The sequence below is a fragment of the Dermochelys coriacea genome, chromosome 11, assembly GCF_009764565.3.
Source record: "Dermochelys coriacea isolate rDerCor1 chromosome 11, rDerCor1.pri.v4, whole genome shotgun sequence".
NCBI lineage: Eukaryota > Metazoa > Chordata > Testudines > Dermochelyidae > Dermochelys > Dermochelys coriacea.
Genome location: NC_050078.2, coordinates 42437413 through 42549384, shown reverse-complemented (window position 1 = coordinate 42549384; position 111972 = coordinate 42437413). Strand labels below are relative to the sequence as shown.

Sequence of the window (111972 nt, the reverse complement as noted above, 5' to 3'; positions counted from 1 at the left end):
CATGTTTGAGATTTTTAAAAATGTATTTATGGTTCCTAATATACTTATAGAGTAGATGAAGTAGTCTAATTGAAAGACGGTGAACATTTATTTAGACTCAACTGAAGTCTTTCATAATTCAGCTTTAAAAGTTACTTAAAAATCTTTATTTTCCTCACTTTCTCTGGAAAGAGCTGGAGATCAGAGTGAATCTCACAACAAAACACAGCCACAGCTTATAAAATCAATACTGCTGTTGATATCCACTAGGAAAAAACAAAGCTGCCCTTCTTTAATATCAGTTGGTTTATCTGTGCTAAGGGCATCTATCTATATGTCCTAATATTGAGAATTCGCAAGTGGTATGGCTAACGTTTTAACTGATATGAAACAAAGTTTCAGTACAGCCTGAAAGCATATGAGAAAGGAGAAACCTCTCTCCTGCAATCAATCTTCTTAAATGCAATTAATTTTTTTCTGGTCTTTCCTTTGACAGAAAGGGACGAAGGCTCCTCAGGCAGCAGGAAAGATTCACACAGATTTTGAAAAGGGATTCATTATGGCTGAAGTAATGAAATATGAAGACTTTAAAGAAGAAGGTTCGGAAACAGCTGTCAAGGTGAGCTCCCCATCTTTTCCTGTGCCCCTCCCCCATACACACCATTTTCCCATTTCAAGACTTTTCTTTCATTGGGAAGAAATCTCTGGTGATAAGTGAATCTGACAGTTACCTCTAATAATAGACCACAGATGAACTGTCATTTTATATTTGGAAAAGAATTAAAATACAGTAGTTTAACTAACAGAGATGTGACAATTTTAGTAACTGAAATATGACAGCTAACAGACAAAATGTCAACATTACGAGCAAGAGTTCTGACAAAGTTTCACATAGGTTTATAATATTAACCATCTAATCTTAATATTTTAGACCATGGTGATATTTTGGTAACATTTAAAAATATTTTGACTCTTTAGAAAATTGACTATTTCGCCCCCCCCCCCCCCACCCCGCTCCTACACACACACACACACTCTATCTATTTCTATTAATAAGAAGTAAGTTTGTTTTGAAGTCAGCAGTGAAGGCTTTACATTACAACTGTATGTCAAATTTCTAATGCAAACATTTAAGGAAATATTTTATTACTGAAATATAATAACGTTTTTGTTAGTAGTATCCTATATAGACTATAGTAGGCACTATAGTAAAATTTTAACATTTGCCATGTTCAGTAGTTAGTTTTATGAAAAAATGTGCAGGCTTCCTCATCTTAAGTATAGGACAAACTGCAGATACCACCCATAAAGTAAATATTGTGATGCAGTAGACATCAAGATTTTATAGTGCCCAGAGTAATTGTATGTAGCCTATACTGTAGAATAGATAGTTTCCTGGCTATTATTTACGGAATAGGTTATAAGCTAATAAATGAAAAACTTTTTTCTTGTAGTGACACTCCATAATTTTTTTCTTGTTTTCTTGCTGTACACGTTCATAAAGAATGAGGCATTTTATCTGCATTCTCAACACTAGAGGGCAGAGACTGATTGGGTGCCCATAGTTGTGCCCTTATTACTTTTGATAAATTAAATCTGATTTGCAGTTATTAAACACAGAGTAAAATTATACATGGCAAATAAATGTAGTAAGAAGAGCTGTATATCTTTGTAATGCTGTTTCAGTCTTTGCAGTTTTTGTTTTTATTATAAGGAAGTAGAATTTCCCTTTATTTCACATAGACTTGGTGAGTGTTGCATTTCTAAATTGAAGATGTGTGTTTTATAAAATTGAGATTTTAAAAAGGTTAGTTAGATTTAACCCACCTCAGTATTTGAAGGCTCCTACTATGATGAGTTAAAGAATTTAAAAGGCTCTAACTCATTTTTGCTATTTGATGGTTTGAAAACTATGCAAAATTGGTTTCAGATTCCTCTTATTCTCAGTAGTATCACTAAGGAAGATGATACTGAGCAGCAAGGCTTTTATAGGTCTGTTTGAACCCCAGGAAGTGGGGGGGGGGCGCGAGTGGGAAATGCCAGTATAATTGGTTCATTGTGGCATGTGAGCTATCTTGTGAAAAGGGAAGTACAGTTTATAGTTGTACAGCTAAACCACAGTATAAATAAATCAAATATTCCTTAGTCAGAAAACTTGTTTATTTAGCTGGGACTCAAATTATACCAACAGTAGTTGCTGCATTACAAATATGAGTATCCTGCATAAGAGCTATGTCACCTTAGTAGATATTGTGATCTTCAGTAACTATTTTTCTGGTAAGTTTTGATTTAGATGTTTTCTCCCAATGTATGAATCCAGAAATTAGGACTTTTTCTGTGCTCCAACTGAAAATCATAATTAAATAGATTTTGTTATGAACAAATTTGAAGATGTCTATAGAGCACAGATAATTACATTTGCTTATACAAAAATTTTTTAAAAGCTAAGTAAAAGGAAATCCTTGCTTTTAGAAAAAATGTATGATATTACATAGGCTTTTTAAATATAATTTGAAAAATGCTGTCTCAGGCTATAGACCATATTAATTGACTTATATTGCTGTTAAATTTCAAAATTAAACTTGGGAGCTTTTGGATTCAATTAAAATAACAGTGGTATTTGGAGTTGCTTGCTTTGTATGTTATCAAGTTGATTGATTTTTAAGTTTGATTTTGTTGTGTATAGCATAACTAATTTAATGCCAGTGCTGTGAACTATATACTGAATAGCTCTGTGTGGGCTTTGTAGTCTACAGGGATATCACATTATTAGCAATCATATCTGCTTAGGCAAAGCTGGCTTCTACAGATGGCTGCTTTCAAGTGCAAATGAACTGGTTAGACGTGTCTTGTTTAATACATACTCAAGATTCACAAATGGGTATTGATTTTTTCAACCAGTGTTTCTGATAGCAATGGAAATGGATTAAATGGTCTCTAGAGAATTTAAAGGAACACTGTCACTGTTAATTGTAAACTAGTAACAGAAATACATAAATGTATATTAGTATGTCAAAATGTATTTAATGAAAGAAGACTGTACCACTTTATGACAGAATGTAGTGGGTGTCCTAGAAAACCTGAACTGATGCTGCTTTTTGTAAACTAGGTTATTCTGTAAATATTTGTGACTAATGAATCTCTCCTTTCTCCAGTGGAAAAGTGTATGTATTTATCTGTAAGAAGTCTACATACCTGTGCATGCAGATTATGCTTGCTGATAATTTTTTGCAGCAGACTGTTTTATTAGTGTTTATGCTGCCAATTAGTCTAATTACTCTTGACTTAGAGCATTATTAACATCTTCAAAGGGAAGATCTACTAATATTACTTGAGACCGAATCTTGTATATTCTAAGTACATTTCCAGAAAAAGAAGTCAATGTTTTTAAGCTCTTATTTCGGTATTAATAGACATGTCGTATGGGATAGGGTCAATTACTATAGCATTAAGTGTTTGTTGTATAGGCTCTTGCATCTGAGAGATTTACTGAAAGGTAAAGTCACTTGTCCTCTCATTTAAATTGGGAATGACAGCTACAAGATCATTGAGCTTCTAGATTCCTACACATCAACATGGGAAATGTGGTGTTTTGCAAAGGAGGGTTTTGTGGCAGAAAAGTACCTAAAATAATTATGTACCATTAATCTAACTAAGGTAATTAGTTAACAGCTTTTTTACAGTGGTATCTTAGTATGCCACCACTTGGTAGGTCATTGAGAATATTGGCACAGCAAAATCTTGCATGGAAGCAGTTTCCCTTGCAGGAGAACTCTTCAAAACAGAAAGAGTATTGAGCTACAGGAGTGGCTCTCATCTTTTCCATGTTATATACATCTTAAACGTAAATGCATCCGATGAAGTGAGCTGTAGCTCACGAAAGCTTATGCTCTAATAAATTTGTTAGTCTCTAAGGTGCCACAAGTACTCCTTTTCTTTAAACGTAAATGTTCATGTGAACCTCCTTAACATCCTGCCTCACAGTGTTGATCCCACACCTTCCCTGTAGCCCTTATAATACTTGCTTTAATAAAAACCAACCGACCTAGGACTACATTGAAGAGAGAAGAAAATTATTACACACTTTAGTGCAGTGAGGCAACAACATATAGTAGCGTCAACACCTATTTTGTATCTGCTCTATTTTTTCTCCCAAAGTGTAAGATTTTACATTTGAGTTCCAAATATCCTATCATTGCCTCCAGCCTGCTTTCAGCCCTGTACAAAACTCAACAGCCCACCTTGAAGGTCACTTCTGTCCTTTGTGGGCTTGCTGTCCTTCTAACTTTTGTAAAAAGAAAAGGAGTACTTGTGGCACCTTAGAGACTAACAAATTTATTTGAGCGTAAGCTTTCGTGAGCTATAGCTCACTTCATCGGATGCTCACGAAAGCTTATGCTCAAATAAATTTGTTAGTCTCTAAGGTGCCACGAGTACTCCTTTTCTTTTTGTGAATACAGACTAACAAGGCTGCTACTCTGAAATCTAACTTTTATGGCACCGGTAAATCTGATTAGTTAAATTTACTCCAAACAAATACGTAGCAAAAAGAATGAGACTTCATTTTGTGCTTCTCAGCCCTTCCTGTCCTGTGCAGAAGCATAGAAGGAAGCTCTGCTTGAAGAGTACTGCATGCCCAATTTTAACTTTCTGACATGGTGTGGTGATCATTGTTTTGACCATACATGCTTCTTCATTGATAGCAGCAGCTCAGTAGACCACCTGGAAGTGGTCAACAGACTAGTATAAGAGCCGTGTAGTTAGGATACAAACCATTTTTTATTGTCTTTCCAGCAGTAAAGTCTTAGATTGTTATCATTAGTATTTACCCTTGAGGACATTTTGGGGGTGGGAATAAAAAGCCTAAGAACTAAAAGAAAATGGTGTTTTATCCATTTTGTTCTAATGGATTGCTGGTGTTTACGGACACATCAGAAATGTACCATTAACATCATGTAATAAAGCTTCATGATACTGGTGTAATCATATTTATGTACCATAGTTTAGTGAAGAGGAAATTATTGTTATTTATGTGTGTAAAATGCAGTTCTGCCCAAATCAAGAAGTCATTACAAGAATTAAACTCTGAATTTGAGATAATGGTACTGTTTTATTTTAAACAAAATATATAATATTTTTAAAAATGGGTTTTTTAAAAAAACTTAATTTTAAAGTAATAACCTGTTTTTCTCCTGTCTCTTCCATTTACAGAGTGCTGGGAAATACAGACGACAAGGCAGAAATTACATAGTTGAGGATGGAGATATTATCTTCTTTAAGTTTAATACACCTCAGCAATCCAAAAAGAAATGAATATTAGATGTTGCTCATTGTTCACAATAAACTGTGCTACTTCAAAAAGCATATGAATTTTTATTTAGACAGAATATCTAAAACCAGAAAGCATACAGTGTATACCTAGGGGGAAAATCCTCCCCCCCCCACCCCATGAAATTACTCGTTTGTTCTTAATTAAAATATGGCACCCCCAGTGAACATACAAGTTCACTAAATGTGAACAGCTTTGCATTTCAAATGATTAAGACCCTACTCCAAATTGTAGAAGCTTTTCAGTAACCATATTACTCTCATGATACTTCATTAATCTCCATCATGTATGCCAAGCCTGACATGTTTGACAGTGAGGACAATGTGGCTTGCTCCTTTTTGAATCTACAGATAATGCATGTTTTACAGTACTCCAGATGTCTACACTCAATAAAACATTTGACAAAACCAGACTTGGTGTGTTTGGGGATGTCTGTATTGACTGACTGTGGTGTGCTGAATGCGATATGGCACCTGGTGGATGCTGATTACAGAATTTAAAGACATGTGTATGATACAGTAACCGGCAGCGTGGGGCAGCTGCAATTGTGTTTTAAAAGTGAGTCTTTCATGGGACTCAGAAGATTAGGATGCCAATGATTTGTCTCAAAGTTAATGAATTTGTAGATGGACATTCATTGAAAGATGATAGTAAGGATAATAAGGATATAGCATAAGTGATTTTGACCAGAGAGAGTAAAATATATGTAGAAAAATCATATTGTCTTTGAGGCTGAAGCATTTTTGTTAAAATCATTCTGAAAAGAATATTTAATTCCTGCTTTGAAATTGTAAAATTGCAGAGGCTGGCCCAGTGGTGCCCTATGTAAGATGTCCTCTGTTCAAGGTTTTAGGGCAATGGAGGAGTATGTAATAGTCTTGAAGAAAGAGGTCATGCTGTTCTGTCAGTCAGACAGTTCCACTGACATGGACTGTAGCTACTGGCTTACCCCTTTAACCATGAACAAGAGCAGATTTCTCTGGATATTGTGGAAGGATAAGTTAAAATGGGGATACAGCTAAAAATATTAACTCACTTCAACACTTTGAATAGCTCTTAAAATGCATTCAATTAATTTAAGATATCTTGTTTGTTTTCTAAAATGAACCCTAACTCAGTTCGATTTTAGACACAGCAGGGGCTCCAATGGGCAGTGTTAGGGAAGAGAATGATCATTCCCAAGGTTCATAGATATGCAAAGCTCCAGCCTTCCTCTGTCCAATTTATTTTATTGAAAACTTTGAAAAGCAACTCATCCAGGCATGTTTAAGATATTGGAAGAACTGGTAATGCTACAGTGCGGGGCTCCTCCTGTAATGCTGCCTTTGAGCCACATTAGTCTCTCAGGAGGAGTAGGAGAAAGATCAAAGTCAAAGACACACGGTGGCTTCTTGTAATACAGTTGGCATCACTTCCTAAACTGCAATTGGCACTAGGGAGATGGGAACACAGCTGACCTTTGTTTTTAAAAACTTTATTTTTGTCATTGAGGGAGAAAGGTGAGAATGGGTATTTTGAAGCAGGCAGCGGAAGCCTAGGACTTTTATTAATCCCAGGAATTATATTGGCATCCTAAGTGCACTGTTCTCACTACCATAATTTTGATGATATTCATATAATTGAAAGAAATTAGAACCATAATTCTGCACTGGAAGTACAATCTGTGAAACAGAAAGAAACTAAAACAATCTGATTCTCTTGGAAGTCAGGCAAGGTAGTGACATTGGAGAGTAAGTGGTCATGCTGGGATTTAGCCACAATAAAAAGTTGAGAGGATGTGAGGAGATGAGAGGTCTAGCCAGTGTCCCAGGAGAGCCCCTGTCTTGCTTTGATATAGACATCCGTCCCCAATTTGTAGCCCACTCATGAATTCTTTTCCTGCTGTCATACAAACTGTGAAATCCAGCCTGAGGCCTGCAGAATAAATCGGGGTCCTGTCTTGTCTGCAAAGTTTCTATGGGTATCACTTTATTGGAACAGTGGAGTCCATAGGTGAATGTTCTTATGTCCTTTAATCACTCCATATAAATGAAGAAATTATGCTAGAAACCAGAACTGCAGAATTTGGAGACTTCTTCATCTGACTGGATTTCTTAATTGCATTTTAATTTCTTCATAACTTGACAGTAATTTTGTTACAGCTGTACTTACTATAGCATTTCCAGTACCTCCCCAAATTTTAAATTTCATCACAGAAACTGACCTGAACTGGACTTATTAACTGGACTGAAAAGTAAGTCATCTCTCGCTGAATAATTTGTCTGGTTCACTTAATAATTTTAATTGATCTTTTAAAAGTGTTGTTTAAAAAAAGCATAATCTGACAACTTTGCCTGTGATAAGTACTCTCCAATCTCCAGTGCTGCCTGGCAGCTACCACAATAAATATTTGGGCACAGACAGTCCTCATTTTCTCCAGCAGGACTGTGAGTCTGCAGGGCTCTAAAATGTAAACTCTAAATGTAAAATCTAACTGTTCTTGTAATGCCTGTGAACACTTACAATTTTATGCACAAATTTGACTCAGTCCCACACAATCTGCGTGGGAGGAAACTTCACTTAAGACCAACCAACCACCTCTGCATACCAACCTGGTCAATTGCTTCAAGACCCATATATGGCCAGGCCCCACCCACCTCTGTACAAATGCTTTAAAGTCCATACAGATCTGCCCCATCGCTAGTGCAGGAGACCCACACAAACTAGTCACTACAGTGGTTAAACGAGAATGAAGTGGAGGGAAAGCTCTTGCTACACCAGCCAGATGAGGAGCTGTTGTGGGGGCCCTGTTCCCCAACTCAGAGAAAGGAAGGAAGCGCTCCCTTTACAGTTGGCAGAAGAGGTGAAGTTGTGCTCCCTTTACTTCAACACCTGAGTTACTGTAAATGTGACACCCTTTGATGGCGAAAGTACAACACAAGCACTGACAGAACAAGAAAATTGTTACCTGCCCCAGTAACCGAAACATAGGGGAGGGAGCCTGGAGTTTTGCAACAGTGTAGGCAGAGCAGAAAGGGGCCTGGTATTGCCTTTTCTGGACAGCACCATCTCTGAGCAATCAGTAGGCTCCAGCGCGACACTTTCCGTTTCTGAGGCTCGCCAAAAATGTGATGATTCAAAGCTCGATAAAGAATAAAATACATCACTAAACTTAAGGCTTCAGACTACTGACTCAATGGATTCATTAAAAATATAGAAGGCCAATTCCCAGTATCTGAATGACCTTGATGCAGGACCTAGATTGTCAGGGGAGCATGATTTAAGCCACCTTTCTGCTCCCTTGATCTTGGGTTTGACTGGCTCAAATCAGTCCCACAGGGAAGGTTTCACCAGCCAGGGATCACCAAATTGCAGTGCTCTGGCCACAGCCCCTTCCTCCCAGGCTGTCTATGCCTAAGAGTGAGGGGGAGCATGTAGTAGAGTCAGCTAGGCTGGCTTTATGCCACCTGCAGGTTCCCCTAATGTTGGGGGATCCCCACTGGCCCTTTCAGATTAGCTTTCTGGTCCCCAAGAGCAGCACAAAGGGGACAGAGATGAGGCCCAGGATCTGGTCCAGAGTGTATAGCAAAATGTAAAGTGGTTGTTTCCAGAGTACGTTAGTTCAAATGAAACACACCATTGTGGAAAATATGAAACTAATAAATGTAGTGATCGTAAAAAAGTCAAATTCAGGTGCATCTGAGCTCCTCTTGAAAAGTCTAAATGTTCACTTTGGAAAAGTAGTTGTACCAGCAGATAGAGTGCAATTAGTCTCACCGATGTATGTTTAGCTGATCAGCATCCATATGGGCCCAGAATATTTTATTTGGAATGCAGGGTTTCAGCATTTTTATAGTTGTAGAATATAAATTTAGTATATTCAGTCTCCCTGAATTCTGCTGCTTCAGGCAACCACCCAATTCACCTTTCCTCAAAGGTCACCCTGAAAACACCCATACATTGCATAATATTTTTCTTTGCTGTGTTTATTTGCAAATTTTATTAAACATTTCACTTTCTTATTTGCTCAGTTTCATCTTTTATTTGCTTTTTCACTGTGTTTCTGTTTTATGGTCCCTCGTTATTCCAGCATTACATTTCCTCAATTCTGTACAGCTTGACTGGGGCCCTGTTGCTACAACTTCCCATCCGCCTCCTTCCTCTCACCACACGTACACAGTCTGAGCTCTTCCCAGACAGAAGAATTTAGTTAATCAATGAGCTTATATATCAGGGAGTGTGGGTTAAAAGTAGCTGGGTGAAAGCCTTATTTTCGTTTCTTACATACCTCTCCTCTCATGCTACACAAAAATCTTGTCCCAATGACTATAGTGGGCTGGGCTGGCTTAATTGTGGTCTTTTCAGAACTATATTAATTCTGGTCATGATTGCCCAACTGTTTCTGCTATGGGCAAAAGCCTCACCTGCTGAGAGCCTCCTGTAAAGTACTCTCCAGCCCTGCTGGCTCAGGCAGCAAGAGATTCCAGTTTGGAATTCAGATGGGCGGGCTGTGTGGTAGCATGTGCCACGTGCCTCTATGCCACCAAGCTGACAACTCTTTTTAGCTTCAGATTGTAGCAGTGCTTTTCCAATCTAACATTTTATGTTCTTAGGCCTGCTTTTTAAAAATGTTGTCTGCAGAATTTTATGTAAAAAGAGATCAGCCATGGTGATATATTGCCCTATTTATCAGATGTGGTTAAATAGTGAGCATTACTCAACCCACATGTAAGCTCAGGCTATAAAATCCTGTTGTAAAACAGAAGCATAAGAATATAGCTAAGTGCAATTTGTAAAATTTAAAAACAATCATATTCTCTCTCCTCCCCTTCTCTGATGACCTCCCGGGCTCCCCTTCCCTCCCCCAACACACACTAGATTAAGTGAGTTCATCTTTTAGAACATTAGTAATTGTTTAAAACTAAATTGTCCATTTTCATTCTGACTCTTTGGAAAATACTAATTACATGTGTTTGATTACGCTAATTCTATCATTTCACTTCACTTAAGCTAGGAAAACCACTGGATGCTTTGAAAAAAAAAAAGTGGTGGCATTCATCACTGTGTTGCAAGGGATTGAAATAGCAATGTTATTTTAGCTTTTAAAGTTTTAATGTAAATTCTTTGGTTTTAGGCTCTCTTAGAAGCAGTTGTTACTTGGCTTCTATTTACAGGTAGGATCCATTTCTGATCTTTGAGAGCGGGTACATATTGCAGCACATTGTAGCTTGTAAAATTGCTCTCATAAAAGAGCTGAGTCAATATGTCTGTACATCAGAGATGAGAATAGTTCTCTACATTGACAGAATCCCATAGGCTTTTATTTTCAATACACACATTTGATTCTGTGCTCAGTGCACAAGCACTTTATAAACCACATAGCAAAATCAGCTACTGCTGTTGCAAGTGCATGTGAAGTAGCAAATTAGCCACAAAATAGATTTTTCCCGGCATGAGAATGGAATTGAGTTTAAAGATTTAGGATGGATGAATAGAAGTACATGTAGTCCTTCCTGGCCCTTTAACATTCCACCCATCCTGTAGAAAGGGAGTGCCTTTATTACAGGAACTCTGTTATTCAGTGGAATTCCACCTGCAAGGCAGGACATCTGCACAACAAAAGGAATTTTAAAGAGCCAAGGCTGTATATAACCGAATATGTGCAATCGGGTATGCAGTATGGTGTGGGTTGTTTCTGTGAGTAGAACTGATGCAAGAATCACAATGCTATATTGACTAAATTTTGATGAATGAAGTGTTCCTAAAAGAGTGGGAATGTTCGCACTAACTTGGACCAGGTGTAGCATGGGTAGCTGCTAGCTGCTGCTCATTCCTGACTTGCAACAGCTGCACTGTTCCAGCCCTGAGCAGAGATTGAAAATTATTGCAGATTCTGATGTGACTTTGGAACATTTCTCCATCCAACTGAGACCACCAAAAAATTGTCAGTTGTGATCCAAGTCTAATTTGACCCAGGCTTCAATCTGGTGAGTTAAATCACTTAACCTCTAAACCCTTAGGTAACTGGCCAGTTCCTAGGTGGCTGAAACCTGGGGACTAGCTAACTTTCACGGATTTGGTGAGACCATTTAGTGGGAAACTTGGGGGGAGTTAGGGGAGAGGGTCTGTGACAGCTGAGAAGGTCAAACTCCTTCAGCCCAGGAAGCCAAGAGAAATGATTGGCCTATAGCAGGGACTTTGGTGTTGCCTTCCAAATGGAGATCAGAGTGACACTGGTTCCTGAGAAGAGTGAATGGGGAGCCTCTTCAAACAGCCAGGGTTTAATTTATCACAAATTTTTAACAATTAATGTTATTAATTTATTATAAATCAGTTTGGTTTTCATTCATACTGAGAGACTTCATCCGTTTAAAGAGGCCTTCTAGAAGTGTTGGGTTGATGAAACAGCCGATCAGCACCTAAAAGGGTACTTGGAACATTGTTCTGCCTGCGTTACACACAAAAAGTGTTAGAGCATGGCTGCTCCTCACCAGGCTAGACAATCATGTGGTAGCATGATTACAGCTGTAGTGTAATAAGAGTACATCTGAGCACTGGGAGAATCCACTACACTAATGGGCTAGTGAAGAGGCAATCACAGGTACAGTTTCAGCCCAAAGCTACCTTCTATACTGGACCCAATTCCTTACCTTCCTGTTATTCCTTCCTGGACTTGCCAGATTCTTGCGTTCCACTAAAAGGAAAAGCTCCCTCTTGCAACATGTGAAACCAAAATAAGAGCGCTGTAAATGTGCTTAACACCTGCTTTGGTGTTTTCTGTGTTCTGTTGCTGAAAAGACCCATCAGCCAAAACAGGCAGTAAAGGAAACTGCATTTGCTCTTCTTTAAAAACTGCAGGAGAAAACTACTAGTTATAAGAGTTAAATTTCCCTAACATAATAATTATGTGCAAACTATTAGGCTTTGGTTATAAATTCTATTTGTTTCAAAGCACAGTATTATTGGAGGTAGCAATAGTAACATCAAACAGCCTTGATAAGATCAACAAATTACTAAGTATAATTGTTTCTGCTGGGGTGTGTACAAGGAGATAAATAGCTCATATATTAAACCTGAGTGCCTGAGGGTGAGTCATTCATGGACTCACAGGTGTCCTTATACTCTCAAGCAAAAATAATTTTCTCTTCAATAATTATACAATTTCAGCTCTAAGAACTGCAATCATAAGCACATATGCCTGGAAAATTAAGGGGAAAGTGCAATAACTGGCTACAGGAGTCTAACTTTAATAACAATAAAGTCTCATTTGTCTTTTCAGGAATAGTTTAATTGAGGTACAGTTTTTGAAATTGGATTTTAACTCGTGTAGAAGAGCAGCAAAGTGGAGCCCTAACTCTTCCAAATGCTGTTGGAGGCAGAGGGGGCTCAACACCTAGCACAATCTCTCCCCAGGACAATAAAATCTTCATGTATGACTTTTCTCATAAACCCTGGGAGCCTTTCTAAACAGGGATGTCCTAGGGACAAAGGGCACTAATACAATCCTCTGTTTATGCAAGATGTTCTTTTCTCCCCCATTACAAGAAGAGGAAGCATCTTAAGCCACCATTTTGGTCTCCATGTATTTCCTAATGCTCTGCCAGCCATTTATTATGACCAACATGCTTGTTTAAGGGTTACTCTGCAATACTGAGTCAGAGATGATCACATTAAGAGATGAAATACCATTGTTGGACAAGTGATGGAAATCACATTTATTATCAGACAGTGGTTGCCCAGTGTAAAGCTGCAGACCTAGAGAGAGAACCTAGTACATTCTAGAAACATTCCAATGATTGCTGTTTCTGCCTATTAGGCTTGGAATAATATTCTTTCCCACCCTCCCCCCATGTTTCTAGACGTCTATGTGGCTGGAAAGGAGGTGGAAATTCTTTCAGTGTAGGAAGGAAAACTTGACTGTGCTAATTAAAAGCAAAGGTGAACTGCCCACTGTGTCATACGCTGGCTAAAAGGATGCTTTCGAGTTTTGAGGGACACTTGGTAGTGAAGCATGCTGTGACATTCAGATGGCTGAAACCAGTGCTGTCACTCTGAGCAAGGGAGCTGCAGCCAAAGGAGTTAGAAAAATATTCTTAACGAATTAGATAGAGCCTGAATACCTTTCCCAAAGGCCCAAGAGGAGCTGGCAGTTTTGGTCAGGTTTAATCACAAGTTGGATGACGTACCAATAAGATGTTTAAATTACAGATTGATTTACCCCAAGGAAGTGCTGAGACACAAGATCAGGTACAGCTCCAAATTTCTCTTTGTATCTAGGGTTTGGCCCATTCCTACTTAAGACGATCAGTACTTCAGGGAACAAGGAGAAAAAAATTCCCCACTCTTCATACCTCCAAAAACAATTCACCTCCACTCCTGCCTGCACGTGGGAAGGAAAGAAAAGATGTATGCCTTCCCCACTGCCAAGGCCTCACCTGCTTCCTGGTGTCCAAAAATCAACTTTCTTCCCACCTCTTTCCAACTGTGGTGGAGGAGGAAGAAATACCACTGCAGTGCTAACCAAGATCACTGCAGTGCCATTTCAGTGACTACAGGAAAAATAGGTCTCCTATATCTTCTGAATGCCAAAGTCCATTCTGTTCATTCTGTAGATGCTTCCTGGATAGTAAGAGAGAGGGGAAGCCTTGGTGGAATGTGCACAAGGCCTCAGTCTTTACTGGATTGATACCTATGCCACAGCAAACCTGGCTTTCCCCCATGGGATATGACTACACTTGGAGCTGGGAGCAATACTTTCGCTGTCTTGTGTTGAGCTAGTGCACTAAAAATAGAATGTAGCCTTACCAGCGCAACCAACTGAAGGAGTTAGTTGCCCCTAAGTGTGCCTAGGGTCTTGGACAGACATACAGAGTGGGTGAGCTAGTCCTTCCCACTGCAGCTACATTCTTATCTGTAGTGTACTAGCCTGACAATAGCCCATGCCTGTCTCCTCTAGCTGGGAATCACCCTTCCAGCTCCATGTGTAGGTAGAATCCTAGAATAGTAGGAATAGGCATTTCTGTGTCTAGAGAGGTGGTTTTAAAAAATAGAAAGCTCCTTCTCATTCCCATTTTAGGGTTGCCACCTGCCCAGGTTTTCCCAGGATCATCCCTTTTTTGAGGTTGCTGTCCTGGGAAATCTGTCACAGTGCTCAGTACATGCTGCCAGCTGCCTAGTTTTATCAGCTCAGGATCATCCCACATGTCCCAGTTTTTTGTACCTCAGAGATGGTAACCCTATTCCCACTGCCTCATTTCCCTGTATGAGACTGCCAGAGAGATCCCAGCAGATCTCCCAACTACTGTCTTCATTGCTTCTGCCTGCAACTCACACGTCAGTCTGCTTGTTTAGCTACTGTAATATCCTGCTGCAGACACCCAAAGCAGTGAGCAGCTGTAACTCTGCCTCAGCAAGAGTGAGCTTTGCTGGTGATTAGACTGTGTCAGTTCCCTGCCACATCAGTCTGTCTTCCTCACCTGCAAACTCCTCAAGGCTCTCCCTGTCCAAACTTTGCCTAGCAGCTTACAATAAGTGATCTCTAGCCTCTGAGCTCCTCAGATATGTTTCTCTGCAATGCACAGCCCCTACGACTATACATTCACAGAAGATACTAAGTTCACTGCTCTTTTAAAGAGTTAGTCCATTACCCCAGTTAATAAGTCATAAACAGCCTCATCCCTTCAAACACAGCACTGTGTTGGCTTGTACTAAAAATAAAACAAATTTATTGACAAAAGGACATGGCTTCAGTGATACCAAGTAGAAGGAATAATGATAGAAATGGTTACAAACAAAAGTAAAAATACGCTTTTGGCTAAAACCTAATTCAACAAGCTAGAGTCTTTGTTCAAGGTACTTTCCTCACCAACCTGCCTGTTCCATTAATAGCTGGCTAGCTCTTAGCCAGGACCCACCCCCAAGTCCAAGGTGCGGGTAGTCCTTTTTCTCCTGCGGCGAAGGGTAAGCCAAAGTCTTTCTGTGTGTCCTTATATCTCAAAGTCTGCCTTTGTTTCAAGGGTCAAATTAATCCCCTGGGGTTCAGTCTTCTGTATCCTCCCAGGGGGCCTACTCCATCTTGATTAAGGTGTGACTGGTGTGTTCTAATGTGATGCAATTGTACAATGTAAATGTTCTTCTCCTGCAATCTCCGATACAAATGCATAGCCCACTGAATTTGGTCACACCTAGTTGGTGTCTTTCCTTTGTCTTGAGAAAACCTGTTTGTCAGCTGCCCCTGACATGCCTGGTTTCAACACCTTTTAGTCACAGACTTGAAAGCATAATATCCGTGAGAATCCTCACACAGCATTGTCACATACATTTCACAATGGTATTAGTGACTGTGCGGTGGTAGTTTTCAGATGATACCTCCCGAGACACATTCTGTCCAAATATCACTGCAGCAGTATGTAGGGTGTGGACACGGGAGTGCCCAGGGTCCCAGCTACTTGTATGGCTTCTATCACTATAGTACTGAGCATCTCACAAACATCAATTAAGTGATTTGCCTAAGCTCAACCAGAGAGCTGGTGATACAGCTGGGATATGGGCTCTGATCTCCTAAATTCCAGGCCAGAACTTTAAGCTATCCCTCCTCACTGAACCGCGTGAGCTGACATATTTAACACATTAATTCCAGCCTGACGTATCTGAGAGGCAGAAACATCATTGGGGATAAAATTCTGTTTTTAAATTACCTTTATCTAATTACAACTGTTGTACCTGATGCCTATTTCCTCTCCCCTACCTCCTTGCTATTGAAGGCCCTTGTCCAGGGTTTTCTTGCCAATACTAGCAGTACTGTAGAGGTACAGTCACTTTAGCTGGTGTACAAAGACGTTACAAGGGAAAGAGAATTCTGTTGTTAAACGTAGACTCATACAGGCTGTGTTTCAGGCAAAGTCTCTGTACCGGACAGGTTCAAGTCTAAAAATGGCTTACTGATTTTTAGGTAGGTGTTTGACAAGCTGTGGTCAGCCATAGCTTCTCCAGCAGATGCCACTTTGAGAATAGAGGAAAAATATTTAATTTATATTTATTGTCTCAAACGAAAAAGCTACAAGTATGCTCCTTTATTCCCGAATCAAAATGCTTTAATGACCGGAGCATTTAGCACATTGGGGTTGTCATTATTTTCAGTGATGTGCCTGTCTGAAAGGAGAGCACTGATGCTTAGGCTGAGAAGCTGGATATGAGTCAGCAGTGTGCCCTTGTTGCCAAGAAGGCCAATGGCATTTTGGGATGTATAAGTAGGGGCATAGCGAGCAGATCGAGGGACGTGATCGTTCCCCTCTATTCGACACTGGTGAGGCCTCATCTGGAGTACTGTGTCCAGTTTTGGGCCCCACACTACAGGAAGGATGTGGATAAATTGGAAAGAGTACAGCGAAGGGCAACAAAAATGATTAGGGGTCTAGAGCACATGACTTATGAGGAGAGGCTGAGGGAGCTGGGATTGTTTAGTCTGCAGAAGAGAAGAATGAGGGGGGATTTGATAGCTGCTTTCAACTACCTGAAAGGGGGTTTCAAAGAGGATGGCTCTAGACTGTTCTCAATGGTAGCAGATGACAGAACGAGGAGTAATGGTCTCAAGTTGCAATGGGGGAGGTTTAGATTGGATATTAGGAAAAACTTTTTCACTAAGAGGGTGGTGAAACACTGGAATGCGTTACCTAGGGAGGTGGTAGAATCTCCTTCCTTAGAGGTTTTTAAGGTCAGGCTTGACAAAGCCCTGGCTGGGATGATTTAACTGGGACTTGGTCCTGCTTTGAGCAGGGGGTTGGACTAGATGACCTTCTGGGGTCCCTTCCAACCCTGATATTCTATGATTCTATGATTCTATGAATGGAGATTGGTGCCAGTGGTATTTGTGCTTTTTAAAACATTTTCTATACTATTTTAAGAGAAAACTGTAAAATGGCAATAATGACATATTATTGCAAGTAAATTACACTGTGGAATAGCTTTAATACTGTAGTCGAAACCTAGAATTTGAAATAAGATGGAAATATTCATTTGCACATGGCTTTTGTTCTTATCAAAAACAATTTAGATTAAGAATGAGATTTACTTATGCCTGCACATATAGTCAAGCTAAGGTTCAGTCACCTGGTTCTAATGCAGTCTGTCAAGTTCATCTGTCATGTGTTGCCACAATACCCCTCAGGCGAACCACAGCGCACCACAAGAATGGCATAAAACATTACACGTTCTGCAGAGAATGGAGATATTAAAACAAAACAAAAAAGCCCATTGCTAATAAAGAGCTTGTGTTTAAAGAGAACACAGGCTGGTTGTGACTGTGGGGAAGGGTAATAGCTCTTTCTTTTCAATTTGACCTTGATGATAAAAATAGATCCATAACACAGCATGTTAAGTATACTCTGTTCTCCCATCTAATGAAGAAAAATTAATATATAGGAATTAGATATTAATAAGCCCAAACCAGATGCAGGCTAACTGGTCAGGGTTCTTATAGGTAGCTAGAGTGGAACTAGGACTTCCACTCTCCCGTACAAAAATTGCCCTGAATGTTTGGCAGGCCTGTTCTTGATCTGCTCTTCTATGTTTGCTAAAAATCTCCCTTTCATCTTTATGGCAAAAATCAAAGAAACCCTAGAAAGGCCACTGCTTAAGGGTGAATTTTTGCATTTATAAAGTCCACACGGGAAATCTCTCAGGGCTGGCTGCATAACTTCATTTGGGTCCCCCTTCTTGATGGCCTAATTGTCATGATCAAAGTGTAGCAGGAAATACAGATTTTCAGCCTGGGGAATGTTCTTGGTCTAACATTTTCCCCTGGAATAACATACTACTGATGCCACTTGTGACGTGTAATTCCATATTCTTTTTGATAATACGCTTATGATATGAATATGACATAACTGAGATATACTTTATGCAAGATGGCTCATGTGAGATATCATTGGGAAGGTTATGATTTACTGAATGTGATTATTCAATTTGTATGCCTGTATCATTTCTGTCTCTGAAATTAGGAATATTGACTATGTATCTATATTCCAACTGTTACTTTGTGTGACGCCCCCTGCTAACACTTCAGGTACGACAGTGAAAAAGCCTGACAGTGCTGATGGCTCATCGGCAAGAGCCAAATGGACTGTAAAAGAGCTTCGTGTTCCTGTGAACGTGTGGGTCAGCCTGTGAAGAATGGCTAGAAGGGCCCTACAGAGTCAGGTGATCTTGTCACCTGATGATAAAACATAACCTGGGACTTCTTGTAACTTTCCACAGGAAGGGAAGGGGGGTCAAACTAGGAAACAAAGAACTCCTGCTTTATGCAAATCCTATTTAAGGGTGGGGAGTGAGGCAATCATGGTCGTCAGTTCTCCCCTGGTACCCCACCTAAGATGACTGCTGGAAACAACTAAGACTGAACTGTGGGAAAGAACTGAACCCCAGCTGGAAGATGTATCTGGCCTGTGAAGAAGATTATTAGAACCATATTTAGGGTGAGAACTTGCATGTAACCTGTTTCTTTAGTGTATTAAGCTTAGTTTGCATGCTCCATTTTATTTTCTTAGTAATCTGCCTTGTTCTATCCGCTACCTCCTTAACTACTTAAAATACACCTGTTAGTTAATACATTTATTTCTGGTTTTCAATATAACCCAGTTGATGTGATTTTTAACTGGGGGGCAAGAAGTTGTGTACACTCTCCTCCATATTGAGGGAAGAGGCAAATTTCATACAATGTTGGGTTTGTACTCTAAGGTGGGCAGGGGTGGACGTCTGGGTTCTGTGGCAAGCCCCTTAAGCTGAGCCTTCCCAGGGCAGATCGCTCTCTCGCTCTCTCTCTGCAGCTGGGTGTGGCCCTGCCTGTGTTCTTGGCTGGAAAAGACTGGGGAGCCTAACCCAGCAAGACAAGGTAAAGGGTACCCAGGCTGTCAGAATAGTCTGACTCGGTGTCCCAGCACACCAGGTGACATCCCAGGGTGTCCAACCCATCACACCACTTGCTGCAAAATTTTGAACTGTGCAATGTACCTACCATTAGAATTTTAAGTGTTGTTCTAAACTCAAGCATAAACTTTCTTTGAACAGCCTTAGTATATATATGCAGGGCCCCTGGGTACTTGTGTATCAAGAAGCCCTAAATTGCAAAGCAGCAACTCTTAAATTTTGTTCCATCTCCATGAAATACCCTTGGTTCTCAGTGAGAATAAAAAACTGCCACGCGGATGGCCATATGATCAGTTAAAATGTCCATCCAAGGCATGAGGGGAAAAGTAATTGGATGCCTATGTTGCTAAAGCAGAGGTCCCAAGAATCTCAGTATCCCATTGACCATTTTGTCATAACTCACGTGAAGAAGAACTGCTACCACCAGCTCAAACTCAACTCCAAAGATGACATCCATCTGAAAAACTGAGTATCCGGCCAGTCCCCTCTTCTAACATGTCACCTGTGCCTTCCAGAGCTTTTTAACTTTCAAAAGTCAGAAGACTGATTATTTTGAAAGTCTTAGATGATCCAGTATCTTGACTTTGGTGGATGAAACAAACCCACTAGCATCTTAATATTCATGAGAATCAGACCTTGTATCATCCTAAAGAGCTAATAGCTCAGTGGAGTATAACGAGAGAGCTATGGGATACTGCAACCTCATATATGAGAGACCCAGAAATGGGTCAAAGGATTGCTGATTATTGTCGGTTTCATTGTGATGGACTATAACTCCTACTTCACTGGAATGGTGACATGCGTCTCTGTTTTGTTCCTTAGAAGTATAACTATCTTTAAATCTATTTCTGCATGTCATGGTCCATCAGAGCTATTTGTGACTGATGATGTGCTATCATGTGCTTCTCCTATCTTCACTACTGACTAGGTTTGAGCTTCACACCAGCCATCAAAAATGCCCACAAAAAATGGGAAGATGAAAGAGAAGACCAGATTGTTAAAGAATATTTGCAATACTTTGCTGATCCATACTTAGTTGTCCCAGAAGTAGGTCCCTAAGAAATATATAAATTCACTCCTCAAGCCTGTGTTCACCACTACCAGATTGTGAGAAAATATGTCTTGCAAAAGGCTGTTTAACCAGAAACGTAGGGTTTTATCCAGCTAATCTGGGCATCTAACAAAGCAGCCAGCAATCCTGTTGATTCTCTGTTAATTTCCTCCACTGAGGGTAGGATATGAAATGAGGACTTCACATGAAAAATCAGGCCTCTAGCTTTTAACAGCTAAAATGGGTATTAGCTACAAAAGCAGAGTGAATATAAGTTGGGTGGGTATGTTTGTTTAGATAACAAAATTTGGCTAGAGTATTGTGTACCCAAAAACAGTTTGTTCCTAGAAGGGGGATGTGGTAAATGATTAGGAGTAAATTCTATAATCTCATCTGCAGCTCTTAGGAGGCAGCGTATGGGTATCTTGACAAGGGGTGTCTAACTTCTGGGGCAATGAGTAACCAAGGTAACTGTATGTGGTACTGCTACCTACTGTATCAGTCTGTATTTAGCAGAGCTGAAGGTATCCTGTAGGACCTGACTGGCATGTCTGTAATAAGACAGTAAATCCTGAACAAGCTAACTGATACTGCCTTGCAGTTACTCCAGGTCCCAAACTATGCTACTACAGGATCATGTATATTTCCTACAGGAAAATGACACTCCTTGGTGATGCTTATTGTAGTTCTGCAAAGTGCTTTAAGCATCTCCTGAACGAATGATGCTTTAGTGTACTGTATAAGGCATTCTTATTAAGCAAATGATTGTTTATCGCTATAGAAAACCACTTTAAAAAGTTGGATGTGTATTATGCAATTTAAGCTTGAAACACTTGCCCCCAAATTGTTGGGTCTATTTTTAAAAAGTAGAATGATCACATTGTAAAATTGTCACATGTTAATTGTGTGGCTAGCTGCATTTTAAAAGCATTTATACTTACTTTTTAGCTATCATCCAGATCAGATGTTTTATTTAAAATAGGTACCTAATTCTTCTATAGCTCCTCTTAATCTGAAAACTCACTTTATAAATATGAATTCATCCTCACAGCATCCCTGTAGGACAGGGGAGCCATTACAGCCAGTATCCTCAAAACTGGATACCTAGATTTACACCCCTACATCTAAATTCAGGCACCTCAAGAAGTGGTCTGGTTTTTCAGACGCACTAAGTAACCATGGCTTTCATGGAAGTCAATGAGAGCTGCAACTGTTGAGCACTGCTGAAAATCAAATTTTTAGGTGCGGTCATAAATATAAAGGGAAGGGTAAACACCTTTAAATCCCTCCTGGCCAGAGGAAAAACCCTTTCACCTGTAAAGGGTTAAGAAGGTAAGGTAACCTCGCTCACCTGACCAAAATGATTAATGAGGAGACAAGATACTTTCAAAGCTGGAGGGGGGAAACAAAGGGTTCTCTCTATCTGTGTGTTGCTTTTGCTGGGACCAGAGCAGGAATGCAGGTCAGAACTCCTGTAAAGAGTTAATAAGCAATCTAGTTAGATATGCATTAGATTTTGTTTTGTTTAAAAGGCTGATAAAATAAGTTGTGCTGAATGGAATGTATATTCCTGTTTTTGTGTCTTTTTGTAACTTAAGGTTTTGCCTAGAGGAATTCTCTATGTTTTGAATCTGATTCCCCTGTAAGGTATTTACCATCCTGATTTTACAGAGGTGATTCTTTTACTTTTTCTTAATTAAAATTCTTCTTTTAAGAACCTGATTGCTTTTTCATTGTTCTTAAGATCCAAGGGTTTGGGTCTGTGTTCACCTATGCAAATTGGTGAGGATTTTTATCAAGCCTTCCCCAGGAAAAGGGGTGTAGGGCTTGGGGGGATTTTCGAGAGAAAGACATTTCCAAGTGGGCTCTTTCCCTGTTATTTTTGTTAGACGCTTGGTGGTGGCAGCAATAAGGTCCAGGGACAAAAGGTAAAATAGTTTGTACCTTGGAGAAGTTTTAACCTAAGCTGGTAAAAATAAGCTTAGGGTTTTTTTCATGCAGGTCCTCACATCTGTACCCTAGAGTTCAGAGTGGGGAAGGAACCATGACAGGTGCCTAACTTTAAGCACCCAGATTTGGAAAATGTCCTTCATTTCCATTTGTTGCAATATATTAATATAATAGAGATGACATACTAATAACAAAGCATTCTCTCGCACCATTAACTGCCCTGCGAACATAAACAGTGGCATCTGAAAAGCTATTCCGAGTCATGAGGTGTAAGTGTCCATATCCATTCATTGTTAGTAAGAAAAAAATATTATCAAATATGTTTTTTTTGAAATGTCTCCCATGAAACAAAGAAATATAACTACAGTTTGACAAAGTTGCCTCTTTATAATAATGAGCAAGTCTGCAAAGATGAGCACCAAGGAGACTGAAATATAATGATAGGGTGGCATAAGTCTGTCATGCCAACAGAAAGGCATTAACTCTTCAGTTCTAATAAAATTAACTCAGTTGATCCTGCAAAAACTTGCTATGTACTTACCTTCTAATCATTGGATTAATCCCAGTGAATTTAATGAAACTACTCATGTGCTTAAAGTTAAGCATGTGCCTATGTTTTTGCCTAAATGAAAATACATCATTATAAATGAAGTCTGGGTCAAGTTAGAATACGATTATCACAGTCAGATAGGGAACTGCAGAGTTTTTCATGGTAAGAAATCAGAAGAGATTTATGTATCTTGGTTACCTAGTAGTTTCTCAACAAACCTCCACATTATATATATCAGCATTCACTGTCTACAAGTCAGATCTGTGAGGATGCCACAAGGTAGTGAAAAACTAAAACTGTGTCATTAAATTCATAATAGATTTTGGATATTGCCAGAAAGACATGTTTAGGTTTCTGGATATTGTTCATAGGCCAAGCTTAGAACTCTTGAGCTCATCATGTGTCTTTTTGCTTCCACATCTTGATAAATTCAGGGACACACTTCTGAAAAGGTCTGTCAGCAATGGTCTCTTCCGTACACACCCTCTTTTCCAGGGGTCTATGGTTCAAATCTCTGAACTGGAGGCTCTTGCCCACACATACTGGTTTGTGCTTTTGGTCATGCTATGCACAAAGCTGGGAGGAATTCTGTTTCATAAAGAGGAAAATAGATACATTTGATGGCTTTGTAAATGCATGTTTGCTCTTATTTCTGAGGCAGGGAAAGTTACGGTTTAGCATCCCTACACCACTCTGTAGGTCTCTGTGCAATCTCAGTTTCTATTGAGGATTTAATGGGGAATAAAAATCATTTGGTTGTGGTGGTGGGGGATTTGAGACTTTTTTTAAAAAAAGGCTGTATGTTGATAAAAATAGTAAGTAACCTAGACTACTTCATAACAGTTTCATCTTTAAGTTCATGCAAGTATAGGGAACTGTAAGTGACTAAAAAGATGAGTGGCTTAAGATTCACTGAGTGATACTGCAAATGCAACTACTGAAATACCAAAGGAGTAAAAGATATATAGACCTTTGCCCATTACATCAAGAAAATGAAAAAGTTAGAAAGGGGGAGGATTCCTGTGTTATATTTTTCAAGTCGTACTCCAAAAGGGGTAACCAGCTTATTAGTATAGGTGCCAGGAAACTTGCTTTTGTGACATCTTACCAAGCATACCTACATTCACTGGACCATAGAAAGATCAATCTGTCTGAAAACCACCCATTACCTAAGACACCTAATTTATATTAAGCTCAGTAAAAGGCACTGTCTGGCCCCCAACCTTCACTTACAATGATAAAGAGGATGTTTTACACCATATGTGACACTTAATCAAAACCGATATTCTTTAACAAACCCTTAACCTTTAGCACACAAAAGTCACATGAGGCCAAGGGACAAGACACAGATCCAGCTCAGGGTGGTATATCCTTTGATTAAGATGATACAGATTTCCCATTTTTACAAGGGTAACGAATTCTGGATATATCCCCTTTTGATTTGTCAGCATTAAATTTCTGTAGAAGTTCAAGCCGAAGAGAGACCACAACTAGTTCTATCTTCAACTGTGTATTAGGAAATAATTTCTCAGAATCCTCTACAGTAATGATCCTCAGATCTTCTGATCTTTCTGTAAGCAAGTTTTTCTGGGAACCTGGATTTAAACTATGGCACAAACCTTGATTGTATCTGGGTCCTTTCTTAAGGAGGAGTATCTAAATACACTTATTCTACAAGCCCTGGAACAGACCTTTTTTCTTTCCTCAGGTCTTTTTCAAAGAGACAAATCTTCAAGTGAGTTCTTTCACCATCCCTTGGATTTCTGGGGCAGGAGGTTTTACTTATCAAGTATACAGTACTCTAGACAAGCGTAGCAAACTTCAGGGGGTTAGACAATTTTTACTATCTAGAGTATATTTGGAATTCTCCTCAGTACAGTCCACTTTACTCCAGTGTGGTATTTTGTACATTTTTAGATTTTTGTAGATATCCAATTTGGGGAGGTGAAAGACTTGGATCTTCACTGGTGTAGGGAAAAGTTTTCTGTTTTATCCATCAAAGATATTAACTCAGATTACCTTTAGCCATCTTTGTAAAGCGCTTTGAGATCTACGGATTAGAAGTGCGACGTACGTACTAATTATCCTCACAAGTGTTGAAAGAAAAACTAAATGTATGCCCTATTTTTTTTCTTCGCTATGATATAAAAAGAAAGGAGTGTGTGGGTGTTTGTGGGGGGGGAGACGATTGTTTTGTTTTTTGTTTACATTCTGCATATTTTAAACAATAAAAATGTAAGCCTTGTCTACTCTGTCAGACTCTGTGGATGACTGGAGAATTGGTAGAATTCATAGTTGCCAAGAAAGTGAACCTCATTATTTGTGATTTTTATTCAGACTGTTCAAAAAAATGTTGTCTTGTGTTTACGAACACCTGTGTCACCAATACACTTAGGTCAAAAGCTCTTTTTGTTAAAGATTCATTCCATTTCCCTTGTCCTTTCCATTAGGAGCTCATCCAAGAAGTCCTGTAGCAAAACAGGAGAGAGAAGACTTAACATGCCAAGGTACACCAAGAAAAAAAAGACAAGCAGAAAACAATGGATTTAAAATCTTCTGGGCTTTTTTTATACATAATAAAGAACAAAAAGGAAGAAAAGCCATTTTTTTCTTCATGCAAGTTACTCTTTGAGTGAGGGATGAGAAAACTTCAATTGTAAATGGAAGCCTGTAATCATGTTAAATTATCTTTAAGGAAAACTTCTGTTTAGTGAATGCAAAGCTGACAAGCAAAAATCTGGAGGGCTGATTCTAGTTTATGACATAACATACATTAAAAAATCAGTCTTTTCTTCCCCATCTCCTTCTAATTTTTAAAACTTCAGTACTAAGCAAAAGCATTCAAAGGAGGACAAAGATTCCTGCTGTTTACCCTCAACTAACCAATCTAGAATTCTTAATCAGAGAATTAACTGAACACTGAAATCTTTAAATTTAGCAAAATCTCAAGATTTTATCAGGGCACTCTGCTGGAAACAGTCTTTCACTTAACATTTCACAGAATTGAAGCTTAAGGAACGATGTTATTTTCTGAATCAAAAACATCAAAGTTTGTTTTAACTAAATATGTCCTTTGTATGTTTTTTTTCCTCTTGATTCCAGATTAAATCTATATCGTATTTTCTCTGGAAGTTAAATTTACTGCACTGCAAAATACTTCAACACTCATACATTAATAGTCAATAAATCAAAGTAATCAGCCCTTTTGCAATACATGGAGGGGGAGCAGTACTGGGCAGGTTTTCACTGGTCCTAAAGCCACCTTTGATAACAAGTATGTTTTGGTGTTTTACTCGACAGGAAGAAGAGACAGCATCCTATATCGTTGTCTAATTGATACATTGACTATTTTTTATTTTCTCGCGATGCAGTAAGAATTGAAAAGGGCTGTAATCTCAAAGTCTTCCATTTTGAAGTGTTTAACAGCATATTTTAAATGCAAATGCTTTTATGCATGCTTTTTTCCTTTAGGATTTTGTGGGAAAGAAAAATGCACATAATGAAGAGGTTAGTAGAGGAAGTAGAACTTGGTGCAATCTAGTCCAGATTTCATCTGAAACACAGTTCAGTGTAAGTGGGAAACTGGTCTCAAAGCACCAGGCAAACCCAAGTGCATCCAAGAATGGCTGCATTCCACAGCATTAGAAAGCAGCCTAGTACCGTTTTATGGTTACGGAATGTTAACAAGGAGATCTTTGTGGCACAGAAGGGATTTATTCCCAATATGTTGTAGAGAGTTAATTAAGATCAATGCTTTTTCCTACTGGACTCATCTGAACTATCTTTACTGATAACAAATGTCTGATATTTATTTTAAAAATGACACTTCCCCCTCAGTATCTACGTCAATATTTTTTAAATTTAAAGAACTTTATGTAAAGTATCAATACAGTTCCTATTAAACCTCATCAACCCAAGAGCAAATATTTGTTTAAAATAGCTTTTTGAATGTGAAATGTGCTGAATGTGCCTCTCCCCAGCATTGGAAATACTAAACAGCACTTTTCCCAGAGTTCAGGGAGAGAAGCCCAAGATTCTGATTCAAACACCCCACAAACTGTGAGGAAGCGAAGATCCAAGCAGAACTTTGCAGCTCATGCCTATCAATTCTTTTAAACTAAAAACTTCTTCAGAAGTTTGTATTCTCAGGCATGGAACACAAAGCCCATTTTGCCCATAGTTTATTCATTTGGTTTACTGTTCATTATGTCCCAGTGAATAAACACATTTATTCTCAAACTACATGGGAGGGTATTTAATGTTCCAGATTTAAAGCTTTCTTTAGCAGAACTTTGGCTCCACAGTTCACAGGAAAAACATGCCTCTAGGGGGCTGAAGCGCTGGATTAAAGCATTTACAGCTCTCTCCAGGTTGACTTTACATGTGGGGTCAGTTAAAAGCTGCAGAGTCCCATGGCAAGGTGCCAGTTCTGTGTTTTGTTTTAAATTGAAAGCTTTTAAGGGGACTGGTCAATGGTTTTTAAGACCAAGATTTGACCCCCATCTTCAAATTGTTATTATGTGATGAGGGGAAGTTTTTTTGGATTCATTATATAAAAATAAACAAACATACCCCAAACCAACCACTCTGTAGCTTTGTGCTCCCTCTACTGATTCAGCTGCTACAGCTCAGTAAAACAATATCCCCAGAGCTTTGCTAATATGTAGATCAGCCCAGATCTTTAAGCACAGCAGATACTGGAGGAGTTGAAGTTGTTTTGTTAAATATAAAACCACAACCCAATTTCAGCTCCATTCAAACACAAGAATAAAGAAAGATGTATTCACTTTCACCATTTTAAGACAGTGCCCCAAGCAATGGCAAATAAATAATAAAGTGTATAACAATGCGTCTCATCCTCTTTGGCAACAAAGTCACTAGAGATTGTACCTTCTTTAGTTGCGCTGATTTAACCTTCTTTGAAAGAGGTAGGAACTCAGATTCCCCAGCCATAAGTGAGAACAGAATTAGCTCCCTCCAGTAACTTCATGCTCCTGCAAGTCTGTGATGAACTGTTGCCTATTGACAAATATAAAGTGCCTACTACAGTTCTGAATGCTGTGACCATAATAATAAGCAATAGAAGACCCATACTTCTGGGCTGGCGAAACATTTCCAGATCTGCCAGCCTTACTTAATATAGCCTAATACCTACTCTGTGCCTAAAGCCCGGACAGCACTGGCAAAAACGGGAGCTCTAATTCACATCTGTGCAGCTCCACCAGGAACTTTCAACATGGCGGATTATTTTCAGTGGTTATCATTCTGTTGGTCTAAGCACTGTTTCACATCCACCGGTGCTAGCACTGGCATTTCTACCATCATGTTGTTTAGACCAGCCCCAAGCAGACTAACCTTAGTTACAGCTTTTAAAATGTTTGTTTATTTTTAGCCTAAATCAAAAGCTGGATAACAAAGCAGCTGGAATGGTAGCATCACTGATTGACTATGGGGCATGTGTAGGAAAAGGAAATTGGAACTAGTGTCCCCTTTCTCTGCACTGACTCTTGACATGAGGTGGAGCCTATGGCCTTTCCACTCTACTGAAGTACATTTCAGAGTTTTCTTCGCTAACTTATAGCCTGCAGGGATACTCAAAATCTTAACTATGTTTGCTGCTTTGCAAACACAAAAACAGAAAAATCATGTTATCAGACACTAGGGAATTAAGAAGTATGCGTTTTAATCAGTTCTAGCCATTGGAATAGAAAACAGAAAAAAGGCATCTATTACTTTAGGCAACATTATGGTATAGTATTGCCATCTCCTGTGCTGAACAGATGACAAATATTAATAGCTAAAACGCAATTAAATAGTCGCCTGGAAAGCGAACATGAGCTTATAATAGCTGCATGCTTTTTGGAAACTTTTTAAATGGCTAGTGTGACATTCTTATGAAAAACTATAACAATGTACAGTTAGATCTCAGCTGCCTATTTTCTGAAAAATAAATTGAATAAACGAGCAGTTACTGCCACTGTAATTAGGCTCCAGTGTACGCTGCTGACAACTTTGAGAAATTTCAGCTATGAAAATATCAAATGTCATGAGGTGTCAGAGACTAACAGAAAAATAAAACAGAAAATTATGTATGCACTTTGAAGGTTTGTTACAGTCCAATTTGAATTTTACAAATAAAAGCCAAAATCAATTTATGGACTGTTATTAATTCTTTACACCAGTACAACAAAACTTTATTCCCCTTCCCTGTCAGGTGGAGTGAAAAAATGGTTACAACAAAGCGTAATAATAAATCACAATGGATGGCATTGAAGGAGGTATATAGTGGATTACCCAAGGGTCAGATTTCAGATGAGTTTTATTTAACACTGTCATTAATGATCTGCGAGATGGAGCACATTAACAAATTCACAGATGATACTAAACTGAGATAAGTTATGAACACTAGTGAAAGGAGAGAAATAATGCAAATGGACTGAGAGATGTTAGAAAGATGGGCAGACAATATCAATGAGATTTCATTTGGAAAAATACAAGCAATGCCCGGCAAAAATAATCCAGAATGCAGATACTTAATAAGAGATTGAGACCTGGGAAGCATCAGTGCTGAAAAAGACCTAGAGGTGATAGTGGACAACAAATTAGACATAAATTTGTAAGTGTGCTAGGGCTTTAATACATCACATCGTGAAACAGGTGCAACTCTGAGGCTCTGGTGCAACTGTACCCAGAACATTCCCTTCTGTTCAATGTACTACATTACCAGTGAGATACAGTACTGACAAACTGAAGGAGTACAGTGGAGATCAAGCAAAATGATTAGGAGCAGGAAAGAGTTATTTACAAGGAAAGATTAAAACAGGTAAATATGCATAGTTTGGCTAAGCAAGCATGACCCAGATTTGTAAAGGTACTTATGTGTTGCTCTGTTCAACGTTGCAAGGCCTAAGTGATTTACCCAGCTAAATCACATTTTTCAAAAGTGACTGAGGTACTTAAGCACCTAAGTCCCCTGGGACTTTGCTGTTTAAGGGTACCTCTACACTTTGAGCTAGAGAGGTAATTGTTAGTTTTAGGAGATTTACCCATGCTAGCTCTGACTGTGCCATGCCAAAAATAGAAATGTAGCTTAGCATCTTGGATGGGTACTCATGGCTGCTAACCCCTCGTATTACCACAGCTACACTCTATTTTTATGTCTTCTAGAGCCAGAATTTACACCTCCCCCTCAAAGTGTCAAAATTCCCTAAGTAACTTAGGCCTTGAAATGCTGAGCAGCACAACACCTAAATACCTTTAAAAATGGGCAATGAGCCTACAGCTATTTGAAGGATAGGAAGGAGAGAGATGATTCCTTTAGAATGCAATATGGATGCATCAACAGGGTAGCAAGATGAGATTAGAAAGCAAAAAAATTGGCTGAATATCACAAAATCTTCCTGACCCATGAAATGTGCTAGGAAATCTGCAGAATCCTCTCCCTAGGCAAGAGGAGAAAGCCTCACGGCTTGGAACTTTTAGAATCATACTGCACAAAATATACAGAAGCAATAATTCTACATCTGCAGGAAGATGCTCTAGTATGTCTTTTCCACTTCTAACTTCTGTGTGCTCGCTAGTAAGCTGTAAAGTTCCCTAGTCTGTCTGATTTTTAATTGTTAAAGTATAATTAATGTGCTAATAAATTAATGCAAATTATAGCTAAGAGTAAATATATTTAAATATTGTGAGTTCCTTCCTTTCTATCTCTGCCATAGACCTTTTCTCTCTAAATTTTGTCAGCATCGATACCACTGAAGGGAGAAATGGTGAGAGCACTAGTATACACGAGGCTCTAGTGGGTGCTGGCATTTTACCCATTTGTGTCATCTAACTTTGCAATAGATTTAATAATTTTATTAAGATAATGTTGAAGTAAAAAGAAAATGGTACAGAGTTTAGGCATAGAAGTTTCTGGTTATCAGGGAATAGGGTACAGATTATCCAGGGGTGCGAAAACCCTAATATCACCAATGCCTTGGCTATGCTAGTGCTCCCTTTAGCCTCTGGAGCTGGCTAGGCTGGAGCCACTGTTGCTGTTGGTTATGGTGTGACATATAAGTTTAGGTCTCTCGTAGACACTCCCCAAGAGTAATTCTAGTTATTAGTTTAATTGGCCCAGATCATCCCCACCCCATCCATAGGAGGTGGTTCTGAGGGACAAAAAGTTCTGTAAGCCTCCCCTGGTGTACATCCCTCATTGTCCCCTTTGTGGGGTGGGAGTTGGTTACCCCTTACCATGGAAAGTAAAATCTGAAGGCTCCACAGGAGGCCAGGGCCTCTGCACTAGCTCTGGCCTCCAGTGTTTCCTGTTTGCAAGGCTGGTTCAGGTGATGGGGGAAAGCTACATGGTTAAAAGAAGACAGCTTGGGGCTGTATTATCTTCTCCAAGAGTATCTGTGCGGGGATGGTATGTATGTCCTCTGACCCTGCACTCTCCCCTCTAGCAGTGATGCTGATCAGCAGAGAAGTCCCTGAGGGCTCTGGAAGAGATAGGAGACAGTGCTCATGAGGAAAGCCTCTCCCTATACAGATCTTGAGGGGATGATCCAGGGCATTGTATTCAAAGGATGGAGTAAAGTGGTATCTGTTATATATGGGTGGAGAGACTTACTTAAGCACTCATGTTACTGAAAGTAATGAATTTTGTACAGTACATATGCAAATCGCTGGGTTATGGTTGGCTGATGGCTCTTAGCCAGCATACAGAGATTTACACACAATGTAGCTATTAATACAAAATAACTATACAAAAACAAAAGCCTAAGACAATCAGCATGCAGAGATTTGCAAAATTGAGAAATAAGTGTTTTGTTATGGGTCAGTAATTGTATAACATCCCTGTGTGCTGATTGGCTGAGACAATACAAGTTCAGTATAATTTAGAGTTATTAAATGGATTTAGAAAATCCTTAATAGTGGTTATTAAGCCATTGACTTATTTTGATGTGTTTTGTATATTAATCTATGTTTTCATTTGTAGCTGTGATGAAGCTACTCTGTATAAAAAGGTGTTCCAAACTCTGTGGTAAGGAATGTTAATTACCAAGCCAGGTGAGCTTTATGACGAGTCATACCAAGAATGCTTGACCATTTTGAAATGCTTATTTTAAACCAAGACTAGAACATTAACAAAATGAGTTAGAATCAATTGGGGTCAGGAACTGTATTTTTCTTTTTCATAGTCACAGAACCATTCTGTGCAATGCCATCGGTGTCTACTGAGTTTGGCTGAGCTACAGACAATCCTCACTCACCTTCCTGCACCTATCCAGAAAGAAATGAAGGACGGCAATAATTAAAATAACAGTTGTAAAATAACATGTGCAATATCTGCCATGTCCCTATAAATTACTGGTTCAAAAAGGATACAAACATATTTATGTCACACCGTAGAATTAATTTGCTAAATATTCATGTTGCATGTCTGGAAATGTGTAGACAATTACTTGAACAGGCACGAAGAGGACTGGAACAGACCTCTTCTATCTGATCACCTGGCTGTTTTAAGGGGAGTTGCAAAGGATTTTTTAAAAATTGGTCTTAGGCCTTTTTTATTTCTATGATGGATAAAGAGAACAAGGAAGACTATTTAAAACAGGGGTTTTTTTCCTGCTTTTTTTTTTTTTTAAATCTTAGAAATATCAGGAGTGTCAGCTTTGGTGTTCCCTGCTTTTCCAAAATAATGTTGTAGGGTCTGAGGATGAATGTTGTTAGCACTGAAGCTGTAGCCCATAAGGCCACTTTGTTAGCTTGCTTTATTACATAATGTGTTTTCTTCATTGGTTTGATTATATTATTTCCTTGGGTTTTGTTTATGCTGAATTCAAGTATATGTTATTCACAATAGTTATTTATAATAGTTGGCTGTAATGCAAGGAATCCATAGATCTTTATCCTGTATGATTAGCTAGAGTAAGTTAGTATGAGTGTTTGTAACCTTTGATGTATATAAATGGCCTACTGGTTACCCCTTTTTCATAGATTCATAGATACTAAAGTCAGAAGGGACCGTTCTGATCATCTAGTCCGACCTCCTGCACAACGCAGGCCACAGAATCTCACCCACCCACTCCTACGAAAAACCTCACCTATGTCTGAGCTATTGAAGTCCTCAAATCGTGGTTTAAAGACTTCAAGGAGCAGAGAATCCTCCCTCAAGTAACCCGTGCCCCATGCTACAGAGGAAGACAAAAAACCTCCAGGGCAGATTGGAGAGGCCAATTCCTTCCCGACCCCAAATATGGCGATCAGCTAAACCCTGAGCATATGGGCAAGATTCACCAGCCAGATACTACAGAAAATTCTTTCCTGGGTAACTCAGATCTCATCCATCTAATATCCCATCTCAGGGGATTAGGCCTATTTACCCTGAATATTTAAAGATCAATTAATTACCAAAATCACATTATCCCATCATACCATCTCTTCCATAAACTTATCGAATAGAATCTTAAAGCCAGATAAATCTTTTGCCACCACTGCTTCCCTTGGAAGGCTATTCCAAAACTTCACTCCTCTGATGGTTAGAAACCTTCGTCTAATTTCAATTCTAAACTTCCTGGTGGCCAGTTTATACCCATTTGTTCTTGTGTCCACATTGGTGCTGAGCTTAAATAATTCCTCTCCCTCTCTGGTATTTATCCCTCTGATATATTTATAGAGAGCAATCATATCTCCTCTCAACCTTCTTTTAGTTAGGCTAAACAAGCCAAGCTCCTTAAGTCTCCTTTCATAAGACAAGTTTTCCATTCCTCGGATCATCCTAGTAGCCCTTCTCTTTACCTACTCCAGTTTGAATTCATCCTTTTTAAACATGGGAGACCAGAACTGCACACAGTATTCTAGGTGAGGTCTCACCAGTGCCTTGTATAATGGTACTAAAACCTCCTTATCCCTACTGGAAATGCCTCTCCTGATGCATCCCAAAACCGCATTAGCTTTTTTTCACAGCCATATCACATTGGCAGCTCATAGTCATCCTATGATCAACCAATACTCCAAGGTCCTTCTCCTCTTCCGTTATTTCTAATTGATGGATCCCCAACTTATAACTAAAATTCTTGTTATTAATCCCTAAATGCATAACCTTACACTTCTCACTATTAAATTTCATCCTATTACTATTACTCCATTACTTTTGACTGGGAAGCTGAATGGGAAACCGATCAAAGAACTGAATATGGTTACCATAGGTCTGGAACAGACTGGTAACTGCAGGGTACTCCACAGAACATGGAAGTCATAAGTTAGGTCAAGGGTAATGGTTTTGGGGATGAGATAATTGATATTAATCCATATAATATATGTCATAATATGTTAACCTACAGAGTAAGTCTACCCGGAGATTTATCTGGGTGAGGAAATAAGATTTGGGCATGGTAGGTTGGGCTTTGATTAAGGCAGTACTAGGACCCTATAAGAGGGCAAACAACTATGCAGGGTGGTCGCTCTTTCCTATCTTCTATCAGGCTATCGGCTCAGCTTTGCAATATAGCTTAGCTACTCAACACTTGAACCTGATCCCTACCAACCTGGAAAGCTTGGACCATCAAATTCATTGGGCATGCCAGAGACGAGGCTAGTCCTCTGTCTCCCACTACCAGGTCTTCAAGGAAGGGTGTGAGTATGCTAGTTTAAGTAATCTTTTAGAATAGCAATTTACAATAAGGGCCATAAAATTGTATTCCTTCTTTGTGACTCTGTGTTTTATATCTTTGATTATTCTTTCATTCATTTTAATAAAGATCTTAACGATTTGGTATTGTTCTCAGTACAACTGTCCTAAGTCCATAAATTCAGGTCACCAGGCTTAGTTGAGGGAGCAGTGTTGTTGAACTTTAACAAAGATGTCTTTTTCTCTAAAATGGCAGTTGAATTTAAATAGATGTTAACAAGAAACAGAGGATTTTACACAGTCAGACTAAACATACCTTCCCTGCTAAACTTTCATTCCCTGGGCTCGTACCATACCATTATTTCACTAGTTGTCCAGCATCAAGAGTCTGTGGTTATACAGCACCTAAACAAATGGGGTCATGGTCCATGATTGGGGCTCCTAGATGCTACACAAATAGATGCTAGGTTCTAATACAAATAATAAATAGTAATAATAATAATCCTTCTAGGCTAGACAGGACACAAATTTCAAACGTAAAATACAAGCAGAGCCCTCCCACTTCCCACCACTATTTTTAAAAGACAAATGCCAGGCCTCTCTTAAAGATCATAAAGAGGCAAAAATGGCGACAAGCTCAACTTTACTTCCTTTGTAGGTCCCCTTTAAGTGTTGCTCTGCTGCAGCAGACTCTTGGACTCTCTGCTGCTGTGAACTTTGCCTGCCTGGACTGCAGGACAACTTCCAAGGAGCTTGAATGTCACTCTGTTATTAATGGCATGGTTTTATTCCCCATCCTCTGTTAAGATCACTGTTTTTGAAAGAGATCTTTCACTGAGAATGACTTGCTCCACTGATACTGCTTAGTTGCACTGCAAGCTAAAAACAATCTAATAATATAGAAACAACTATAGAACTGCCATGAAGCTCAGTGTCTTGAGTAACAGCATTACATGTTTGTTGGGGTTAACAACATACCCTTGGATGCATCCTGGCCTGCGTAAAACCTGCACAAGTATAAAAGCCATCTGTTCATGGTTCTCCTGGAGACATGGTTCTCCTGAAATAAGGTGGTTTTCATGGTGTGCTCATTTGCATGTCAGTAATAACCAGGATGCTTTTCCAGGTATTTCACAACTCCAAGACCAATTCAAAGGCTTTTTCCTGTTTGGGTGTTCTCTTTCTGAGCTTTAGCAAATAACATAAAATTAAATAGCAGCAGAGACAGCACTAGCCACTTAGAAATGTAACTTAGATGTAATCAATCACATCACAATACATTCTAATTACTCATGTGAATGCCATGCCCCATTGATTGCACTGTCCCAAAAATAACAATATTGTTTCAGCATTCCAGCACTGACTAGACATTTGCAGGGATCAAACATTTCTGGATTCTGTTATTTATCTCATTTTCTACCAGTGGCAGGTTCCTGTGATGCTTCAAGTAATCTCACATGATCTTAAAGTGTCTTCCTGCTTGCTATAGGAGCTTGGTTCTAGGTGGGATTAGCCTGTGTCACAGCATGAGTTGCTTGCACTATCCTGATCCCTTGTCAGGAGGGCTCATACTCAGTAGGCTCACTCACTTCTCTCTTCACAAATGAATTCTTTAAGCTTTTATAAGCACAGTTTGTGAAATTCTCTTTCCATGTAGCAATTACTCACTCAGTTGAGATGATCCCACTAATACACTGAGTGGAACAGTGTTTCCCTCCTTTTTTGACTTGGCTTTGATTCTGGCAGTTTGTGCAGTTTCAAGGTCTTATGCAAACTCTTCATGAGGCTTTCGACACAGGCATTTTTATCATAAAAACCATTACGTCTATATACATTTTCTGTGGAAATCTGCAAGATGCATGTATTCCAATAGCCTGTCTCACCAGAGTACAATGGTTTATTTGAAAATCAGGAAGAAGGGTCTGTTGATTTTATGTTGTGCAATAACAGCATGCACTTCCTCAAGCTGGATCCTATGACTTTCTATACTGATTTAGTACATGGGTAAGATGTTGGGGGAAGGAGGTGATATATTGAGAAGAAGTTTTATTTCTTCTTAGTATTTTCTTACTTATCCAGAAAGTTTTTCCCTCTCTCACATTTTTATTAATGGTCATCAGTGTTTCAACAGGAAGAGAGTAGTGTTTCTTTTCATGACAAATTGCTCTCTAACTGGCTTATCAGCTTCATAGCAAAAAGACATGGTTTCCCATTAGGATCCCCTGTAAAATGGTCCCAACCTGTGACAGTGAGTTGTTCTCTTTTACACATATGTAGCCAGTAAACAGTAGAAAGGGCAATGGGATAATTTTCTATATTGAAACCAAAAGCACAAGGACATCTTTCAATGCTTAGGAATGAAATATATTTCAGAACAATTCTGTTTTATTTATATTCACATCCAGACATCCTGTGCTGTCATTGCTACAGCACAGAGAGAGAGCTAGAGAAATCTGCAGCTGTGGCTAGACAGGGTGGATGGGTCCTGAGCAGAGAGATGGGGACCATGCAGGGGATGAAGGGAGAAGAAGTTTAAAGCTCTACAGGAACGGGTGAGTGAGGAAGGAAGCAATGTTGGGAAATGGAGGTTCACAGACAGGCAGGTAGCCTGTCATAAATAGAATCATAGTGTATGTAATGCCACCACCCATAGTGGCCAATGTTAAACAAAATCAGCACTTGGCAGCAATTATTACAGGGTGATCTCTATTTATACATCTACATAGCAAAAAGTCCTCCCCACCCCAACCTTGTGGCAACAAATCTCTGAGCCTGGGTCAACTGATTTGGGGTTGTGGGGCTGAAAATAAATGTGTGGATGTTTGGGCTCAGGCTCAGCAAGGATCTTGGAGCCTGGGTTCTAGCCTGAGCATCTACATTGCTAATTTTAGCCCTGCAAGCCCAAGTGAGTTGACCCAGGCTCTGAGACTCATTGTTGCAGGGCATTTTTATTGCTGTGTAGCTGTACACTGAGATACTAGAACATTCTCCTATATATGTAAGATTCTTTTATGGCCCCCATTACCAAAGTATCTGTGCACCTCACAGTCTTTCCTATAGTCATCCTCACAGGTAGGACAGGAAAATGCTATTGTGCTGATCTGACAGATAGAGAAGTGAGATGTTGAAAGAGTAAATGTCTTGCCCAAGGTCCCACAGGACAGTGATAGCTAAGTATGGAATTGAACTCAGGTCTCTGTGATCTCAGGCTACCATGTTTAACCATTGGGCCTCACTTCCTCTTTACTTAGAACAGGAAATAACATCACTAATGCACAGGCCACTGTGTGAAAATCACTGGGATTTTTTTTAATGATGACCATGATGTTGGCTATATAATTTCCACATTTATTGTGGTTCTGAAGACTCCAGGGCTCTAATTCCACGGGTAGATCTGTGAAAGCCTTGTAGATCCAATTGCAGAATCAAAGACCAAACATCAAATATCCTGAAACAGCTATTGAGGCTCTGTCCCATTAGTATTGACCAATACAGCAATATGCTGCTCAGTGTGGATACTATGAATCGGAAACAAACGCAAATATATTGGGGATTTCATTAGTGACAGAAAAGGAGACAAATCTATATAGTAATCATTATGTCAATATAAATGTACAATCATATATATGTATGTGCATATTTCTCATTTTAAATTATGAAAACTATAAATACAATATCACACGAGAAGCAAAACACATGTGAACAGTATGAGATCCTATTATTTCTCCAGTAAAGAGAATTTTCATAACTCATTCATAGTCCATTGAATAAATGCTAAGACTCACTGCTGGCTGTTAATTATCCTCTACAAAGATCTGGTTATTGTGTTCAGTCTGAGTAAAGGAACAGTTGTTGTTGTAGTATACATAGAAAGAATGGTACCTGAGAGAGAAGAGAGGAAACATGCCTGTGCAGAATTTTAACAAGGAGAGCTTTGTTGCACAGAAGGGACTCGTAGGTTAGGATTTTGACATTCCATACTTTAGAAAATTAAGGTTTTTTAAAATTTGTCTGTCTAGCCATATATTTATGGGTGGCAAATCTCTGATTATGGGTGGAATCTCTCTATACTGTAGGGACATGGTTGACAAAAATCACTCATTATTGTTAAAAGGCACACCTAAGATTACTATGACTAAAAGAGATTAGAGAAAAGAAACCCATTCCTCTGTCTCTTCAGTTTGTCTGTGAACATTTGACAGCTCTTTTGTTTTCCCTGTACAGTTAGGTATGCCCTTGTCCTACATTTGCATTAAGGCAGGTGTACACTCAAATCCATATGACCCAATCATCTCCTTGGGGCTCAGCATAAGGTGTGTAGATTTGACTGCTAGAGTGGGAACCTAGTCCTCAGTTTAGCGCTGATCCTGCCTGCAAAGCAATCTGCCTGAGCAAATAAAGTTGCAAGATTAGGGTTTAGTTAAGACCTTCTCCTGTACGATTCCAACCCACGGACTTCAGTGGGTCAACTCCCAGTATGCAAAGTTAAACATATACATACATCTTTGCAGGACTGGAGTTTTAATCAATGGGAATTTTAATAATGATTTCATTTGGTGTAAGAGCCAAACCTTATACCTTCATTTATGAAAATATTCCTACTCTGCACAACACCCTGGTTAACTTCAAGAAAGTGCTTAATTTTGTAAGTAGGGGCTTAAGTTCTACTGAAGTCAAAGTGACTTAGTTTATGCACACGCTGAAAGTTAAGCATGTATTAAGCATTTTCTTGAATCAGGGTCTTGTTTTCCAAACAGCAACAAAGTAAAGAAAATATTCTGAAAAAAGGAGCATGCAGTTTTAGGTGACAATAAACTAGCAGGGAATTTATTATCGTGACGATATGCAAAGAGATCACATTTCACTCTTACATTTGATTAGTATTAAAATCATGTATATATTAAAATTTTTTAAAAGAACTTGAGTCAACTAATGCAAACGTTATGTGCTCCACTCTAGTGATATATTTGTTCACAGAAATTAAGGAATTTTCTCATACTTCTGAAGTAGCTTTTCCCATCTGTACGCTAAAGCTGAGCAAAATATTCAAAGCAAAATATTTTTAAATTGAAATTGGCTTTATTTATTTTTGGGGTCACAAAATTGGAGCAATTTTATTACATCTTTCAACAACATTTTTTGCATTAACATTTTTTGCTGCAAAAATGGACACCATTCACTTTGGTTTTTCTAATTTTAAGATGGGTTGCTTGGTTATCTCTGGTCTCAGGTCAGATTGTATTGGTTTTGGTTTCCTTACTGGCTGAGTTTACCCTACTTGGTCAGGATTAGTAGAAGCCATTTTGAGTCATATTATCTGAGGGAGTGGATGCATTTTGTGAGTTCTTGCTTAACCAGTAATTTAAAAAAGCTAGTGGGGACAATAGAACGATTCTGTGTATTGCTCCTAGATACAGAATGTGTGTGTAGGGAGGATTTGGTCCTCCCCACCTCTACAGGGGACCAATGGCCTGGCTGATGTCCCACTACAGGGCAGAGCAGACCACCACCACTAGTCTTTTTCCACGAGAAGGCAACTGTAGTTATGGGTGATGGAAGGAGGTTAGAGAATGTCATGTTGCAGGACCTCCTGGGTCAAAGGAAATATATGGGGAAGCTGGGATCTGAATTTTCTAGTTTGGGCCTATCTCCACTTTGTCTCTGTGTGTATGTATTTGTAAAGACATAACTAAAAGCAGTGCTTTCCAGTGATTTTTAAAGCAGAACTCCATTTTAGTAGGGAGAAAAGAGGATGCCCTCCCACTGTGAGCCAATCCGAAAACTTACTAGGAAAGCCTATATAACTATTCTGTCTATTGACCCTAACTAGGCAGGCTGTACATAAAACGTACATTTTCTTTGCATTGTTGTAAATAGCAGCACACTACAACAGTGGAAAGTGTGCCAGGTGTTTACCTTTCTCAGACTCCTGGGACTTGTGCACCAGGGATAGCCACTTGACAAATTAATAACTGGGGTCATTTTTAAGGATCATTTATTCTTGTCTAGGGGAAGAATTACATTTTTTCTGATAGCAGCACCCATAGGGTTCAGTTAGATTAGGACCCCGTTGTACTGGATGCTCTACTGACCTGGTTTAAGTGACAGTCCATGCCAGTTGAGTAAGAGAGGAGGGGTGTGACTTAGTTCAGGGAAAAGTGTCATTTCAGGGTCAGATTTCTTACACAGTGCAACTACTTTCCATTTCAACAGGCCCATAGAGGATCAGGCCAGTGTAAGATGATTTTCTGGTGGTTTAGAGGCCTTTATGCCACTCCCCCTCACTGCTGTCTGTATATTGGGGGGTGAGGAGAAGTGTGACTAGAGGAAAGAGGGCATGAATCCACACACTCCTTGGCTGTGGTTTTGACCTGTTGACTTTGTCCGTAGCTAAGTTAGAACAGTGCTCAGGGTGTCTAGCTCCACGTGGGGGGCCAAAGCCAGCAGAGAGGCAGCACCAGGAGTGTGAGGGAGTGCAAAGGTGAGGTTTAAGTGTGCACATGCACTTCCACCCCCAACCCCCCATGTGTGTTCTATATGGATAACCTCACCCCAGAATCTGCTCTGGTATACCTGATCTTGCCTGGCTTTGTGCCGTACAATATTCTACTCATTCTCCCATACCTTCATATAAAAAAGCAATAATCAGAAATATTGTTAACAAAATCAGCCCCCCTAAATCAATTAAAAATCAAGTCCCTCCCCCATTTCCCTCTGTCTTCTGACCTGCAGCTTCCTTCTCCTTTGTCCTGTGTTAGTCTGTGAGAATATCTTCCCTACAGGCCCACACAAACATTCTATCCTTTCCTGCCTATCTCACTAATATAATATATCAAAATGAAAGAAAAGGCTTTTCAGTGGAAAGGTTGTTAGGAGTGACAGCAACAAAATACAGAATAAAGAAAGTTAGACAAAGGAGCAGTAAAACTTCTGTAAATACCAGCCAGAGCTGGAGAGGAGGAAAAAACACAGAATGGGAAAACAATGAAAGAACTTTGGAAAAAAATTTGATAAATAGGAAGACACAAAAAAGAATCAACTATTGTTCTGGCAGCTTTGTGACCTACTGATATGGTTGTTCGATAAATCTCTGTGATCAGTCATCCCACACAGGTCCAATTAAATATAACTCTTTTATTTATGGGACTGTGTTATCTCATTTTATTTAAACACAAGATACTTTATCTTATAGACTCAAGTTAGTGATCTAGTATAGCAATAATACACCATTGAGTGAAGAGGGGGGCATTTGACACCCTAAGGATATGTCTACATTTGAGCTGGGAGGTATGGCTCCCAACTTGCATAGACAGACCAAATTAGGTCTGCTGGATCTACTGTGTTAAAAATAGCAGGGTAGATGGGTAGCATGGGTGGTGGCTTGGGCTAGCTGCCTGAATATGTAGCAGGGGGTCTGAGCAGATCCCTACCCTAAGAGAGAGTTTTGTTTGCATCAGTGTAGACTCTGGAAGACAGTAGTGCGTTAGTTCAAATTCAGAATCTTTTCATCATAACTGTAGGGGCTAGAAACTTGTTCATTGATGAAAGCCTAAGTGTTTGGATGGAGCAAAGATGTGCCAGCAGGGCACATCACCAAGGACAGGCTAAGTGCACCCTGTTTTTACTCTCACAACATTATGGTTGTAACTATGCTAGCAACCACACAGTTTAAGATGGGTATTGCTGTGTGTCCCTGGCAGGTGTGCGAGGGTTCTTTATTAATCCTGTTCTAACAGCATTGTTGAAACATGCTCTAGACTAGTAGAGATAGGGGAACGCATAGCAGTTTAGTTAGCCTGTTTCCCAGGGAGGAAAAAAATCCCTACGTACTCTGGCCAGGGAAACCCAGTTTGTATTCAGAGACCAGCTGTGATTATTAATTACTTCTATTCTGGCTGTGCCCCAAACTGTACTAAGTACAGTACTTTCCAAGTGGAGAGGAAGGTACAGTCTTTGCCCATTGAACATACAATTTGTGGAACTGGACTCTAAGAATGTTCCAGCCAGGCATAGTGTAGCTCCTGCCCAGACAGCCCCCACCCAGCGTAGGCTAAGCCAGGCATGTGGTCTGGGCTTAGCCAACACCAGGGTAGGGGTAGGTGGGCAGGAGCTACATTATTGAGTGTGGGGGAGTAGGCTTGATCTTTCCCCATACAGAAAGCTGGTTGGCAGATCTGATCTGGGCCAGATACTGCAGTTCTTTAGTAGTTTCTTCCAGGGTCCCTGATAATTAGCTGGAACTATAATTTGACAGCTCCACCCATCCCAATGAACACCTATTTAGAGGAAGTAGGAATGAAGCTGCTGAGTGGCTGCAGTAGCTGTGAGGCACAGATCAAGACTGGGATTCTGGTGAACCCTTCTCAGCAATGGGATTGGAGAAAGAACTAATAGGTCACAATAATCGTGAAGGAGGGGAAGCACTAGACATTTGCAGACCATGGGTATGTTACAGCAGAAGCAGCACAATTCTTTATGCAGATCGCATAGTCTCCATTGAGCAGAAACAGGCTCCCACCCCAGTCAGCCTCCCCCGGAGGAAGAGACCTGAGAGATTAAGAGGATTCACCCATTTCTAATCATGTAAGGGGGGAAATAGGTCCCTTTCATCTCCCCTGGGGAGGCAAAGAGAAGCTAGTAAGAGAGTGGTGAGACTGGGGAAATAATTGTGTGTGGGGAGGGATGTGAGAAGGAAGAGAGAGGAGGGAACTTGAGCTGAGTGGAAGGAGGAAATGAAGGTGCTTGTGAGAGGAAGGATTTGAATAACTTATTTTTTTACATAAGAGACTGAAGAAAAGAGCCAGCCAAGCATATAACCATGGAACAACGTGGAGTGAAGGAAGGGAACAAAAAACAAAGGAGACTAGACCTTAGTCCTCAGCTGTGCCTGGTATGTGCTGGGCTCATCTGAAGGGGAGGGGCCTCAGGCTCATCTGGCTAGCTCTGAGCCCAAGGGACCAGTGTGCTTGTAAGGGCAGAGTGAGAGCTGGCCACTCTTCCTCCTGTCCCTGACACTATCTCTGTGCTGGGGGTGGTGTGGGTTCTCAACCTACGGGGTTGCAAATGGGTCTGGGGGAGGGGAGTATCTTTGACCACCACCCTCCTTTTCTTTAGGGCTAGATAGAGGTCTTGAAACTATTTTCCGTTATACAGGGTCATGGTATGGAAAAATTAACCACTGTTGTATGCAAAGAGAATTCCTAGCTGGGAAGATCCCTCTTCTGCCATGTGAGTGGGGCCTAGGATTGACCTATAGTGTTTAAAATAGGTACGTTTGCTACCAAAGTACTATATGTTACTGAAGCAGATATACCTGCACAGTATTCAAATACATTTTTGTGATTGTTTTTAAACCTGTTTGAAGGGGGTGGGGATAAAGATCATTCTTCAATGGGTAGAAGAGACTTTGGCTTGCTAGCTGGGTAAAAGGGAAGATTCTAAAGATCTTGTGGTTTTATTGTTGTCAGTGCAAACTCTGTACTCTTTCTAATAGCTTCTTATAAAGATGTGCTGTTTTATTTTTGGAGTGATTTACAATTGAGTAAAATATAATATCTTTATAACTGTTAATGCCTAAAATCAAGCCATTTTAAATATTTTTTTATTTTGACTTTCATGAGTCAAAATATTTTTGATTCTCCTTTTTTATCTCTGTGATATTTTGACCTACTATTGTTCTCTGGTTGTAACAAACATACGTTGTTCCTCTAGGCATCTGAATCAGATAACCAGGCAAAGAAATGGTTCGTAGCGAAGCTTTGTGAGAGGCATGCTGTAATATTAGTGGGTCAAAGATGTAAAATGAAGATATGTTGGATTTTTGGTTCATGCAAGGGTATGATACTCACTTAACTAGATCTAGCATCTCTACTTCTAGGATTATAGTGTCAGTGTTTTTCTTTTTAATTCATCAGCCTTCAAGTTATGTAACCAGAGTGTCAGCAGAGGAATAATAGAATGAATGTGTGCAAAATGCTGTTATAGCGAAGATAGCTTGGTGTGTGAATGCATCTTGGATCTGTGTCTGAAAAAGCTAGCATAGTAATGCTTCAAATGCTGTTTCTCATACAAGTTTGGCCAGATCTTCAGTGCTCAAGCTGTAAAGAGAGTGATGGTTTGCTTGTCTTCCTTTCCTTCGCTTTTTCATCTATTCAGCTGAGCAGCATAGCCGCCTCTCCCTGCAGATTTTAAGTGCTGGCTTAAAAAAATACACATGGCCCAAAACACCAGCAGGTATTGGTCTATGCATGTATTGCTATGTGATTGTTATGACTCCTTTTCTTTATCTTCTATTTCTAAGGAGCCTGCCTCCCTCTAGGTACAGTGGCCATTTTGTTAGGTACAGTTCATACAGCATTCATATGTTACATAGGAGACGCACGCTGTGATGGTTCTTGGGGTATCTGTGGACTGGGAGTCCCTTTGTTACCTCTGCCTCTGGTGAGAGGGAGTCTTGCTTGTGATAGCTGGGTGTGATAGCTCCCTGTTGCTGCCAGCCCTTCAGCCACTCAAGCACTCTCCTCTGGGCTATGCCAGCCCTAACTTTCCCTTGTATATTAATAATAGTTCCCTTGGCTTGTTCCTCCGTGATATCCAGTCCATGATACTAGCTTCTCACAGAAATTGCAGATCCTCTGCACCCAAAGGTGCAGTGTACCCCAGGTTGCCAGTTTTCTTGTAAGCCACTGCTCCTGTAAAGCCCACAGCACTTGTGAGCACTTTGATAAAACAAAAGTAAGTTTATTTAAGAGAGAATAAAGATTTAACTAAAAGTGAGAGAAAGCGATGGAACCAGATGGTTACAACTCAAAACAAAATCATAAAATGCAAACCTGGGTCTACATTTACCAATAGTTATCTTTCCACTCTAATATAGCAGGTTTTTCCTCCCAAAGTTCAATCTGTTGCAGAGCGGGTTGGTTTCATAAGAACTAGGATCCAAAAGTACTTGAAAGCTCCCTGCGCCTCAAGGGGTTTCCTCAGTGAATGGATCCAAAGTGCCTTTCCCTACGCTCTTTTATACTGAAACTGTCTTTATTTCTAACCAAGGCAATCTCCTGCCTGCTGTAACATTCCTTTTCACCTCCATGTAGTTTCAGTAGTTTGCAATTGTGTCTCATGGTTTTCCATTGACTGTTCTGGGATGTGGCAAGGATAGACAATAGAACCTTGCATTACCTCGCTGGCTACTAGGGAGGTTGACAACTTCCTCTTGCTTGAATGGGTCATCACAGAGACATATTACCTCCTGGGGACCAAGTCCTTAAATCAGTGATACTCAGACTGAGGTTTGTGAGCCAGAAGTGGCTCTTTAATGTGTCCCCTGTGGCTCTTTGCAGCACATGATATTAAAATAGTGTGATTTAATTATTAATCAATCAGGATGCTTTTACTACGTTGTTAACCAATTGTAATTGATAAAATAATACTTGGTCAGTCATTTTGCTGTGAGAATAATATATATATATATATATATATATATATATATATAAAAAAGTAAAGGAAACAATGAATTCACACTACTATGTCTCCTTTAGATAATGTTGATCCCTAATTTGGCTCCTGAACCATTGAGGTCTGAGTATCGCTTCGTTAAAGCATATTTTCAATATAAACATGTAATTCCTTAAAAATTACCCATACATATATCTCACAATGACTCTGAATCTTGATAAGTTATGAGCTTTCTGTAGATATGTTACTCTTTATGTATAAATAGCCTGTAAGACACATGTTTGGTGTAGTGAGTGTCAGGGCTGAGGTGAAAGTTGTTTGCAAAGAACAGGGGACCCTTTGGCAATGGATCTCTGTGACCCACTGCTCACTTATGTAGACTTTGCTCTTATACATTCTTGTTTCATTGTTTACTTTTAGCCTGAATGACTCATCATAAATGGCTACTCTTTCAGTATGGTGAAAACCATAATGGTGAATATTGTTCTATGTATAGCTGAGAAATTTTGAGATGGGCTGATTGGATCTCTTAGTAATTCTTTTTTTAATATTCAAGTGAACAAGGATAAAATATGGAGTTTACTATGCATGGGTTTATGCAAGCATACATTTTGTACATTATGGCCACTAGTATATTTTTTTTCAAAGATCTTTGTTTCTTATGGAATAGAGAGCCTTAACATGAATGCATCATGTACTGGAAACAGCAAGGTGAAACTGATTGAAATTGTGGATTTTGAAGCACTATCTGGCCTGAGCACCAACAGCAAAATTCTAAGAAGTTTCACTTTGCTGCTCTCTTGTCTGCATAAAGAAATACATGAAAAGAAAAATAACAGGTGGAGACTGCACAAGAATAGGAGGAAGAGCTGGGAGAAAGGGAAACTGTACAGAATGGAAGGGGAGAGTAGACAATATAAGGGGAGAAAAGCCCTATGTCAAGAGGGCAGAGAACACAGTTGAATGTGGTTGTGGGTGCCAGTTGCCTAAAGCCACTACTTTATTGAGCCTTTTTGATGGTGTCATTGCTGTGCTCCCACTTCCTAATTGTGCACAGCTTGGACATTATCGCTGAAATGGACATGAAACCGTATGGCCATTATGTCAAGTGGCTGGGGAGGGGAGTGAGGAGAGGATTTGCTGTTTGTTGCTATTTTAAAGGAAGTCTGGGGGAAAGATGTGAAGAGAAGCGGGGAGACTGACAGGGAAGGGCCAAAAGAGAAAATGACAATTTTAAGCTCTCTGCTCTCTTTCAGTGGCAGTCCGTGGGCCTTCGGCACTCTAAACTGAGTACCTAGGGTAAGAATTAAACTGGGAACTGTTGATTTCTTTTTATAATAAAAAATGATATTGACATGGCTTTGGGGGCACAAAATGCTGCTAAAATGGCAGCCTGGTTTCCGGGGCACAGAAAGAGGGAAAAGGGATCTTAACAATTCAGGAAATCTTATAAGAGTGAGAATTTTACTTTTCCCCTACTCTTCTGAACCTTTTCCTAGGAAATATTTTTCATGGTGGAAGGATACATTGCATGAACACTCCCAAAATTGTTTGTATACAATAGTTTCATCTTAAATTTAAAAGCTAATATGCCATCCTCTGAAAGCACTAAGCTATGCCACAATGTACAGCACCAGGCTATTTGTGCACTTCTTGGGGGAGTGAACTTGCCTAAGGCATGTACAGATAACCTACTAACACTCCTAAAGTGGCTTGGTGCTAGAGCAGGGGTGGCAAACTTTTTGGCCCGAGGGCCACATCAGGGTGCAAAACTGTATGGAGGCCCGGGTAGGGAAGGCTGTGCCTCCACAAACAGCCTGGCCCCTGCCCCCAAACTGCCTCCCTCAGAACCCCCAACCCATCCAATCCCCCCTGCTCCTTGTCCCCTGACTGCTGCCGCCCGGGACCCCATGCCCCAAACTGCCCCCCCAGGACTCCACCCACATTTTTCCCCCCCCTGCTCTCTGACTGTCCCAACCCCCTATCCACACCTCCGCACCCTGACAGGCCCCCCAGGACTCCCACACCTATTCAACCACTCCCTGTCCCCGACCACCTCCCCCAGAATCTCCGCCCCATCCAACCGCCCCCTACCTCTTATCCAACTCCCCACCCCCTTACCATGCAGCTCAAAGCAGCAGGAGCTTGCAGCCCCACCGCCTGGCCGGAGCCGCCCACGTGGCAGCGTAGCTGCGCGGACAGCAGGAGAGGGGCTGGGGGCTAGCCCCTCTGGCTGGGAGCTCAAGGGCCCGGCAGGACGGTCCCGCGGGCCATATCAGTTTGCTCACCTCTAAGCTAGAGACAAACAACACAGAAAGGAAATAGAAGGAGAGGCTGCTGTGTGACAGTGCAGAGTGTTTGGTGCTCAAGTGGGAGAAGAGACTGTGATTCTGTTTCCCTACAGCTGTGGTTCTCAACCAAGGGTATGTGTATTCCTGGGGGTGTGCAGAAGTATTCCAGGGGGTACATCCACTCATCTAGATATTTGCCTAGCTTTACAACAAGCTACATAAAAAGCACTAGCGAAGTCAGTACAAACTAAAATGTCATACAATGACTTATTTATACTGTTCTATATACTATGCACTGAAATGTAAGTACAATATTTATATTCCAATTGATTTTATTTTATAATTATGCGGTATAAACTAGAGAGTAATTTTTCAGTAATAGTGTGCAGTGATACTTTTGTATTTTTATATCTGATTTTGTAAGCAAGTGGTTTTTAAGTGAAGTGAAACTTGGGGGTATGCAAGACAAATCAGACTCCTGAAAGGGGTACAATAGTCTGGAAAGGTTGAGAGCCACGCCCTATAGTATAGAAACAAGGAGTTCCATGACAGCTACTGGCAGTTGCGTGTGTAGTTTATGGGAGGACCAAATGCACCGTAGGTGATGGGGATTTTTAAATCTTTGTTTGTTACTAATTATACTTTGTTGTTACAAATAATTCCATCTAATGTACTTTCACAAATTTTATATATAAATGCTTGTACATCTTTAAATGTCTGCTGTGCTTGGTGCTGCTACACTGAATGTGTAAAAAGAGTCCTTGCCATGAAAAGCCTTTATTCTAAGGGCCCAATCCTGTAACCATGTACATATGTGAGTAACTTGATTCATTTGAGGAATGCCATTGAAGTTGGTGGGAATACTTGGATGAGTAAGTTACTGGGCATGTGGTTGCAGGATCAGGCTCTAGCGGAGCTTATGATCTACTCATGTACCATACTTGACAGTGTATCTTAAGTATTTTTTCAGCATTACCTTTTCCCACCATTTGATACTGCATGTGGGGAAAGTAGTATCTGTTGAAAGAATAGGTTCTATATTTGGTAATGAAGGCAAGAACATGTCTGAAAGAAAAAGACTTTTCAAGCAGCATGCTGCTGGCTCAAAGATTCCTCAACAAATTCTGTCATGTTCTGTCTCTGAGGTGTGTTGCCCTCTTGCGAGCCTAAGCCATGATGGATCAATTCGGGAACTGCTTGAGACTCTGCACGATATGCTTCAATGTCCTCTTTCTTCTCTTGAAGAAAGATGCAGGAAAATGTCAGAGAGAATTAATAACTTAGATGGATGGGTGGCTAGAATTGAAAACCGTAAGGAGATGATTGAGAGCAAAGCACTATCCCACAAGGAAATAGTTACTAATATTGCAAAGGTGGGGTTTAAACAAGTTTTTTAAAGTACTGTGCAAAACCCCCCCCCCCAAAAAAAGAGAGGAAAAAGAACGTCGAAATAATCTGCAGCTACTTCCAAAGCACCACCATTTAATTATCAAAATAGCCCCAAAAGGCTACTATTTAATACTCCATGTTAAAGTATCACAGCATCTAGCCACTAAAGTGATAAGCACTCTATAAATATAGTAGATAATGACATTAGGCTAAAAATGGAAAAAATTGGGATGGTGGAGGGGTTTATGGTTTTTGCAAACTTCATCAGCCCTCAACCACTGATGTTCAGTCCCCAGTAGAATCTCAGAACCACTCTATTGGTAGGAATGGGCTTCTCAATCAACTTTTCCTTTAAGCTCTTTTTCTGAGTAACCCAGAATGCAAATACATGAAATTGCTCTTAAATCTGATTAGGTTCTGTCAATGCTAACATAGGGAATCCCATCACTGACCTGGCCCTCTTCATTTTTTCTTTGCAGAGAATGCAAAATGCATTTTATACTGCCCTCACAGTTGCATTACATTTCAAATGGTGAAAGTGTGTTAATGTAAAAGATCTCCAACAAGAAGGGAAAATATTTCCCTAAAACTGTAAAGGGACAGAGGCAGGTTGAAATAGGCATGTGTGCTCTGAATGAATTTGCAGGGAGTTAATTCTGAGTGAATTCCATGCCTTACCATTTTTCTTTATTTGGTGTAGGCCCTCTAACCAGGGATGTAGGAGAAACATTCATTGACAGGTGAAAAGAGTATTAAATTTATTTTGAAATGTATTTTATTAAACATAAATAACCAAATAACAATGGAAGTACAACTCCTCTATTAAAGTGTGTTAACTAAGGTGTTTCTCTGTGGATCAGGAAGGATGATCTAGTGAGTTCTGGACTGGGACTTGAGAGACTTGGGTTGTCACAAAACTTCCTGTGTGACCTGGGACACATCATCCTCCCCCGTGCTTCATCCTTCCCCTTCATCGTCCCCTGTGCTTCAGTTTCCCATCTGTGAAATGGGGATAATACCCTCCTTACCTCACATGAGTGTTTGGAGGATAAAATCCATTATGGGTGTCAGGTGCTCAGATCTCCAGCAGTGTTTATTATCAAAGCAATGACCTAAGATTTCAAACTACCATAGTATCTGAAGTGTTGGTCTTGTCCAATATTAATCTGTCATGAGAGATGAGAATACTTCATCTTGCAAGCTGTAAACATGAAAATAATTGTCTTCAAGCAGGGTTAGTTGCAACAGTGAAGATGTCTGTGTTTCCAGCAGTTGGAAGTGCTCAGATTTGTACCTCCATACAATACATCTGAAATAATTTTATATAAAATTACAACAGGAGATGTGAGATGCTCTACAAGTTTAATCATCTTTCCCTAGGAAACACTGGCCTAGACTCAGTTTTGGGTGTCTATTGAAATGTCTTCTGTTTTTCTTGCTTGAGTATTTATACTGATGACCAAACTGAATTTGGACAAATGATGGTTGATTCAATGAGAAAATGGAAGAAATTTAATAGGGCTCAGCTCATTATCATCCTGGCTTCCAATTTTTTGATGCGTGATTGGCTGATGCTAACCAGTGCTAGTCAGCTCCATTGGCCTGCCTGTGAGAAATACTCGATTAACATTTTTAATTCTTATTGATTTCTATTTGTCCAGAGCAATATCTGGCCGAGTTGATTTTTCAGAAGTCACCTAGTACCATTAATTCTTCTTAATGGTAAGTTACTTTTTCTCAAAAGCAACAAAAAAGGCAGCTCACAAGGTTTTGTGGCACACTTAGAAACCCAAGAAATGGTTTTATATCTGACTTTTTGAAAGCCACTTCTGAGCGGTGCTTTTTCATTTCTTGCAAATAAGTGATTAACCTCTTTACTTGTATGAAGCGATCTAGCATTGCCTCGTTCGCTATTGACAACATTATTGCAGACTAGAGAATCATAAGGATTTAGACTCCAATTCAGGAGAGCACTTAAGCATGTGTTTAACTTTTAAGTGCATGCTGAGTTACCACTGACCTGGGGCCTTAGTTCCTCAGAAGAAAGAAGCATTTCAGAAAATGCATTGTTCCCTCCTGCATAAAATTAACTTGCAAATTTAATTGACTAATTTTATTATGTGTTTGACTTTCTAGTAATAATATTAGAGGGATTATCATTTATCTGAGAATATAATGGCTCCAGTGACTAACCTTAGTGTCACTAAAAAAAATGTAATACTGCTAAATATCTATGGTTTTATGGTAGTATTTAACATAAAATGGGTTAAAATGAAAGTTCATTTTTTAAATTACATATCTACTATTCAACAAGAGCATTGACTATAATTTCTTATACCCTTAACTGTTGAATGACAGAGTGGAAAAAGAGGCCTATTCTTCTAATCTATTTTAGACTGGTTTTAAAAATCAGGGAAAGACAGCTGCAATATGTGGAAAAGGATGGATATTTATTTTTCCATAAAATTACAAAATGTAGCTGGTTTAGAAGATTGTAACTTAATGTCATTGCTTAGAGGCATGGAGATTCCTGTTCGTGCCAGATCATTATTCTTCTTCTCTCCGCAACAAAAGATTAAAGAAAAACAATCAAAATTCATACAAGCATCTCAGACTAACATCATACACGTATAACAGCAAGAGGGGCAATAATGCCACACAGTACCTAACTTCTGTTGCATTGTCAAAAATGGACACTTCTCTTTTTCTTATAATTTAATCTTTTCAGAAGTAGGGAGAAATAGTGGGATTTGGCTGACAATTTCTTTCATTATTTCTTTCTTTTGTGTAGGGTAGGAAGGACTGTGAATCAGAGGAGTGGTAGATATGGGGCTGGCATCCGAGGGAATATATGTGCATTTATTTCCTGAGCAGTTAGAAGCAAGATTGCTGATCTTGAGAGCCAACTTTCCTTGCTACACAATGTTAAGAAGAATAAAACATTGATGGATGATATTTTTAGAGAGGTGAGCATGCCAAGCACAGGAAGGTCTGAAGTGTACAGTGTAGAAGATAGTTGTAGATGAAAGATAAGTTACTGTGGATAGCAAAGGGGGAAAAAAAGGCAGAGCCATCCAGAAGAGACTGTGAATATTGAAGTGCAATAGTTAAGACAGTTCCTCCATGTAAGCACTTGAAGGCAAAGCAAGCCTGCAGAAATTAACTAAACAAAATCAGTCACCCCATCAAACATGCCCCGACTCAAGAAGAGGAAAGAAATGGATATAACAAAAAGCAAGCATTTAAGTACATGTTGCGTGACTGTGTACTTGGAAATCTAAGTTTTACAGCGTGTAGTCTTGATCGTGCTTTTCTCAGTTTCCCTTCTGGAATCCCAAGTAGAATGGAGAACATCATAGAGGGACACACTCCTAACTGGAGTTGAAAAGCACCTGTTAGTTCTGACCTGTGTTGGAACCTGATGACAAAGAAGCAGGCTAGTGTCTTTTATTTAGGTTAACACAAACTGTAATAAAAGAGCAGCCATCCTGGAAACCCATGACAACTTTCAGAAAATGCACTAAAATAAACAGACCTGTCAGTTCCCAGACAGCAACTCAAATACACAGTGACAACATGCTATAACTGAAATTACTCAAACACTCTCATCCTTAAAGTCTCACACTCCCACTCCCAAATGCCCATCTCCTCAAAGGATTTCCATCCCTTGATAGCATTGGTACCTTTGGAGCTGCCATCCAAGACAGGAGACTGCCTCACTCCCAGGTTTCAAAAGTGCATGACTACCACATCTATCTGGGAGGAGTCACTTCTGATAGCTCAGCAGAGCACTGGTTCCAAGGGACACATGCTGCCCCATGAAGAATGGGACATCCTCTAAATCCTAGAGTTTAGAAGCATGGGAGGGGCCAGAGAAGCCTTCAAATAGCACCTTACAGGAGTAGAGGTCCAGCATGGTGATGTTCTGGGTGTTTTATCCCTGCCCATACCTTGCTGTAGCAGTTCTGGGAGTCTGAGCTGCTCCTCTGTCTCTTCCCAGGGCTGGGGGGTTAAAGGGGAGGTCCCAGTGTGTATGATGACCTTATGGAGGACTTCCTGCTGAAACCCAGGAGTGGGGAGGCTGAGTTACCCACTCCACCATGCTGTAACAACCGCTGCATTCTAAGGGCTGAGTCCATCCCAGAGAGTCTGAGCTGTTCCGCTTCTGCTACATCTTCTATATGGGCAAACCCAACTCTGCATGGAAAAAATCATAGGAAACTAAGAGTGGGCACAGTTATACATTGCTGTGTAGGAATCTCTCTTGCAGAGGATGATAGGGCCCTTGGACATGAATAGTATGCCAGATTACAAATGGGATTAGATGTTTAACTACTAACATAAACAATATTAAACTAATTGTGAGACTTGAGAGCAAGAAAGAATTGTCCGCATTCCCTGGGAAACAGGGATCTTGGAATTTCCCCCTCCTCTTCCTCTATTCCACTGGCTAGGAATCATCAGTTAGGTGAGAACATCCCAGACCTCTAAATTTCCTGCAACTGTGGCTGATTTTGATAGAACTTTTGTCATTCCTGACATCTTGGTTTCATCTTATCGGGTATATGAAATCACGAATTATTTAAGAACAGGATCTCAAAAGTCTGGCCAGGGTTCACCCATTCTTAACATATTGTAGGATTGCTGATTTCAAAGATTTTTCTTCTCCCTCTAAAAAACACAAACAAATCTCCTGTCATATTCTGAATCTGACAGAAAAAAAACTTGTGGCATGTGCACAAAAAATAAAAGAGCACTAATTTCTTTGGGGTTGGGGTGAGCGTAACGGGGCGGAGGAAAGGATAGATTCATAAGTGTAGTTTGATCTCAATATTTGGAGGGGCAGTTCCATTCAGGCTAATAGGGCTCATTGGGGAAGGGCAAATTCTTGCAGTTTGGGGTGCAACACCAGCCCTGCCCCTCCCCAACTATACCCATAGATAGATTAATTGGGAAACATACCCAATGTTAAGGGTCAAGTTTTGTACAAGGCAGTTTATGTGCAGGATTCCCAGTCTTCTTAAGTGCAATTTATGTTATTGAAAATCAGCCTTTAGAATTATGGAATAAAGGATATATTGAAAATGTGTCCTGATCCTGCAAACATTCATGCCAATGCTTAACTTTAAACACTCAAGTAGTCCCATTGACTTTGATGGGATACTTGCATGAGCAGAGTTCAGCATGTGCAAAATGTTTGTGGGATCTGGGTTCTGAGATGAAATCCTGTCCCCATTGAAGTCTCTGGGAGTTCTGCCATAGAAGTCAATTGGACCACGATTTCACCCTTAATTTGCAATTAACAGACATCATAGTCCTAGGAAGAGTGTTGTTGTTTTGGTAGCACTTCAATAATCTAGATATTACCTGGCCCTCAAGACACTGAAAGATATTTTTAGAAAATAATACAGAATTATTCTAACTCCTATTAATTTTCAGGAATAGAAGGACATGTGCAAAGTACAGACATTTGAGAGTAATATACTGGGAAGGCTGGCGAATAATGCTAAAATAGGATCAGTTTAAAATGACTGGAAGTAAACTGGCACATGATCTGAGAAGTAGCATGAGCAATAGTCAATGGTGATCTTCAGAAGTGATAGGGGAGAGGTTGTGTTTTTATTTTATTATTTTAATAAACAATGCACACAGAAGGCCTGAGGTTGGCTAGGTTTTTTAAATTCCGTTAGAGTTTTACTTTACCAAGGTCCGTGTGAAGTTTTGTTGTTGGTTTAAGTCTCTCAGATGTGATATATTTTCAGTCCTTAAATGAGGGAGTATAAGGATGTTGTATTTTCCTCCTAGTTGTTTCTAAGTAAGAGAGCTGTTTTTATTACCACATTTAACTTTGACAGATCCCAGTGTTTTACACAGTCAACTGAATTTGCCAACCTCTGTCAGGTATTTCTTGGTATTTGTGGTGAATGTAAACCTGGTTGTCGCTATTTTGCAGGAAAAACAGGGTAGACATATGAATTACCAAGTGTTTTCCATTGTTTTTTTTTTTTAAAAAATCCTTATCTTCTTCCTCAAGCCAACCTCCCCAACCCTTTCAGCCTACTTTATAGATCAAAAGGAAGCAAAAAAGGGCACAAAACCATCCCCTTTCCTGATCACTTTAAAAAGAAAAGTAATGAAGAAAGTAGTAGTGAAAATAGCAAAAGATTTGTACATTAAGGCCCTAAACCTGCAAGCTGCTCCACATGGGTGGATCTCTGCACCTATACAGATCAATTTCCAAGATCAGGGCCTAAAGGGTCACAAACTTCAAGGAACTGTTCAAGAAAAGGAACTGTAGTTGATATTGGATAGAAACTGAGACCCTCAGTTCGCTGTTCCATACAGACAGGAAAATTCATAGAACAATGGAATTTATAAATGGCAGGGAAAAAACACATATTAGAAGCAGCTGTAAAAATGTCTACTAAGCTCACACCTAGGGCATCATGCATACCTTTCAGTATTATTAGTGTTTGGGAGGAGAAATTAGGTAATCCAATGATTCTACAGGAGACATCAATTTGAGTTAACTAGTTTATTCAAATAACCAAAGGAAAGTCTCCAGTTGATTGGTAACCTCAGGTTTTTACCTTTGCCCCCACAACCCAGTCTTTTCCAGCACCATGTTGTGGATTGGAAAAGCTGGACTTTTAAAATGGAGGCCATGTCATGTGGGTGGCTGGCCCTCATTTGAGTGTTTCACTCCAATGTAGCAATATACATGTGTATAACAAAAAAAGACCTAACTTTTTTTCTTACAGTACCTATTGCATACTAAATTCCATTGCAAAGTATTTAAAACTCCTAGAAACTTACTGTTCAATCTTTTCCTGCTAGAAATGTTAGGCTTGTTTTACTTTCAGATTTCACCCCTTCCTGGCACCTACTTGTTGAATTCTCGTTTTAATGTGTTTTCTTTTATCATGTGGGACCATTTCACTGGTATTTTCTAGCAGAGGAAGGGCTCATCTGCTTTCATGGTTGAGAGGGTTTAAATTCTTTTCATGGAATCAGTATCACTTAACATAAAAAACTTTTCTAATTAGAAGGTGAAGAAATGGGAGACAAAACAAGAGGTTTGCCAGACTCTATGTAAAATAACAAGAGATGCATTTTTCCAGCAGGTAAGTCTCCACTATTTCTTTATTCCTATGCTGTTCTTATGTGGAGGGTAGAAGGATCGTCTGATGAACACTGTTGACAATGGGAGCCACAATTACAGACCTTTTCCAGCTAACACTTTATCTGGTGTATATTCATTTGCTGCAGTACATGTTGTGCCTGGTAGTTTGTAGGATCAGGTCCTATTAAGAATACAGTCCATTGTGATAATGTTGGAGGGTACAAATTGAAAAAGTACAGAGAAAGCAAGGTGGATAATAAGGGGCCCAGAGGTTAACTTCTAGGAAGTTAGAAAAATTAAATTTGTTAATTTAGTAAAGCGGAGATTACAAGGTGAAATAAATGGGTAATATCCTGAATTCTGTGATCTCACCTGTCAAAAGTACAGGTTTTTTCTATCTACTAATTAAATAATAAAGCTGTTCAAATTGTAGAGGAAAATAACTAATGTACTCTTTATTTACATGTATTCATACAGAATCAAAAGCCAGGCAACAGGATGAATAAAACACTTAAAATGTAATAGCAAACTCAACTTTGAATAGTTACTTCTCCTTAGTAAAAAAGAAACTACTAAGTAAAAGGGAACAAAACTTGTCCTGACTCAACTATTTTAAAACACTAAGGAATAGTGAACTGCCAGGGGCTGAAACAATGTTGCAGATGATAGACAGTCCCTTTATTTACAACATATAGAGTCTGAATCACAAAGTCTCTGAAGGTCCTACTCTTTGAAGATCTGTCACTTATGCTGGCTAAGGGTCAAAATCTCCTTTGTGAAAACAATGTAGTACTGTGTGCACTAGTGTCTGGATACGTGTCTTAGACAGCTATTCTCCTGATGACTTTCATGTTATGTCCACATGGGATACCTCACGTTGACCTCCAGCCAAATGCAGATAGTATCCAAGGAACTGGTGCAATTCCATCTTCTCATTCTGGTTTGCTAATTTCCTGGGGCCCAGTGGACTTTAATTTTTTTTCTTCCTCCTGACCAGCCCCTCATTGGGTCTGAATGGATAAAATGGTGTTCTTAATCAACTGTAGAGCTATCCACTTGAGACATGGGCCAACCTTGCCAGTGGCTTGCTCCAAATGCTAGAGTTCTCCTTGACCTACTTGCTAATAGTTAGCCAGGGCCCTTGTTGGCTAGCAAGAGATAGAGGTTAGTACTTTCACAACTCCCTTCTCCATTCAGAACAGCAATCTACCCTTCTAAAAGGCAATTGTCCTTTAAAGCAAAAGAGCCTCTCAAGTTCCATTACCTTGACTGGGATTTTCCTTGCAGACAGAGCTCCTTCATGAGCTGTATTTACCAGGCCACTTCCCTGGGCTGCCTTCTGCCACTCAGATAATTCTAGGATGGGGGGTGTCCAAGTACCTAGAGACTCATGGCAGCCTGAATACTAAAGTGGTGCTTTTCTGACCTTTCAATATTATGATTATTATCCGAATTACTGTGGCACCTAGGACCCCAGTGTGCTAGATGCTGAGGAAACACAACAAAAGATAGTCCCTGACCCAAAGTACTTCCTCAAACTCAACTCTGCTCACTGGTTGCAAACCTCCTGCTCAAATAGCAACTTATCACTGGACCCGTGGTTGTCTTCTGGGTATCTATGTTGTGTTCCTGACCAAAAGCCCTCCCTATTGACTCAAACCAATAGAGGGATCCTTTTTGTGACTTCCTCAGCTAGAATCTGATCTCAAGGTCACTGAAGTCAACTGAAGGATTTCTATCCATTTTCATAAAAAGAAAAGGAGTGCTTGTGGCACCTTAGAGACTAACAAATTTATTAGAGCATAAGCTTTTGTGAGCTACAATGAAGTGAGCTGTAGCTCACGAAAGCTTATGCTCTAATAAATTTGTTAGTCTCTAAGGTGCCACAAGCACTCCTTTTTCTTTTTATGGATACAGACTAACACAGCTGCTATTCTGAAACCTATCCATTTTCAATGGGCTTTGGATCAGGTCGCCAAACTGTTGGTCATGCAGCTGGCTCAAGCTACTACTTGCTGGCTTCAGGTGGCCTCTACAGTCAGCCCCACCATCTCTTTGAAACTGGTACTCCAATTTTGTTATGCAAATAACCCCGCATCTAATGTAGAAGGAAAGGGGAAAATATTTAGAAAATAGCCGCTAAAAACTCTCTCGTTTACTACAACCAAAAGAAAATTGCTGGTAGGAGGGAGGACTGAAAATCAGGTGGAGTTGGGCTCTAACAAGTTTAATAAGTTTGCCTCTGACCTATGTTACTGTTTTGTTTTTAGTTGTGCTGACAATGTGCTTGGCACTTAAACACAAAAAAACGCATAGTCCTCCAAATTTTATTATAATATTAAACACAGGACTGAAATACACGATGTAAAATGACAAGATTTTAAAAACAGGGTCTCTGTGTGGTATCTGGACCTTCCTGCTCTGAGTAACTCCTTCAGGCACAAGACTTATTTCTGCCTTTTCACCCTTTAGTCAAAGCTGTGTGATTTAAGATGACTTATTGAATTGAATCCCTACTGATTCTTCAACTTCATCTTAACTCCTAGCTTTCAAAAGTAAGAGACCCTGAATGTCAACTTCCCTAGTGACAAAGAAAACATGCCATCTTCAAATTTTTTTCTTTCTCATCTTACCTAGTTGTATTCTAGGATACTGCATGACATGCACACACCTTCAATGAGGTATAACATAACATGGATGTCCCAAAACTTTGAATTGAGCAAGTATTTTTTTTAAAGTACTTTTAGACTGAAGAGTTGTATGGCTTCATATTTGAAGTCCTATTAAGTGGTACTCTTCCATTTGAGTTCATACTGAGCTGACTTTCTAGCATGCTCACTGTGCTGCTGTAGGAGCCATAGATTTGATGAAGCTTAAATTACAAGGGGGCAGGACATTGCTTTGAAGTGACACTTCTGCAAAAGTGGAGGTATTTTAGTGTTCTGCCCATATCCCATCTTGTGTAATTACATTTGACCTTTCTAAACTTCCTCTTTAGTTCAACAATGTATATTCTTCACTTCCTGTCCTGAACTCTCACTGCAAAAGAGCTGCTTCATTCACCCTAGAAATGCATGTATTTCAGAGGTATGGAATGAGATTACATAGATATAGGGCTTAATTCAGCCCTGAATTACATCTGCTTTCTCCTGTGTTGGTGTAACCCATTAGCAAAAAACCTACCCAGCCTATTGTAGGGGGCCTGCATTTGGCCATAAACAGCCCGAAAATAGGGGCACTAGCTTAACTGGTTATGGCCAAGTTGTCTGGAGTACATGCTGACTGTACTTGAGTATATGCATCTGCTGGGTAACCACTGCTGGCTTGATTCCTGTGGAGTCCAGATTACAATTCATAGCTGCCCTCGGGAAGCTGGGGTGAAAACACTACCTACCCTTCTCTGACAGTGAATCCCCCATTAGACGACAGCAGCCCCTTCAGTCCTGGGGGTGCAATTTGCACTCCCTATGTCTTCAATGAATCAGGCTCATAGCGTGTAATGCATTTGACTCTTTGGGGGAAAGTCACTCTATAAATTATGTTGCATATCTCATTGCCACTTCCTGGACTGTTCTAGCTATGTAAATTTGTTTAAGATATTAGAATTAGCTAGAGAACTTTTTCTTTTGTGATCCTGGTTTCCTTGTTTGTTTGTTTGGTTTTTTTGCCTTGAAATTTGTCATCTCCTGATGTGACCATTATAGAAAATACTTAGAATATTAATAATTGTTGTTTGTTGTTGTTTATAGACTTTCCCTCCCTCCCTCTTGAAATTTCTTTCCTTTCAGACCTTTTTTTAAAGACACTTCACACATTTCTTTGCAACTTTCATTTCTCAACTAACCCTCTTTTTAACACTTATATTTATCCTTTAATATTACTAGTCTTCCTTTTTACCTGATTTTTTTTTTTTTGTATACCTCTTCAGTGCCCCAGAAGTTTTACTTTCTCTAACAGAAAAAGCTACTTCCACTCTTTTTAAATGGTCAGAAGAGAAGCTGAGGGAGCTCCACCCTGGGACTGAACATGATTGATAAGGGAATATTCCAATTAGAGTTTGGATAGTTGATGATAGTTTGGCATTTGGGCTGAAGTCAGGAGAGGATGTGAAGACTGATACTGTGAGAAAACAAAATAATTTGAAAGAACAAAGGGAAAACAAGTCTCTCTTGTAAAAGAGGCAGGAAAATAAGCACTGTGGTAGTGGGGAAAGAAGAAAGTCTAGAAAAGTAGTTTTAAGTTAGGTAAAATCTGATGAAGTGAGCTGTAGCTCATGAAAGCTTATGCTCTAATAAATTTGTTAGTCTCTAAGGTGCCACAAGTACTCCTTTTCTTTGTAAAATAAAAAGTAGCTTACAAATAAGCTTGACTAGTACTAAATCAAGCATGAAAAACAGCATGAACAAATATACAATGCTCATAATGAGTAGGACAAGTAACTTGCCTGGAATCAATAGTCCCATCAGCAAAATGGCAACAAAAAGCCTGCCATTAATAACACTTTTACCTGACCAGGATTTAGTTTGCAGACTTTTGTTTGTTTGTTTGTCAAAAAACTGGATCTAATACTGTTTCCTGTGGCAAGCCCCTAGCCAGCTCTGTGCTGATCTTTCATTTGTATAGCATCTTGCACAATGAGGGCTCAATCAGGATTGGGGTCTCTGAGAACTATGATATGCATGTTAAATTACAGTCTGTAGCCACTTTCTGACCAGTGATATGAAGCCAATTTTTATCTAATGGACTCCAATACTTACTCTATTAGGTAAACGTAGTAAATAAGGTATACTGCATCAGTCACTTGCTGTAATCCCAAAGGAAGCTGGACTTCTGGGTTAGGGAAGATAGACTGTGAGGAATAATTTGGTTACCTAAAGAAAGCTGACGTGGATTCACAAGAGGGTGATCATTCCTATCTTCAAGTGCAAAAGAATTCCTTGACCAAATGACACCGTTGATCAGCGGAAGATATAGTAGTCATTTATTTTGGATTTAAGCAAATATTTTGATGCAAACAACTAATTTACAGTGTGTTAACCAAATACTAAGTTTGTTCCCCTGATCCTGCAATTGGATCTACAGTATGTGGGTGGACCCTAACTTCAGAGGTTCACCTGCATGGATCTGATTGCAGGGCCAGGACCCTAAATATCAGAACTAGAATGAAACACACTTGGGATGGAAAGATTAGACCATCAGCAGTGGGATCATGAATGAAAGAGCATACAATAAACTGATAATACAAAACTGGAGGGAGGAATAGTCAATATAAAGGAAGAATTAAATGATTTGAGTAAACTAGCGCCATATGCAGAAGACGGGTAACAATTCAATATCAACAAATACAGTAAATATAAGCTAAGGACAGGTAAAACAAAACAAGAATTTTCTAAACAGCAGAAATTATTCAAGTACTATGTAACAAGTCATAACTGGAACATTATGTAAATTAGAGGTGACCTGTAAAGGGAGAAAATTGTTCCCTTTTATTAATGCCTTATGATATATAGCAGTGGTTCTCAACCTTTCCAGACTACTGTACCCCTTTCAGGAGTCTGATTTGTCTTGCATACCCCCATGTTTCATCTCACTTAAAAACTACTTGTTTACAAAATCAGACATAAAAATACAAAAGTGTCACAGCACACTATTTTTGAAAAGTTGCTTACTTATTTTTACCCTATAATTATAAAATCAATTGGAATATAAATATTGTACATACATTTCAGTGTATAGCATATTGTCTGTATGAAATTTTAGTTTGTACTGACTTTGCTAATGCTTTTTACGTAGTCTGTTGTAAAAATAGGAAAATATCTAGAAGAATTGATGTACCGCCTGGAAGACTTCTGAATACCCCTAGGGGTACGTGTACCTCTGGTTGAGAATCACTGATATACAGAATACCTAAATAGGTCTGGCACTTTTCCTCCTTTGGCTTGTGTCTTAAATTAGAAATTCAGGTCCTGTCAAGGATAGAAGAGTGTACAGTCTACATTACAAAAAATATTTATAGTTTGAAAGAGGGTGTCAGTAACATGTGCTGACAAACCGTAGCTGAACACTGTCTATAAGTATAGACATACAAACTACTCAACTCCACGTCTCATGTGTCAGCGTTAGTGTGAATTTTCCTCCCAATTTCAACTCGCATTTCCAGAATGTTATTCATAAGCTATAAAAAAATTATATACTCCAAATCATATTAACCAGCTAACTATATATTGGATGTATTGTTTAGCTTCCCAATAACAGATTCCAGGATGAAATACCAACAGAAAAAGCAAAACAAAAATAGAAATTCCAAAATGGAAAAGGTTTCTTCAGCACTTAAGAAAAATGGTTTTGGGAGTTTAACTGCTTATTGGTAAAACATTTAGGATAAAACTACAGAAGGAATTCTCAGCATGATAACTAAGTGAGGACAGTTAAGATTGGATATATTTCTGGAAATGTTCATTGACAGGGAAGGTGGAGATGGGAAAAGATCAGGCTATTTTCTGATTTAAGATTATCTCAAAAAAAGGAAAGTAGTACTTGTGGCACCTTGGAGACTAACAAATTTATTTGAGCATTACCTTTCGTGAGCTACAGCTCACTTCATCAGAAGCATTCAATAAGTTTCCTGTGTTCTGAGTAGAAACTACTATAGAGGTTAAGCCTCCCAGTAGGAAAGATGGCTAAGATCTGCAAGAAATATTAGGGCCCATTTAAAAGAAAGATATAGGGTATGTCTACACGGCTGGAGCCCAAACGTCTACATTGCAATTTTCTAGCCCTACAGCCTGAGCCAGTTGACGCTGGCCAGCTGTGGGTGTCTTGCTGCTGCTCCATATACTCCATGTCTCAAGATTCTGACCAGGTTTCTGGTCTTGCTATTAGCCTCAGTTTTTCAGGGATTCTCAGTATGACCTTTAGAAACTAAATGCAGAGATTCTAGGTCACTGCTGTGTACACAGCGTATCTTCAGGGTAAGTCTCTGTGACTTACATTACGTCAAAGCCTAGAAGCAGAGAAGTTTGGGGCCTCCTGGTGTATAGCACTGTTTTGTTAGCCTTCTAGGCTAGTGTGTTCCCTCTATGAAGAATTTATATGTGGTGGGGAGATGATGCATTGAGGTGTCCATCTTCCATATCCAATACCTATGACTCCTGATGTGTAATCAAGAGCTAAATATTATTAACACCACCTATGCCAGCATATCCTTATACAGTGTTTTACAGAGTAAAACACATTCCCTGAGTTTATAATCTAAGATTTCTAAAAAGAATAAGCCTGTTATGTTGAATTGCAGTTGACATATCAGGAATGATACATAAACAGCCTCAGGAGTTCCTCTTAAGTAAGCAATGTTGACAAAGGATTTAGGCAGAACAAGCAGAACATAACCCAGGGCTTCTATATGAACTTGCTTTAGCGGCCTCAAAGAGAACACTAAGCATTTAACATTTTATCATGCTTAACAAACAACTTTCCATACAAATATTAAATCTTATTTAGAAGACATTGTTTTGAATGGGTTGTATTTAATAGACGCAACAGATCAGCAAGTACTGCAGATGGACCTTTCTGGACTTAGATCTGAGGTGTCAACCAAAGGTGGATTTGTCAAAAGATGCACAATTTACAGTGGCAAACTCAGGATGTAAGGAATGCCTAGTGTGATTAACTCTGCTGTGAAATCTCTCTTGGCTTTGAGGTAAAATATGAAATTCAGTTGCTTTAGAGAATCAGTAACCATTTGGGAGCATCTGTTTAGGCTTTTAAGGAAACCATGAGCAAGTGAAGCATTTATAACACACGTGAGTTTCCCACCATCATGGAGTTTGAATGCTACAACAAAGGAGAACTGTACAGACAGGGCTTGTCTACTTAGGCCCAGCCATTTTAAAACGTCTGTTACTGCCACGTTAGGAATCTGTACCCTGTTAAATGAATGCGCTCCCGTGGAAACAAAGCCCCTGCTGCATTTCAACTGCGCTAACTTCTTTGCGGGTTTTTTGTGAGGCGCCGCCTCACGGGAGCTGCTGTCACAAGCTGTGAGTGACAACGCCAACGAGGGAGATTTCAAAGCCTGCTGCGGGAGAGCGGAAACGTCTCCCACGAAACGCTCCCCCGCCCCAGCCCCGCGGGGAAGGCAGCCGGCTGGAACCCGGGCCTGTCAACTCCCCGCACCGAGCGCGCAGCCTGAGGGGAGGCAGCAGCAGCTGGAGCTGGCTGCCCGGAGCGCTGGCTCCAAGGGTGTGAAGCCGTCAGGAGCCGCCGCCGCCGCCGCCCCCCCCCCCGAGGGAGCCCGGGCCAGGATCGGGGAGCGCTGCCCACGGGCTAACCCAGAAATATTCCGCTGAGCGGCCTTGGGCGCTGGACGCTCCCGCGGCCCAGAGCAGGCTGAGGGCCCAGCCGCCGAAAGCTCTCCGAGGAGCCCGCTCATTGTTTCTCTCACAAACCCAGGCAAACAGGAAGCCACCTCGGCGTGCCCCCCCCCTTAACGGAAGAGCGACAGGCAGGGCGGCCAGTGAGAGCGGCGGTGCTGGCGCAGCGCAGCCAATGGGAGCCTGGGAGAGCGGGAGGGCGGGAGTTCCGGACTGGCGGGCGGTGGTGGTGGTGTCGGCCGGGCCCCCTCTCCCGCTGCAAGCCCCACCTTTCGGCTTTCCCGCACCGTCAATCAAAATAGGAAAAAAAACCCGGAGCGGGCTCGGGCCGCCGCCGCCGCTTCAGCCCGTGAGCACAATAAGCATGTCCCCGGCGGCAGCCGCCTAGCCCCCGTCGGCGGGGCCTGTGTGCGAGCCAGCCAGCCTCCCGCCCAGCCAGCCGCTCGCACTCACACCATGACCGGTACGTACGCACAGAGCGAGCCGCCAGCGGGGCTCCCTGCCGCTCCTGGTCCGGCCCTGCGCTCCCCTCCGGCCCTGGCGCGTCTGCGTGTGAGCGAGGCGAGAGCGACACTGAGAGCAGCAGGAGGAGCAGGGGGAGGAGGGAGAAGAGGGGCAGGGGCAGCAGCGCGGGGAGGAGGAGGAGGAGGAGGAGGAGGAGGGCTCCGTGCGGGAGGGCGGGGGGAGCGCTGGGGTTAGGGGGGAAGGGAGGGGGTGATCTCTCCCGTCAGTGACTCTCCCCTCCCCCTCCCCGCTCGCCCGCAGCTCCCGAGAAGCCCGTGAAACAAGAGGAAATGGCTGCCTTAGACGTGGACAGCAGCAGCCACGGCGACTATCTCCAGCACGGCAACGGCGCCGCCTCGGCCTCCGCTGGGGCGGCCGCCCCCCAGGTAAGCGCAGGCCCGGCCGGGCCCCCTCCCTTCCCCCCGGGTGACACGTTGGGAGCGAGCGCGGGAGCCGGTGCCGCCGCTTCCTGTGCGCGAGGGTGAGGACGGGAGCCCGAGCCGCTGCCCCGCGCTAACCGCCACCCACTTTCTTTCTTTGAACCCGCCCACTGTGGGTAGGACACTCAGCCGTCACCGCTCGCTCTGTTGGCGGCCACCTGCAGCAAGATCGGCCCGCCGTCGCCGGAGGAGGATGAGGCCGCCGCCGCCGCTCACTCTGCCGGAGCGGTAAGTGCCCGCCCCGCCGCGCTCGCACGGCCTGCCGGGGGGAGAGAGCGCGCAGCCAGCCCGCCCGCCTGGGGGGAGGGACGGGACACACGGCACTGCCCGCCTGGGGGAGGGACGATGGCAGGGCCGACCTGCCAAGCGAGGGGTCCCCAGGCTCCCCTGCCTCTCCCGGAGGAGCGGGGCGCCCTGGGGGAGGCGGGAGGGTAACTACCCCGCCTCGTCTCTGAAAGTGGCGCGTTCTCCTACTTTAAACGGGGGGAGGCGGGAAATCCAACCCCCACCCCCTCTGAGACCAGCACAATTCCGCCCTCTCCTCCCCACAAAACAGAGAGGAATCTCCCCTACACCTGATCATAGCCAACCCCTTCTCGAGCTGTCAGCCTGGAACCTTTCACCGAACAATACCACAAAATGAAGGCTGGCTGAAAGGGAGGAGGCAGTTTCAGACTAAAATGGCTGTGTAGAAATGATCAGAGCACTGGAAACTAGCTGCCTATAGGTTCTCCTAGGTGCAGTTATTATGCGCTCAATTATAGACCAAGTTTCTACCCTTATCTCTCTGGTGGTGCTTGTTCGGAAAAGAGTCTTGATGATCTGGATCAGGTTGTAGACTAGAAAGGCATCCCTATAACACTTTCTGCTGTTAAACTATCTAAATAGCAAGATGCTGGTGGAGACTTTATATTTTTTTTTTAATTTTTATTTTTTAATTGGTCAAAGTGAATTAGTGAATTGTGTGTCTTTTTGATTATTAAGTTTTCTGATTTTTTTTTTATGTATAGTAAGAAATGTCTGCTTCAGAAGTTATACATTCTAAATTGACATATGACATCTATTACCATAGGTAAGGAGAGTTACTCAGGACTGGCATTGATGTAAAATAAATAATAGTGTGTTTAAGTACATCTTTCCAGTCATTAGGGAATAATACACACTACATGGGTAAATGGGTTTGCTAGGGTTTTAAAAGACTTGGTAATAATACAATAATGCTATCAAGATTTTATTAAATTATCTAAATGTTAAAAAGTTAATTTTTAATAGTTTGGTGTTCTCATGTATACATTTCAAAAGCCAGTAAACATTATTTCCACTTTACACAAGGAGAAACTGAGTCACAGCGGTCCCCGAGGTCACACAGTAGGTCAGTGGCTGAACTAGGAGTAGATCAAAATTCTCCTAGTCCTTTGGCCTGTTCACTACTGTGTGCTTGTCTCCATTTTAATAACCTCTTTTAACTATAAATTAGTTGCAACACAATATATAATACAGGACTTGCTTTTTAAAGGTTTTTAGGTTGCTAAGTATCCTTAAAAATCTGATTGGTAGTTCCAAATGTACAAGGTGCTTTGCAACAGAACTGCCATGAAGATGCATATTGGAAATATGATGGTGTTAATACAGCTCTTCTCTATGTGTATACTTTAACAAGTCTACCACTACTTTACCTCTTTGGAGAGGGGATGTTTTGGGAGGTGTGGTGGTATTTGTACAGTGCTTAGCACAAACAAACCTGATTCCTCATTGGGACCTTAGGTGTGATATCACAGTGTAGATAATACCGGTTTCAGAGTAGCAGCCGTGTTAGTCTGTATTCACAAAAAGAAAAGGAGGTCTTGTGGCACCTTAGAGACTTTAAGCAGACTTCACTGTATGCATCCGATGAAGTGAGCTTTAGCTCACGAAAGCGTATGCTCAAATAAATTTGTTAGTCTCTAAGGTGCCACAAGTCCTCCTTTTCTTTTTGTAGATAGTACCGATAACCTTTAATTATCAATATATAATTATCAATATTATTCATTTTTAAGTCTTTAGCTCTTTCCCTTTTTATGTGCATTTTTTAATTTTTGTTTTTCTAGTAGATAGCTTTCCTGGGCAAGATCCACCAATTTAGGAGGGACTAAAGCTTTGATTTGAAACAAAAAATGTGCACTCTTGCAGCATTTTTCAAGTTTGCAGACAGACCATCCCATCATTTGGTACCAAAGTTTTCAATTTAGGAGAGATGGGGAAAGAAGCTGAGTTAAATTTCTACTTCCTTTTGGATGATCAAATAGTAGCAGAGGCCATAGTGATTGCTTTTTCTTAATGAGCATCTGGCCAGGAGGTTGTGATCGTTACATAAGTTTTGCTACTGGCATTTATGCTGCCTCTAGTTTGGACTCTGCAATGGGTTCTGAATGAGGCTATACCATAAATCCATTCAAAAGCTGAATCAAATGTAGAATGAGGTAGCTCACTTGTTAAGTAGAGTATTTCACCATGGGCATATAACACCAGTGCTTTGTGATCTACCTGTTGGTTTCTGGATTGGGTTTATGTTTGGTTTTTGACACGGAAAGTCCTGAGCAGTCTGTGACTTGGTTATCTGAGAATCTTTCTCCCCGTGCCATACAGCTACAACTTCGGTTAGCTGAGACACTTGAGTTGGAACCCCTTCCATATGAAAGCTGCCTGCAAGGTCTGTGAGGGCTTCGCTTTTTTGGAGTTAAAGGCATATCTATCTGGTAGAAAACAGCCCAAATTTTTTGGCCTTCCTGGCACGGTGTAAAGGCTGTCTTCCCTTTTTTGGGAATTTTAGGTGTGGGAAACTTTGATGTAGTTCCTGACATCACTTTACACACTTGTTTAACTTTTAAGCTTCTGAGTAGTCCAAGTGAAGTCACTGTACTATGTGGTGCTTGAAGTTGAGCATGTGCTTGAGTGTTGGCAGGGATATTGACTTGGTTTAACAATAGGTTTTTGTTAAACTAGAGTTTTATGTTTTAATGGTCTATTTTTGTTTTAAAATGGTTTTGATATTTTTTATTTGATGGCAAGAGTGCACATAGCCCTGGAAGGTTCTTTAGTTTTGCTTGTTGGGATTTAAATAAACATTGGTAGTGAGATTAGGGCAGCGGTTCTCAAATCTTTATATTGATGACCCCTTTCACACAGCAAGTCTCTGATTGTGACCCCCCCTTTAAATTAAAAACACTTTTTTATCTTTAACACTGTTATAAATGATGGTGGTGAAGTGGAGTTTGGGATGGAGGCTGACAGCTCACGAGCCCATATGTAATAACCTTGTGACCCTTAGATTGAGAACCCCTGGATTAAGGGGTAGGGAAGGTGAGAAGAAAGGAGGAACAAAGTCGTGGAGGAGAGGGAAGGAAAAGAAGAAACTGACACTTGGACTAGAAAAGAGATTCAATAAATTCTTGTCTCAACTAAAAGAGTTGCACGTGTAACAAAATCGGTTTTTAATCTAGCTATTAAACCAATGCAAACCCCTCATGTAGACACACTTTAACTATTAACCTTTAGGCAAGAGTTAAACTGGTTTAAATGTGTCTACATTAGGAGTTTGCACTGGTTTAACTACTGTATATAATCGTTCATTAGCCAATTCGTTTATAAGCTGACCCCCCAAGATGGATAGGTAAAAATAGTAAAAACTGTGTGATCCTTTCGTAAACCGACCCTATATTTCAGGGGTTGGCAAACTTTGGCTCCCAGCCCGTCAGGACGTTTTGTTTACCTGGAGCGTCGGCAGGCACGGAGCACTCAGTTCCCTGTGGCTGCAGTTTGCCGTTCCCAGGCAATGGGAGCTACGGGAAGTGGCATGCCACTTCCCGCATCTCCCTTTGGCTGGTAACAGCAAACCACGGCCACTGGGAGCTAAGGGGCTCCGTGCCTGCAGACGCTCCAGGTAAACAAAGTGACAATGTATTAGATATTCAATTCAATGATTTCATAGAGTTTAAAATCATCAAATTATGGTGTAGACCCATTTATAAGCTGACCCCTGCGCTTTGGTGCGTCACCTTTTTACCAAAAATATTCGACTTATGAACGAGTATATATGGTAGATAAGTCAATTTTAAGTCTGGTTGCACTGGTGCAACTCTTGTTAAGTGAACATAAGAACAGGCATACTGGGTCAGACCAATGGTGTATCTAGCCCAGTATACTGTCTTCCTGACAGTGGCCAATGTCAGGTGCTTCGGAGGGAGTGAACAGAACAGGCAATCATCGAGTGATTCATCCCGTCATCCTTCCAGTTTTTGGCAAACAGAAGCTAGGGACACATCCCTGCCCATCCTGGCTAGTAGCCTTTATGGACCTATCCTTCATGAACGTACCTACTTCTGTTTTGAACCCTGTTGTAATTTTGGCCTTCACAACATCCCCGGCAAAGAGTCTCACAGTTTTGACTGTGTGTTAGATCAGGGGTCTCAATCTTTTTCTTTCTGAGCCCCGCCAACGTGTTATAAAAACTGAACGGCCCAGCTGTGCCACAACTTTTTTTCTGTATATAAAAGCCAGGGCTGGCGTTAGGGCAGGGACGGACAAACTTTTTGGCCTGAGGGCCCCATCGGATTTCCAAAATTGTATGGAGGGCAGTTAGGGGAGGCTGTGTCTCCCCAAACAGCCAGGCATGGCCTGGCCCTCACCTCCTGTCTGACATCCCCGCTCCTCTCCCCCCCACACCTGACTGCACCCTGCCACCCCATCCAACCCCCCATCTCATTCCTGACTTGCCTCCCGGGACTCCGCCCCATCCAACCACCCCTTCTTCCTGTCCCCTGATTGCCCTTGGAGCCCCTGCCCCTGACTGCCCCTCACTGCCCCATCCAACCCCCCCCCTTCCTGACTGCCCCCCTGGAACTCCTGTCCCATCCAACTCCCCTGTTCCCTGACCTCTGATCGCCCCGCCCCCTATCCACACCCCTGACCACCCCCACCCCCTTTCCAATTCCCCTGCCCTCCATCCAATGCCCCCAGCCAGAGCACCGCTGCTCTGCAACTGCGCTGCCCGGCTGCCCAGAGCATTGCGCCAAGGCTAGGCAGGAGCGAGCCCGGAGGGTCCCATGGGCCGTAGTTTTCCCACCTCTGTGTTGGGGGTAGCAAGGAGGGCAATTGCCCAGGAAGCATTGTGAACCTAAGTTGCTCAGGCTTTGGCTTCAGCATTGGGTGGTGGGCTCAAGGTCCTGAGCTGCAGTCCCATGCAGTGGGGCTTCAGCTTTCTGCCCTGGGCCCCCTAGTGAGTCTAATGCTTGGCAGACCCACTGAAACTTACTTGCAGCCTCTGAGGTGGCCCTGGGACCGTGGTTGAGAATCATTGTCTTAGATAGTAGTGGAGGGAAAGGAAGCCAGGAAAGTATGGAGGACTGGTAAATGGTATTTGGCCAGTAAATTGAATCTCTATAGTTGGACCAGTATTATTTGATAAACAGTATAAACCTGGCAAATATTGGTCAGTTGTTTGTATGTTCATTCAAACCTAAGGTACGCTTCAAAAAAGTATCAGTAGAAAGTTGACAATGGTAAAACAGTATGAACCATATTGAATGTATTCTGTCAAATTGCAGAGAAACATGCCTTTCAGTGGGGTCTAGCAGCATGGGCTAGTATGTTGAATTCTTGAGCTAGTAGCTGTTGGGTAAACTTTTCAATTTCTGGTTATTTTTAGGCATATCTGTTACTCCTCAAACATATCAATGCATCTTAAATTAACTCTCCTCCGTCCAGTGAGGTAGAGAAGCATTAACATTCCCATTTTACAGTTGGGGAATCTGAGGCATAGAGATTTTTCTCTCTTTGGCCTTGTCTACACTAGGAAAATCAATTATTGGTATGCTCTCCCCCATGAAATGTGTATCCATGCTACCCACTATGATTATCATAAGGTTTGTCCCTGTGTCTGCATTAGAGCTGCTTTACACTGATTTCCAGTGGGGAGGCTATCACTTTTGTGCACTTCAAATGACAAACACGTTTGCCAACCTAAAATTGCCAACCCCCTGTGCCTCCCTGCCATACCCCTTCCTCCCAGTTGCTACCTCCTGTAAAATGTGCTATTTGGCCCCTGCCCAACAAATGTCTCCTGGGCATGTCTGGGGAATTAAGGTAATATGATAGGCGGCAGAGTGGGTACTCAGCTAGTGGAAATAAGAATGCTGGCTGACTGAGAGATTTGTCCGTTCTGACAATGGTGGGAGCTGTCAGAGTTGACTGTCCCATTTGTGATTGTGAATTGCATCTGCTGCTCTGATTCAAGCTATACTATTTCTTCCTTCTGCAAACTTTTGAGGTAAGTTACACTCATGGTTCCCAGCAATGTTTTTCCATGTATTAAAGGGTGAAAAGTTGGTATAACTTCTGTAGTGTAGACAAGGCCTTTATTTTATGTTCCTCTGACAAAGTGGGGTGACAGTGTCTTCCTGAAAAACATTAGACTGACTAGTTTAAGGTTATTATGGCATAGGTTGATCCATAGAACTAGCCATCGATGCTTTATGCCATCTGAAAACGTAGACGTGTTAAATTCTAACTGAGATGACATGTTTAAAATCATGTTAGAATGAATTTGGGGAAGAGGTCTGGTGGGAGAGAAAATCAAGATAGTAATTGAAGTGAGAGGATTTTAAGGTTCTGTATTTTGCAACCTAACAAGAAATGTATGCTTAAAACCATTGGACAGGTGAAAGTTCCTCTTTTACAATTTTATAAATAATTCACTTCTCTCCCAGATGGTGTACAAGAAATCAGATCTTAAAATGCTCATTGGTTCCCCGTTCTGGTAGTGTTTTCTTGGTAAAAAGAAAAGGAGTACTTGTGGCACCTTAGAGACTAACAAATTTATTTGAGCATAAGCTGTAGCTCACGAAAGCTTATGCTCAAATAAATTTGTTAGTCTCTAAGGTGCCACAAGTACTCCTTTTCTTTTTGCAAATACAGACTAACACGGCTGCTACTCTGAAACCTGTTTTCTTGGTACTTGCTCAGAACTAAGTACAGAAGTCCTGGAGCTTCCACTAGTGTAACTTTCATTCCCTTTCTTTTAAAGATGACCTTTCAAAGACTAAGTCTTGTTGCTTCCTTTGATTTTTAAGATGGTTGGTGTTTTAAAAGGTTTTCTGTTCGTTTTTTATTAAATATATAAACATCAAGGGCATAAAGGCAGGTCTTCTCTTGCAGTATTGAAACACTAGTGGGGAGGTACAAGATGTCTATGTGAGTTCTTCATACCTTAAATGAAGGGCTAATGCTATCGAATCAAAACAAAAAGATTAATTCAAAAGGATTCTTCCATCAACCTTACGCTGTCTATAGTCGGGGTTAGGTTGACGTAACTATGTCACACAGGAGGAGAAATTTTTTACAGCCCTGAGTAACATAGCTAGGTAAGTTTTAGGTGGAGACCGGGCCTTAGCTTAAAGGGACTTGAATGTCTAGTGTTTTTTACCCCCCCCCCCCCAAAAAAAAAAGTTAAGCCTCCTAGCCTGCCCTGTATCTCAAAGAAACAGAAAAGGCAGATTTGTGTCCTTTTTTATCTTTACAGGTGACCTTTAAGGGAGATTGTTCACTTGAATTACACATTCTTAAACATAATGTATAAAATTGTAATATCCTTCTTAAAAAAAAAAATTTCAAACAATTCAAGATGGCATTTTTCCTTTTAAAGTCTTAAACTTGATACACTGCTCACTTGTTTCGGTGCGCTTTGTGGGGAAAAATGAGCATTAGGATGAGTTAAGTGACCTTTCTTGGTCATTTATATATGATTTTAAACATTTAGAGTATCTTGAATGATTTCCTCTCCCTCATTTTCCTGCCCAGACAGTTACAACACTGCAGGGAGCAGGGCCAGTATGGCAAAAATGTGGCTGTCTGAAGAAGCTGGAGCAGAAGACTGACCTTGCTGGGGTGGGCGCTAGAGCAGAGAAAGGATCCCCCATCCAAGGAGAGACTCCATAGCTTTAGTGAGGAATGCTCCTCTGGGCAGCCCACATAAGGGAGTGGATGGGAGATACATAGGGTAGGGAGAGGAGATTACCACCAAGGAACTCAGAGCAGTTAAGGGGATAAGGGTGAAACCTGTCAACCTCTCCACCACACAGAACTGCCCAAGACAGTTGGGCAAGTCTCGAATCGGTATATGATGCCCGTTTTCCCTCCTCCACTGGAAGCTGGAGCAACCTTGGAATTAGGAAAAACAGTGTTGGTTGTTGGCCCTGAGTGCTCTGCTGCTGCTGCCGCCACTGCTTGGCTGAGATCTGCTAGTGGCCCCACTGTGCTAAACCCCTCGCCCTGTCAAAGGGCCACTGATAGTGTAGTGCAGAGGTTCTCAAACTTCATTGCATTGTGACCACCTTCTGACAACAAAAATTACTACATGACCCCAGGAGGGCGGAACGAAGAGTGAGCCCTGCCACCCCAGATGAGGGGGGAGAGCAAAACTGAAGCCCAAGGGCTTCTGCCTTGGGCGGGGGACATGTAACCTTAGCCTTGGGTGGTGGGATTTGGGCTTGAGCTTCAGCCTTGGGCGGAGGGGCTTGGGCTTCAGACTTGCTGGGGCCCAGGCCAACACCATCCTTAGTGACCCCATTAAAATGGGGTCATGAACCACTTTGGGGTCCCAAACCACAGTTTGAGAATGCCTGGTATAGTGGGAGTGCTTCTGGACAGAGTTACCAGCAGAGTACTCGAGGCCATGCTTGCTACCTAGCCGCGCTGTGTTTCTTGAAGGGGACGCATGTGTGCACCCCTATTATTGTAGCTTTCATATTGGAGGAAGGGTGCTAGTCCATCAACCCTTCCCCCACAATTGTTCTAGGTTACCTCTTGGGGATAGAGGTCATCTTTTAAACTTGTGCACCTCCCCTCCCCCACCATTTGACTTAGGGTTGCTGCAGCCTCTCTTTTTTAAAAAAACAAAGTTAGTCATCCTGACCATCATTCTTATAAGAAGGGACTTCAGTAAGGAGAACCTCACCTCAGTGGAGAGCACCTTTCTATAACAAGCTTTTTGCAATTCCCAATAGATAAAATAAGTAATCAAAAGACAGAGCAGGCAGCAGTCATAACATGTCTCCCTCCTAAACACTGATAACTCCCAAAGGACACTGACCTTTTCAGGTGGGTTTACCGTTTGGTTCTTCCTCCTCTGTCACTTTTTCCCTGGCTGCTGATTTTGCTCCCTCTCATTTCTGTGCTTCACTTTCTGATGCTCAATTTAGACTTTTGCCAGCTTCCTATTAACTTCCCTCATGTCCTGTTCCCTCTTGGCAGAAGTGGGTTCTGCTGCAGACACTATACTTTCCTCAGACCGTTGTCCCTCCCTCCCTCTCAACAGATGTGGAATCTTTGCACGCTGACATTCTGCACCTTCTCTTCTGAAAGGGCAACCCTCAAAGCATTCTGCTTGCTGAGTAGCTGTTGATAGAGAAGGGACCATCACTCTCTGCACCTTGTTCAATATAGCCCAGATGTTGTTAAGACCTTGAAGGCAAACAGTGTGTTATTTAGGATTGAATCTTTGAGCTCAATAGTAGTCTTAGTCTAAATTAGACATTGCTTCTTTAGGTCAGTGGTAGGATTTATAATTATTAACATAATTTAGCCCCTGCCCAGCTTGGGAGTGCAATAGGATCTGTTACCTCCAGAAGAGATGGCAAGGTACAGTTCCAAGAACTGCTGTACCAACTCTGTGGTCTGTAAGAAAAGGGCAAAATTATGACAGGAATAGTAGAGGACTAGTCAAGGGTGGGGAAAGCTGTCAAACATCCGTCTCCACCATGGTAGCTCAATCTGCTGTTCTGATATTAGCAAATTGGGATAGTAGCCAGAAGCTCTTTTTTCTGCCCCTCCCTGCTCATGGTTTGCGTTGCAGTTGGTGATAGAGCCAAGCAGGAGCAACACGCTTGGCTAGCAGATGTTTCCAGGAAGCATCTGCTAGCCAACCACACACCATGTATGGCAGGTTTGCTTCAAAGCTCCCTGCCTGGAGATCCTCATTTGTTCTGTAGTGCGACTAGTAGACCTTGTTATTGGAGAGGGGTAGTGTTGAGAGCCAAAACACTTGAAAAGAGGGAAAGAATTTCAGGGGACTGCAGAAAGTTGGGGAGCTTCTTGTACAAGGCGGGTGTGTGCTCCCAGCATAAGGAAAAAGACAAAAGCCACTGGACCTGGTGAGGGGAAAAGATAGGTGTTTGGGGCATGGCACTCCTATATTGCATAGCAGGTGGGTCTGGTTTGAATTAGTGCTGGAGGAGAGGTTTTCATGTATAGGTACACTACTGCTTACTAAGCTAAACTCTGTTTGTAGCCTTGGCAAGTATAGTAGAACCGCAGAGTTATGAACACCAGAATTATGAACGTGACTGATAAACCACACACCTCATTTGGAACCGGAAGTATGCAATGAGTCAGTAGCAGAGACAACAACAACAAAAGCAAATACAGTGCAATACTGTATTAAATGTAAACTGCTAGAAAATAAAGGGAAAGTTTAAAAAAAAAATTGACAGGGTAAGGAAACTTTGTTTGTTTCATTTAAATTAAGATGGTTAAAAGTATCATTTTTCTTCTGCATAATAAGGTTTCAAAGCTGTAGTAAGTCAATGTTCAGTTGTTAGCTTTTGAAAGAACAACCATAACGTTCTCTTCAGAGTTAGAAGTTACGAACAACCTCCATTCCTGAACTGTTTGTAACTCTGAGGTTCTACTGTAGTGCTATTCCATACGCAACTTTCTCATTGACTTATTTAGGCTGCTAAGTTAGGGTTTGCTGCAGCCTCAGTCATTTTGTTGTTGTTCTTTGCCTTGCTCTTCCAACAGATAATAACAGTGAATAATAGAATGATTATTTTTTAATTAATGCAGAACAGGAGATCAGTTTGCTTCTCTTGCTCCAGAGATTTACCCACAATTTTTTTCAGTTCTTTTTATATTGTTTACTGCACCTTTGGCAGTAACTTTGGAATAGATACTGTCTCTACGTCTTGATAGTTTTGTCTGTTTTTAGAATAATCATCTATATATTTTTCATAGCATTTCAGCAACCAAGGATTCCCTTAAAAGTGATACAGTAATAGAAAATTATGGGGTTAACTAGATAGCAGAGGAAAGCTGCGTGTGATATGACTGGTAGGGGAGGGTCGTGCATTGTGCTTTGCTTGGCAGAAATTCTTCTCGTCTCTTAAGTAGTGATGTTGAAAGACTGAAAGAGCTTAAATCTTGTCCTTTTCGCAAAAAGGATTGTATCTAATGCAGGAAAAACAGTAAAAGGTTAAAGCGGGGTGGGGGAGTCTGAATATTGGATCTGCCTTTTTTTCTCCCTGCTCCCTAAAGCCAAAAAATCGGAGGGTTTGCTTCTGAGAATAGTAGATACGCTTTTTCTTGGAAACTTCCAAGTAGTTTATTTCTACTAAGGACAAAAATACAAGTTTTGATTTGTATGTAAAAAATTATTCTCTAAAATTGACATTGCATGACAGTTTAGGTCAAAAATGTAGGTTTCATTATTGGGAAGGAGGCTTACAAAATCGAATAAAACTATTTCTACTAGGGCTTTAAATTAATGGTGATTAACTCAAAACAAATTAACACAATTAAAAAATCTCTATTAATCTTAGTTTTAATCACACTGTTAAGAGAATACCAAATTAAATTTATTATAAATATTTTGGATATTTTTCTACATTTTCAAATGTTGATTTCCGTTACAACGCAATACTAAATGTACAGTGCTCACTTTATATAATTTTTATCACAAATATTTGCACTGTAAAAATAAAAGAAATAGTATTTTTCAATTCACCTCATACAAGTACTATAATGCAATCTCTTTATTGTGAAAGTGCAACTTACAAATGTAGAAATGTTTTTGTTACATAACTGTACTCAAAAATAAAACAATGTAAAACTTTAGCGCCTACAAGTCCATTCAGACCTATTTCTTGTTCAGACAATTGCTAAGACAAACAAGTTTGTAGATATTTATGGGATACAATACTGCCCGCTTCTTATTAACAATGTCTTCTGAAAGTGAGAACAGGCGTTCACATGGCACTTTTGTGGCTGGCACTGCAAGGTTATTTACGTGCCAGATATGCTAAATATTCGTACACGTCTTCATGCTTCAGCCACCGTTCCAGAGGACATGCTTCCATGCTAATGACTGGACTGAATGGACTTGTAGGCTCTGAAGTTTTACATTGTTTTATTTTTTGAGTGCAATTATGAAAAAAAATCTACATTTGGAACTTGCACTTTCACGACAAAAAGATTGCACTACAATACTTGTATGAGGTGAATTGAAAAATACTATTTCTTTTGTTTATATTTTTAGTATAAATATTTGTAATAAAAAATAAGCGAGCACTGTATACTTTGTATTTTGTGTTGAACTGAAATCAATGTATCTGAAAATGTAGAAAACATAAATATTTAAATAAGTGGTATTCAACAGTGCAATTAATTTTTTTAATCATTTGACAGCCCTATTTTCATATTCATATATATAAAAAATATGAAAAGATTAACATTGCCCTGTAATGCTTGCATCCGAACAGTTGGTCATTGCTGCTGGTATGGGAATCAGAAAGTGAAACTGTCTAAAGGAGATCAGAATAGTTTCTTTATTCAAGATGAGCAATCTGGAAAACATCAATAGCATAAATAATGAAAAGTAAACTAGCATTTAAGTAATTACGTTAATCTACTGTAGTGTAATAGCACAGGTAAGGAGGAATTTGATTTTTAAACTGATAAGATGTTTTAACTATCAAGAATTCAAATGAATACACACACGTAAGCATTAGGAATGTTAACCTGAATTCTTAATATTGCGTTTTGAAAAAGCTCTATTTTTTTGTTTCTATTGATAGAGTAATTTATGTAGTCTTTTCATTTGTGGGACTTGATTTTGTGGTATATTTAGGCACTTGCTAACTTAGAAGGCTATATATTTTGAAGTTCTGAATCAGCTACCGCTGTTCATGTGGGTTACATTGCATGTATGTCAGTAGCATACCAACCTCTGGTACAATATCATATTGAATGTAATGCATGCTTGTTTTAGCATATATGATCTGTATATCATATTTCAAATGTTTTTCCTTTTTTGTTTTTGCTCAGACAGGGGATTTGTCTTCTGTACAATTAGCAGGAACTCCAAATAGATGGGAGGTTCTGTCTGCAGCTCCTACCACTATAAAGGATGAAGCTGGTAATATAGTACAGATTCCAGGTGCTGCCACAGTAACTTCAAGTGGACAGTATGTCCTTCCCATTCAGAGTTTGCAAAATCAACAAATATTTTCTGTTGCACCAGGATCAGATTCATCAAATGGTACAGTGTCTAACGTACAATATCAAGTAATACCCCAGATCCAGACAGCCGATGGTCAGCAGGTTCAGCTTGGCTTTGCAACCTCTTCTGATAATGGTGGTATAAATCAAGAAACTGGTCAAATTCAGATCATTCCTGGCTCTAATCAAACCATAATTGCCTCTGGAACACCTTCAGCTAATATTCAGAATCTCTTATCACAGACTGGTCAAGTTCAGGTTCAGGGAGTTGCAATTGGTGGTTCTTCCTTTCCTGGCCAAGCACAAGTAGTTGCTAATGTCCCTCTTGGACTACCAGGAAATATTACTTTTGTACCCATCAATAGTGTTGATCTAGATTCTCTGGGACTCAACAGTGGTTCTCAAACCATGACTGCAGGCATTAATGCAGATGGACATTTGATAAATACTGGACAGGCCATGGATAGTTCAGACACTTCTGAAAGGACTGGTGAACAAGTTTCCCCTGAAATTACAGAAACTACCACTGATAATGACTTATTTGTGCCAACATCATCTTCATCACAACTGCCTGTTACCATAGACAGTACAAGTATATTGGAACAAAATGCAAACAGCTTGACCACAACTAGTGGGCAAGTACACAGTTCTGACCTTCAGGGAAATTACATCCAGACATCAGTCTCTGATGACACACAGGCTCAGAATATTCAGGTCTCCACAGCACAGCCTATTGTACAACACATACAACTTCAGGAGTCTCAGCAACCAACCAGTCAAGCCCAAATTGTACAAGGTATTGCGCAACAGACAATCCATGGTGTGCAAGCAAGTCAAGGTATATCACAACAGGCTCTACAAAATCTTCAGCTGCAGCTCAATCCTGGAACTTTTTTAATTCAGGCACAAACAGTGACCCCTTCTGGGCAGATCACTTGGCAGACATTTCAAGTGCAAGGTGTCCAAAACTTGCAAAACTTGCAGATTCAGAATGCACCTGGACAACAGATAACTCTAACACCTGTGCAGACTCTTACTCTTGGTCAAGTTGCAGCAGGTGGGGCCTTGACTTCAACTCCAGTTAGTCTGAGTACTGCTCAATTGCCAAATCTACAGACAGTTACAGTAAACTCTATAGATTCTGCTGGTATTCAGCTGCACCCAGGAGAAAATGCTGACAGTCCTGCAGGTATTTATCTTACTCTAACTCTTTGTGAAAAATGGCTGCTTCTTTTTTTTTCTTTTTTTCCTGTATGTAGTTTTGTTTGAACAGTGATAATCATAACTGCATTGTTTTGCTGAGGATGCATACAAAATACAGTTAGCTGATCAAGTTATACTAGTATTTTGAACAACTGATTCACAGAACGTAGTCAAGTACACTCTCTAAAATGTAAGTTAGTTTGACTTTTCAAATTAGTCAATTAGCACCTTCTAAAATGATGTCTCTATGCTTCTAAGTTTTCTGAAGCAGAGGACCTCTCTTCTAAATTGAGGGGACTCTGACCATCAGATTTACAGGGCAGCAGTGCCATTACCTTACCTCCCTCCTAGCAGGGACCCTCATCATATAGTCTATCAAATTTTATAGGAAAAATCCAAACGCTTCCGAGGATACCACCTACTTCTCTGAAAACATCCATGGACCCCAAGGTTTCATGTATCAGAGGTTGAGAACCTCTGCCATTATTGAGCTACCATTTTGTTAATCTTGTTTCCTACCAATTTAATTTGAACAAAACTATGGTTACAGAACTTGTACAAGTAGTAGTGAAACAAATGCACAAACATCTACATGGTATCTATGTTTAAGAACATGGTATCTATGTTTACTGTCTAGTACAACTTGTTTGCACAATGTTTATTATACATACCGCTTATAAGTTTATTATAACTTACCGCTTGTAAGTTATAAACTGCTAACCGCTTGTAAGTTAATGCTTGTAGATATCAAAAGTTAGAATGTTTGACATTTATTTTCATAGGTAAGATAAGAATTGTAATTATTTCAGAAAAATGTCTTTCCAACAATGAATTAAAAATCCAAAATTGAAGACCGTTTACTCTTAGCCTATGTGATTTAAGATAATCATGTTAATTAAGGCTCTGATTCAGCATGGTACTTAAGCACACATGTTTAATTTTAAGTGCATGAGTAGGTCCAATTAAATCAACTGGACTTCTCATGGGCTTAAAGGTAAATGTGTGCTTAAGTACTATGCTGGATCAGGGCCCAAGTATCAAAGACTTGGTAGTTTTGGGCTTGAATGGTTATTACTATTGTGTATCCAGCAATTTTGCTTTCCATTCAGAATCCAAAATTTCATTCTAAAATAATAAACTATAATGCTTTCTTTTAATTCTTTTCCTTGTGAAGATGGCCTCAGATCCATGTGCTGTTGCACCATTAAGTTACTAAGGAAAATTGTCTAGACCAACAATAACAAAGTAAAATATAGCCGTCATCCATTATCTTATATAGTACTAGAAACATGATCCAGGGTGAGAGAGAAGAGACGAGAAGGGAAAGCATACAGAAACCAAAAGAGAAAAGTATGCACACAAGGAGTGAAAAATGAATTCTGCCATGGTATAGTGCCACTGTCGGTTAGTTTGGCCCCTTGCTTTCTGGGCCGTTTCAGGAGGGGAATGGCTTGCATCACAAAGTTTGAATGCCTTCTGAATGGCTGCAGTGACAACCCATCAAGCCTTCCCTTACGGAGTATTTCTGACATGGTTAGGGAAGGGAGGTAAGTAAAGGGGGCAATGTGGACAGAGTTCACAGAAATAATGGATTACGGGAGAAGGAATTGTATGTAAACCAGTGGATCAGCAAAATTTGATTATAATTGAGACTGAGTGGAGATTATAGTTAAGGTTTTTGCTATCATTCTGATAATGGTAAATGGGTTAGTAGTTTTTGTTTTTCAAGTCCCGTCCCTAAACTTTTTGAGAACTTAATCTGTCCTTCCTTCACATATCAGAACACTCCTTTCTCCCAAAATCACAAATAAAAAAATTTGAATCCATATTATTTGGTGCATGTCTCCGCAGAAACTTTCAACATAGTTTCTTCAAACCAATAGAATCAGATTGAATATTCACCTCCAATATTTCAGATTTCCTGCACATATCTGATATTCTCTATTAAAATGGCTAAACTCAGTCTCCATTCACCACAACCTTCTACTGCTGTAGTATAGTGTTCCATTCCTACCTTTTTATTTATAACTCTCTGTAGCTTTTGCAATACTATAGATTTTCTCTATCTTAGAGGATATGCATATAAAATAGGTATGGGGAATAATCACTAGGGTTGGAGAAGAATTTTATGCTTTTCTGGCCCGAAAAAGGGAGGGGAAAAAGCTTAGGTTTGTTTTTGTTTGTTTGTTTTTTGTTTTTGTTTTCTCTTCAATGAAAGGGGACTAGATGAGGAGTGAATAATAGAACAAGAGAAGGTAAATCGATAAGATGTACGTGACAGGTTATTTTATTTTGGGCTGTTGAAAGAATCCATCTTTACCACATACGAGGAGGATTGCAAAATTTTACGGTGAGGGGAAGGGTTTTCATTGCATTTCTTTATTTTACTAGACAAACTAAAGCGCCTCCTTTCACAGAAGGCATAATTAAGTTGTATTCCGCTTATACTCTTTAAAGTTTTCCTTTTGGGGTTGATAGCCTTAGGAAAAATAACAACTGCTTATGCTTTTATCTCAGGTTGGAACTGATTGGTATGTGTGAAGTTTCAATAAAATCATGTGAGCTGTTATGCAGTTGTGAAGTATGTAGGTCCAATTAGAGTTTGGTCCCTTGAACCTTGATTGACTGTTAAGAGGTGCTCTTCTCTACCTTGGTTTCAAGGGAATCTGAAGAGGACATCTTTACTGCTGAGAGATTTAGTCAGCATCAGACAAAAATGCCTCATGAGTAAACAAAGCGGAGAATCAAAAGGAAAAACAGTCAGATACTGCAAAATAAGTTAAGTCTAGTGAGAAAGGGACAGTTTGTCTCTTTACTTGAAAAATAGGTTGTTACTGCTTTTAGTTCTAACAGTGTGTACAATACCTTACATATTTGCAGAACCTTCCATTATACTGAATCAGTTCTGAAGGAAAATCTTCATCTTAAATTAGTTAACATCCTGTTTTGGGATATTTACGAGAGCTCATGTTACCTCCTGTTAAGCTTGTTGTTGTCCAGAGTGGGAAAAGCAAGTAGTAGACAGTTGGGTCTGAAGCTATCTAGATCTGAGGAATGCAGAACAAAGTACAGCAAATTTCCAAAATGTCAAATACTGTCAAAAAGGTATTTTGCTCGCCTAGATTCTTGGTTCAGTTCCTGATGCTCTTACTAGAAATTAACCATAAGAAAAGATCTCTAGCAGCTTTCTCCTTTTACCTGAACTTATCAATGACATATTGCATGCCCGCTGTAAAAACGAGAGGCTAGGTGCACATGACTTGTATTTGAAGGCTACATTACTGCTTAACTGTCCCTCCCAAAATATTCAGTTTCAGTCACATAATATAATTTCTCATTATCCAAATGTAGACTTTAAGTTGTTGCGTTGCTTTTCGAGACCCTTAAAACTTAAACTTAAAAAAAAAAGACAATGTACGTTAGCTCCTCTGAAGACATTTCTCTAGATAATTGATGAGTTGCATGGAATCTAATTTTAAAGGCTTCTCAAATTAGTTATTGTAAACTATTGAATCTCACTTTAGGGTGGTTACTCCCTTAAGCAAATATAACTTGATCAGTTCTGATCAGGGTTTCTTCATTAGAAGCTGGATTTAGTTTTATGATGGTACTTTTGGTTCCCAAAAGTAATGTGAAGAAAACTGATAAAGCAGTTGGAATAGTAGTAATTCTAGCCAAGGGAATGTGCACAGCAGGGCTGATATTGCACATTTGTCAGGTTCAGCTTGTATTTAAAAAACCCCCAGAAGGGTTTATATCTATACCTGAAGGTCTATAAGCATTTTGCTGACTTTATCCAAATATAATTCCAGCTATAATTCCAAAGTAAATGGTATAATGTAAAGCTTGTTTAATTTAAGATCTGTTGAGGAAGGAAGAAAAGGAATACTTGTGGCATCTTAGAGACTAGCAAATTTATTTGAGCATAAGCTTTCGTGAGCTACAGCTCACTTTATCGGATGCATTCGATGAAGTGAGCTGTAGCTCATGAAAGCTTATGCTCAAATAAATTTGTTAGTCTCTAAGGTGCCACAAGTACTCCTTTTCTTTTTTGCGAATACAGACTAACACGGCTGCTACTCTGAAACCTGTTGAGGAAGGAGTTTTCTTCTCAGTCCCAGTCCTTTTTCTCCCAACAGTGTCTTCCTGTGGATCTATATACACAGCTGCTCTGAGAATTAGGTACCTGCTGCCAGTGAAGCTCATCATCATTCATACCTGCTAATCCAGTGGCTCTCAAACTTTTTTTACTGGTGGTCCCTTTCACATAGCAAGTCTGAGACCCCCCCCCACCTTATAAATTAAAAACACTTTTTTATATATGTAACACCATTATAAATTCTGGAGGCAAAGCAGGGTTTGGGATGGAGATTGACAGCTCACGACCCCCCATGTAACAATCTCGCTATCCCTTGAGGGTCCCCAATCCCCAGTTTGAAAACCCCTGTGCTAATCAACTCATGCTGGATATTGGAGAGTAGGAGAGGTGGTCTGTTCATGAAGGAGATTTAATCCTGTCCATGCCAGAGCCTGAGGACCTTATCACACTGACATAAAAGTAGTATAATCTAGTAATTTTAAATTTGGCCTTAAAAGGGCCAAATAATTTTCTGGATAAATACTTGCCCAAGTGACAAACTTTAATATCTTTTCAGGTATCTTTCACCTCCAAGATAACTACACCACATTATTAATACTTTTATTAATAATAAAAACTTTTCTGGCATCTTTCTTGCGTACACTGACTGAAAGAAGTAAGAGGTTGAGGGCTAACATATGAAATGTGGCTTTAAAAAAACCAAAGATTTTAACATCTTGGTAATGACTAAAGAACAGAATACACACATTTGTAGCTCTCGGGTTAGTTCCCAGAAAACTTCAGTATTTCTGGTGGAACACTGTGAACCGTTGTTTATAAAGGAACTGTCGGTATGAATTTTTAAACTTGACTCATTTCACAACAGCAGTTTTCTGCTCCCATATTATTTAGAAAAGTTTTGTGTATGGGCCTCAGATCAGCAACACCAAACATGCTTAGTCCTTTCAGTTTATGCTCCTGCTTGCTGCCTGTAAAGTTTTACTTTCAGCTTTGCTGCTGCTATTACTAAGAGCCACTTTGACAAGTTAGAGCTTGTTCTAAGGGCCTCTGGTTGTCTTGGGTAACTTCTCCACATCAGAGATATTTAGAACAGCGATGTGGAGCTTGATCCTCACCTTTACCACTCACTTATTCCTTAGTGCAAGCCTCCAGGTTGGATGTTTGTTTTGGTAGGGCAGTCGTACAATATTTTTCAAGGAGGCCTCCATTCACTCACATCCTAGCACTGTTTGATGGTCGCCGAGACAATCACTTGAGGATGAGAGAGTGGCTACGTACCTTACAGTAACTGGTTCTTAGAATCTGTATGGACAGCACATCTCCAGCACCTGTCCTCCATCCCTGCTGATCAGAGCCCTTCTCCTATGGAATTTTTGTGGGAAACAAACTGAGTGAGAGTTGTGGCCATCCCGCTTTTTATGCCTTCAATTTTGGGGCTTGAATGTGCATTCATGGCACAGGTAGGGCTCAGCGGACACTGCTATTCAAAAAATAAAATCTGATCTTGCATGCACCATGCAGATTCCAATCTCGAAGAACCATAATTACTATATGGTAAGTATTCTTCGCCACATAGTATGTATTGTGATACTGACTTAAGCTCTATTAATATTATTTTTAAATGACTGACTGATGAAGCAATACATGTGGTCCTTTAAAACAGATATTTTGTGGCATGCTTTGCAAGAATGGTTTTAAATGCACTTTTGCTGATTTTGATTATTGATACAGTACTTTAAAACTCATTACTTTAATTGTGAAATGAAAGACTGCTTACCAAGACCTGAGTTTAGCCTTTGGGGTTTCTATTCTCCGTGCAACAACTGATTATTTTAATAAATTAAAGCCTGATTTAAAGCCAGTTAAAGACAATGGTAGACTTTCCATTGAGTTTGGTGGGCAATGGATCAAGCCCCAGAGTATTGCAGGAGTGATGTACCCTGAAATTCCTTCCATTGGTTTAGGATTTAGTGTTGTAGGAGAAATACAGAACCTTGAACAGAGGTCTTGGCAGGAAAATCAACATGGAAATGACTTAAACCTGCTTTGTTTAAAAGAATCTGTGCTGTGACTCTAAGAGTCAAGGAAGTGGAGTACTAAGGTGATTTTAGGCCATCTTTGCACCCTTCCAATGATGGGCTGCTCTAGAGGCCTGCATAGCATATGGTGTAAAAAAGCAGCTCTAGAAGGCCTTTTGAGTTATGGCAGTATGTCATCAGTTTCCAATGGGCAGCAGTGCTTCCTGGAATTTTGTTCCACCAACTCCTGTAAGACTGATTATGCTGGTATTTGCAACAGGGTCTTCAGAAGACAGCCAGGTTCCATAGTTGGAGGAATGTTCCACCAGTTATATTTGGAGCTTCTAGAGCTCCTTTATTTTGCTGAGTGCTTCAGCCTCAAATTTGGGTGGAGTTGAAGGAAAAGGATCGGTTTACCCAACGAGTGGTTTTTGCCTGACTTATAAAAGGCAAAAATTCTGCTTGAAACTGATTATAGGCTTTCCTGATCATCAGCAAGTTGATGTAGTTTTCAGCAGGGATTTCTGAAAGATGACCCCTATTAAGCACTGACAATATAACTGCCACACACATAAAGAGTTCCTGTTCTGAAGAGTTTAGTTTGAGAGACAGAAGAGAACTGCTATTATAGGGAGACTTAGAGGAGGAAGTTAGTTTAGGTTAGCACAAACAAAAACCTCTCCCAAGAAATCTGACTCTTGCCTAATATGATTCAGCAGAGTTTCTTCCCATCCAGAAGTATAAGCAAGGAAAGCTATGACGCTGTATTACACGCAGAGATGTGGAGGATATTGCTGCATTGAAGAAAAAGAGAGACTGAATCATAGAGGCCTGACATCCTATAAGAGGACAAAGTGGTGCCTTTTGTCTTGCTTATTTAAAAAGTTCTCAGACTTTCAAAGGGACCCAGCTATATAGAATTAATTAACTGGAAATGCAAGTTGAATGTCTGCACTCTTAAGACCTCTCTCCTGACTTAACTGCGATACCCATGAGGAAGTTGACTTAGGGTGGTGTCTGAGAACAATAATTCTAACTCTCTGGTGGGAGACTTGTAAAGCTTAACTGAGTAGGCAGACTGGATGATTTTGGTGTCCGGGGAAGAGGCTGCATTTGTATTAATATTTGCAATTATACAGTTCATCAAATCCAGTGATGCTTACTGAAAGTATTTGTGGATGGATGGATCGCATCAATTGTGTGTGGGGGGTTCCCCCCCTTCCCTACAGTAATGGGGAGCTCACCTGAAGTAAGGTCTAAAGTGACCAGATTAATTCTTAAATAGTTTAATAATAATTCTGCATAAATAGAAGTACTCAAGCAGAAACCATAAAGTAGAGAGGTTCTTTCTCTCAATATTTTCTGGGGTTTAAGATTGTGTCTGTGACAAAGTACTGGGGAAAACAGCAGATCCAGCACTTTGATCACAGCAATTTCAGGTAAATGCCCCATACACACTTAAATATAGGAACTGTGCCAATTTTGATAGGCCGGAGAGAGTTAAAAGCTATCACTTCATTAACTCGGAAGGTACAAGGGCATAGGAAGAAAATGAAGGGAGGAGAAAGAAAGTGAAAGAACTGTGGGCTGGTAGATCCAAGGCCACAAGAAGTCTCTTCCTTGCTGGGCTCAGGAGCCTTAAAGCCCCAGGATACTGTTAAAGGTGCTGCACAATCTGTAAAGGTGGTAGGAACAAAGTTTTTAAATAAATCACTGGATGCTTTACCTGAAGAAGGTCTCTGAAAAGTTTTTGTCTGGAAAGAGGCAGGAAGGGAGCATACCCCTGTCGCAGTGTCCCAGATATCGACAGGATCAGAAGCAGCAACTGTCTCCTTAGTGGAAGATAAGATAAAGAGTTTGATTAGAATTCAAATGTTTAACAACTCTTCATAGGCTTCTACAGACAGATTATCATTGTTAACCTTTCAGTTGAGCTAAAAGGTCTATTGTTGCTGCATTCTGGAAAGTAGATAGCTGGTTTGCTCACACTGACAATGGCTGGTTTGAGGAGCTAGCTTGTACCCATGCTTTTATAAAAACCTTGGTTCTGAGACAAACTACTTTTAGACAGAATTACCAAGAAATTAGTAAGTGAGCAGAATTTCACTTCTACATTTTTCTGTACTGCTGGACAGGTTCAACAGAGTTTGAAAACCACAGATATCTTTGAGATAGTATCAGCTGACAATCCTGCAGGCAGGAGAGGCAGATAAGCCAAAAATTAGTGGAATGAAACTCTTAATTTCTCATTAAAAAATAATGCAAGAGTATAGTACTTTAAATCCACTTGAGGCAGAACAGGAATGGGAATTTAAGAGAGAAGGGCCAGAGCCTTTTGCCTTAATTCTTGTCTAGTTTGACTGATGCTTTTGTCATGTCATATAAGAAGCAAATGGCCCAGTGGTACTAGATTGATGTATCAGAAACTTTAGAAAAATCCTTTCCATATTAGATTACCTAGTCATGGTAGCTGCAATAGCAAGCCATACTTAAGGACAGTTTTCAAACATGGCATTAACATCTGCTCAGTTTCACCCCATTACTGGACTAGATGAACTCTCGAGGAGTCTTCCAATCCTACGATTCTATGATTACTACTAGGGTATTCCTTTCCTAAGCTCAGCGCTCTGAAGCAGTTTCTTACTTATTGTTTTGTCCATAAAATATTCGTAAACTCAGTTTGCAGGTTTTAGTCAGGGTTCTTTGTATTTTGCAGCTGCAGAATTGTAGACTAGAAGCTCAGCTTTCATCTTATGAAAAACCCATCAACAAACAAACCCACACCTATATCTAGCCCCACAGATGCCAAGAAAAACTTGAAAAGGTGAACAGAATGGAAGTCATTGCAGTGGGTCTTCATGCACTTTTAGAAACCGGAAACAATTAGCTTTTGAGTTTGTGAACTGTTCATTTCATCTTAATAAAATATATATGGCATGTTGAAACTGAAAGCAGGGGACAATGTGAAATAGAAGCAGTGGATAAAAATGCAGTGGATAAGATTGCTGGCACTACTTGTTTCGTACTTAATAAAAACCTGTATATTAAAAAAATGTATCTGAAGCTGCCACAGAATTTCCATCAGTTTGCCATAGGTTCTAGGGACCTTGCAACAGAATTTAGGTCCACTGTGTGTCAGAGTACAGGGAGGAGGGCCTTGTTCATCAGTCAGGCCTCAGAGCACTGTAGTTCATCGGGGCACCAAAAGGCAACTATGGAAATGCAATACCAACATTCAGTATTGTGGCATACTAAAATGCAAGTGAGGGCATTTTGATTATTTTTTATATGTCTGACTGCTTCCTGCATGGTTTCCCCTTAGTCCTTGAAACACAATTACCTGCACAAAAAACTGAATGAGGGGTTATATTCCTAAGTTTTAGCCCTTTCCCTTGGCTCTTCTGACAAGCATTTGAGGAGGAGAATGATGATCCGTTTATGTGGCAGGGAGTTTCTTTTTGAAAACCCCTTTATTTTAAGCTGTGGAGTTTTTTGCGTAGTCTTATTTGTAAATTATACTTTTTATTGTGTTTGTCTATGTGCTTAGAACGTAGGATGGTCTCATTCTTAAAAATATCTAAAGAAATGGTTTATAATTTAGAAACAATACAAAAATGCAAACAATATTGAAATACTTGTTTTGACTTTAATTTCTAGGGGGGCTTGATTTAGCTGCTTGTGTAAATTTAAACCCCAAGATGATACAGTAAATTACTGAAGGTTCATGGGAATTTTTATTTTTTCCCTGTGTCCTTAGCGTTTCAGAGTTGCCCTTTGGGGGGAGTTCTTCAAATAAAAAAGATATTGCAAGACACTGCTTAAATATAGGTGTTAATTTAAAGAAACTAGAACTTTTCTGTGTTACAGGTATTTTTTTTTAATAAAACCTAACTGAAAAGGTCTTCAAATGCAGAAAAGTGTTATTCTGAAAAAGTTTCCCCTGTTCCTCAGTCACCTGCCGCTATTCAGGTTCAGGTTTGTGCAGGTTTTTTCTTGCACATATCGAAATTACAAACTAAATCAGTATTAGGAATGTAACTCCATTTTCTGATGTACTTGTTCAGGGTGGTGTTCTATCTTGTAGAAGCTCTGAACTTGGGTCTCACAGGTTTATAAAACAAACACTGAATCTTTCAGTTTACCTTTAAAATTACAAATACATGTATTCAGATAATGTAACATTTTGAGTAGTTTTGTATTTATTTTTCAAGCATTTTAATTTGCCTTTTACCACTCACTAAGTTTCTGAATAAGTATAGTATTAACATGTTTTATTTTTAGGCTTTGTTTGCATGGGAAGGTTGCACCAGTTTAACTTAAATCTAAGTAAAACTTGAATATTAAACTGATCTAGTTAAAGGCTGTGCAAACCCCTGTAAGGACTCTACCCTTTGAGCCCCAACCAAAAGAAATGGTCTTGGTGGCCTTCTCTACCAAGAACAATTCAAACTTTAAGTTTTAGATGTATTCTAGTTTTGGCTTGCTCTTTGAAATGTAAAGTTAAATACACATTTTAAATATGGAATAGGCTACAAGGGCACAGCAGCAATGTCGGCACACACTAAAAACTGTTGACTTTAGAATGACACACAGTGCTCTTTGCAGTAGAGATTTCATCATTATGGTTTGCTTTTCTCTGTTCAATGGGCTACTTACGGATCTGTGTTTTGTTCTTTCCCTTAGATATTAGGATTAAAGAAGAAGAGCCTGATCCAGAAGAGTGGCAGCTCAGTGGCGATTCTACACTGAATACCAATGATCTATCACATTTGAGAGTACAGGTGGTAGATGAGGAAGGGGACCAAACACATCAAGAAGGAAAAAGATTGCGACGAGTTGCTTGCACCTGTCCCAACTGTAAAGAAGGTGGTGGGAGGTATGCAACTATTTAGGTCCATATAATACTTGTTATGTGGAAAACAAATAATGAGAAAAAATAAGAAACTCGATTATAAGCTTCTTGACTGTAGCTATGGGAGATCTTTGGGCACTGAGCTTATGCAATAAAACATCTCCAGCTCTTATTTTGTGTTTACAGGGGAAGGGTCAGATTCTCAAGTTTTACTCCATGCTTGTTGAGTTGTCCCACTGAAATGAATGGGACTACTCAACATGATTAAGGGTGGCAGAACATGGCCATGAATAATATGAAAGTGTGTTGAGTTTTCTATATAAGCAGATCTGAGATTGGCTTCCTACCATATCTCAATTTTCAAACATTTGATTAAATCCTGTGTTTGTGTATTTCCTGATTGATTGATTGATTGATTGAACAAAGGCTTCCAGAGCTTTGTCTCCTGTAGTGAAGGGAATGGTATGAAAACCGGGGACAGCCAGGATTTTTTTCTATTTGTAACATTTTTACTCTTTAAAGACCTATTGTGTTTTGACATATTTTCAGTAAAGGATCTTGTTATGGGTGTCAGAAACTGGAGGAGGAGGGAAGAAGTTGTTGCCTTTCTGAAATGGAAATATCTAGGATAGCATTATTGTATTTGAAACTATTGTATATTGGAAAATAGCCTTTGTACTGGAATTTTCATGTCCATTTTGGCAACCATGTCGGTAACCAATTTAAATGGGCACCTAATTTATTTGAAAATCAAATATAAACTTTTTGGTTCTGTTTTGAGGACATATTGACATCCTAAGGTTCTACAAACCTGTTACTGTCTAAGGATTGTGAGAGCCTAGCTAAGTCCACGTTTTCTCTGTTGGTTTGTTGACGTGTTTGCAAGGAAAGTACCTAGATTAGACAGCTAAAGTATTTCCTGGCAAAATTATACAATACAACTTAATTATTGGCAGAGCTGTTAGCAGTGTTTATAGTTAAAGTAGCTTCAACTTTGTGTTATAAAACCCTATTTTCAGTTCCTTTAACTTCACTGGACTCTAACCATTTGGGCTGAAGTTTCCTATCCCTGGTGTCTGCCTTAGGCTGACTTTTTTTTTTTTTTTTTTTATAAGTTTCAGTAAAACTGGTTCAGTAGTTTCTGAGGACATAATTAAGTTAAAATATGTTGATTTGCCCACCTTAAACTTGTATCTGTTTCACTGAGAAGCTTTAGCATCTCCATGCTTTGGAATTGGGACTTGAAATTTGCTAAGGGGGTTGCCTTGTTGCCGGTGATGTGCCTTTTTGAGTCCCCCCGCCCCCTTGAAAATCTCAAATTTGGACAAATACGCTTCTGAAAAATCAGAATTAGCACATGCTCAGTAAAGGTTTGCTATAGGCTGGGAGTTAAATTCTCTGAAGATTTCTTCTGCAACAGTTATGTTCCTGTATGCCAACTAGATATTGCATGCACCATCCTCACAGAGTAACTGAGCTTGCTTTGTCTGAGGGCTGCAGAGACTAAGAAGGACTTTCCCTGCAAATGCTCCTCCCAGTAGTGAGGGATTGCTATAACACCAGGCATCAAAACTGAGAGCAGGAATACCATCTCTCCTGTGCTTTCAGGGTTCCTTCTGCAATCTGCTGGTGCCCAATCAGCATGGAAAAAGTAGCCTGGCTGGACTTTAGAGGGTGGTGGTTGGAAGAGCCGGAGATGGGAGCTTGGGAAGAGATGAGAATAAACAAGTGGTACTGGTTTGTGGGGGAGGGTAAGGGGGAGGAAAGGGTAGGTAAGAGGGACACTGGGACAGGAACTAGGGGTGTGAGGAGGACTGGTTTGAGGGTGGAACTGTCTAACCAATAGAGTGCACTCTCCTCCAGAGCCTGGATTTGAACCCAGGATTTTTGAGTTTCATTATTCATATGCTGTCTAGTAAATAACTGTATACCTACTGACAAAATGTACGTCTTTTCCTCCTCTAATGACTGGTGACCATTTCAAACTGTCTACTATTGCTACCAATTCCTCAGTTAGCTCCAGTGATCGAGGTCTGTACTGATGGTCTAAGGCAGCGATCTCCAAAGTTTTTGGATCGCGCACCCCTACGGTGCTGCCGAAGAAAGGCGGCCGGAAGACCTGCTGCCGAAGAAAAAAACAGCGGAGAGCCATCCGGTGGCGCTCCTTCTGCTGTGCACCCTTTGGGATCCTCTGGTGCACCCCCTGGGGTGCACGCACCCCACTTTGGAGACCACTGGTCTAAGGTCCCAGCCTTGGCAATGACTCCTGGGGGGCCAGCATAGTTCTACATTATGGAGTTTGCTTTTGTAAACACTTAAGAAAATACATTTTTAAAAGAATGTTAGGGTTGCAAAGTCAAGTGTTCAAAAGTTAGAAATGCCAGAATTAAGGTTGTCTGTGTAAACTTAATTTGGCTCCTTGTGGGCATGCATTATCATACGGTGTTCAATACATGATCACATACTATTTTTTCCACAAGACCCTTGCCTTATTCAGAGCACAGGATGGCCTATGCTCAGGGAATTAATTGGGGTTGTGTAGTGAAAGAGGTTATTGTCTCTGGGACCCCTGCTTCATTTGTTGCAGAAGTTGGAAAGCAACTAGTGAATGAGACAGGATATTGAAGGAAGAGAAAAGATGGTGTTATGGTTAAGGCATTTGAATGTCTTAGAATTGGATTCTGTCCCTGCCTCTGCCACAAAGTTCCTCTGTGGGCAAGCCACTAAAACCAGACTTTTCACAGGTAGCCACTGATTGTCTCTGCCCAGTTTGAGACATCTGAGGCCTACTTTTCACAAGTGCAGAGCACTCAAACTTGCAACTGAAGTCAATTGGAGCTGTGCTTTGAACTTATAAAGTACTCTGAACAGTAAGGTCTTTGGTAGCTCAAGCTAGGCATTCAGAATCATTGGATGCTTGACAACTTTGGCTTTAATCTCCCTATCTACAATGGGTACATTAATATCAATTTACTTGTTTGAAGAGCTCGGATAATACAGTGATGAATGTGCATGATGAGCAAAGCCTATTAGGAAACTAATAATTCTGTATTTAATATAGGTTTTAAATGGTTATGCGCTAAATAAGGTGTGGAACCATACCTTGAATGGTAAATATGAAGAAAAAGTATTGAATAGCTTCCCATTCAGTGAATGCTATCCTTCCTGTATACTGAATGAGACAGGGATACTGTAGAAAAGGTATAATGTGACTCTGTAATTACAGACTGGTTTCAGAGTAGCAGCCGTGTTAGTCTGTATTCGCAAAAAGAAAAGGAGTACTTGTGGCACCTTAGAGACTAACACATTTATTTGAGCATAAGCTTTCGTGAAGTGAGCTGTAGCTCACGAAAGCTTATGCTCAAATAAATTTGTTAGCCTCTAAGGTGCCACAAGTACTCCTTTTCTTTTTGTAATTACAGACTGTCATAATCCAGATTCTTGTGCATATTCGTTAAGGTCGTATAGGCAACTTTGATGCTGGCATTTTCTAACTTTTCTACGTTAGGTACTTATCTGGTCCCCATCACATAGTATCCGATTGTCTCACAATCTGTTTATCCCCATTTCACGCTAGTTATCCCCATTTAACAATTGGGGACTTGAGGCACAGAGAGAAGAAGGTCCAGATTCTCACAGGTATATAGGCATCTAACTCCTATTTGATTTCAAATCAATTTCATTGAAATCAAATAGGAGTTAATGTCTAAATACCTGTGAGCCTTTGGGCCTATGTGACTTACCATGGGTCACACACAATGTTTGGCGAAGCAGGAACTGAACCCATGTTTTCCACAGTGTGGGCTAATGCTCTAAACACTAGACCATCCTTCCTCAGATACTTCTGAGTGTTTGACTTTGCATCCTTAACATTCTTGTAATGAAATCTTTTTGGATGTAATTTTGTACGTCTTACACAGACACTCTCCCAAAATATTTTAGTGTTAATTACAAGATAGGGAGATGGAATATGGCATATGTGTAAAGATAAAGTATACAGAACATATCAAACTATTGGATTATAAGATCAGTAAGTAGTGTGGAAGGCATAAGCAAGGGATGAAATAAGGATAATGACCAGAGATGGCAAGAGCTTTCAGAGAATACTTCCACCTGCCATGACTATACTTGGGTGGGGAGAGGAGAAGGAGGAGGAATACATACAAAAGGCAAGTGCTAGACACTCAGCGAACCAGCACTTAGGGGAGAAAAGAGAGACTGGAACAAGTACAGAATAAGGGGTTTTCCAAACAAAGATGGTCTTGAACTGCATCCTGAAATGAAGACAGAATCCATTGAGTTGAGGATTTGGGGAGCATGGTCACGTTAAAAGGTGACGAGGAATAGATTAGGTCTATTTCTTGGAGCCAGGCTACTCTCAGCTGATGGGTGAGTCAGTATGGAATTGTTGCAGGCAGCATAAATTACTAACACGATGAGCAACTGTGGTTCCCAGCCATCTTCAAGATCTCGGCAATTAAAATGTTTTTTTTCCCCCCTAAAGTTAGGTTTCTAAATCCCTTTGGAATCAGCTGAGTACTCAGCACTACTGAAATTAGTCTGTTTATTTGGGTGACTTAATAGGGTTTAGAAGCCTAACTTTAGACGCTTTTAAAAAAATCTTAACCAATGGAGATGCAGGAGAAGGTGGTGAGCTAAGGATATATCTACACAGCATCATCACTCCATGGCATCAAGTCTCAGAGCCTAGGTTAACTGACTTGGGCTCGTGGGACTTCACGCTGCAGGGCTAAAAATAGTAGTGTAGATGTTCCGGCTCAGACTTCACAGGAGGCGGTGGAGTCTGAGCCTGGACTCCAGCCCGAACCTGAACGTCTACCCTGATATTTTTAGCCCCTCGTTGTGAACCCAAGTCAGGTGACCTGAACCCTGAGACTTGCTGCTGTCGGTCTTTTTTGCTGTGTAGACGTATCCTAGCAGCCAAAGCTAAAGCTAAGGTTAGGGGCAAATGGAAGGACTCAGTTGAGATTTGAAGTGGAAGAGAGAGATGTTTGAGATGTTCCTGTTGGCCAGAAAAAGTACATCTCAGTTCATCTTCATTTTTCAGTTAAATATCCCAAGTGAAAAGTGTTCTTGGTCAAGACTGGTGAAGATGGAAGAGTCAATTCTGTCAAAAGATATGTACAACTGGGTATCATAAGCATAAAAGTAATAAGTAAGTTGATTTAAGAGGGACAAGGAAAAAAATACAAGGCAGAGAACTGAACTTTGTATGATGCTTTAAGGGTTAGAGCAAGAGAGATTTGATGGATGGGAGCAGACACATGACTGGGAACCAGATAGGCCCATATGGCTATGGAATTGCTTCAGGAACATAGTTACGCCATTTTTTCTTCGACAGAATTGCTACAGTGCATTATATTCTGAGCCCTGTGTATTCCGTAGTTTTACAGCTATTGTGTTTCTTGTGGAGTCAAACCACTTCTACAGAATTGTTCTTTGGAATTGAAGCTTTCATTTAAAAAAACGGGGATGGGGGGGCAATTCTGCCTTCATTTTTGTGAGGGAATCTTGAAAACACTAACAAAGTGTAAAACATTTCAGTTTTTTTTCCCCCTGAGTCAGTGGACAGCTGGAAATGATAACTTAGGTTTAGATAGATTGATCCATTCATCTCATCTGGCTTTAAGTCTGACAATATAAATGTCAAAGTAATTAACTATTTCACTTCCGCTCATTTTAGCGAAACATTCAGCTAATTTCTTTATTTTACAATCTGAAATAGCATTCTGTGCCTCCCTAAGGTGCCAAAAGCCCTATTTGTCCCCTTCCTAGCTGCCAAAATCTCCAGCTTCCCCTTTCACAACTTCAACAGTGCAGTTGTTGTTTGCAAATACACAAGTCTTTGCAATATTAAAATCCTGAAAATATGGAGATTATAAATTAAATGGACTTTCTGCTATCTATTTTGATATTGGGCTACTGTAATGATTCTATTTTTCAATTTCATGTTTCTTTAAAAGCCTGCATTTTGTCATTTCAATGAAGTTGCTGCTGAATTTCCAGTCTACTGCATCAAAGTGCTGCAGAATCCAGGAACTGTGCTACAGAATTTAGGTCCAGTTTCCTGTGGAGTACACAGGGCTTTCATTATATGTGGAGTTACTCTGAAAATCCACTCAGATTAACATACAGCACTATTTGGATACATTTTTCTAAATCACACAAAATATATATTGTTCAGGAGAAATAACTTAGATTTGCTGAATAATTTTAGTATGTGTTTTTTGTTGTTGTTTTTTTTTAAACAGAGGCTCTAATTTGGGAAAAAAGAAACAACACATCTGTCACATCCCAGGGTGTGGGAAAGTTTATGGGAAGACTTCACATTTGAGAGCTCATCTCCGCTGGCATTCTGGAGAGCGCCCATTTGTTTGTACTTGGATGTTCTGTGGTAAAAGGTTCACTCGCAGTGATGAGTTACAGCGACACAGAAGAACACATACAGGTTATCAATATTTGATTTTGGCAGATTTGATTGGAGGAATGTAAAGGATAAAAATCACTTAAAATCGGCCAAATTTTTGCTTCTGATTACTCTTCCACTGACTTCATGAAAGTTGTGCTAGTGTATCTGAGAGCAAAGTTGCTATGTGATCTGTTTATTTTGTAATAATAATTAATGTCCCCCTCCCCATATTAAATACCAAATATTTAATTTTGAAATCTGTTTCTATTAAAAATAATTTGTTTTCTACAATATCATGAACTGATAAGGGCTTCGGAACTCTTAGTGCTTAAAGGGACACTGTGAATGTGAAAATCACAGTACCATTTGAAAATTTTGCACATACTGTTGTTACAAGTATCCCATGAATTATGATAACTGAAAGCAATTAAAAAAATAATTTTTTTAAATAGCATATTTTATGCTTTTGACAGTGTTTTTTGTATAATTAATGTACCTGCTAGTCATGTGCATCAGTCACAAGCCCCACTCTGGGGGAACTCATCTGCACTCTGTTCTCCATACCTGGCAAGAGGTTACAGTAGCAATGAAACTGAAGAGGCAGCAAATGGGTCCAAGCATGTTGGTTGATGCAAAAAAACCCTTTGTAACTTCACCAAAGGAACAGAAAAATGCTTTAAAAAATCTTTTTAAAGTGAGTGGGGGATAAGAATGGGGGGGGGGGAGGGTGAGAGAGAGAGAACAATTTTTTTTAAAAGGACATGAAGTTGACAGTGTCCCGCCAGTGCCTTTCTCATTAACATGATATATGGATATATGGTTTATTGTTCATGAAGATAATATCTTTGTTATCTTGTGTGACAGGAGAGAAGAAGTTTGTCTGTCCGGAATGTTCAAAACGCTTTATGAGGAGTGACCACCTTGCCAAACACATTAAAACACATCAGAATAAAAAAGGTATTCACTCTAGCAGTACAGTGTTGGCATCAGTAGAAGCAACACCTGATGATACTTTGATTACTGCAGGAGGAACAACACTTATCCTTGCAAATATTCAACAAGGTTCTGTTTCGGGAATAGGGACTGTTAATACATCTGGCACCAGCAATCAAGATATTCTTACCAACACTGAAATACCTTTACAGCTTGTCACAGTTTCTGGAAATGAGACAATGGAGTAAATATTACACAAGATACCTATTAATTGTGGTTATTTTTATACAGTAGTGAGAAAAATATTGTTCCTAAGTTCTTAGATATCTTTTTATTGATGTGCAAAAATTTTTGGATTGACAGTAACTTGGTTATACATGACACTGAAATGCCTTACTTTGTATGATATTCCATAGTATATTAAAATGGTAAAATTGCATGGGTTTTGTAGGTACTTTTGGAATCTAGAGGAGATGAAATTTTACCAAGTTATATTCAAAAATGAATTTAATGATGGGAATGGTAGTCTAACCAAATGCATCAATCCTGTGTGGTTTAGTGTAAAAATGAGAACATGTTGGTATTTATCTATTGTAAGATAAAAAGAAGTTGATGGGTGAAAAGAAATCATGTTATGATAAAAGAAATTTTGTAATTTTCTTGATGACTGGAATTTTTATTATGCATAACTGACAAATCAAGTTTCCAAGCAAATGTTACATAGTGTAGGCTTTACTTAGCTCATCAGCTTGTCATTTTGAAGCTAATTATTTTAATTAGGTTAACTATGTACAATATTTTAAGCATTACTCTTGTAAGATTTTGAAAACTACATTTTAACATGGAACTCTAGGGATAGTCACCTTTTAAATCCTGTTGAAAAGCCATGTTTAAGATTTAATTTGCCAAAATAATGTCTTGTTAATATTCTTTCAATAACCAAGTTCGGCAATATAACCAATGTTAAAAAAAGTTTAAAATGTTTAAAAAAATGTATAGGTTGAGGCATTTGGGTGGTAAGGCAAATGTTATAGTGAAATATATCCCTTTTCTTGAACACTGGAGGACCAAAAATTAGGTGTATTGCGTCTCAGCAGTGATTTTTATCAAATCTTGTTTCCAAAAACATCTGTCTGCCAGGGTCTTAAAAGCCATCATGTAATTTACCAGTAAAAATATAACATATGCAAATATAACAGAAAATCACTTCCATAGTGACAATACTCCCAATCATATGGATATTAGTCATAGTGAACTAGGGGTTTTACAAGGTTTGTGGTTTTTTTGTGTGTGTTTTTTTTTTTTTAATTTGTTTAGCTTCTGGTTAGTCAATCTGCATTTAAATATCAACCATCTTTCCTTTTTTGCTTCTTCCCTTAAATTGTATGTATCCAGTACCTTTAACTGATAAACATATGTTTTTTATTATGCTGAATTTTCTTTTTATTTTTAACTACTGTTTATATTTTCAATTATAGAAAAATGTACAAAATAAAGTTACATAGCCAGTCTGTAAGTTCTATACCATTTTCCAAAAATGTACAACAATAATTACAGCAGTTCACCTATTTACAAATGTGGAAATTTGTTCGTTATCCTTAAAACCACCTCAAATTTAAAGGCTACCTTAATGTACGTTTAAAGTGTATTATAACAGTGTGGTAGTTAATAAAACACTATTTTTTTTTCTTTTGACTTGGCGTTTACTGCATTCCTTTTTGCTACATAGCAAGGTGGGATATGTGCTACGTAGCAAGGTGTGATAACAAACATGTTTAATAGCTCCAATTTTTTTCAACACATTTCATAATGAAAATAGTTGCATTTTTTTGCTGACCTTGCTCTGATATAGTTGACCCTTGAAATTCCTGTTGCGTAAGGGAAGGATCGGCAATGGAAAGAAAAGGTGACAATGGCCTTGTGGAAGGGGGGAGAGGGGTTGCAGTAGAATACTGAGCTTATGAGTTCTGGGTAAGGGAGAGAACGGTGTTTACAATTCAATTACACCAAAGAGGTGGAGGGCTCATAAGAAAGAGTAGTTTTTTAACTGTTGTGGGAGTTGCTGGCAGGACATGCAGAAAGATGTCTCAATCAGCAGTGCATGACTAGACTGGGGAGAGGTTGGGGTGCCAAGATAGATTTGGGATACTGATCTCAAAGATTCATAGACGTGAGAGTGGGCCCCTGGGGGAGAGTGTAGAAGGAGAAGAGATGGATAGATCAGTGAGACCTACAGAGAATGGGAGATGTTAGGTGGTAGAGGCCCCCAAAAAGGCGGTGGAGAAGGTTATAGAGTATTGAGTCCAGGAACCCAACAGAGGGGATGGGGTTCAGCACAAGAGAGAATGGTAGTGTCAAATGTAGCAGAAAAATCAGAGGACGAGCATGAAGAATCCTTGGATTTGGCCAGGAATAGGTCATTTGTGACTTTTTAAGGCAGCGTTGGTGGAGTAAAGTTGGGCAAAAGCCAAAGTGCTGTGAGTGACAGGAACAGTCCAAGTGTTTAATCGGGTTGCTCTTAAGGGAGTTCAGGGGACAGTCCCTGGTTTCTCAGATGAATGAATTGCAGCTCAATGCTGTAAAGCATTCTTAAAAATGACATTTTGGTTACTTTGTCTGTGACTTGCACATCAAATCTGTTTTAGTTTACAAATAAAGTTTAGTTTAGTTAGCCTGTAAAATCAACCTGGAATCTAACAGGTCATTCTGGATTCTTTCTACCTTGCACTTCAACAGCAATAAAGATTCTGCAGTTGGGGCTTAATTAATATTAATCTGTTGATGCTTGAGTCGGAACAGAATCCAGTTCTCTCCTATAGCTGTATTTGCTTTGTAACAAAAATATATTTTAATTATTGAACAGGTATGACTTATTGCACACATGGAACAGATCTCCTGAGTAAGAAGGTGCCATATTTACATAACCATTTTTCAGAGTAGAACTGCACATTAAAATGTGACTTTCTAGTCTATAATTAGAACAAACATCTTTGAGGAACTATTCATGTGTCTGTTCTGTGCTCCCAAAAAAAGTAGTACATTGAACCCAACGCAGTATGATCAGTGGTGATGCAGGGCATTGTAAATCTTTGTAGAAGGTTCTTCAGTACATTTGTATGACAGCCAGTCAAAGTGTATGATACCAGAATTTTCAAAAGCTCATTTTTATGAGTGGGTGTGGGGAGGGGGGAACTTTTCCTACCAAACAATATTGATATTAATGATGTCACAGTTCACACTTTAATTTTGCTTTTACCATTGTTAATGCTTCCTGATCACCTAAACCTGAAGAGGGATCAATTCATTGTGCACTCAGAATGGCGGTAGAACATGTTTCTGGCAGATGAAAGGAGGACTGTGAATCAGAAGACATCTCAATGGCTGTTCAGTGACTAATTCCTGCTGTGTTTCACGTAATGTAAAATGAAAACTTCTATGAGCAGTATCGTAAAGAGCTATGCGCAGCCAAGCTCTTTTATCTGAGGCTGTAATTTATATTCTCTAAAGATGCCATCTGTGAAGGATTCTCATTCTTTGGCCGTGTGTCTCCACTGCAAATCATGCAGGGATCTCCTCTAGCTTGTAAGATTTTTGGCTCTGACGCATCCGAATCCCTGTGTGAGGGGTTCTGCCTTTTGGAGTATGCACTATTAAATCCCAAGAAAATTCTAGGTACTTTTTTTTCAGACTGCAGTCAGCACAGGCATTTCCCACAGACGCTGACTTTTGTAGCTTTTGTTCTATCTGCTTTAGCAGCTTAAAGGGGTTGGGGTTTTACTTTCCAATTTCTAGCCAGTGTTCTAGTTCACTGAGCCTGGTAACCTGGCTTTTTTCAGCACATACTTTTTTTTATGTTCTCTTCTGTTTCCTCTGCAGGTCCACTTGAGGTGTCATCACTGTAGCCAAAGATTGCCTGGATATGATGAGCTCCCAGCAGAAACCCATTAGGAACCTGTGTTCATGTATCATTATTTGCAGAGCTGGATTAAAATTTTCAATCAAAACTGTTTTTTGATGGACAATTGGGTTTTCAACTAAACAAGAATTTTTATCTAAATAAATTTTCAGTGAAAATTTCAATATTTCATTGAAAAACTGAAATATGTTGACGAACAATTAAAATATTTTGATTTAAAAGAGCACTCCCATTCTCCTCCTTGGACAGCTCTCTCTGGCAAGACTCCCATGATGCACCCCCTCTATTCACTAAGAGTGGAGAAATTGGTGCATCATAGGAAATGTGGTTTGATCATAGAAGTAGGACCACAGAGAAGAATGGGAGCATAAGGCACTAGAACTACAATTCCCAAGAAGCTCTGCAGCTTGAGTTTGAATCCAAATATTTTGGGGTTTGGCCAAAACATTTAGCCAGGAAGTTAAAATTTTCTGGAGAGAAGAATCCCTGTTTTCTGACCAGGTCTAATTATTTGGGATCCTGGTAGAAATTGCTGTTAATAGACCTGCATCCACTGAAGACTGGATCTCCAGACTCCTGCGATGCTATATTAGGCTTCTATCAGATGTTGGGGATCTGTATCCTAGAATCCATTTCAGCCTGGGGACATTTGCATCCTGTGGAGAGTTTTGGTATCTGGAAACTTGACATCTCATAGCTGAAAACTTTGGTATTTTGATGTTTGATGCATCAACACTTTGAGGCTCCACACAGATGGCTCTGAACCCTGTCAGCCTCAGCACCATAGTCAGTGTCTGAGTGATTTGGAGTATTTTTGGTGTCTTGGCACCTGACCACGGAAAGACCATAAAGTCCTGTAGTGTATAAGTCCTGGATACTTGCATTCACAACATGTGAAAATTCTGCGAAAGTGGGCCCACTTGCCTATTACCACAGAATACCAAAACCCTTTGTCCCTCAAGATGTGTTGCTGGGAACAGTATAGGATGCCGGAACAGGGAAGTGTTATGATGTTATCATGCCTGCTGAGCGATAGGAAGGCAACAGGAAAAGGTGCACAAAACCTTCCTTCTACTCTACTCTACTCCTACTTTTCTTCCTCCGCAGCATGATTGGGTGTCGTCATTGTTCCAGATATGCAAGCTTTTTTTTTTGTTTTCTCTGTCATCCCAGAATCAATCATCTTTAGATTCATATTGTCACCTCTACTTACTAGTACTCATCTGTATTATGCTGTACTTTAAAGTAGTTGCTGGCTCTTAGGACACTTGTCAAATATTGGACACCTCCAATGGAGGGAAATGGCAAGATTGTTTTTGTTTTGCCTCTTCAACTGGCATCGCTACAATATTCTCCCAAAGGGTATGGCAGTAGGCCTACTCTACCTGCACAAACTTTCAGTGCATCTGTTCTTCAGTTGAACTGTTTATTGAATAAATAACATCACTTTGAGGTCTGATGCACAGTCCTTATCAAGCGGAATGTTGCAGGCCCTAGTTAGCCTGGAGTCATAATTTGCCTCTGGTGGGCAATTGTTTTGGACTCTATAGAAAGTCGGCCTGAGGCTGCCCATCTACGATGCTCTTGTCTCAGGTCACCACAGGTTGCTGAAAATGTTATTGAAGAGTGAAATGGATAGTTGTTTGGTCCTGCTTACCAGGACTTTTTTGTTGTTGTTGCTAATGTGTTGGTACTTACCATAGTATATTATCATATTATGCTTCCTCAACTGAGTTCCCAGTGGAGGATGGAGACACAAGATTCTTCCATTGTCACAGGAGTATAAAGGTGACCTGGATTTCGTATCTGGGCTGCAGTTCAGAATAGTCTCTAATTAGTAAGGTTCTCTGAGACTGCCCTTAAAACTGGCTGGACTGGAGAGCAGGTCTATACTTAAGAGATGAAAGAGACTTATGTGACTGAGTGTCAACACTCAGGGTGCTTATTTTCAATAAGTACAAGACCTGTATGTCCATGTGCTTGGACCTTGGTATTCCTGAATGTACTAATGACATGTGGAATCCTGTCAGATTACAGGTTTCTTGTTACTATCTCAGAGGAAAAACAGGTTCTAGCCATTTCTGTTAGCTGCTTGCCTAGCAGAGAGGAAACGTGATCACAAAGATAATGAAGTAATCAATGTAACACTCATATGGAGGATCTCTGATGTGGGGAATGAAGGTTCAGACTTTCCTCTGGGAAAGGAGCTAGAGAGAGCTCATCTGAGCAACAGCTATCAGTCTTTTGCTCAGGGCATTTAGAAGAGTCAGTGTTAGCAAATTATTCTTCAAGTAGTGTCCCTGTGGGTGCTCCTCTGTAGGTGTGTTTGCGTCCCTGTGCTGCTGATCAGAGAACTTTGGTAGCAGTGTCCGTTAGGCCTGAACCCAAGGCTAGTCAGCACGGGTGGACTAACCCCCTATCAGTTCCTTTTCAAGTGTCCCTGGCTAGAAACGGAGCTATTTGTAGTCTGTTATTACCATTGCTTTCGATTTTGCACTTCTATAGTTAGTTAGCCTCTTAGTACTTAGTTAGTTATAGTCATCCTTTTTTTGTTTTTCTCTCTAAATAAATTAAATTAAATTAAATAAGACTCTTTTTCCTGCATTTCCTTTCCCTAATGGGGTATGCCCGGTTCACTGGGCTTCAGAAGTGCCTCTTTTGCCAAGAGGCGATCCCTGTCGCAGACAAGCACTTCCAGTGCATACGCTGATTCAGGGAAGACCACATTCAACAAATGTGTGATCTCTGTCAGCACCTCAAGCCCAGGTTGCGTAAGGATAGAGAGCTCAGACAAGTCATCATTGAGGCAGCTCTCCGACCTCTCTGGATCTGCGCTGTGAGTCTTCCCTTCAGCCCTCAACATCTAAAGGCTGTGCATCAAAGAAACAAACTACTGACTCCTAATAAATCGTCAAAAAAAAGAGCCAGAAATTCCCACAGAGAGCCCTGAGATGATTGCAAATGATCTCTGGCATGCTTGGTATCCTTGGTACCATCGGCACTGAGACAATCCCACCCTGGTACCCACGGCTCACAGAAAGCTACAGAGGCAGATACCATTGACAAGCCTACAGACCTGATGGGCATGGGCACCAAGTCAATGGCACCGAGAGACCAGGACAAGAGTAAGCACTCCACTAAGAAGGCATTTCCAGTATGCAATTCTCTATTGGTATTGCCATCAACACCTCATCCGGCACCAGAATGACTGATACAGGCAAGATCTCCATCCCTCCTGTGGCACCCTGTTGGTCAGTACTGTCTGAATTCCAGCACTTGAGGGACCTCCATGTATCCAGCATACTGGAGTTCCTATTCTTGGCACCAGGACCCCCGCACTGAGTCATTGCCCATCATGGGAGTCTTCCCCACTTTCCTCCCATGCTCCCCCATTCCTGAGTGAGGGCTCAGATAGTGAACTGGAGGAAGTGGTATCACATTTTTCCTCCCAAGCTCCTTATGGTGCCCAGTATCAACAGGGCTTCTAAGCATACCCTCAGATGGCTCCACCACCACCTTCTTGGTATAGCCACCCATGGGCACCACCACCCCAGTGGCTATGCTGGGACCCTTGGGCTGCATATTGCCACCATGTCTCTCGAACGTCTAGTGCCCCCACCCTCCCGAGATCCCTCGAGGCGCACCTCTTTGGCTGTGGCATTCAGAGCTTTGGAACCTCCAGAAGAAATTGTGGAGGAACAGGAGGGCGGTGCTGAGAAAGAGGTGAACCTAAGGACCATATTCTCTTCCTCCATGGATGAGGTTATCATGCCTCCCCCACCATCTCTGGCTGATTACTTTCACCTCTTCCAGGACCTAGCGTAGAGAGTGTCAGACACTCTCCAAATACCAGTAGAAGAAGTCAGACACCCACCATTGTCTCCTTGACATACTCTGCATCCGCATCATCAAAAATCTTGCTACCGATTAATAAGGCCATTCTGGCCCCTGCAAAAATCATTTGGCAGACCCCAGCATTGGTGGCACCTATCTGCAAGCGGGCGGACAAAAAATATTATGTCCTAGCGAGAGAGACTGAATTCCTCTTCTCTAACCCTCCACCGAACTCCATTGTGATGGATGTAGTTAATTCCCGCAGCTGTCAACCAGGTGAGGATGTCAACCAGAAAATTTAGTCTACAGCCCCAGCACAAACCACGCACCTCCCAGTACCCAGCTCAGCATTACTACAAGCCCACAGAAAGAAAAATAGATTTTTGAAGTATAAACCTTCTGGCTCGCAATCTTCCTTGTCTTAGCTGTCCACGTCCAAGTATCAATTTTGATGTGTTGGTCAAGATGTCCGTAGACCACTCCCCCCAACCGCTACTGCTGACCACTGCTATTCACCCATTTGGCTACCAGCTGGTAGTGTTCTGCAGCACTTGGGAACACATAACATCAGACTAATAGGTCTTAGAGATCATTTGCAATGGGTGCTCGATCCATTTTACCTCCCTGCCCCCTCCACAGCACCCTTTCCTGTCCCTTTCCTGGGACTCTTCTCGCAAGAGTTTACCATGATAAAAGGTAGATTGTCTCCTCCATTTAGGAGCCATATAACCAGTACCTCAACATCTATGAGGCAAAGCGTTGTATTCTTGCTATTTCCTAATACCCAAGGGGAAGGGAGGTTGGAGACCCATACTAGACCTCAGAGCTCTCAACAAGTTTGTCAAAGCTCAAAAATCCAAGATGGTCACTCTAGAACGAACATTCCAGTATTGGAACAGGAAGACTGGTTTTCAGCCCTTGTCCTTCAGGATGCCTACTTTCATATCTCAATCCTACCGACTTAGATGATTCCTTAGATTCACTCTATGACGAGACCACTACCAGGATAGGGTAGTCCCCTTTGGATAATCATCAGCCCTGAGAGTATTTTCCAAGGCACTTTCAGTAGTGACTGCATGCTTATGCTCCCATGGGATCATGATTTACCCTTATCTCGACTATAGCATCTTCGGAGCCCAGTCTCTCCAGGAGGCTTGCCAAGTCACCAAATCTGCAATGCACTTGTTCATAGAACTGATCCTACTGATCAATGCCCAGAAATCAACCCTTGTTCCAGTGCAACACCTGGAATTCATAAGCACCGACCTCGACTCGTTACAGGCCAGAGCTCTCCTACCTCAACACAGATTCCTCTCCCTAGCCACGCTCATAGAGATTGTTCAAGCAGTCTGCAAATATCAACCAAATGCTGCTTCCAACTCTTGTGGCATATGGCAATGGGCACAGCAGTAAAACCTCATGTCAGGCTTCACATGCAATGCCTCCAGCTCAGCTCAGCTCAGTGGTTCAGCTCAGCGTACAGACCAAACAGGGATTGACTAGACAAACCCCTGTCACTACGTAGCAGGATCAAAAACTCCTTGACTGGTGGAAAGACCCAGCCAACGTTTACAAAGGGACCTCTTCTCGCAACCTCCCCTCCCCACCAATTGTTGCTTCTCACCACACAATGGCACATAGCTCATAGGGTGGGGCATGCATCTAAACAACCTCACGACACAAGGCAAGTGGTCACCCACAGAGAGATCCTTTCACATCAACCTCCTGATTTCTGCTTATTTGTCTCCTCCTGTCCCATATAAAATGCCTTGAACTTATAACTTTCATGATATTTTCTGTCTTTCCAAAAGGTTGATCTTTACCAAATCATTCTCCTCAGATTTTTCTAAAGCATTATACTTCAAAATAGTTTTCGCCTACACAATGTTTCCCAAGAGTGTTTCCATCTTTCATGCTATTTACATGTTGTTGCCTTAATATCCCATATAGGAAGTAGCAGTCACACATGGTATAAAATGAACCAGTGCTTTCAGTTTTTAATTAAACTGGGTTGTTTTTTGGAGGGGGAAGGTGTTAAATTGCTCCTTATTTCCCTACTCAGTTGCTTTCCTAAAGGTGACTAGTTCTATTCAATTATTCAGTCTATTCAATCTATTCAACAGCCTCATGGACATGGTTCATGGTTCTCTGACTGTGTAGTATACACTCCCACCAGCAGTATCACTTCTATCCCACATGCCACAATGTGGTATCTTCATTTCTTGAACAGTCCACTTGTCTACTTTTGCTGGATGCTTTGTATTCTGATGTTCAGCCTTGCCCCTCTACGTTTGAGACCTGAAATTATCAGTCTGCCACTCCAATGTGCTGGAGTTAGTAGCCTGTTCTCCAGTTGGCTGGGGGGATTTCCTGTCCATTTTTTATCCTCTAAAATGGCTAAGCTGGTTTGAAGGTTCATATGTCATTATCTGTGCAGATAGTTATTATCAGTTATGCTTTGATATTAAGTAGATTCTTCCATAAGATTCATTAATATGTTTTTGGCTTTTACCCAGTGAAAAAAATATGGCAAGTGATACAGTCCAACTGCTTTTGATACTTTTAAAATAACAATGACATGCCAGAGACATTGTGGTTTAATAATTAACTACCATGTTGCATAGTACATTTTTCCATATATTTTTATAAGAATTTTTACTGTAGGTAACGTGTCCTAAATACATAATTAATAGCTAGGATTAGCTCTAAAGGAGCCATTCAAGGTCTTTCTGTAAATAATATGCCTTTTGAAATTGTATGACTACATATTTGTGCAGAGTCATTTTGGTCTTGCTGCTACATTTCTTTTTAAAAGATTACTTAACTATTTACCTAAGGGATTGAAATGGCCCCATTTTCAGTCAGAGAACTAATGCTAATTTTATTCTTTCAAAATACTCAATTATGTATTTACTCATCTTTGAGAGCCAGTAAATACATGGTACATGTTTGTTTTTAGCCATCCTTGAAGTATTAGAGCTTTCAAAGGAAAGAGTGACTATGAAAAGTATTTAAAATGAAGTAGGGTAATAATGGTTTGATTTTATTTTATTCAATTTTCCCCCTTTCATTTTATTTATTACTGTTTATATAGAGTTGTATAAAATGGAAATCAATGTTAACTATAGGTATAAATAATAAACATTCTGATTTTATAATTAAGGTAATGATGTTGTACTGTGATCTCCCTTCCCTGATCCCATCCCTAATTTTCTGCATCATCCTCAATCAATCTCTCCCCTTTGGCATCTTGACCTTTGCATTTAAACACATTGGTGTCTCCCCAGTCTTTAAGAGCCTCTTGACCAATAATAAGGCTTTCTTTCTCCCACCCTTGTTTGTAAGCTGTGTGGGGTGAGGACTTTTTATACATTATAAAGGAGCTGTGGAGGACACAAACAATCTTCTTGGACCAGTGGCTTGGACAGAGGACTGGGAGTCAGGACATGTGAATTCTATTCTGGACTGTGCCCTTGAATTTCTGTGCAGGGTAGATTTGAGTTAAATCAAATTGGTTTATATCATTATTTAAATCATAATTTAAAAGAGTCAGGAAGACTTGATATAATCATGGATTTCTACATAAAAATGCATTCTTCTTGGTTGTTATAACCTTAATACTTATTCTTCACAACTCGGAGAAAGATGTAGGTTTCATCTTTAGAAGGTACACACTATACTTTTGTAAAACTTTTCAGATTAGTTTTACAGCTATATCAGAAAATGAATGATTGTTTGGTTATTTCATTTACCAATGGTATCTGAAGCAGATATTTATAAAGTCATTGGGAGGCGAACTATCTCCAATTCAACAGGTTAATCATTAATATTTGGAGGATTTTCTTGACATGCTGTAGTAGTAGGAGAACATCACCAGACAGACATTTAAATTGTCAACTAAAACACAACATAATGTATTCTGGATTTTTTTCTTCACAGCAAACATAATATTTTAACAAAACAAGCATATGAATTTTTGAATTTAGTTAAACATTCAAGTTTTTTAAAATTAGGTTTGTTTTTGTTAAAATTGTTTTTAACTAAAATAGTTAAATGAAATATTTAAAAAAAAAAACACCAAAAATTAAATAGACTATGTCAGCCAGGTCAACATGAGAAACTTTAAAATATTGGCTTTTGCAGCTAACTCGGTTGTCTTCATCTTTATTTTCCTGTTTGTTCATAATCTGGAAAAGAAAAACAAGCTTTCCTGCTTTTTCAGGTCCCAAACGGTTTCTCAGTTGGGAATGAATTAGTCCAAAGGGAGAAACTATTCTTTCTGCACCGGCAGAAGAAGCTACTGCTGTTAAAAGTGAGATTGTCACTTCAACAGTCTCTGAATCCAACTACTTAAGTGACTTCCACCAGTTCACTGGTGTGACTTTCTTTAAAACATCATCAGCAAACACATATTTCTTGAATGGTTCACCCTTGACTCTGAAGTTTATTATAGTTGGCATTATGGAGGGATGATTGCTAGATGTCCATGTCAGGCAGTTTCCTCCTGAGAAGGAACAATTAAAACTATCTTTAGATAGGTTTTTTTTTCTCAAAAAGCATTTTATCAAAAAAATCAGATTTAAATTAAAAAAAATCCAGTTTTTTTAAATCATTGATTTTTATCTGCCCTGTTTGTGTGACCTTAGACAAATCTCTGTGCCTCTCTGCCTCAGTTTCCCCACATGTAAAGTGGAAATGATACTTTCCTTTGTAAATGGCTTGGAGATCTATGAACACACACAAAGTGCGGTATAAGAGCTAACTATGAGTATTTCTTGGAGAGATTATTTCTTTCACAGCTGTCTATTATATCCTATTTAGGTTCTTATACTGTGCTCAACCCTGTGGTATTGAAGTGCCTTTCTAGCTAACAGTGTATCCTTATCTACTCTCTACAATTTTCCCTCTTATTTCTTAACAGCAGGAGGTAAGGGAACAATGTCTGTCCTAGCTTGAGTTTCATGGGGTTCTTTGTTGGATTTAAGATGACAGTACTGATCTAATTAGTCAGACATTCCTTGTTGTACAAGACTTATGATAACTGCTTCATGCATTGCCTGGGTTTTCTCCGAAGCTTCAAGACTATCACTCACTAACATTTGTGTCAGAAAATGTAACTGAATGTGGTTTTTAGTACTTAATAGTGCTCTATAATTGATATAATTGTCCTCTGGTAAGACACAATGCCTTTACCCCACACCTTGGTTTTCCTTCTGGCTGTGAAGATCTGACAACAATTACTGAGGCCTTGTCTACACTAGAAAGCTACACTACTCGTATAGCTATACCAGCAAACGCTCCTAACACAGTTGCAGTTTATGCTGGCAAAAGAGCTCTTTTGCTGGTATAGCTCAAAGTAATTCCCTGAAAAAAATAAGCTATGCCAACAAAAACACTTTTTTGCTGGTATGACTGTCTACACCAAGGC

General features: G+C 40.2%; 2 protein-coding genes and 1 long non-coding RNA gene across 7 annotated transcripts in view; all 3 read left to right on the top strand.

Moving 5' to 3' along the window:
- Positions 1-5718, top strand: part of OLA1 (Obg like ATPase 1) — a 192213-nt gene extending 186495 nt beyond the window's left edge. For all 5 annotated transcript variants that reach the window (XM_043505304.1, XM_038421603.2, XM_043505305.1 and 2 more), the window contains exons 10-11: positions 476-598; positions 5191-5718. In XM_043505304.1, the coding sequence (XP_043361239.1) occupies positions 476-598; positions 5191-5292 (225 nt within the window). In that variant the 3' untranslated portion in view covers positions 5293-5718. The remainder of the gene's footprint in view (positions 1-475; positions 599-5190) is intronic.
- Positions 5719-19786: 14068 nt separating this feature from the next.
- Positions 19787-34330, top strand: LOC122458121. The gene is made up of 3 exons (XR_006278000.1): positions 19787-19797; positions 24587-24589; positions 33936-34330. It is a non-coding gene; the product is annotated as an uncharacterized LOC122458121 (long non-coding RNA).
- A 30290-nt stretch (positions 34331-64620) lies between these two features.
- Positions 64621-100489, top strand: SP3 (Sp3 transcription factor). Its single transcript, XM_038421424.2, has 7 exons — positions 64621-65470; positions 65773-65897; positions 66072-66179; positions 79086-80448; positions 91263-91455; positions 97704-97900; positions 98726-100489. Exons 1-7 carry the CDS (start codon positions 65464-65466, stop codon positions 99040-99042), a joined length of 2310 nt encoding a protein of 769 aa, XP_038277352.2. The 5' UTR covers positions 64621-65463; the 3' UTR covers positions 99043-100489.
- Positions 100490-111972: the final 11483 nt, after the last annotated feature.

Bases quoted from the DNA above. Each gene is read 5' to 3' on its own strand.
- SP3 (XM_038421424.2), top strand. The intron at 65,898-66,071 runs GTAAGCGCAGGC...CACTGTGGGTAG, and splicing joins CTGGGGCGGCCGCCCCCCAG to GACACTCAGCCGTCACCGCT. The intron at 97,901-98,725 runs GTTATCAATATT...CTTGTGTGACAG, and splicing joins ACACAGAAGAACACATACAG to GAGAGAAGAAGTTTGTCTGT.